General features: G+C 36.5%; 9 protein-coding genes and 2 pseudogenes across 13 annotated transcripts in view; 5 read left to right on the forward strand and 6 right to left on the reverse strand.

Annotated features, from left to right (window-relative positions):
• Window positions 1-7,706: 7,706 nt before the first annotated feature.
• LOC132189246 (elongation factor Ts (DUF810)) lies at window positions 7,707-13,105 on the forward strand. Its single transcript, XM_059603891.2, has 5 exons — window positions 7,707-8,334; window positions 9,049-9,918; window positions 10,111-10,566; window positions 11,287-11,476; window positions 11,567-13,105. Exons 1-5 carry the CDS (start codon window positions 7,828-7,830, stop codon window positions 12,499-12,501), a joined length of 2,958 nt encoding a protein of 985 aa, XP_059459874.2. The 5' UTR covers window positions 7,707-7,827; the 3' UTR covers window positions 12,502-13,105.
• A 2,549-nt stretch (window positions 13,106-15,654) lies between these two features.
• On the reverse strand, window positions 15,655-27,279 carry LOC132190580 (nuclear pore complex Nup85-like protein). Its single transcript, XM_059605615.2, has 18 exons — window positions 26,774-27,279; window positions 26,090-26,192; window positions 25,513-25,623; window positions 25,337-25,420; window positions 24,734-24,805; window positions 24,531-24,587; window positions 19,305-19,424; window positions 18,996-19,196; window positions 18,750-18,860; window positions 18,596-18,633; window positions 18,277-18,433; window positions 17,519-17,620; window positions 17,359-17,415; window positions 17,032-17,178; window positions 16,675-16,745; window positions 16,493-16,580; window positions 16,236-16,292; window positions 15,655-16,113 (listed from the first exon to the last, which is right to left on the reverse strand). The coding sequence occupies exons 1-18, from the start codon at window positions 27,160-27,162 to the stop codon at window positions 15,916-15,918; spliced, it is 2,163 nt and encodes a 720-aa protein (XP_059461598.2). The 5' UTR covers window positions 27,163-27,279; the 3' UTR covers window positions 15,655-15,915.
• A 951-nt stretch (window positions 27,280-28,230) lies between these two features.
• On the reverse strand, window positions 28,231-31,582 carry LOC132190237 (Regulator of chromosome condensation (RCC1) family protein). Its single transcript, XM_059605162.2, has 5 exons — window positions 31,388-31,582; window positions 31,109-31,285; window positions 30,202-30,237; window positions 29,929-30,053; window positions 28,231-29,840 (listed from the first exon to the last, which is right to left on the reverse strand). Exons 1-5 carry the CDS (start codon window positions 31,461-31,463, stop codon window positions 28,533-28,535), a joined length of 1,722 nt encoding a protein of 573 aa, XP_059461145.2. The 5' UTR covers window positions 31,464-31,582; the 3' UTR covers window positions 28,231-28,532.
• Window positions 31,583-35,392: 3,810 nt separating this feature from the next.
• Window positions 35,393-36,276, reverse strand: LOC132190679 (SWIM zinc finger family protein / mitogen-activated protein kinase kinase kinase (MAPKKK)-like protein). The gene is made up of 2 exons (XM_059605720.2): window positions 35,808-36,276; window positions 35,393-35,728 (listed from the first exon to the last, which is right to left on the reverse strand). The coding sequence occupies exons 1-2, from the start codon at window positions 36,244-36,246 to the stop codon at window positions 35,475-35,477; spliced, it is 693 nt and encodes a 230-aa protein (XP_059461703.2). The 5' UTR covers window positions 36,247-36,276; the 3' UTR covers window positions 35,393-35,474.
• A 7,770-nt stretch (window positions 36,277-44,046) lies between these two features.
• LOC132190574 (Peptidyl-tRNA hydrolase II (PTH2) family protein) lies at window positions 44,047-51,631 on the forward strand. 4 transcript variants are annotated; one of them, XM_059605607.2, is made up of 8 exons: window positions 44,050-44,202; window positions 45,809-46,015; window positions 46,452-46,512; window positions 46,636-46,672; window positions 48,664-48,741; window positions 48,907-48,979; window positions 50,944-50,983; window positions 51,182-51,631. In XM_059605607.2, exons 1-8 carry the CDS (start codon window positions 44,161-44,163, stop codon window positions 51,229-51,231), a joined length of 588 nt encoding a protein of 195 aa, XP_059461590.1. In that variant the 5' UTR covers window positions 44,050-44,160; the 3' UTR covers window positions 51,232-51,631. The 4 variants fall into 4 exon arrangements, 3 of the variants coding, with proteins under 3 accessions (XP_059461590.1, XP_059461592.1, XP_059461591.1); XM_059605609.2 differs by having other exon boundaries at window positions 45,818-46,015; XM_059605608.2 differs by having other exon boundaries at window positions 44,052-44,202; window positions 45,812-46,015.
• A 25,327-nt stretch (window positions 51,632-76,958) lies between these two features.
• LOC148583689 (uncharacterized) lies at window positions 76,959-79,397 on the forward strand (annotated as a pseudogene).
• Window positions 79,398-84,630: 5,233 nt separating this feature from the next.
• Window positions 84,631-85,929, forward strand: LOC132190899 (UPF0481 protein At3g47200-like). Its single transcript, XM_059605922.2, has one exon. The coding sequence runs from the start codon at window positions 84,631-84,633 to the stop codon at window positions 85,927-85,929; it is 1,299 nt and encodes a 432-aa protein (XP_059461905.2).
• A 1,900-nt stretch (window positions 85,930-87,829) lies between these two features.
• Window positions 87,830-95,665, forward strand: LOC132190316 (protein NONRESPONDING TO OXYLIPINS 2, mitochondrial). 2 transcript variants are annotated; one of them, XM_059605268.2, is made up of 3 exons: window positions 87,830-88,111; window positions 88,233-88,351; window positions 95,411-95,665. In XM_059605268.2, exons 1-3 carry the CDS (start codon window positions 87,975-87,977, stop codon window positions 95,434-95,436), a joined length of 282 nt encoding a protein of 93 aa, XP_059461251.1. In that variant the 5' UTR covers window positions 87,830-87,974; the 3' UTR covers window positions 95,437-95,665. The 2 variants fall into 2 exon arrangements, with proteins under 2 accessions (XP_059461251.1, XP_088366742.1); XM_088510616.1 differs by having other exon boundaries at window positions 87,832-88,111; window positions 88,233-88,412.
• Window positions 95,666-120,467: 24,802 nt separating this feature from the next.
• GATA9 (GATA transcription factor 9) lies at window positions 120,468-121,992 on the reverse strand. Its single transcript, XM_059605295.2, has 2 exons — window positions 121,608-121,992; window positions 120,468-121,211 (listed from the first exon to the last, which is right to left on the reverse strand). The coding sequence occupies exons 1-2, from the start codon at window positions 121,893-121,895 to the stop codon at window positions 120,513-120,515; spliced, it is 987 nt and encodes a 328-aa protein (XP_059461278.2). The 5' UTR covers window positions 121,896-121,992; the 3' UTR covers window positions 120,468-120,512.
• A 17,161-nt stretch (window positions 121,993-139,153) lies between these two features.
• Window positions 139,154-142,209, reverse strand: LOC148583690 (uncharacterized; annotated as a pseudogene).
• Window positions 142,210-142,254: 45 nt separating this feature from the next.
• The window catches only part of LOC148583691 (uncharacterized), a 9,839-nt gene continuing 7,914 nt past the window's right edge, over window positions 142,255-144,179 (reverse strand). Inside the window, exon 2 of the mRNA XM_088510673.1 lies at window positions 142,255-142,599. Coding sequence (XP_088366799.1) covers window positions 142,255-142,599 — 345 coding nt within the window. The remainder of the gene's footprint in view (window positions 142,600-144,179) is intronic.

A 144,179-nucleotide genomic window follows, 5' to 3' on the forward strand; every position in this document is an offset into this window, starting at 1 on the left:
AACACCCAACACGCATCTAAGTATAAAGCAGGATCAAGTGCCTATAACGTAGAGCATGCAATCCAGTTCAACCCTATACTAAGCAATCAATAAGGTTGTTACTGTAGTCTGCACCTCAATCAAACAATCATCAGAAACCTTGGTCTATCCTATGCTCTAGTTTGTTAAGATTTGTACCTATGACATTGCAGCCTATTCTCAGATTGTTCACTACAGTCGGCAAGACCGTATGCTTTAATACCATATTGTAATGCCCCCAAAACTAGCCTTGGCCAGCCTGGCAAGGTTACTGGCAATTACCCAATTTAACCAACTGGTGGCTAAATGGGGAACCACCCCTTTAAGCATTATAAGAGTTAATGCATAGAAAGGTGAAATAAATCTAAGAAATCTATAAATCATTACAGGTGCAAGCATAATAATCAATATGAAGACATGGAGCAACTAAAAATAGAAGGCAAACCTGATAACAACATGAAGATCTTAAAGCCAAATCTGTAATGGCAACCATACCACTCTTGAGTTATAGGAACAAGCTCCCTATAAGAGTAATAATCATGTAAGTCTAACAACTTAGTAAGTAAACCTCACAATTGATTATGACATAAACTCATTATTATCAAGTAGAAATAAATGTGCAGTTTTGATAAATATTGAAAGGAGGTGTTGTCTCCATTAACACACCTTGAAAATATTGTTTGGCTTGATAAAGGATGGTGTACTCTCGGCGGCAATCGCCTAAGTATTTTAATGTAGAAAACTAATGCTTTATAGGTCATAATTATCATATATGGTCTACCCAAGATATTACCCCTTCTTAGTAGGGTTGGTGTTGTCCCGAAGGACTTGTAATACAATGCTCGTGCCCCGACCATTGTACACTACTGTCCATAACACTAGCAGGCTAACCGAGTACGACATCGGGTGGCCCACGCTACTAATGATATACGTCCTATAGTGACCGCCCGTTAAGGCTATGCCAGTCATGAAACAACTATTGGATCGAATGCCCATATAACAACACACAACATTAGATCATAGAATCAAGTCTACATAGTAAGCTCATGGCCATTATACCGCACATACCAGTGTACCATGTCATACAATGTATCTTATCAGCCAGTTATTGAAACAATTACCAAATTATTACAAAAAGTAGACATGCTCATATCATATGCGTGTTCAGTCAGCTAACATATCCCACATTTTTAAGGAAAGCATTCATAAGTGTTTACCTCGTATATTCGCTCGAGTCCTCTGACATTACGAATTCCTGCTATAAAGAAACACGACTCACCGTTGTAAGCAGTACTAGAGAACTCTACGAGGTCCCATCTAATGAAAATGGACGTCTAAAACCTTTGTACACATTTATGGGACTAAGGGGGTGTGTAACCTACTCTCTAGTCGAGCGTTTGTTCCCTAGGATGAGCGTTTGGCCAGGGGCTAGGGTTTGATTAGAAATCCCGAAAAATGCTTCTAGGCTTCTATCTAAGGCTACTGGTTGGCATCTTCTTTCCTAGGCTTAAAATAAACACATATGACACAACGCAAAGAATCAAAATGGTGTTTAAAAGCCTTTTGAAAGCATTCTTGGTTTTGTTAAGAAATAGGCACATCCAAGTGCAAAACATATTATCATCCAACTTTTAAAGAAAACAAGGTGGGTTGAAAATCTTTCGAAATCATTCTTTGCTTTTACAATAAATGGGTACAAGAACTTGTTATTGTATCTTTCAAACTTGTAACACTAGGAGAGTAATCAACAATAGAAAATGATGAAGAAAGGGTTAAGAAGTTAACTTAGAAGATAGCTAGAGCTCCACAGCTCCTCCTTCTCCAAGAACACTCACAAACCTCACAAACTCTCAAAATCCAACCAAGCAAGGTTGCTTTAGGGCAACATAGGCTAAAATGACGGTTAAGGGTCGTATGGGGGGTGAGTTTATATAGGTGGAAAAAGTTGAGGGCGCTGCAGGAAAAATCTTGAAAAGATGCGAGTGCTCGTGTACTATGATGTCGAGCGCTCGTGTACTGTTCACAATAGGTTAAAAATGCTTTTTAGGCGTGCGATTTGGGTATTGTCCAAGAGTCTGAAAATCGGTCAATGAGTGCTCGCGTACTGTAGTAGCAAGTGCTCCTGTACAATTTATAAAAAGGTCAAAAAAGCTTAGAGGTACGATTGGGTAATGCACAAGGGGTATTGCATTGTTCATGCAAGCGTTCGTGTGCTCCCCTGGGTGAGCGCTCACCTAGTGTAGGTACCTTGGGTTTTTGCTTGCTAATAGGCTTTAAGGGCTTGGGTTAATCAAAGAAGGTTTATGCCATGTGTTTTATGGAATTATTAACCGGATAAGAGACTTTTATCATTTTAAAAGAAATTGTGATTTATCGGTGTATTACAATAAGGCTTAAGTGTCGAGTGGGGAGGGGCATTTATAGGGTTGGAAAAGATGTGGGCACTACTGTAACAATTCATCACGTCACCGAACGTTTGGTACTTATTGGGCAAATGTTTGGGTATGGTGTACAGCTTTTGTCGAGCATTTGGTCAATATCCAACGATCCAAAAACAAGTCAATGAACATTCGGGTGGTCCCCCACCGAAAGTTCGGTGTAGTTTTGGACTTATGCCTTGAATTCTTGTATGTAGTTTTCTAATACATTGTCAAGGAACGTTCGGTCTCAAAGATTTGGTACTTTCAGCATTTTTTCAGCTATTTGACTGATTGCGCTGTGTTCAATAAAACAGCCATAACGTTTGCTACAGGTCTCAGAATTGCACGTGAGACCCCATTTTGGAAAGCTCTTTCCGAGACGAACGTTATGAAATTCATTCCAATATTTTTGAGTGTTTTATTGAGATTTGAAAATATAACATTTCCCTCTTAAGATGGTGTTTCTAATGATTTCTCATCCTTTATGAATCATTCTTTAACCTTAACACCGTAATTGATCCCATACTCATTATCCGAATCATTATCATTTGGTTACCATGTATAAGCTGATTTTTTAGTACTGCAAGCATCGAACAAAAATAAAAACAAAAAACAGTAATTAGTGACATCAAAATTGGATCAGCGACCGATGCGTAGGACTGTGGAGAAGTGAATTTGACGAACTGAAGCTGTACTAGTGACGACGTCACTGACACACCAGCGTGTGGGACCCACACATCGGTGCATGGCCAACAGATTGATGCATGAAGGTAGGTGGCTGGTGAGCAAGCGTGGATGGACAGAACTGATGGAGAAAACTATATTTGATTTTGAAAAAAATAGATCTAGAAACCCAATCAAATCCAGTGGGATGGCAATGGACGAAAAAGAAAGGGCCCGGGGGGGGGGGGGGGGGGGGTGGAAGATGGTAGTAGAGGGGAAGGGGAGAGAGCACCCTCCTCCCCTCAACAACAATAGGTTTGCGACGTTCTCTAAGTGTTCAATCTTTTTTTCTTTTTCTTTTTTTCCTGTTTTCTTTTGTTTTTTTAAAAAACAAAAAGGGTAGGGCGAGGAGACCAATTATGGCTATTCTACCTGGCATGACCATAATAGCACATACCCACTGAAAGCCACATAAGAGGGGCTTAGACGGTGGGAACCGCATGCGCTCTCTCAAGTCCGACTGAGCTATAGCCTGTCCCAGCTCCACTAAAGCATCAATGGAAATCCAAGATGGTTAATACTAATTAGACATATGTAGGGATTCTCTAATACGCAGATTCGAACTCACGCTCTACTACATGCTCTGACCACTTAAAATTTTTCTTGAGCCATTGAACCACCATCATTGATAGTCTCTACGTGTTCAATCATAGTTCAATTCTTAAGCTATAATGGCAAAAAATATCCTTAATGTTCATAAGTTACTTTTCTCCCAAAATCTGACATAGAAATCAATGTCTAAGATGCAATATATATATATATATATATATATATATATATATATATATATAATCAACTTAAAGAATTGATTAAGTTGTTAGTCAATCATAAGGAAAGTAGTTCATGTGGCGAAACATACAACTTAATTGGATTATTTATTAATGTATTTTTTTTTGGTGAATAACTCAATTTGTTTATCCCTCATAACAAACCAAGGCATATAATATGGAAAACAATGTGGGGAAAAAGCTGGAGTTGCACACAACTCGAATCTTTGACAACCCTGGTTGTATTCCTGTAACATGCTTTTCTTTTTGTTATTTGTCTTTTTCTTCTTCTTATTATTATTTTTTTTTAATCATATGGAGAATTATAGTATTGAATTGATGATAACTATCATATGTTCAATTCCTTGTAAGCCACGTATTGCTAAACTATATATATATATATATATATATATATATATATATTTCAAATCCACTTTAGTCACATCAACCGGAAAGCCAAAGGAACAAGAGGGAAACCTCTTCCTTTACCCTGCTTTGTAAATTGACCAACTTCCTAAACACAATAACATGCTACCCGACCATTGGTGTCTTCTAGACTTGCCGACAATCAAGCCAAAGAAGCAATTCAATATATTATATACCATTTTTATACGGAGAAATTCCATAACGCGATTTGAAATTATTTTTTAAGTTTAAAACCTTTTTGAAATTATTTAAAACTTTAAATCAAGTATCAAATTTTTTTTTTTTTTTTTAATTGCACTATTCTATTAGGATTTTTTGCTAAATTTTGTCAAAATTTCCAAAATACCCATATTTTTTATTATAAAAAATAAAAAAATTGCAAATGTATATTTTTGCAATTTTGACAAGGTTTAAGCGAAAAATCTTAACAGATTGGAAAAGTTAAAAAATATATATATATTTAAAAGTTCAATACCCTTAATTTAGAGTTTTAAAACTTTAAAAAATAGTGTCAAAACTAGTAGAAGTTTAAGGAGATTTTGTGAAGTGTCTTTCTTATAATTTTAGGAAAACTACATATACTCTCAATCTTTTATTCAATTTGTAATACTATTAGAATTGCAATATTTTCTTTTTGCAGCTCAAAATAATAAAAAATACATTGTACACGATTAAAAAAAAAACAAGATAAAAAAGAAAAAGGCCTTCACATCGATATATTCTAAATTTTTTGATTTTTTTTTTAGGGTGATTTTGTTATATTGGAACGGAATAAAAACATTGCAACTTCAATAGTAAACTAATAGAATACCTTGAACAAATAAAATATTATGAAAATATCACAAATTGAACGAAAGATTGAGGAAGCTAACTTTTAACAATTCTTTGGCTTTTTTTTTTTTTTTTCCCTAATTTAAAATGGTAGCCTCGAGAGGCCAATTGTGACTATCTTATTTAGGCGTGGCCATAGTAACACCTAACCGCTGGGAGCCATACAAGACAATGGGAACCATAGGCGCTCTCTCAAGTCTGTTTGAGTCATAGCTTACCCAGCCCCATCAAAACATTAATAAGAATTCAATGCGGTTAATACTAATTAGGCACATGTAGAGATTCTCCATTGCAGATATTCGAACTCACGTCCTAATACATGTCCTGACCATTTGAGAATTTTCTTGCACCATTGAACCACTAAAACAATTTCTCAAAGTCCAATAATGTGCATTCCTTGAAGCATCTCGTATGTCGACCATACTGAAATGAAAATAGAAGTGCCCAATGTTATTTGATTAAGGCATTCATAGAAACAAAATACAAGTGCTCAATATTATGGGCATTCTAATTTGGTCTCCCATGTTGATTGCATTGACTACTGATATAAGATAGACACGTGACTTCTTAGTTGACAAGATAAATTACATTTGTCAGATTTTTTTTTTTTTTAAAAAAAAATAATAATAATAATAAGGTTAGGTAACATTGACAATAATAAAATAAAAATAAAAACCTTTTAAAAAAATAAATAATAATAATAAGGTTAGGTAACGCAATGTGGTTTATTACTGTGGTTGGCCTTGGTGCTTGAAAAATTCTCAACTTGTGCTGGCAGGGATTGGTTGGGTTGAGTGTGTTGCCCGTTGAGAGTACAATAAAGAAATCGTCCTCATATTTCTGCCGCTGTCACTCGTTATTTTTTTATTTATTGTAATGTCTTGCTTTTCTGCTTAATAAACAATTCTCGCTCCTGTGATTCATTATTGAATATTTTTTTTATGTGAAGGGTGGTCCCCACCAATCAAGGACCAACATTCAACGGTTTATGAAAAAGCCAACCGCTTGCCTCCGTGTTCCAGCTTTCATTTCTACTACTTTTCCGTCTCCCAAAAACCCACCCGACACACACCTTCGTGCTTTTCAGTTTTCACACGCGTTCGCAACTGGACAGAATTTTAGGAATTTTCTTAAATTTATTTTATAAAAATAACATAGCTTACTTTTTAGGTGACAAATACATATTTTTTATTATATATATTTTTTTAATAAAAATTATTTTAATTAAAAAAAAAATACAAAAAGCCATTTTTATAAAATTTTAACCGGATTTAAAAGGAAAATTCTGTCCTTTCTCAACCCTCTTTCGAGTTGTGATTTGGTCACTGCACCGCATGTGTATATGGATCTTCCCTACCGCTCAGGAAAAAGGAAATAAAACTAATAGGATATAAATCTTGCCAACTGTACACCAACGAAGACAGATTTCTTAAATAAGAATAAAAAAGGGTAGGCGGATGGAATTGTATTTAGTATGTTTTATTTCGGGAAAAAGTATATATACATTCTTTACCAATCACTCTATGGTTAATGACCCTTTAAATTATCAATTGTGTTAATATCTCACTTAAATTATTAAAAGTTATTAACGCTCTCAAAGCCAACAAATAAATAAAAATTACCATAGTAAAAAAACCCTTACAATTTAAGTAATTTATGTATGCCAATGTATGTTGTAGTCTGATGCCAATGTATGTTGCAGTCTGATTTTCTAATTTAAATGATTTTTGATGAAAGAGAGAAATTTTAATAAAGCAAAAATGACTCACGTCACACACACAGAGGATATTGGTTGGTTGCATTAACTTACTGAGCCATGAATTCACTGATTCCACCTATAAAATTGTTTGATTGTACAATTATAACAACAAACGAGAATAAAGGATTCAGTGCCCACTTGGATTACTATCTATAAGTTTGGGAGACTTACTAGATTTTTGTGGATGATTAATCTGAGTCGGGCTAGCTTGACTGTGACGCTTTGATGTTAAATTGTTAATGAAGAATGCGATATAATCAGTTAAATGTAAATGCAAAAAGTGGCAAAAGCCGCCGGGGTGATTTTATTTAAAAGGAAAAAAAATGAGTCACTGATTTGACGGTGTGAAACATCAAACGTGCATTGGGTGGCTACGATTTGCGCAAATTTTGATTTCAAAACACGTTAACTTTCAATAATCTCTTTTCTCTTAGGTTAGGATGATGATAATACATTATTATAGAGGATTGGGTGAGATGTCATCAGTTTTCAAGCCCCAGGGCCCAAACTCGTAATTTTATTTTATATTGGACACGTCATCCAAGCTAATTCTTACTTTACCCTTCTCTTCTCTTCTCTTTATATAAAGTTAAGAATTTAAGATCCTCCTCCTGCATTGTAATTTGTACTGATCACTCCGACAAAACTAGAATATTACCAAAAAGTCCTCTAACGTACTCTCAAATTCAATTTCATTACTCCCCCCTCCCCTTTTTTTTTTTTTTTATTTCTTAATATTTTTCAAAAAAAGAAAAAGAAAAGGAAAAAGCCCAACAGATCCTATCTCTCTCTCTCTCTCTCTCCAGTAGTGTCCAGTCTAGATTTTGGTGTGTGTGTGTATGCAGAAGCACAGATTCTAACTCATTCTCTCTCCCTGTATGCAATGGCTCACCTCTTCAGAGACCTGTCTCTGGGCCACTCCAAGAGGGAGACAACACCGCCACCGCCGCCGCCGCCATTAATGCTTGCCAAAGCTCATCCCACCGATCTACCGTCCCCACTCGGCCAACTCGGCGCCCAGCTCACCGATTCCGAACTCCGGCTCACCGCCTACGAGATCTTCGTCGCTGCCTGCCGCACCTCCACCGGCAAGCAACTCACCTACGTCCCCAATCCCGACTCGCCGGCTCATCACTCCCCGGGCTCGCCCGGGTTGCAGCGATCCCTCACCTCCACCGCCGCCAGCAAGGTCAAGAAGGCATTCGGCCTCAAATCGCCATCCGGGTCGGGCTCCAAGAAGAGTCCCGGGTCGGGACCCGGTTCCGGGTCTGGTCAGGTGAAGCCGAGGAGGCCAATGACTGTTGGGGAGCTTATGAGGACTCAAATGGGGGTCTCGGAGGCCGCGGATTCCAGAGTCAGAAGAGCTCTACTCAGGATCGCTGCTGGCCAGGTCAGCTCCATTTTAGGGTTCTGATTTTATTTCCTTCTCTACTTCACACCAATTGAGGGTCATCAATGTGCTTTTGAGTTATTGAGATTTGGTTTTCTTCTTATTGTTTCTGTATTTCTTTGGACCTTGAAATGGAAATTATAAAAACGATAGAAATGTAGCTGAATTTTATTACTTTTTTTTCTTTCATTTTTTGCTGGGGGTTTATTTTTTGATTTCTGGTTCATTGGCGTTGGTGTTTTTCTACTCTCTAACTACTTTTTTCTTTTATTATTGTTTTTGTACTAAATTTGTTTTCCTGAGCGAAATCATTTTCGTTGGATCTGATGATGAGCGTATGTGGATCATAATTAAAGTTAACTGCAGTTCAAAGAAACATAATTTTCGAAAGTTTCCCTAGAATTTTGGAATTCCTCCTGGCTTCTCCTTCTCTTTGACCTCAAAATTGCTGAAACGTAGCCTTTTTTGGTAGTTGTAAAATTTCCAAGTTTTGAACTACAATTCCCTTACATTAATTGTCTTAATTTCGAGTTCCTTCTTGGTTTGTTTCCAATGGTGGCCAATATATTATTAACTACTTTCGGAAGTTTGTGTTTTTGTCCGTAGTTCCTGGATCTATTGTTGTTATAATGCTACAATGGGTTTCCATTTTTTTTTTTTTTGATAAAATGCAATCAAGTTTATCAAGGCCTTGTATTCTTGTTCTCATGACAGGTTGGAAGGCGAATTGAGTCGGTGGTAGTTCCACTAGAGCTATTACAGCAGCTCAAGCATTCAGACTTTACTGATCAACAAGAATATGACGCATGGCAGAAGAGAACCCTGAAAGTTATTGAGGCTGGTCTCCTTTTGCATCCCCATACACCACTAGATAAGTCATATTCTACTGCACAGAGGCTGCGGCAAATTATTCGTGGGGCTTTGGATAAACCCATAGAAACTGGGAAGAACAATGAATCTATGCAAGTTCTTCGTAGCGCTGTTATGGCTCTTGCTAGCAGATCATCTGACGGGTCTCTCTATGAAACATGCCACTGGGCAGATGGGTTCCCGCTGAATCTCCGGCTCTACGAAATGCTGCTAGAAGCCTGCTTTGATGCTAATGACGAGACATCTATTATTGATGAAGTTGATGAGCTGATGGAACACATTAAGAAGACATGGGGAATTCTTGGAATGAACCAGATGCTCCATAACATTTGCTTCACGTGGGTTTTATTTCACCGTTTTGTTTCAACTGGCCAAGTTGAGATGGATCTGCTGTATGCAGCTGATAGTCAGCTTGCAGAAGTTGCAAAAGATGCAAAAACAACAAAGGATGCAGAGTACTCCAAGATATTGAGTTCTACATTGAGTTCAATGTTGGGTTGGGCAGAAAAAAGGCTCCTTGCATATCATGACACTTTTGATGGTGGAAATATCGATACCATGCAGGGCATTGTTTCTTTGGGGGTATCAGCTGCCAAGATTTTGGTTGAAGATATATCTAATGAGTATCGCAGGAGGAGGAAAGGTGAAGTTGATGTGGCTCGCAACAGGATTGAAACTTACATCAGGTCATCACTACGCACGGCTTTTGCTCAGGTAAGTCCTATCTTCATTCTTCATCTGGCTGTTCCCATTAGTAAGAGGGCCTAAATGTGATACACTGGGGATTTCGGTGTGTTAGTATGCCCAGTGTTGTTTACATTGCAGTAGATTCAATAGTTTTTTCTTTCTTTTGTTCTTTTACGGTCGAAATATCACCTGAAATATGTTTGACTTCTTATTATTTAGCGAATGGAAAAGGCAGACTCAAGCAGGAGAGCATCCAAAAACCAGCCAAATCCTCTTCCTCTCCTTGCCATCCTTGCAAAGGATGTTGGTGATCTGGCCATTAATGAGAAGGAGGTGTTCAGTCCAATACTGAAGAGATGGCATCCTTTTGCAGCTGGTGTGGCTGTGGCCACCCTTCACGCTTGCTATGGGAATGAGCTCAAGCAATTCATATCGGGTATAATGGAGTTGACACCAGATGCAGTACAAGTGTTGAGAGCTGCTGATAAGCTGGAGAAAGACCTTGTGCAGATAGCAGTGGAAGATTCAGTGGACAGTGACGATGGAGGGAAGGCAATAATTCGTGAGATGCCTCCTTATGAAGCTGAAGCTACAGTTGCCAATCTGGTTAAAGTGTGGATCAAAAAGAGCGTAGACAGACTGAAGGAATGGGTTGACAGGAATCTGCAACAAGAGGTGTGAACTCATGCATTTGAAGATTCTCTGTTGATGCATTTTTACTTGAAGTTTGCTATCATAGCTAATTTACTGGATCCACTTCTGTGGGCTCATGGGCAAGTACTGGAGCTGGATGTGAAGCATCTAGTTACTCCCTCTTCTCCCACCACCACCCACCCAACCCCCTCCCCCCTCACCCCCCCTAAAAAAAAAAAAAAAAAAAAAAAAGAGAATGCCAACCCATCTATGTAGAGTTTAGTTATTTTCTGTTCAATCGGTATAAGTGAAAAACTTAGGAATTGTTGTTTTATATGTATAGGCACAATCTCAGATAAAAATTATCTAGATAACATGTTACCTGTTACGAAATAAAGCTTCCTCAGGTGGAACGTCCTGACAAATTTTGACAGAAATATTTGTTGAATTTTCTGATAAAGAATTGTTTAATTGGCTATGCTAAGTCTCCCATCTTGTACGGAGGCTTGCTTACAGATAAGTTTAAGATGGACATTAGTAATTCTATAATAAAATTGAACAATTAGCGCTATAGAGGTAACTATACAGCTCATGCTCCCACACGGGACTAAACCCATGATCTCACCCTCTACCCCTCACTTGTGGGAAGAGGTAATGCCATGGAAGAAGGGGATGATGCCATTTGGTTTTAGGACCATTGGCCAGTGAACATATATCTTTATCCTCTGTCCTTGACCTAACCTTGTTCATTATGATATTTAGGTGTGGAATCCACAGGGAAACCAAGAAGGATATGCTCCATCTGCTGTTGAAGTTTTGCGAACTCTAGATGAAACTTTGGATGCATTCTTTCAGTTGCCAATACCAATGCATCCTGCACTGCTTCCTGACTTGATGGCTGGTCTTGACAGATGTCTTCAACATTACGTAACCAAGGCAAAATCTGGCTGTGGTAAGTGCTTTCAGAAATTGCAAATTAGGCTTACATGGTTTCAGGTTTGTCATATATTTGGTAATTATTATTCTTTATTTGGAAATGCAGGATCACGGAATACATTTATTCCCACCTTGCCAGCATTGACGAGATGTACTATAGGATCAAAGTTCCAAGGCTTCGGAAAGAAGAAAGAAAAATCTCCAAATTCTCAGAAGAGGAATCCTCAGGTTGCTACAATGAATGGGGATAACACCTTTGGAATATTACAGCTGTGTGTTCGTATAAACACCCTGCAAAGAGTCTGGAGTGAGTTGGATGTTATGGAGAAGAGGATCATCACTCGTCTCAGAAACTCTGAGTCTGCTCATGCAGAGGACTTTTCAAATGGTTTGGTTAAGAAATTTGAGCTTTCTCCGGCTGCTTGTATTGAAGGAATTCAGCAACTCTGTGAGGCAGTGGCTTATAGAATAATCTTCCATGATCTAAGTCATGTTCTATGGGATGGCTTATATGTTGGAGAGCCATCATCTTCTAGGATCGATCCTTTTATTCAGGAGCTTGAGAAGAACCTGGTGATCATTTCAGACGCTGTGCATGAAAGGGTTCGTACACGGCTTATTACTGACATAATGAGGGCTTCCTTTGATGGGCTCTTGCTGGTATTGCTTGCTGGAGGCCCTTCCCGTGCTTTCTCTCGGCAAGACTCTCAGATAATAGAAGATGATTTTAAATCCCTTAAAGATCTATTCTGGGTGAATGGGGATGGCTTGCCTTCTGAATTGATAGATAAGTTTTGTACTACAGTGAGAGGAGTCCTTCCACTCTTCCGAACTGATACCGAGAGCCTCATTGAGCGGTTCAGACGTGTGACCTTGGAGACATACGGCTCTTCGGCCAGGTCCAAACTTCCACTACCTCCATCTTCTGGGCAGTGGAACCCAACAGACCCAAACACACTTCTACGTGTTCTATGCTACCGGAACGATGAAGCAGCTTCAAAGTTTCTAAAGAAGACTTACAATATGCCCAAAAAACTGTAAGAAACTTGAGCCTGGTGCATGGACAGGGCAACCAAGGCAAGCTATTCTTGCACTGATGCTGCATTTGCAGAACATCTCGTAGTTCTGCTTGTATTTAGTAAAGATGGGCCAAGAAGTTCCTCCTCATTTCATGTGCGGGTGAGCATCAGGTGCCTTAAAGAAGTAGCAATGATCCTGTATATTAGCATTGGCCACTGTTTGTGACCATCTAGAGTCCGAGCGGAGGCGAAAGGGGTGCGGAGGACTTCCAGAGGCATGCTTGTGATGGAAGGTGGACCGATATTCTTTGAAATTCATTGTCATATAAAGTCATATGAGATTCCTTCGATGTCCGTTATATACTGTATTTTGTTTGTTTTCCTCCCAAGCTTCCTTAGCTCTAGCTAAATCTTTTCCCATTCTTTGTTTCCTTTTTTTCCCACTTTTTGGTTGAATTACTCTGTAGTGGTGGGTATTATTTTTTGTTTATTCTAGTACTGATATTATTTGTTATTAGCATGTATTATAAGGGTGGGGGCTACTTCTTGTTAATTGCAGTCAGATTTATGTTCACTGTGTATACTGTAAGCCTATTTCTATGCGAGTCTTGATTATTCTTAATTCTTTTGGTGCATCTCAAGGATTGACTCTTGATTACAGTCTCTGTCGCCTCTTCTTCTTCCTCTGCCTCCTAAACATGCTCCCAGAAATGGCCCAAAACCTGTTGGATCAATTTTTATTAAAAAAAAAAAAAAAAAAAAAGGTACATAAATTCAATAGTTTATGGGCACTCTACATCAATTCAGTTGTATATGTATTGTATAAGAGAGTTTTTAGATTTATTATTTCAATAAAATAAAAATATTGAAAGAAAAAAAAAGGAAGAAAAAAAAATTGGTTGACAAAGTTTATAATAATTCCATAAATGAATTAATGGGTTTTATCTACCTAATAATTCCATAAATGAACGAGAGATGTGTGCCGAAGATTGTTAGGGAGCAGCCCTTTCCACCAGAGAATGCTAAGTAGCAGGTTATGGAGTCTACTAAAGAAAGGAGCCAAGGGGTTGGACTAAGGCTATTGTTTTTAACAAATTTTTATTTTCCTTGTGAGTTGTGATGGCACTAAATGCCTCAACACTTAAGTCGTATGTGATTGCAGTTTTAATAAGTGCGATTTTAATAAATATATTTTTTTAAATTGCTACTTTTAAAAATCGCACATGCGTTTAGTAAAACATGTTAAAAAGTATTTTTTCTATCAATTGAATACTTGGATAATATTAGCATATAATTACGGTTTGATGGACAAAATTGCCAATAAGGACATTTGTTTATAATTGTAAAATAACTAACCTTCTCCTCCATTGTGATTTTTTTTTTAAAAAAAAAAATTGCATATTATTATTGTAAAATCGCAATTCCAAATGCACCTTTAGTCCTTGCACACACAAATATTGAGGAAAAAGCTCCCAACCTTTAAACACAAAACTAATCCATACAAAGGATAGAATGAGACCGTTAGAATTGCTCACAAAATTTATAATACAACAGAAGTTCTTGGACTATCCCTAGATTCCCTACACAGCCCTTATTAATTTGTAAAGCTTGTTGGAAATAATTGGTGACCAATGTGGGGATCAGTGATTTGAACCCTAAGGTTTGTGGGGATCAATTATGAATTAAGGGATGAAGAATCGGATTCAAAACGACTCTCAAGCCAGTTTTGGGCCCAGAGACCCCAAGATGGATCCCAGGGTCTCAGAAACCTTAGGTTTCGATCCCAGCCCGACTTGATGCGATTTTGGCCCGACATATAGCAACAATTCCCAAAAGTTTGGCTGAACAAACTGGCAACAGCTGCACAGCCAGCACTTGTCCCACAATGTACAACCAACAAATAATTTCCAAAAGTAAAGCAATTCCCAAAAAGTTAAACAAAAAGGGTTTGATAACAATCTGGCATTTTTGTTGCCTCTTTGCTTCTATCGGCTGGATTCCCTTCTTCACTGATGATACAATCACTCTTTTTAATAATCTTGTTACTAGAGCTTGGAAGCTGGACTAAACAGTACCCCACCAGCAGTAAGATAATTAGCTTTTGTGGACTTTTTGTTAGATGTCCCTGCATGAGCTTATTATTTACACACCCGACAACCTATTAGACCTTCTGGCAATCGTTCCAATTTCAGGTTTTTAGTCCTATTTTCTTCTTTCTTGCACCAGCAGGAGAAGATGGATTTACTTTTACATTTACTTAAAGTTTATACATGCAATCAGATATACACTATTTTAACAAACATCTTCGAATTATCATAACAAACATCTTCGAATTATCAGTGGCCAGTTACTTTCACTACGACAAGAAAAGAAGTTTTTTTTTTTTTTTTTTTTTTGAGAAAAAGAAATGATTATTACTGTAGACGATGCAAAAGCGCAGATCTTGATAGTGAAGCTTCGAATTTAAAGCTCGGGTCTCTCCTAGCAGGAGACGGATCCTAATTAGTTATAAAAAGAGCGGCAAAATTGTAAAAATAATAACAAACTACAGTGCCGTTCTAGGGTTGGAGTTCTAGAAGATAACAAACTATGACTTCTAGATAGTTTGAAATATTACAAGTGTGAAACTAAAGGGTATAAGCGTCATTTTGCCCCTTTAATGCAAGGGAAAAATTGGAATAAAAATTCAAAAATATGATAAAAATTCCAATTGGCTTAACGAGGTTCTCTAACAGCAGGTTTTTTTTTTTTTTTTTGGTAACAAAATAGTAATTTAGTGTGACTGATATCAATTCATGAGAACAACTTATAAATTAGTAATTTATATGGATGACTTGGCACTTATTGACATGGTATTGATATTGGAATGTTAACATGGACACTATGTGTCAAATGAATCATATGTAGTGGATAACAAACCGATAACTTGACCTTAAAGTGACGAAGGAACCTATTTAAAATCCGGGTAAAACTTTGGAACCTTATTCTTGAAATGAGAAACTTAATGACTAAATCTAAATAACATGAAAACCTAAGGGTTAAATATGATTTTTCTTAAAATAATAATAATAATAATAATAAAGAAAGAATGAAAGAAAAAATGAACTGTTTAGAAAGTGATCGATGAATGTAGATTTTTCCTGAGCAGTACACAGATGGGATACAAACAAACATAAAGGCAGAAGGACCTAATATCCTCTCTTTCTTTATCTCAACAAATTTGATAAGTGAATAACTCAGGTGAATATCATATAAATTTACAACAGCTACAGCTATTGAAACCCCTTTTCGCAACAAAGAACAAACCTTTTGTTAGGCTGCTATGTAACTAAGAGTAGCAGGATACAATACCTATTGAAACAGCCCTTTACAGTTCACATGCTGTCCGACAGCCCCAGCGAGCAGATGGCAAACTAGTCATTCAAAGGGTAGGCCCTCATTTTTCTTCCAGGATAGCACGTCCAAGATTTGTAGCAAGAGCTAGTCTAACACCACCTAAGGCTTGCGGTGGCAACTCAGCTTCAATGAAGTCCGGTCGCAGCCTTGCCATCGACAACTCTTGCACTTTATTCAACAAGAGGTTGGTCTGAGCGACATTTAGCAGAGGACGCTCCTGCCAGCTGAGCAGCTTCAACTGCACAACATAATTTTATAAAATGCCAGATTGGGGGAAAAAAATTTGTTTGCTAAATTATTTATATTATATATCCATAGCAGAGAATACAACTTGCAGAATCATAATATTAGAAAGCCTACCGAGTCATACAGAAGAGGCAGCCAAAAACGCTGAGGTGTAGATGGGTTTTTCATAAGCTGCATAATAATATAATATAAGATTTATTAAAAATCAAGCTCTAGCAAGAAATTACCCAAGATAACTAAAAACCTAGCTTGGTAGGGAACAATAATAAATCATAATTCACAACAAAATTCTCAAATTTAAATTTTGAGAACTATTATGTTGGGAAAAGCAGCTGCGTCAATCTGACAAACAATGTTCAAGTAACACGTACCGATATGAGGGACTCTACAGCTTGCCGAGCAACATCAGTAGTTTTTCCATCATTAACCTGTTTCAGGGATTTTTTAAAATCCCTATACCTGTAATGCATCTAAGGATTAGAAGTGAGAAAATATTGAACAAAAATTGATGAAAATCATTACTCAAAGAATGCAGATACGAGAAAATTCCTACTTGCGTAAAAACTCAAGACCGCCAGCAGTCTTGGAATCAGAACCCAACAATTCAATCAATCCCTCCCATTGCTGTACAAACAAATTACATACAATATTAGTTTTGTGAAATAAAATTAATTGAGGAAGGCTAGGTTTACAAACAAATTTTACAAAAAACTTTTACAACATGATTGAAAATGAAATAAATTCAACTTTTGAGAAACTCAAATCATATTGTGCCATTTACATGCATTAATACTTCGCAAAACCATAAATCCTTGATTCTAATTAAATTGAAAAATGTTAGGCTTACAAACAAAATTATGATAAAAATCTCCTGGTTGCTTAACTTTTATGGAATTTTAAGATTAATTACCTTGAAACTTTCATCAGAGATCGATTGTCCAACAGAATCAAACAACTGCAGGGCAATCCTATTAAGACGAACTTCATCCCGGGCTTGCTGAAGCCAAAATACTCCAGAACCTTTCCTACCATGCTTCCAATGGTATACTCCAGCAATCTAAACATAGAAATTTTTTTAACAAGAATGCCACAAAGAGAAATTCCAGCAACTCTTTCAGAAACATAACTTTGATAGAACACACAGATAATTGCTACCAACATCCATGCCAAGTCATTCCGCAGAGAATTCCCTAAAGTCATATCAAGTACAAGCAAGTTTACAACAAATTACATATACCTTCATAATGTTTGAACTAATACTGTCAAGTTCATATATACGGCATATCTCTATAATCTGCATAAAAGAATGCAACAACTTAAGTCAGTCACAAAGATATCCATCAAAATATTGGACACTGAAATCAAAGAAACATGACACTGAAAGATGAACAGATAACCTTAAGCAATATTTGAGTATGTTGAACAGGTTGCTTGCTCAATAAAATCTCTAACAAACCCATTCCCTGCTTCATGCATGACGTCAAATAAATTGGAGCTAGCTGTAGACATAAGAGCATCTGTTTAAGGATACTTGAGATGGTGTACAAACATACAAACACATACATATATATACATTTTTTAATAAGAGTGTGCATATATATATGTGTGCGTGTGTGTGTGTGTGCATGTATTGATTGATAGCCAGCCACAAAAACTGAACTTGGTATTTTTTTTTCAAGTGTTTGAGCTAGAAATCATATATATAATTTACTTTCTGAGATGGCATTAAAAATCCATTGAAACTACTGAACACTCCTAGCACAAACACCATTATGAATGGAAGAGTATGCCATCCACATGCACAAGATAGAATAGAAGTTCATAGAATTGAAGATAGTGCATATGATATATTTCTTTTTGATTATTGATCATTTTAATTTGCCACATAATGTAGGTGAAACTATATCAGGTTAATTAATTTAAAACAATAATAATTATAGAGTAATAGTCCAGTTGTCACTATTAAGTCACTCTTTTATAATACTTATCAAAAGAAAAAAGTCATTCTTTTCATAATCTCTATATGTCAACCTGAATAACAAAACATGAACAAGTGAAATTATGAATCAAAATATGTTATTGGCATCCTAACTCTTTGAAAATTATCTACAATTTAGAAATGTAATATCAATATATCAAAGTCATTTGCACTCACTTGCCACGTCAATGCATCTAAAGATAGAACTTGAGCATAGACAAGTCGATGGAGTTCCTCTATGCTGATTCCACCCAAGTTATAACGCTCTTCTTGTAGAAGAGTTTCCGCTTCATCACTCCCAGCAGTCAACAACTCCAGGGCATGGGCAACCATCCTGTTGATACGTGACATGCAAAGATACACAAAAAATTTTAGAAACAGATAGCAATCTACGATTTTCAACTTTTCAAATTACATGGAAGGGAAGAAAACTAATAGCACCTCCAATGCATGGCTTCATACAAAATAATTAAAAACAGAAAACTTAGTAGCTCACCAAGGGCCAAATGATCTGGAGCATTCAGCTAAGACAACCTGAATTATTTCAAAAATTCCAACAGAGTTTAAGAGGGCAGGAGTGAAAAAAAAGAAAAAGAAAAAAGAAATAACAGAGAATGTACACTAACCAGTATCTGATTAACATTACTCACCTCAGTATTATCTCCTAGAATTCCAATCACAAGTCCTATCAACGTATGGGAACTGGTCATTGGTTTTAACTGCATGCATTTCTTGGCTAGGCTATACATACTTTCTAAACCCTTCAAGAAAAAGAAATTAATTGCTTACTTCAGACTACACAACCAGGCATAAATAATTATAACAAAGAGACGAGAGAAAAAGAATAGAATTCTGCAACTATTTGGATAACTCATTGGAATATTATTAGGCTTTACCACCGTGAATGGCCTTATGTAAAGAAAGTGAGAAATGTACAGCTCTATCCAATGACATGTTGCAGTGCAGAGACTGTTAATATTTCCCAGCATGATTTGTAGCATATTTCTCAAGCCCTCCCTGGTCCGGTGGTGATCACAGTGAACCCAGAATGCACTGCTCTCCAGCTTAGTAATTTGTGCCCGCCATTTCTCCCAAGCCTATTTCATGAAAAAGATATAAACAGAAAGAAAAAAAAAATTGATAAGAACTATGGAAGAAAAAATTCAAGAAGGAAAAACGTTCGTCTTTAGCATACTCAAATATACCTTGATAAAATCTGGCTTGGCTTTATAGCATTCACCCAATTTTCCAGATTCCAGCTCAGGACGCATGCGTGGCATTTTGGAAATAAGAACAGCAACTGCCTCTACCAGTCCATTCTCTGTCTGTTTAATTATGCAGGACAGAAATGATATAAGTCACAAGACAAATATTTCTATTGTTGAAGCTTCATCACTAACTTCTGGAGCTAGAAAATTGACATGGTTACAAGGAGCATCACTAATTAACTTGGAAAATGAAACGCATTTACCTCAGGTTTGGCTAAGAAATATACAATTGGAGAAACAATACAAACTTTACATAAACCAAAGTTTTTTTTGTTTTTTTTTTATAAATAATTGGAATATCATTAAAAGCGAAAGGAGCAGCTAGGGTACATACAAGTATACAAGAAAACCACCTAACTAGAAAAAGAAAAGGGAACAAGAGAATCATAAAAGCTAACCACAAAGGGAGCTAAAAACGCAGTTGTCTAAGTATACAAAGTATTAAAAACAAGACATAAGCTCCACCAATGTCCTCTCGCGATTCTCGAATCATCTATCATTGCGTTCCCTCTAAAGACCACAAAAGACAAGAAGACACCATCTTCCACACAACAACCCTCTGAGTGCAACCACCAATTCACCAACAAGCATACAAATAAGCTACTTTTCTATGCATAACCTAAGAAAGCCCAAAACGACTGAAAATCGCATTCCATAATGCACAACCTACCTCACAATGGAGAAGAAGATGGTCAATGGACTCCATATCTCTCTTGCACATACAACACCAATCAACCACAATGTCATGCTTATTCCTAAGGTTGTCTGAGATAATGATCTTTCCTAGGGCCGCTGATCAAGAAAAAAAAAACCCACTCTCAATGGAACCTTAGTCCGCCAAATACTCTTCCAATGAAAAAGAATGCCAACAGTACAATCAAGGGCATTATAGAAGGAGCTAACAACGAACAACCCTTTTTTAGAGGGGGTCCGCCATAGCTTGTCTTTACCTTCCCGTCTTACTCTAACTGAGTACAAAAGATTGAAAAATAAGGTAAAGATATCCACGTCCCAATCATGAGCCTTTCTTGCGTTCCACTGATTGGAACCACCAGAAAAGCTCCAAGCGAGTCGCTATGGCAGCATCCTTATTACAAGCAATACCAAATAAATTTGAAAAAGCTTCTTTAAGGGCCTTGTCCCCACACCACGGGCCATGCTAGAAACTAACATTGGCGCCATCTCTCACCTCAAATCTAATGTGACTTGCAAATAACCCATAATCTCTCTTAATATTCTTCCATAACCCCACCCCATATGACCCAAGTGGTTCATTGAAAGACCACCCACCCCACAAACAGCCAATTTTAGAGTCAATCACAACTCTCCACCACGCTTCTCTCTCATGCACAACACCAAAGCCATTTTTCAGGAGGACATGATTAAAGATCAGCAAGTTTCGAACACCAAACCATCCCTCAACGATCAGAGAACAACCCTTGGATCAGTTTACCAAGTGGAATTTGAACTCTTCTCCTATCCTGCCCCATAAGAAATCTCGATGAAGCTTCTCTATGCAATTAGCAACACCCACATGGAGAGGAAAGAGGGATAAGAAATACATTGGCAAATTGGAAAGTGTGCTCGTAATAAGGGTAACCCTACCACCTTTAGACAAGTACATCATTTTCCAATTAGCCAGCCGGCACTCTATCTCTTCGATAACTCCATGCCAAATATACTTGGCCTTCTAAGATGCCCCCAACGGAAGACCAATATACTTCAAAGGCAAAGAAGAAACATCGCAGCCCAGAATGCCCACCAACCCATCCACATTCTCCACATTACCCACTGCAACGAAATCCAACTTAGCCAGACATATTCAAATCAAAGACAGCCTCAAAGCCTAAAAATATAGCACGTAGAAAGTGTAGATGATCAGGCTTAGCCCCACAAAAAACCAAAGTGTCACCTACAAATAATAGATGTGAGACGTCAACCACACCAAAGTGCCTAGATCACACATAAAATCCTAAGAGAAGGTCCCATTAACAGTGGCAGAAAGCATTCTACTTAAAGCCTCTATCATAATAACAAAGAGAAATTGAGACAAAAGATCACCCTGTCTCAAACCATGGGGAGCTACTAAAGAAACCGGATGGACTGCCATTCACTAAAATGGAAAAACGCACTGAAGAAATACAATGCTCTATCCAAGAGTGCCATTTCTCCACGAAACCACACCCTCTTCAACAAGTAAAGTAAGAAATCTCAATTGACGTGATCATATGAATTCTCAATGTCTAGTTTGCAAAGAACCCTTGGCACAATAGATCTAATTCCACTATCCGAACATTCGTTTGCAATGAGAACAGAATCAAGGATGTGCCAACCTTGAGCAAAAAAGCATTATGAGATTTCGAAATAATCTTCTCCACAACCCTTCTCAACCTATTGGCAAGAACTTTGGCAATAATCTTTAGACTCAACTCACAAGACTCATAGGCCGAAAGTCTTTAAGATCAATAGCCACGAATTTCTTCGAAATGAGAGCAATAAATGTGGCATTAAGACTTTTTTCAAACTTCCGGCATGAAAATCATGAACTATTGTTCCAAAGTTTTAATAAGCCATCTAATAGCATCTCTAGCAGTCAATTATTTTAGCTACTAAAAAAGCCATATTTTCTATTTTACCTACTCATTTTTCAATACAAACTCCATCAGAGTATCTATATTATCCTCTATTTTCTTTAAAACACTATTTTTAAATGTTTTTTATTGTCCTTTAATCCAACCAATTTCTTTCTCTCTCATCTCTCTCTCTCTCTCTCTCTCTCTCTCTCTCTCTCCAAACTAGTAGAGAAATTGGAACATCACCAAATCTGGGTTGCTCTCATCTTCTACTTAGACACACCTATGAAGAACCCAAAGCATCACCACAAACACAAATTAGACACCCAAAGAATCTCCACAAATACAACCCAACAAATTAGAGCATCCACCTCAGAGCATTTCCATACCAGATGAACAAATAAAAACCATATGAAATCACAGAGCATCCAACCCATATGAAAAAATATACCCCTATGAAATCACAAAGCATCTCCACAAATACAACCCAACAAATTAGAGCATCCAAACTAGAGCATCTCCACACCAGACGAACAAAAAACCCATATAAAATCACAAAGCATCCAACCCTTGGTAGATCTCGTAGCACTCCAATGGCCGCCCCTTAGCACGTCGATTAGGAGGGGGACGAATCTTGACCTTACGATCTGGACCTTGTTGGGAACAGAATCAAGGATGTGCCAACCTAGATTTCGAAATAATCTTCTCCACAACCCTTCTAAACCTATTGGCAAGAACTTTGGCAATATCAACTCACAAGACTCATAGGCCGAAAGTCTTTAAGATCAATAGCCACGGATTTCTTCGAAATGAGAGCAATAAATGTGGCATTAAGACTTTTTTCAAACTTCCAGCATGAAAATCATGAACTATTGTTCCAAAGTTTTAATAAGCCATCTAATAGCATCTCTAGCAGTGACAATTATTTTAGCTACTAAAAAAGGCATATTTTCTATTTTACCTACTCATTTTTCAATACAAACTCCACCAAAGTATCTATGTTATCCTCTATTTTCTTTAAAGCACTATTTTTCAATTTTTTTATTGTCTTTTAATCCAACCAATTTCTTTCTCTCTCATCTCTCTCTCTCTCTCTCTCTCCAAACTAGTAGAGAAATTGGAACATCACCAAATCTGGGTTGCTCTCATCTTCTACTTAGACACACTATGAAGAACCCAAAGCATCACCACTAACACAAATTAGACACCCAAAGAATCTCCACAAATACAACCCAACAAATTAGAGCATCCACCTCAAAGCATTTCCATACCAGATGAACAAATAAAAAACCATATGAAATCACAGAGCATCCAACCCATATGAAAAAATATACCCCTATGAAATCACAAAGCATCTCCACAAATACAACCCAACAAATCAGAGCATCCAAACTAGAGCATCTCCACACCAGACGAATAAAAAACCCATATAAAATCACAAAGCATCCAACCATTGGTAGATCTCGTATCACTCCAATGGCCGCCCCTTAGCACGTCGATTAGGAGGGGGACGAATCCTGACCTTACGATCTGGACCTTGTTGGGCTTATCCAAAGAGGAGAACACCAACAACGTGATGGCATTGGTATGTACAATAGCATATTTGGTTGAGATTAAGGATCAGACGGCAAAAAGTAGCCGAGGGGTACAGATACCCTAAGGTCCTTAGGTCCTCGTGAGCTTTCTCAACGAGACCACGTTGTCTTCTTGCTTGAACACCTCCAAGCTCTTCAACAAGTGCCGAGTGAACAAAGCGGCCAAAAGGCGAAGAATGAAAGAGAAAGAAAGGGAGAGAGAGGGAGACGAGCGACCAGAGAGAGAGAATGAAAGACCAGAGGGAGACGAGCGAGTGAAAGTAAAAATAAAAAAAAAAAATTATCTAGTATGAACAATGAATAGGCTTTGCAGCCTATTCACTATTCATTCTAGAAGAAAAAGAGCTATTTTCTAGAGATAAAAAATTAGAATTTGACTATTATGAGCCATTTGCCTATTCTCTTGGAGACGCTCTAACGATGAAACTGTTGTTTACATTCTTTTGTAGCAAATAACTACCAAAATAAAATATTCAATTTGCATATGCATTGCCCTTCTCTTGCATGAAGGATTTTCCCACATACATATACCGACATATACATATACATAACTCAAAAGGCTATCTCTCTTTATGAGTAAATTTAGGTACCTCTTATTCAGATTTGGTTGTTTTCTCTCTTTTTTTTTCTTTTTCTTTTTTTTTTCTTTTTGTTGTTGTAAATAATCGAGATATTATTGTAAGTGTAAGGTGCCCCCATGTGCATAGGAAGTATACAAGAAAAGCAACCTAGGTAGTAGGGACAAAAAGAACAAGGAAATCATGAAAACTAATCACTGGTTGTTTTCTTTATTAAGGAGCGCATCTCCTTCTTGCTTCTTAATCAAGTCCAACACTTACAATTAAAAAGCAACTTTTCTTTTAAGGAGGAAATTTATTTTCTTTAATAAAGATGAAAAGTACTTCAGGGTGAAAAAACCATGCATAGTGAGTTGGGCAGTCGCACATATTCAAACATACTATTGTACTCAATAAGTCACAAAAAATTTATCAAACCTCACGATTGCCAATCTGATCTAGCAGATAAGATCCATGCAAGCGCAACATTTTCACCTGCAAGAGAACAAACAGCATATATCTAGTCCATTATCACTGTAAAATGTAAGACAAACAAAATTAATTGGAACAATGGCAAGACCATCAAACTAAAGAAAAGGAAATAAATAATTTTTTTTTTTTAAAAAAAAAAAACTACTAACCACAACATCTAGCCAGCCAACAGCTAATGCTGATGATATTACTTCCCAATATTTAGTATTATCCTCGATAACCTGCATAGAACAATTTCATAAAAGATATGACCATCTTAGATAACCTTGATACATATCACCGGTCAAAGACAAGTTAAAACTTCAGACGCTAAGTAAACAACAAAAACAGTAAGCCAAAGCGATTTCATAAATAAGAACCTTAACCCAACAAAATTTTGTGCTCAATTTGTGATGCAAGAAAAGCCACTCTGAGAACTAGTAACATTAATTTTCTTTAACAGACATTTCATCCACACCCATACAATCAGCTAGATTAGTTCACAACAACAGCCAACCTATTTACATGAGAGGGAAGAAATCAACTATGCACAAGTTAGGATGCCATAACAACATAGAACCATAATGAAATTACCCCAGAATCCCATATACAAAAATTGTTGAGGATTTTAAGTTGAGTTTTGATAGCAATCCTGCTATAAACTTCAGTGAGAAGCCGCAGAACATTATGAAAATCAGTTAAATTGTCTGAACCATCATGAAGTATCACGTTTCTAAAAAAAGATGAAGAGAAAGAACAGCATACAGCCAAACCTGTAAAGTGACAAGCTCTTTCTGAAAATCCACAACTTTCAAATGGATTGTTGCTTGTGTAGAGGAGAGAAGGCTATCATAATCCTGCCACAAGATACAACAATTAGATGGACAGGGTAACAAATTACAAAATGTAATTAAGAAGCAGCTCAAGAGCACAGAAGAAAGATCATTACAGTTAACCAATCAACAAGACGTTCAGGTAGCCATGCTTGAGATAGCTTGTCTGCATAAAATACTTCCATCAGCTCCCATGCAGCTTTCAAACAGGTTGGCTCCTCAACTTTCTACATGTTTTGAGATTTTTGATGAATAATAATTTATTAAATGAAAAAGGCCATGCCCTCATACACAAAAGTATACAAGAGAGACAACCACCCAAAAGGAGTCAGAAATCTAAAAAGTTAAGATCTATAATATTCGAAGAGGATAAATAGGAACATAGACTACAGCCCAATCTAAGAAATATCTCAAAAAAGAGGATTTTAAGAAAAACACATTGGACTCGCAGTCCTCAAAAAGGCGCTGATTCCTCTGTCCAAATGCTTCATATTAAGAATGCAAGAATAGCTTTCCAGATAGCTTTATGTTTTGAACTTAAAAACAAGAGAAATTAAATTGGAAAAAGAAGCCTTATGTGACTAAGTGAGGTTCAAAGTTAAACATACATTACCTAATGTTGTCCGCAGGCCCATCAATACTTAATCAAAGAGCAACTAGAAAACCAAAAAACCAACATAACAACAGATTCACCTGTAAAACTGCCTGTGGGTCTTCAATCGCTGGACTAGGAAGTGACTTCGGATTACCGAGAAGTGAATTTATGTCCTTGCTGTAGTCCATCACATACTCCCACCTGATTTTTTTCAGAAAGAGTCAAATAATATATAATAAACGTTGAATTCTATGAAGTAACAATTTATGCGATAATAGATGTATTAAGTAAAACTTACGATCAGACAACAAGCAGAACCCCTCAAATGAAACAGACATACACTACTCTACAGAAAACCAGTACAGGTTTAAAAACACATTCAACTTTCCCCAGCAAAATATTTTCATAATGAACTAAGCTCCCAAATAAATAATCTTTCTTATCTTTTTCTTTTTTATATAAAGTTCATGTCTTTTGCGATTCTAATTGAAAAGATTCAAATTCAACAGCCAAAACATCATATTTCAGTCCTCTTAATATAATGAATGTTATTATTATAAGCTTCACATAATAACAAAATATAAGTACCCTGTCCAAAAGGGGAAAAGAAGTAAAATTGTAATTGCACAAAACAAAACGACTAAAATTTCAAAATGCTCAATTCATTTATCTGAACTCTTCATTTCTGAACAATCAAAAAAACATTATATTTAATTTTTAACTTTTCTTTTCCTCTTCTCAGCTTTCTCAGCAACCAAGCAGAACTTCTCAATAGTCCTTACCACTCAACGTGATACGGCGACGAGATCTTCGACAAGCTCGCGACCGAGTTCCTCCGGCTCTGAAGAACCGCGAATGGCGAGACGGAACCGTAAGCGACCCTCCGTAACTGCGCGTCGCTGATATCTCCATCTCCATTATTAAGCCTCACCTCCAACACCTTCCCGCCGACTTCGTCTCCGTCGGAGCCGTCACCGGATGCTCGACGGAAGAACGAGACGCGGAGGGAGTTGCCTCGGGCCCACGAGATGGCGACGCGAGCGATCGGCGGCTTGAGGCCGTGGTGGAGGGGATAGACCACCGGGCCTCGGGCCTCCGGCAAGAAAGGAACGAGAGCTCCGGCGCCGGACACGGAGGCGCCGTCTCCGGGGTCTGAAGCAACGCCGAGCATTGTGGCCGGAAATGCCGAGGGTTGGACTGTGTTATACTGTGAGTGTGTTTGGAGGGGTGGGGGTTTGGGGAGGTTTTGCCAAGAGGAATTGACGTGCGCACGGGTGGAGAGTCTAGCCACTTCGCAAATAATGGATTAAATTATAAAATTAAATAAAAAGGGAAAATAACGTTTAGGGTCTAGGTTTTCATCTTATTTAAATTTAGTAATTGAGTTTTCTTTTTTAAGAATATATCCTTCTATCACTTTATAATTAAAGTTAATAGTTTGTCATTTGTTACGTGTATCTCATTTAACATGCTAGTGTTCATGATATAATGCCACATTCACAACCGTCAAGTCATTCATAAAACAATAAAATATAATATAATAAATGGTACAAAATTCATAGGTTTTGTGTTCCTTTAACTATCCCTCGTCATATCAACTAGTTTTTGTAGGACTTTGCTTTTTTTTATTGAATGATTTGGCACTTGTTGACATGTCATTGTATTGGGATGTTATGACAAATTAAATGATACACACGTGACATATGACAAGTAGTTAACTTTTATAATAGAGTGATAAATTGACATATTTTAATTTTTGGCAAATCCTAAGGATGGTATTCTTAAAATTAAAAACTCAAAAAATCCAAATCAGATGAAAACCTAAAAGCTAAATATGATTTTTTTAAAAAAAAAAGAAAAAAAAAATTTAAAATTTATGGTGATTAATGAGGAACTAGCCAATAAAAAAAAAAAAAGACATGTGTTCACCCCATAAAGTTGAGTAATTTTAGAAGTCACAATTGTATTCTTTTTGTATCACTTCATGAATGATGTAACTTTTAAAATTATCATTTGATCAAAATTTAATTATGATCACAAGCCCAACAACACTTACATGACCCTCAAGTACGACCACACCCCTCTATTATTATGGGGGCTAGCGTCACCCCAATTCTAAAACAATTTAAGACAATTTGAGCCTGCAAATGTTTTCGGTTAAAAAAGCAAAACAATACAGTATCTGTTAGAGTCAGTTCTAGTGAGGCACAAAAGGATGTAAATTAAAGTCGATTTCCCAGTCAAAATATAAGCTAAATGCCCTTTATTTAACATGGCCACAACTACAAATGACATGCTTTCTAGAGAAATCAACTCCAGATTATTACAACATGGGCTAGCCAATCCACCTGCCAAGCCTTCCTCCTTTTCACATATATTTTCCAAGTCTCTCTCTATATAAAGATTACCATCTAGAACTTGCGACAGAACTGCTGAAATCTCTTGATCTCATGTAATGACATGACAAACACATAATATAACAAGCACACTTGACTGAAATGTTTAAATTGGTGATCTTTTTTCACAGCGAAATGCATATCATTATTCCCCTCTAGTTTTATCACTGATGTCCATTGAAGAAGAATGGAGAGACTCTTTTACAATCTCCTGAATCCTTTTCTTCATTAGCTTATCTTTAACACCTGCAAGTATATTTCGGTAGAACATTTCCAACCCGATGAGCTTCCGACGATCTGCAGCCTCCAACATGTTCTCCCATTCCTTTGCAACGTTAAAAGTACCGAAGTTCTGCAATGAGGCTGGAATATCTTGCTGTTCAAAAGGTTTTCCAAAAATTGAGCCATGAAGTATGCTAGCATACCGTTCCATCAAAGAAAGTTTTGATTGAAGAAGCTTCATCTCCTCCATTGCCAAAGACAATTTTTTGTCTATTTCTGTGACTCTTTCAGAATCCTTTGCTCCAAAATTATCTTCCTCCCCAGAAGTCTTCAACTCCTCTTGTTTGAAATCTTCCGTAAGTGGAGGCCATAATACCATAGTGGGAGAAAAACAATCAACTGTCTTACCATTGCCAAGAGCCCCACTCCTTCCCCGACCCCAAGACCAAAGCTTATATCCATCATGTGCAACAAGAAGAGTATGTGCAGCCCCACAAGCAACTTGAACTGGATCCTGAAATTTAGACCATTGTGTCCCGTTAAATGAAATTAGCAGAGGAGAAGCGGCATCCCCTGAATCAGAAATAGCAGCATCTGGGCATAGGCCAAGACCCTTCACCATTCCCCACGACCACACTTCTCCTGCTGACGAAACAACACTAGTATGAAACAAGCCACAGTCAACAGAGATCAGATATACAGACTGCTGCAATTCTTTCACAGGTTCAGGAAATAATGCACTCTGTGTAGTTCCATGCCCAAGCTGCCCATTGTCACCAAGGCCAAATGTCCAGCACACACTTTCTAGTGTGTCACTTACTCTCTTTTTACGAGTGAGCAAAGCCGTGTGAAAGGCCCCACATTCTACCTCATAAACTGCCCAAGGAGAGTCTTCATTAAATGTCTTAATGATTTCGGGATGCAGCCTGCTCTCTCTATCCCCCAAACCTAACTGGCCATGTTTGTTGTTACCCCAAGAGTAGCATACTAGGTCATTACCTTTATATGTTTCTCCAGCACTAACCAAGGCCACAACATGCTCATTTCCACATGCCACCTTGACAACAGTGTGGCCATAGAAATCCCAGACAGGTGTTGGAGTGAAAGTGCTTACAAGAAAGAATTCAGCTTCATCGCTGCTGCTTTGCTGTGGGCAATTGCCCCACATCCAGAGGGCCCCAATATTATCAATTGCTAGAGACATCATTCCTCCAGCTTTGATAGAACAAACCTAAAGTAGACAAAGTAATAACAACCACACCAGATAAGACTCTAGGCCAGATTCTTTCCCGCACAACAGTAATATGATTATTTCATACCTTCAATGGCACCTTACTCTTTGTTTCCGACTCATCTGTCTGAGAATCAGGAGATGCCAACCCAACAAATTGCTCCAGCAAGCAGGGCACTGCAGAATTCTCTCCGCTAACACCAAGTTGGCCATCCATATAATAGTCAAGGATGTAGAAAAATATTCAAAAGTGTTAAAAAACATGGAGAAGAAAAATTATCCATGCAATTTCCATAACCACAATCTGTTAGGGAACTGAATGCGGTGAAAGAAGATATTACACCCGCAGTGTGAAGGATACAGATGTTGTAACCCCAGCCCCAAACAGATCCATCATCTGCAGTACACAGAGAGCAAGAAATCAGAGCTAGGGAATCACTTCCAAGTCCCAATTATTTCATTGTTTTGCTAGTTAAAATTCACTGAGCTGGATCCACACATCTGACAGTTGATTAGTCTAAGCACAACTTACTAAGATAGGAGTACAAATGCTTACAAATTCTGTAGATTTCTAGGAAGAAGAGGTCTGTCTCTTCAAATCCAGACCACGCAGCAAAATTGTGGGAGAGAGAGAGAGAGAGAGACACTTAATAGCCTTTTACGTGACCCCTTTCACTACATTACGCATAACTAATTCCCTAATCAAAGATGACATCTTTTAGTGCACGAGATTCTATGCAGCCTTGGTTATTCATATAAAACAATTTTATAGTTTTCAGGGACCTCACTAGAGCTGGCAAGACTTCAATGCCATTAGGCCAGCCTGAATCCAAAGAACTTGTAAAGCCCAAAACATATCTGCTTGTTGTTATTGAAGAGAAATGAAGCAAAGCTATCAAACTTCAACCATCTCTCATTGGTAAATGGTAAGTCAAGAGGAAAGAACAAAAAGGACGCATCTTCCCAATAACCAAAAGTAGCCCAAGAACATAAAAATGGGTAAATCTACAAATATGACATCGGTAAGTAAAGGTAAAGATAAAGAAAAGCATGCAAAAAGCTTTATATGTTGTGTCCAGTAGGCCATATTAATTCTAATGCCTGCCTCATGGACTTTCCAAAAAGTGTAAGAATCAAACAGTGAATCGGACTTTGCAGCTTGTTAACAATTGCAAACTGAGCTACATTTATGAGCTTTTGGAATAGTAATTGTGATATCCAAAGAAACGAAAACGAAAAGAGGAAAATATAATGGATAAATCCATAACCTGCAAGAGCAAGACTATGATAAGCGCCAGAAGCTACACCCACAAACTTGAGCCGCTCTTCTTTCGATCTACCGGGAGAATCAAAATTGACACGGACCGGGAAAAGCTCGTCCGCCTCTGAACCGGTCCCGAGTCGCCCAAACATCCCTCTTCCCCACGAGTACACGCACCCATCTCCTGCAATCGCCAACCACAAAACAACCCGTGTATGTAAAGCTCTGTTAGATTGCAGAGAAAATGTAAATAAATAGCAAACAAAATGCAAATGGTTCAGAGCACCTGTGAGAGCGAGAGTGTGAGCTTCACCGGCAGCTACCGCGACGACTTTGCGGGACAAGTTAACTGCGTCGTTCATTGTTGCTGAATAACACGGAACGACAGAGTAGTGAGGGTGTTGATCATCGGGACGGACAGCGGATAATTTATCGTTGTGCGGTTGTGGGACCGACGGAACGACACGATTACACGGTAATTATCCCGGAAATGCAATGGCAAATCTGAAGTAGGAGGAATTGAGGAAATAAACTGTGAAGATGACAACGGGTTTATCGTCAACGTCACGTCGTTCTAGGAGAGTCGTTTTTTTATGCCAATGTCGTTTAATTCACATGTAGAGATTGATTAAAAATAATGAAGGGAAAAATACAAAATTAGTTCCTATAGTTTACCTGATCTACAATTAACTTCATGTTGTATCAAAATGAACTTTGAGATCCCTAGATATGCCAAAAAAATAATTTAGTTTCTACAATTAAATTATGCCCACTAATTTAACAGATTTCATTAAGGTGAGATTGACTTAAATACGACAAGTGTCATAATTTTATTGGTTCTGATGTTTCATATCATCAAAATCTAATAAGTCAGTAAACAAAATTTGACTGTAGGAAATAAATTATTTTTTTGGCGTACCTCAAGGACTTTTAAGTTCATTTTACTACCACAATGAGCTAATTGCAAATCAAGTAAACCATAAGGACTGATTTTTCATTTTTTTCAATAATAAAAAATGCTACACACTTCCAAATGCTCACTATGACGTGTCAGTAAAATTTTATACTAAATCTAAAATTCAATAGTTATTCATTCAAAATCTAATGATGATTTTTAGTGCACATGGGAGTGTGCATTTGAGAGTGTTTGCAATATTTTTCCAATATAATTAGAGTGCTACACGTACTCTCAAGCGCTCACTTCCTAATGTAGCAATAACAATCATAATTAGATAAGATAACAAATAAAAATATATTTAGCATTTTTTGGGTCGGCGGTGTGGCATGTTGATGAGTATGGTGTTTGTGTATTAATTCATGGACGATGACAAATGTTTAGTGATTTGGAGAAAGATAAACTTGAAAAATATGATTATCTTTTTGTTGTCAGGAAGTGATTAGTTGATGCAATAATAATTGAAGGGAGTCGACAAATCCAAAGCAACATCATCTATAATCAATGATCTCATTCCAAGTGTCCTGATCTGCCCTTCCTTCTCTTGTTTGTTTTCAATACGGGTCATTGGTATCGTGACGGCTCTTCACAATATATATTTTTTTGATATGATGAATCGATGATAAGGTATATTTGGAAGTAGTACAATATGGACTTTTATTATTATTATTATTATTTTTTATTATACCTAACTTTCAATATATATAACTGTTAGGAATAAATGTGTCCTATTTGGCCTCGGTAACCCGAAGGACTACAGCCCATCCATGAGAGTGAACCGGGAGGTGTTGAAGGTTGTACATGAGGAGGGTAGCGCTGGTGAAGGTTGATATTAGTTGGTAGAAGAAAGGGTGGTGTCGGTATTAGAAAATAGAAATTTTTAGGAAAAACTTTACAAAGCATTTTTGAATTACAGTGCGTTTTAAAAAGACCTCATTAAATTTAAAAAATTTTCAATTTCATTATTCGAACTTTCAATTTGATGCAATTTACCTCCTTCGTCAATTTTCGCCGTTAAACCCTAACGGAAACCCCTAAAAAGATAAAATTACCTTTCGATTTTCATTTAAAAAAAAAAAATGAAAAAAAGGCCACAAGGTGGCTCAATAGTGGGTGTGGGTCACCTTGTGATTTTTTTTTTTTTTTTAATTTGAAATTAGGAGTAAATTTAGAATTTTATAAAAAAGTTAGGGGTATAATGGTCATTTTATCACTTTTAACGTTTAAAATTTGACGGACGGGGTAAATTGCATCAAATTAAAAGTTTATTGAGTAAAATTGAAAGTTTTTAAAATTTAGAGGGTCTTCTCAAAATATATGGTAGTTCAAAAATTTAAAGTGAAATTTTCCCAAAATTTTATGTAAACTGGCCTGCATAGATCATATGATTATATTGTATATTGCAAAATACAATATGGATAATATTAGTAAGGCCCATTAAGTCTGATCAATGCAGTAATACGACCGACGACATTGATTCGTCTCAACAAGCACGTTTTGGTTATGTCACATGCGTTAAAGTGGTGTGAGCCAATTCTTATGTGTAGACTAGAGACCAATTTAAAGGCCCATATAATTCTATTTGATTATGATGGGCCATGATGGAATTAATTAGGGCTTCAATCAACATATGCAACTAAATCAAAGAAATGGAGAAATAATTCCCTAAGAATCTCACTTAAAAAAAAAAAAAAAAAAAAAAAAATTCCCTAAGAATCTCTTTCCCACCCCTATGAGCAAATATATTATGCAATATGCACTACCAGCCATAAGGAACCTACATATAGGCCGGTCAGGTCCTAGACGAGTCCCATGAGGTCCCAGCGGGACTTGGTTAGGAAACCTCCAAGACTTGGTAAAGACATTTTTATAATTTAGAGTTTAATATGGTTGATTGATATATATATATTGATTTTTCGTACGTGCCAAACACCGGTTGGGTTTTGGTCAAGTCTCGGCGGGGTCTTGACGAGGTCCCGGTTAGGTCCCAACGGGGTCCCAGTTGAGTCCCAACAAGGTCCTGACGGGGTCTTAACGGGGTATCAATGGGTCCCCGCGATGTATTAGCTGGGTTTGTCGATTTAAAAATGAGATATTCAAATTTAGAAAATGGTTTACGGTTTTTAAAAATAGAAATCATTTTTCGAAAATTAAAGAAGAATTTTTTATCAAACGAAAAATATTTTTCGTTGACTATTATTTTATATCATACAAAACACTCAAAAATATATAAAATATTTTTTGAAAACCATTTTACGTGGAAACAAAGGAAAAAGTATTTTTTAAATCTCTAATGCAATCCTAAACAAATGTTGTAATTATCCTCGCAATGTTGTATAAACGATCAATCTAGAAACCATTTTTATTTTTTTTTTTCAATTTTTTCATCAAAACACTAATTTCCATCTAATTTCTCATTAATCATGAAGCTCCCAGTACTTCTTCTCCTTTAGTCAAACTTTTAACACCATAAATGTTTCATTTAGTAATTTTTTGGGAAGACTTCACAAAATTTTCCTAAATTTCTATGCGTTTTGAAAGTATACTTCTGAAGTTCAAAAATTCTTAATTAAAGGTATCGGATTTTCAATTTCTATCAATTACATCATTTCGTTAGAATTTTTTTATTAAATTTTGTCAAAATTTTCAAAATATCTCTGTTTTTTTTATTATAAAAAAATTGTAAAGATTCAGGCATTTATTTTTTTATAATTAAAAAAATCTTTGCAATATTTTTGCAACATCTTTGCAATTTTTCATTTTTTATAAAATAAAAAAAGAATAGGGATATTTTGGAAATTTTGACAAAAATTAACGAAAAATCCTAACATAATTGGGTAATTGAAAGAAAATAAAAATTTGATACCCTTAATTAAGAGTTTTTAAACTTTGGAAGGGTAATGTCAAAACGAGTGAAAATTCAAATAGAGATTTTATGAAGTTTTTCCTAATTTATTTATTCATTTTTAATACTAAAATTGCACCATGATAAAATCTTTTGATTGCTGTCATTGTTTGGTCAGACTTAATTGTCTTGTTTGTAGTAACTATCATTCTTTTGAATTTGTTGCTTCATTTTGACATGATTTCTTTATTCTTAACTTGGTGCTTTTCTGCCACAAGAACGTAGGAAAGAGTAATTTTTGTGTCGGTAATTTTTAAAATTATCAATAGATTAAAATTTAATAATTATCATATTAAATTCATGTCATATTTGGAAAGACTGTACTATACGGGAAATGATACAATTTTTTGGTTGCCACAAGAATCCAATAGAAATACAGTTAAAACTTTCTAACGAAGATTAACTCTATACACTTATTTTATCCTTCGAATTTTACATTGTTATGTACATGTATTTTACAAAGAGGAATATCATTTTTCCTTCAATTCCAAGTGAACCAATGATCAAGTAAACTTAGCCACCACAGAGACCACCTTCCTCCCCTACGTTGTTGTCCTCGCTAACATAAGCAGCCAGGTTCAGGTACCTTTCCTGATCCGCCCTATCCCGCCACCTCGCCCTGCATATCACACAACTAGTCGCCCTTCTTCCCGTACTCCTCTTCCACCTCTGTAAGCATTCTTCATGAATCGGATTTCGACATGTTCCACAGCTTACCACTCTCTCCCACTTTCTCATCTCATCAAGGCAAATTGGGCAGGTAGTACCTATTAAAAAATTAATTAAATGATTAAATAAATTATTTTTTAAAACTCAAGGATAAATAGTGACATGAATAAATAATACCGTCTTCTATCTCAATATTTGGTCTCGAAGCGCCTGGCCTTGCTTGAAAGAATAATTGATGAAATCTCTCGCGAACACCGGCCCCCGCAAGTGTTTCATGCACAGTAGGCGTCCCAAGTAGGCGGTTGAGGTGGCATGGCCGGAGATTCCTCCTCCGAAGGCAAGTGTCGTTGAGAGAAACACCCAATACTCGTATCAAGACGAACAAAATGTGTTTGCATGGTGTTGTGCGGTCAGGGCAGGTGCACGAAGGGGTCGCAGATAAGGTGACAGTGTAGACGTTACTGGTGGCACCCAAGACAAAGAACTTGGACTCGGAGCGATGGAGGAGGCGGAGGTCGTGGCGGAGGGCTCGGAGTATGCGGTCCACTATGGGCTGGATGGGTCTAAACCGCCGGTTGTTGTCCAATGATGGTGAATTGGAGGCAACGGACTCCATTAATGGGAATTGGAACCGTGGTTATATGGCAGTTATAAGGTGGTAGTTGAAATGTTGTTCTAGGAGATTATTGTGGATTTTGTAGAGGAATGTGGTTAAGATTCTTTGCGTCGTTTCGAGGGACACGTGAGGGATGGCGGGTGGGTATGGGAAACAGTAATACAAATCTTGACTTGGTCTATGGACTATGGTAATGGTGGACCATAAGGCACGTTTACTTCGCCACTGGTATAAGCTGTTGGATTCAATAGACGGACGAGATGTCAAAATCAATTTGATCATGAGGAAGAGCAAATATAAAAGAAATATTGGTGTGAGTTTAGCAAAATTTTGATTAGATATCCTTCGATAATTATAAATTTAAATTTCTAATTAACTGCATTTCACTCGTGAAAGTCATCCAACACTTTTTTTTTTTTTTGGGAAAATATATTTTACCCCTTTGAACTATTCACACATTTGTAATTTTAACTCAAATGTTTAAAAAGTGACACTTTATCCCTCAATCAAACTTTCAAATTGTCGCAATTCGACCATTCTAACCTTTTTTTTTTTAAAAAAAAAAAAAAAAAAAAAAAAAAACTTGGGATATAAACATTTTGGAAAAAAAAGAAGTTAGAATGATCGAATTACAACAATTTGGAAATTTGGGGGGTAAAATGTATTTCTTCCTTTTTTTTTTTTTTTTTAAGAAATGCTAGAGGTCAATATTTTCTCTATATTTTGCCCATTTGATTTTACACATCAACTACTAGATTTGTGGACTTATGTGAACCACACATAAGTCAATGGTAGACCACATAAATCTAATAGTTGATCTATTGAATTTATAAGAGAATATAGGCCAAATATGATAAACTTACTGACCCTTAGGATTTCTTCACATTATTTAGCTTTTTTAAAAAAAAAAAAAAAAAAAGGAAGAAGAAAAGAAAACGAAATTAAATGTGGTATAGAAAAGAGAAATAGTAGAGGTCAATAAGTTTATCATATTTGGTTAATATTCTCTTAAAAATTCAATAAATCAATTATTAGGTTTGTGAAGTCTACCATTGACTTATATGGGATCCACATAAATCCACAAATCTAATAGTTAATTTGTAAAATAAGATAGGCTAAATATAAGAAAAATATTAACCCCTAACATTTCTCAACAGGAAACCTTATTAACTTTTAATAAGGAAAACATATAGCACATTTCATATTTGTTTCTTATCTGGATTTAAGATCCAACTCGTTAATTTTTAATTTTAAAACCTGAATATTGACCTTGTTCTAGTCAACGACCTTTATATATTTTTCTATCAAATTAATAACAAAAATAACGTTAAATTATAATTTCCTAAATGAAAAAAGAAATATAAAAGAATAGAAAAAAGTTGGGTAAAGTCTACTTAACTCCTTCAAACTACAACCCTAATGACAATCTACCCCCAAAACTTTTAATTGCGACAATTTACCTCACAAACTACCAAAACAATGACAATGTACTCCCCAATGCTAGCAAAATAACGAAATTACCCATATAGAAATTTCAATAAGACAAAATACCCTTAAAATTTTGAAAAAAAAAAATAATAATAAATTCTAGTATTTTTGTTTTTATTTTAGTAAGGGTAATTTTGTCATTTTGTTAAAATTGGGGATACATTGTCTTTTTTTGGTAGTTTGGGGGGATAAATTGTCGTAATTGATAGTTTGAGAGATAGATTGTCATTGAAGTGGTAGTTTAAAGGGGTTAAATAAACTTTATCTAAAAAATTTGTTTATGAGGGGCAAAACTACGCTTTGCTTTGCAAACCTATAAAAATTTTTAAAACCAAGTGGCACGTTCCAATGAAGTAGACACCCAACTGCTAATGTGCTGCCCCCTCTTTTCATAAAGCCTTTAAATGGCTTTTTTTTTTTTTTTTTTTTAAAAAAAAAAAAAAAAAAACGAGTAATTTTAAAAGTTACTCTTATAGTCTTATATTATTCTTGTATCACTCTATGCATGAGATAGACAACAGTAATTTTAAAAGTCACATCATTTTCAAAATAGTACAAAAGCAACACAAAAATTACTTCTAGCATTATTCTTTTAAAACCGTGGCCTCACAAAATTGTTTGAAAAAAATAGAATTGGCAATTGAAAAGCCTAATATTTAAAAAAGTGACAACTGCAAAAGCTTAGAATAACCCTGTTTCTTTTTTTTTTTTTTACATTTTTTTTCTAACTTTGCTTCTTCCATACTCATTCAAGATCCGTTTGAGATTACGGTTTCAATAAGTACAATTTTAAAAATTATATTTTTAATAACACATGAAATGCACATGAGTTTTATAAAAACACATGATATGAGATGCACATGAGTTTTTAAAAAAATTTATTTCAACTTTGTCCATGCTATTAAAAAAACATTCTCACATGTTCATGAGATACATGTTACATTTATAGATTAGGCCAAAGGAAATTCTTTCAACTCAGTTTAAAGGAAAACTTTGTCCATTTAGAATTACCATCTTCCAGAAGTTTGCAATGTCAATCATCTCATCCAAATTTAGCGTTAAATCTTAATAGAAGAAATCAAATCTCCAAAATACTCCGTCCAAATCCAAGGTATTTTTGTAATTTTATAAACATCTTATGGGTATTTTGGAGATTTCACTCATTAACCGTTTGATTTAACACTAAGCTTTGATTGGAATATTGATAGTACAAATTTCTGAAAGATGATAGCCATAAATTGACACTTTTAAAATTTTAATGGTATGATTAAAAAAATAATGAAAGGTCAAGGACACCCATTTACCAGTCTCCCTTCTCTACTTTATATTTAACTTTTGAAAGATATGCTCTCTATATTCCAAGAGCTAAAAAGTTAAAGTCAAATAATTTTTTAAGTTTATTTCTTACTCTCATATTTTTTGATTGGTTTAAAACTAATAATATATATATATATATATATATATATATATATAAATAATTGTATAGTGAGTTTGATGTTTGATTCATTTTAAAAACAGTTCTCTAAATTTGATAAAGTGAATTTTTCTTCTCCAATTTAGCTTTTATTTGATGAGTTCATTGTGAATGCTTTTAACATACTGCTACATGAATGTAACTCCTCCAAAATTAAATAATAAAATTTACTTAACTTTGAGTGTTTCTTGTAGTGTATTCAAGCTAATTAACTAGTAATTAATTAGTTGAATCAATTACGCCAAACTAATTATTAGAGTATATTATAGCGGAAAGTGAATAAATGATCTAAGACATCAAATAATACATTCTTAAACAACTTCATGTATCTTCGATCATAGATGCAGAACTTCCAAACAAACACCAATGCAGCACTAATAATTAATTACTAGCTAAGCAAATGCGACAACATGAGGCATTGAGGCATTCACTTGGCATCTTCGTCCTAACGAATTTTTCACTCTACATCATGGCAACTTGCTAAATTGCAAAACACCCAATTAGAGGAAAGTAACTACATAAGTACACGACTTAATAAATAAATTGTTATGAAACTGGTTTATGAAAGACAGTGGCGGAGACACGTTAGGGCGTGAAGGGGCTATGGCCCTCCCAAGGTTACAAATTTTGTTTTTTTTTTTTTTTGATTTCCTGAGAGAAAGAATGAATGAAAGAGGGAAGAATCCGTTTTAATGGCCTTCACAATTCTTTTGTCTTTGTAAACTCTTTCTTTTCTTTCTTAATTTTTATTTTTTTTTCCTTCTATAGTGTGAACGAAGTGTAGAGGTCTTTTTATAAGTCAATATGCATAGCTTTTCACCATTTTGTGATATATTTTGAAATATTAAGAAAGAAAGCAACTACTTGACACTCAAAAATCAAAACCCCATTGTTAGAAATTAGACATGTAAATATTTTAGTTTAACAAACATCGAGAAAATTAAAAGGTAGTATTAAGTGACAGAGACCCAAAAAAGGCAGTGATTTGGATTTTTTTTTTTCTTTATAAATTTAATCTCTCTTTTTTTTTAGCCGCATAGCAATGAACAACTATAAACAAAATTGAGAGTTCAAAATTTTAGAACACACCCTTTTCTTGTTAGTCTCCACACGTCACAAAACCAACAAATATATATATATATATATATATATATATATGAACTTTTAGAGTTTTTTTTTTTAGGATTAAATACCTTATTGCCTCTAGGGTTTAAACTTTTTATTTTTCCCTCCTAGGGTTTCATTTTTATTTCATGAGCGGGACGGATCTAGGGGGGTCGAGAGATATGCCCCCTCTCGACTCCTAAAAATTCTCCTGATCCCTTGGTAAAAAATTTTCTTATGCCCCCTATCAGCCATAAGTATGCCCCTTAGGCCATGACTATGCCCCAGTTATCAGACATTAGGGGAAAACGATTCATGCAGTGTTGGGACATGTGGAAATTTTTCTGCTACAGTTTTCAGTGTTACACGATGTTTTAGGTTTATGTTAGATGAAATGAGGAAGAAGACGATGGCAAATTGACAATCATATCCTTTAATTAAATACACCATTTAAATAACTCTTGCTATTTGGACTGTTTGTGGACCAAAACAAAATTTGAGCTTCTTTCTTGCTATTTGGACTGTTTGTGGGCCAGAACAAAGTTTGGACCAGACCAAACTCTAAAGACTGTAAAAATCCAAGCTACTAAATACTTCAAACATCACAGCACAACATGATTAAAAACAAAAGACTTTTCTCCAAAAAAAACCAAAAGCCTAAATTTACACTTAAAAAAAAAAAAAAAAAAAAAGCCTAATGTTTAGTTCTCAATCAATAAGGTTTAGATTTAAATTGTTCTTTAATTCCCCAAATTGAGGTATGCAAAGATGTAATTAAATTTTTATATTTAGATTTAAATTGTTCTTTTCAATTGATTGTTTTAATATTTATATTACTATTAATTCAGCTTATTCTTGATAATTGTTTTTATATTTAATTATTTATGAATTTATATAGTTTTTGTTTCATATTTTAATTGTATAAATATATAATTGTAGTTATCTGAGATTATGGAGAAAAACAACGATTCTATTGAGCCACAATCAAATTCTAAATAACCTCGTGTTGAAGTAGATTTAGCAAATCTGTCCGGAGATCCTTGCTTAAGAAAAAAAAGTATGATTATCATCCTAGTGATAGAGACCAAATCCGAAAAGCATATCTACAAATAAGAGCTTGTCATTTTTTATATTTAATTATTTTTTTTATATTTTTTAATTAATTTTATTTTTTTTATATAAGATCCTAGGTCCGCTACTGACAGGAAGTACATGTGGTTTTCATAAAGATGGAGATAGTACATCCGTTAAAATTCTGTCCAAAATTTAACGAAACGCCATATCAGCACCAATAAAAAATCAACGAGTGTCATATAATTATTATTTTTTTTAAAAAAAAAAAAGGAAAAAAATTTGGGGGTGGCCGTAGCCAGTTTAGGGCTAACAAAACGGGTCGGCGGGTAGACTTGTTTACAACCCGTAATGACCCGCCACCCGTTTAGAGTAAACCCAAGTACGACCCCTCTAGCTAACGGGTTGGCCCTTCCAAACCCAGACACGACATGACTATTTCACGGGTTACCCGACACAATCCGCTTAACTCGTTTAAAATAATGGGTCATGTTGGGTTGACATGACCCGTTTAACCCGTATAAAGTAATGGGTCGTGTTAACCCGACACGACTCGTTTAACCCATGACCCGTTTAGCTTAGAAAGTGATGTGATAATATCACTGACATTCATAAATCATAATAGTTTTAGGTTTAAAATAATGGGTCGTGTTGGGTTGACCCGACCAAGCTCGACCCGTTTAACTCGTATAAAGTAAGGGTCTTGTCAAGTTTACATGACCCGTTTTAGATACACTTTTTTCTATTTCAAAAAAAATTATAAAAGTGTCTGGCGGGTCATCCGCCGGTTGACCCTCTAGACATAAGATAAACGGGTCAACCCGTTTATGACTCAAACCCAATAATTTTGTGTCATGTTCACGGGTCGTGTCAAAATTGCTAGCCCTAGTAGCCACCCCCTTAGCTATTTGCGGGGTGGCTGGCCACCCCTTTTGGCCATCGTGACCGAAACCATCCCTGATGGGTTTTGGGGTGGTTTCGGCCACCCCCTTTGGTCATCCTGCCACCCCCACGGCCGGATGGGGGTGGCTAGAGGAGCCAAAGGGGTAGCCGAAACTAGCCTAGTGGGTTTGGGGGTGGTTTCGGCCACCCCCTTTGGCCATGGGGGTGGCCAGGTCACCACCCCCAAGGAGCCAAATGGGGTGGCCGAACTACCCCCAAACCCACTGGGGGTGGTTTTGGCCACCCCTTTGGCTCCTTGAGCCACCTCCATCCCACCCCCAAATCGGCTAGCCACCCAATATTTTTTTTTGAAAAAATATAATTTTTTAATCTTTTTAATTTTTTTTTTTAAAATTGTTTTTTTTTTTTTTAAAAAAATAATTATATGACACGTAACAATTTTTGATTGGTGTAGACGTTTCCGTTAAATTTTGGATGAGATTTTAATGGAGGTATTATCTCTGTCTTTATGAAAATTAGAGGTACCTCTTATGATAAAAATGAAACTCTAAGGAAAAAAAATAAAGAGTTTAAACCCCATGGGACAATATTTTTTTACCATGTCTTTCTCTACAATATTTTATTTTATTTTATTTGTTTGTAAAGACTATTTGAATCATTTTTGCACAGGCATTGTAAGCATTGAGCTTTGGACTTATTTTACCAATCTCTTTCCCTAAAGACATGAACTGCAACCTTCTTTTTGTCACTCTTTCTCTATGTTTTTTTTAAAGGTTGTTTTTGCACCTTCTACCATTCAAATCACTTTTTAAAATCAATTTTGATACATATTTATGAATTTTGGTAGATATAATTTTTGAGATATAATATTGTGCTTAAAATTAATTAATTTCAATTTTAAATTGCATTTATCATGTTTTTAATATGGCCTCTACAATAACGAATATCTGGGTTCGCCACTGATGAAAGGAGCATTGGGTATTGGTAAAATTGTATATATTAATCATAACTTTTTTCTGTAGGCTTATAATCTCATTCTCAAATTAGCTTAGAGCTTGTTTGGAATTGTGTTTGAAAAATAGAGTTTTAATGTAAAAAAAAGTCTTTTTGGCAAAAGCTTTAAAATTAAGTTTTTGCCAAAACATATGCATTTTATCATAATTTTTGAAACTATTGCTGAAAATGCGTTTTTGTCATTTTTTGAGTAAAAAAGTCAAAAAAACATTTTAAATTTTTTTTACCCATGTCAGCTTTTCTTTGGCATGACTTTTTAAGTACTAAAAAGTAATTTTTAAACTCTCTAATGCAATTCCAACCATCTCCTTACGAGCATGTTTGGAATATGAGAGCTAGGTTTAAGCGAAAATGCTCTTGTCTGACGGTTAAGTTTAAGAGCATGTTTGAGAGTGCATTTGAGAGATGTAAAAGTGCGTTTAACACTCAAAAAATCTGTTTTAAAAAAAAATATATATTTGTTTGGTAAAAAAATTAAAAGCGCTTTTAAATATCCAAAAAGTTTAAAAATGACCAAAATATATTTTTAACAAAAATATAAAAATAAAACTTTTGCCAAAAAATACTTTTTAACTTAAATATCCTATTTTTCAAATGCGATGTCAAACCTAATCTAAGGTGATATCCATCGGCCAATGGGCAACATGAAGTCATGAACTACATACACATGCTTCGTTTTAGAGGCAAAGTAGGCTCGTGAGTTGTGTATTTCCTTTTTAGACGACGTTTTTTTCTCCACATAAAAAAAAGAAAAGAAAAAAGAAAGTAAACACTGTACGAGGCTACCCACTCTCGCTATTCTTTCTGCCCCCTGCAGTTAGCCTATCTCTTCTCTCTTCGCTCTAAAAGCTACCAGAAACATGTTGGGGTCGTTTCGGAAACCTTCACAGTCTGCAAACAAGGTATTTAATTCCCCTTATCTCTTATTTTATTTTATTTTATTTTTGCTTGTTTGGTTTCCGAGAAAAATGTGGAAAAGGATAGAATATTCAGAATATTCTCCTCCTTCTCAGTAGAGAGGAGCTTTTTGGTTTATCGGCGCACTATTGAAATATGTAATTATCTAGAAATTCAGTTCATAAGCTTTTGATGTAATTTTTAACCAGCCAAATATAAACTATTTAAATTTACTCAAATGGGTCCATCAAGAACCTCCGTTAGTCCGTTTGGTTGAGGAACCTAAAGGACTACTCAATTCTGAAGCTTTCGTCTTTGTTGCTTTGGTTTCTGACACAGAAATTTGCATTTCAATAAGCCATGATTATTTTTAGGAGCTACACTTATTTTGTAATCCCCACCAAACTTTGAAAAATGACAATGGTTTCTTCAAAATGACAAGATTATTTATGTTAATTTAGACATAAAATATATGACTTAACCTACACTCAGACTTAAATATCCATTATACCTGTGTCAAATAAAAAATAAAAAACAAAAAACACTGTAAAAGGAGACCCTCAGCACTTTCAGTTTGGCCGTGGGTCTCCAAGGCTCCATGGCCAAACCCACAGCCAGGCCAAAAACCCATGGCATGGTTGTGAGTCTGTGGCTGAGGTTTTTATTTTATTTTTTAATTATTTTGTTTTTTATTATTTTAATCTAAAGCTCTGGTTGTTTCGACGTTAAAGGTTTTCCATTCAAAAATATTTTCAATGAAATCATTTACTAGAAAAAGATGATTTTTTTTTTTTTTTTCCTGAAAATGCTTTTTAATGTTTGGCTTGCATGTAAAATCTACGACTACGGAAAATGGTCGGTGACTTCTGGTGAACAATGTGACGGATTCCGGCAACCTTTGGTGGTGTCAACTGGCGGCCGGTGGCGAATTCCGTCAAACTCCAGCGGTCGGCAACATATTTAGACGATCAATGGCAAATTCTAGCGGCAACAGAGAATGAACTGAGAGAGAGTGCTTACAAGAAACAAAAGTTCAAACTCGGAAAATAGTTTATGGTTTTTAAAAAGAAAAACCATTTTACGAAAGTTAATGAAGGTTTTTCCGGTCAACCGAAAATGTTTCTAGTTTGACTATAATTTTCGGTTGTACCAAACACCGAAAAATAGAAAAAACGTTTTCCAAAAAACATTTACGTCGAAATAAACGTAGCCTAAGAGTATATTTGTATTTTCACACATGTGATAAGGGTATAATAGACAATTTTAGTAACGTGTGGGTCACATGATACATTTTCCATCCCAGTGAACATAAAATGTTGCCGGAAGGGGCAAATTGATTGTGTTGGGTAGTTTGAAAGGTCAATCGTCACTTTTCAAAATTTGGTGGGCAATTACGAATTGGGTGTTAGTTAAAGAGATAAGTGTAGTTTTCCCTTATTTTTATTACAAACTCCCTTTCACTTATTGATTTTTGCTAATTCTAGTTTACTTTTTCTTCCTACAATTTCTCAGCAGTCAAACAAAGCTTACATTCTCATATGGGTTTATCAATAATGCAGATGTTTTTGTTTTTGTTCTTGCTTAACCAATTGTTTTCATAACCATTTGAAGCAGCAACAGAAGCAAGAAAGAGAATGGTTAGCATTAAGCTTCAGGCCAGAGAACTTCATTCCAGGCCTTGTCATCGGTTTTATTTTTGGGTTGTTATTGGATCTTTCAAAGCCCTCCAAGAATCATGTGAGGAAGCAAAATTTCTCACCAGGCAAGCCCCAACAAGAATATCTGGGCTCAAATATTGATGACCAAGAGCTCAAAATGGTATGTCCTTAGGTGCCTTGGTTCTTGTTGCTGTTGTTTTTATTTTATTGGTAACTTCACTTGCATATGAATATATAATGCTTGTGACTTTGTTATTGCAGATTTTTTATTTTTAAATGTGGTAATGTTTGTTAAGATGTTTTGCTCAATGGGTCTTACTTGGAAGACAAAAGTGGCAGGTGCTGCTGTTTCTGGTTATTAAGAATGTGGAACTTGATGAAAGACGTTGTTAGTTATATGAGTTTCTGCTGGATGTATTTGGATTGACATATTAATTGAAGTGCCCAGTCATGTTTGGTTATCATTTTTTGTGAAATTTATATCATGAGCAGCACTTTCAAATAAACCTGCAATACTCACGAATGATTCTAGAAAGTTTTGCCTTTGATGTTTCTGGCACTTGAAGAATTCTCTGATTTCAAGTGGTGAACTCCAGGTTTTGGTAGTTAGACAAGACCTGAAGATGAAATCAGGAAAGATTGCATCTCAATGTGCTCGTAAGATACCAATATTCCTATTTGAAAGTTTCTCAATTTTTAATTTGTTTCTGCTGCAGTACTTGCAACTCGTGATTTCTTCTCTTAGTTAGATGACTAAATATTTATTTTACTAATGTGTAGATGCTGCCACTGGCATGTATGCAGAGCTGATGCAAAGGTATCATTGTACTGATTTCTCCTCTTCCTTGTGCAGAGGAACCTGCATTCTCGTTCCTCAGAGTATTTGTTAATGTGGATGAAACTTTGTACACTTCATGCTTTCATCTTTGTTCTACTATGCACCATTTTTGAGGTCTTGAATACTAATTTCTACAGACAAGAAGTATATAAATTTTATCCTTCACATATATGGCTATATGGCTGAAATAAAATTTAGTTACATAGCAGAATTGTTTTTATTAGTAATTGAAATATATTAAGAGTACGCAACCCAAATAAATAAGAAGTATACAAAAGATGAAGAAAATCAGAAAAATTATAAATGTGTAAACAATTATATGTGATTGTCCATTGGTAAAGAGTTTTGAAGAAGAAGGCCTTTAGTTTCACCATTGTTCTCTAGCAATCTTCAAAACTTTGTTCGTTTCTTTATCTCCAGATACACCACATTAAGCATGGCGGAATCATCTTCCACACTGCTGCACTCTGAAAATTGCCAAATTGCCCTCTCTAATTTGCATAGAGATCTACCATCCATTGAGGGATGATCCATTCTAACACATAAAGACGAAAGACAAAATTCCATAAAGCCCTAGCAACCACATAGTAAAGTTTTCCCACTCTTCTTACGCATGCAACGCCAATCTACCACTATGAGATCCTGACTTCTTAAACTATCCAAAGTGAGAATCTTCTCTAAAGCGGCTGACTAGGCGAAGAAAGCCACTCTTATAGGAACCTTACTCTGCTAAATAATCCTCTAGGGGAAAAGGGATCTTGTGGGAGATAAGGGCATAATAGAATGATCTGACCTCAAACAACTGATGTAGGACGGAGATCCCTTTCTTTGATTTATCACAATTCCAACCGATTTTATTTCCTTATTTTTGCATTAATAGTAGGAATAATCGTTTCCATAATAGAATAAGCATTGTCTTTTTTTTTGTTGAATTGCCTTCTTTATTTGAGTAGGTTCCATATTAGTTTATCATTACTTATCCCCCCCCCCCCCCCCCCCCCCCCCCCCAAAAAAAAGGGTTCCATATTAGTCTATCAATTACCATGTAGGTTGAATGTTTCCTTCTTAAAAGGATTCATTTGTCTTTTTAGTTTTCTATCTTTAGGGGTTGTAGGTTGATGTTACATGAAGACCAATGGATGTATTGCAAATTGAACTTTGAGAATGAAATATTGAGTGATAGAGAGTTTTCTGGTTTCTTTTCTTTTCTAAGCTATTTGATAGCTATCATAGTTTGTTAATTTTATAGAATTAAAGTCGTCGAACTTCTTTTCTTTTATCAATCGCGTCCGCTACGTCTAGTGTTATCGGCTAGCCTATGAAGAGGATGTCAGTGACAATGAGGTAGGGGCTGTTAATTTGACTGTGAAAGTTGAACTGCCCTTAGGGAAACAACCTGAGCAGTCATAACCTTTTGAGCCATTGACCGAGCCAGTGGGAGATTGCCCTCTCCAACCAATTAGGCTTAACCTCACCAATGGAGTCAAAAGAAGGGCCGTCAAATTTGAGTTGCCAACTCATAGAACTGGACGATGTGTTCTCTGATCTCGACATGATCTGTAGAAACTAAGCCATTAACCAACAGAGATTTGATAGAATTATTTCTTCTTTTCGAGTTGGTCTCGGTGAAAAACTCCGTGCACTTATCCCCCTATGAGCCACAAAAATTGGTGATGTAAAAAATTGGTCTTGTTCACATGCAAGAAAATTAGTTCCTTTCAACTCAAGAAGATCTCACAAATATAATTTTCAGTTTTCAGTGATGAATACTAAAACAGCAAACATTCGGTGATAATATAATTTCTTACCAGCCATGGTGATACATTAATAGAAGAAGTGCATCTAGACAAAGCCCTCATTTTTTAGATATTTGATTTTATTTTTTATTTTTTATTTTTATTTTTTATTTTTAAATTTTTAAATTTTTTTATGTCACAATTTGAAGTTACATCATCAAGTTTCAACTGCAGCCACCGATCTCTTTTGAGACAATGGGAGCAATGTGGGCAACCTAAAATAGTTGTTACGTGCAAGAATCAACAAGAAATGTAAGCAGGTGATTCATTGTAAATAATAGTCTTGTTTGAATCATTTTTCCTTTTTTTTTTTTTTTTTCTTTTTTTTTTTTTTTTTTTTTTGGGGGGGGGGGGGGTGTTGGTGACGAATCTCTTGGTTTGCTGATTTTTGGAGCTAAGCTTTCACTTTTTTATCAGGAACAAGCTGAAGGATGCAGCTGAGACAGTTGGCCTTCCAACTTTTAATGTCGCCGATGCTGGAAGAACACAGGTATTGTTATTTTATGGCATAATGATAGACTTGATAACATCACCTTGAAGTTACTTGACTGCAAAAAAAAATAATTAGTCATGAGATCATGTGATAAATTCTAAGAGTATCAGACCTTGTGAGGAGCTGTAGCTTCATTAATACTCCATATCCCTAAAGAAGTATGATATATGCATGTAGAGACATTTATCTGTGTATTCTCATGGTTGTGAAATTTCTTTAGAAAACAGGATATGTACTGAAACTTGGAATGAGCCTCCATTTTTTTTTTTTTTTTTTTGTGTCCCTTCAGAGAGTGATATTGATAGGGAGCCTTCGATTGGTTAGTTGTTGTGCAGTTGTCTATCCCTGATGCTCATATGGGTCTGTTCTTTTTTTTTTTTGGGTTGATGCTGTTGGTGGTGGATTAGCATGCTGTAGAACTTTTGTTTCTGTTATGTGCTCATGTATTAATATAAACCAGTTTATCGCTTTGTCAAAGTAAGCCTATTTTGGGATTTCTTGTAATGAAATTTGTTCTTTCACCATTTTGGTGATCAGTTCAAACAACAAACTTTTGCATCAGAATGCTACAATTTTTTTATTTATTAATTGGAGTTCATACAATTTTCAAATGCCTTATTCAATACTCAGGTCTCAAGCACTTAAGAGCATCCCCAATGGCTTAACCAATTTAGATTTTTAGCGTAAATAGCTAATAAAAAGTCCAAAAAACACCTCCATCAGCTTATGTAAAAGCAAATGCATAATTCATTGAGCTGCAATGTCATGTGGCTTGAACTGTAGCTTAATGCATAACTTTTTAAATTATTTCTCGCTTCATTCATTCTCTTTTTTTAATTTTTTTTTTGTCTCACCCTCTCTTTCCTTGCACCTTTACCCATGAACGAATGGTGATTTCTCTCACCTTTCACCATGAGCTTCTTTTGCAACGCATGGTGATTTTTCACTGTTACCATGTGGATCTACTACTAATTCAGATGAAAGATTTGCGATTTGTTGCACGGCGGGGTTGATGGGTTCTATTCTTGAGATGAGGATTTTCTGACCACTCTTAGATGGGTTCTATTCTTGAAATGGGGATGTTCTCTATAATTTCCTGATCATTGTTGCACGGCAGGGTTGATGTTATTTGAGTACTTGCATCAGAAGCAAAAAGTGAAAATGTGCAATCTGAAACAGAGGTTCCTCAAGAAGTTGCACCGTCAAGGAGACACAGGAAGTTGCACCTGTATCTGGAAGGAAGAAGGATTCTGAACCAAAGCAAGAGCAGGGGGAGCATGATTGTGAAAGTAGTGTAACATTCAGTTATGAAACTGAAGGCAAAATCTGATAATGCAGTGACTGGCATTAATTTTAGATGGAGGGAGGTTGCTTCTCTTATGAATGCTCTCATTTTAGTAAAGGAAATCTTTACTAGGTGGAAGGAAGGGAAAGGGAACGAGGAAGAGAGGTCAGAGGAGGGAAGTGATTAGAAGAAAAGTTAAAAAAATATTATTTTAATAAAATAGAGAAGAAACTTAAATCAGTTGTTGGATGCAAATTTTGAAAAGTGGTTATCTAGGGAAGAAAAAATAGGTTTTAATTAGCTATTTTAGATAGAAATTTAAACGAACCACTGTGGATGCTCTAATAGTTGGGGTCTGACTCGCAACCCTTCAACTTACAGACTGCAGGGAGCAGATATGAGCTCCCTAAGAACTGCAATAAATGCTGTAGCTTTACTTTGTGAATATGTTCTCCACGTATTTTGTAAATGCTAATGGAATATGTTCTGCACGTATTTTGTAAATGCTAATGGTAAAAGTTGAAGCTAGATTCTTAGTCAAATTTATGCCCATTATGGAATTCTTGTTATTTAAACATTTGTTGTACTTTTATTATATTATTGTCGCTAAGTATCTTGAATGGATTAAGTATGGATTCTGGGTCTCAACTTAAAATGATTTACATATTTTTCTCAGGTTTTGGCTGGATCCAAGACAGTTCTCGCCATTGGTCCTGGTATGCTACTCTTCTGCTAAAATGCTTTTTTGTTGCTTGCTTATTGTTTAAATTTTTAGAAAGACCATTGAACTGCTCTTCTGCTTAATCAATCAGGTGTTACTTCCTCTTGTGGTAATTATTGTTCACTGTTCAGAAATTCACTGACCAAAAAATGCCTTCTTACTGTGTATCTATTAATTCCTGTTTTTTGAGCAGGACCAAAAGCATCAGTAGATTCAGTGACAGGAAGACTGTGCCTTCTCTGACATTGTTGAAGAGCCAAGGGCATCTGACCAAATCTTCTAAGTTAAATTCTAGGTTGATTTGCTTCAGAGCAATTGTTTCTGCATCTCTGATGGGAGAACATTTTCTTCATTATTGGTCTATAGAGTCAAGGTGGTGCAGACCAAGCTTCATGCAATGGCCGGTTGACAAATTATTTTCCTCAGGGTAAATGTTGTTTGATGTCTAATATAGAATTCGAGGAAAGAGAAAGGTAGATTAGTATATCTCGTTGGGGATGACCCTTTAGAACTAGCAAATTAAGGATTCTCAGATGTAATAGTACTAGCAAGTGCTTCGTATCTGTTCTGATCCCAATTTTAGGAGCCAAGTAGTGTTTTTAGTCCAAAACTCGACCAAAAAATCTGGCCTCATTTTCTCAGAGCCAAGCCTCTCTCTGTCTCCTAATGATCCTATTTCCAGAAGAAAAATCCTCCGAATTGGCTGCTAAGAAATATCTTGAATAGAAGGAAATTATCGCCATTTTTTATGTTCATGTGAGTTGCAATCGGCTTATGGGAGTCAATATCAAAATTCTAAGAGGGTAGAAGAATAAATGCTTTATAGAAAACATCTTGAATACAAGGGGGAAAAAAAAGAAAAAAAGAAAAATAACAGACTTTACAAACTCTGTTCAGCACTTGCCTTTCTCTCGGTGGAACTCACCGATTCAAACCAATTTCGAACAGAAAATCAAACCCAAACTCTCAAAATTTCATTGTTTGTCAATCTTTTGGTAGTTTGGGGATATTGTCCTAATTAAAAGTTTGGGAAGACATTGTTAATTTGATAGTAATTTGAGGGGAGTATGTGAACTTTTCCCAATAGTTTTTATTCATACTTTGTCTCCCTGTTGGTATTGTTGCAGACCAAACTGCATTTAATGAAGAAATTTGATGGAGATGTGCTTGTTCCAATTAATAAGTTTTTTCAATGTTATATTTCCTTATGCGGCTTTCAAGTTCCTTGGCAGACTTGTAGTTGCAACAGGTCTCTCCAGGCAATCCATCTACCAGATTACCTGTGATTCATCTTTATACGTCTAAACCACAGAAAAGCCTGCTGCCGCTGGAGTTACGGTTTTTAAAGCGAATGATTTTTATTTTTTATTTTATTTTTATTTTAGGGTTTTTTCCACTACCCATAGGAATTGAGGGAAGGAGAGGAAGAGAAATGAGAATGCGGCCAGAGTAAGATCTGGCTGCGGCACCTTAAAGAAGTTTGCACTTTTATTGACTTTAATGGCATTTCAAGACCAGGAATGAGGAATGGTATCAAGAGTGTCCGGGATGACAATAGAGATGTGCCAATCTTGAGGGATGATGGGATGTTGCAGAGTTGGGAGTCACCTTCCCGGATGAATTTTCGAAGGTTGAGAGAGAGAGCGCCACTGTGAGTTGGGCAATAGGAGCTTCACCATAATTTGGTTGACAAGGGGGGCTAATAATGGATATCATTATGATGATGTGCCCATTATTGTTTCGACAGACAGCTGCTTGTGCTGAGAGTGAATAATGAATGTGTCGAAGTTGATTTTGAACCAAGATGGTGGGGGAGGTAGCCAATGTTTCAATGGTGGGGAAGAGATTCCGTGCCAAGCTTTGAAGTGTTCCATTGAGACCTTGAGAATAGTTCGTGCAGCTTGTAAGGCATAAAAAGTAAGATTGTTATGGAAAGCTTTATTACGGTAGAACCATAGAAGATTGCAGGTCACAGCTGCAAATATTTGAAACTTGTGGTGGTCTTTTTTGGGAATACCAAGGGAATTGCTTGGAGAAATGATAATTTTAATCAAATCCACCATATTAGGGAAGCTAAGAGCTGCTGAATTCAGAGGCCAGAAGGAGTTGCGCCAAACTAGCAAAGACACAGTTAAAGACAGTTAAAGAACAAATGTTGAAGAGAGTCTACCTCAGATTTGCATAGAGGGCAAATAGCCAATTGTGCAGATTGGAAGATGAAGTTTAGACGATATTTGGTGGGAAGTATATTCCAAGCAATTTTCCAGAGGAATAGTCTAAGACTGTCATTGAGATTTAATTTGTAGATAGATTTCCAAAAATTCAGGGGGGGTAGAGGGAATTGGTGCTGAAAAGTTAGATTGGATAATGGATAGGTAAGCTGAGATAGTGGAAAATTTGCTAGATAGATGAATTGAGCTTTAGGATCATTGAAAATTCGAATTTTTAAAATTTTTATGACAGAAGACTCCTCAAAAACAGAGTTAATGCAGGGTATTTCAGGTCAAGGGATCGGGTTTTATACGTTCGGTAACAAGGAGAGAAGGTAAGTTTTAATTGTTTGGGTACTTTGGAAAAAGGCTTAAAAGAATGGGTCATGGGAATCCAAAGTGTGATCCAGATTGGGAGATTTGAGGCCGAAGAAACTTGGAAACATGTGCCAGATGACAAAAGAGGTTACTCTTTTGTATTCCTTTCCAAAGCAAAGAGGCATTTGGGGAAGATGGCGAAGAGAGGAAATTACCATAACTAATGTATTTTCCCCAAAGTTGTTTCACCTAGACATTATCAAAATTTGAGAGAACTTTTTAACCTAGTTTAGCTATGAGAGTTAGGTTGAAAGCTTTCATACTTCGAAAACCCAACCCTCCTTGGTTGCGGGGAGTACACATAGAGAGCTCCAAGATTTAAGAGTGAGATTTCTAGTCTTTCCTTTGGGGAATCCCCATTAGAAATTCTTGAAGAGTTTGTCCAGAGCATTGCAGATTAAATCTGGGAGTAGAAGGGTACTCATAGTGTAAGATGGAATAGAGGATGCAATGGCTTTGATAAGAATTGTCCCGCCTGCTTGAGAGAGTTTTTGACTGCCAACCATCTATGTTCCCCATAACTTTGTCCAATATAGGTTGAAATGCTTCTTTTTTCGACCTACCAATAAAGAGAGGAAGACCCAAATAATAGGGAGCCGAGGATGTAGGTCTAAACGGAATAAATTAATGCCTTTGATGTTGTTGATAGTTGATGCATTTGTATTATTGCTAAAGAGAATGGGATATTTGGATTTGTTGATTGCTTGCCTTGACCATTTGCAGTATGAATTCATACAGGTTTTAATTGCATTTGCTTTTGAAGAAGTAGCTTTTGCAAAAATAAAGAGATCATTTGCAAAAAGAAGACGAGTGATTGTAGAGCAGTTGCAAGAAATTTTTATACCTTTCAGAATTTCAAGAGATTCTTGCTTGTGCAATAGTCTGGATAGCACCTCCAAACCTAGGATGAATAGGAATGGGGACAAAGGATCTCCTTGGCGAAGATGGGCTGGATTGAAGAATCTGAACGGGCTACCATTGATTAATATGGAAAAAGAGGTAGAGGTAATACATGTACGAATCCAGTGGATATTTTAGAATGAAATCCCAGTTTGCTCAAGATAGAAAAGAGGAAATTCCATTCCCTACGATTAAAAGCATTTTCCATATCAATTTTGATAGCCATCTTTCCACCCCTACCTTTCTTATTTTTGAGAGTATGGAGCAGCTCTTGTGCTAGAATGGAATGGTCTAAAATGCTTCTGGTAGGAACAAAGGCCGATTGATATGGAGAAATGAAGTGATGGAGGCAACTTTTGAGCCTATTAGCCAAAATTTTGGAGATAATCTTGTAGATTATATTGCAGAGGCTAATAGGTCGAAATTGATTAACAGAGAACAGTCCAAATTGTTTAGGGACAAGGGCAATGAATGTGTGATTTTGCTCCTTTAGAAGATGGTTTTTCTTGAAAAAATCCCAGACACTTTTTTAGACCACCTCCTTGACTACATTCCAGCATTTTTTGTAAAAGAGGGTAGTGAACCCATTTGGTCCTGGGGTTTTGGTAGAACCAATGCTAGATAAGGCATTAAAGATTTCCAGCTCCGTAGGAATAGTACAAAGAGAGAGTTTCTTCTTCTGAAATGGTATGATTAAATAATTCCAACATATCTTCATTAATAGTAGGAGTTGAGGAAGATAATAGAGATGTAAAGTGGGTGATGAAGTAGTTTCCTATATCATCTCTGTCAGAGGTCCACGATCTTGTGGGTAATTTGAGAAAATCAATAGCATTCCTCCTTTGTTTAACTAGTGTGGAGGTGTGGAAGAATTTGATGTTTATATCTTTGCAAGTTAACCAAGTTTCTTTGGATTTATTTTTCCAAAGGACTTCTTCTTGTAGAAGGAGCTCATCCAGTTCAGCTGTAACAGAAATTTCTGCTTGGAAGGATTGAGCTGAGTAATTTGCTTGCTAGATGATGTCTAGTTGCCGAGATAATGAATCAATTCACTTTTGGATATTGCCAAAATGTAATTTGTTCCAAAAGTTGAGAGCTGTTTTAGTGGCTTTAAGCTTCTTAGTAAGGGCAAAGGCTGGGGATCCTTCACAATAAAAATTCCAAGCATTGGCAATAACATTCTTACAAGATGGGTCTTTTGACCAAAATTCTTCAAAACGAAATGGACGGGGGAGGGAGATGTTGGGGGTGGAAGTGTTGAGGATGATGAGATTATGGTCAGAAGAATAGGCAGGGAGATGTCGAAGTGAGAAAGCGGGGAAGAGATGAATCCATTGAGTGGAGGCTAAACCTCGATCCAATCTTTCTCCTTAATGAGATGATTACCTTCCCTTTTGTTGGACTAAGTAAAAGGATTGCCAGAGAATCCTAGATCAACCATCCCATTATTGTTAAGAAATGAACGGAAGGGATCATTAGAAGAGCATGAAAAGGGGCAGCCACCAATTTTTTATGTTTGGTTCAGGATCATGTTAAAGTCACCAATGCATAGCCAAGCTCCATTAAAATTATCACCTGTTTTAGAAATCGAATTCCAAAAGTTGCTTTTATTTTTTCTATATGGAGGACCATATACACATGTCAGAAATCAAGGTTTATTAGGATGGTCAAGTGTAACATCTCGTGAAAATCAATTAATTGGTAATTGACTCAATGATTTGTCTCCCAGCCTACATCCCTTACAAGACAAGACTCATGGATCTTAATCTCTCATAATTGAGAGAATACAGTGGAAGACTTTGAATTAAAGGAATAGAAAGCAATAACTAAACATCACAAGTATAAGCACCAGAGTAAAGATAAAACATCATAATATAACTAGGTCATCAAATGTACTGGTTAAAGACCGATCATCAAAATATGGATTACAACCCAAATCATTGTCTGAAAATAAGAAATCAACAGCTAATCTTAAGTAGTGCAAGTATAATCACTATCTCTATCATCTCTGCTTGTATGGTTCCTCCATCGTCTCACATGGACTTTAGCTACACGGGGTCCATATCCTCAAAAATGACTCGAATCAAGTCCAGTGCAACCACCCAAGTCCAGTTCGAAGGCATTTTCCTCTATGCTAGCTAAACTGCACAATTTATACATAATGGAGAGAAAATAAAAAGGGGTAAGTCCAAGGACTTAGTGAGAGATAATGCACACAATACCCATGCTATTTTAGTGATGAACTCCGTTTGATAAAGGATGCAACAGTTTTAGACAGTTATCCACGAATGCAATATAGATATAATACATGCTTATAATCATGAGAACAATGATAGTTCAACAGTATGGTTTACTAGAGATATTACCTGTTGTGTCAAATACTACCTAAATTAATAGATAATATTTAGTACGTTTTAACTCGCAAGTGCACAAGATCAAAACAATAGTATAGTGCAGTAAGTACGAGGTCGATCCCACGAGGATTGTGATTTTGTTTTGAATTAATTAAAATATCAAATTGTCACAGATTTGATATTAAGAAAAGTAAAAAGATATAAAGATAAAGTAAAGGTAAAGGCAGGGCTTTGATATCCACCACTAATTATATTAAGCTAATATAACAATATGCCAATGCTTTGATCATGTTATGCATATCTAATGTTTGTCAACCTAAGGGCATGCCATATACTCCTTAAGCTATAGATTTTCCTAAGCAACGAGTTAGGCATGGCGTATACTCTAACTCTTTTATTTTCTAAGGGATTTAGCATGGTGTATACTAAGTTGTTCCTTAGGAAAGCATATACTCTATGGAAATCGACAAACACATGAGGCCTAGGGCATGGGCGTATTCTTCTGGTTCCCCATGTTGATTAACCCAAGAACCGCAGTGTAGATTCTTTTGTTACTTTTATTAAACCCAGGACTCGGCCATCCAAATTGATTTAACTAACTAGTTCATGCCGCATGCATATGTTGATCATGCACACACATATGAGGAATTCATGCAAGCAGGTATTAATAAAGTTAAATAGCATAACAAGATCATTACAAAGGCCCCAATATTGAAATATTAACTAAACATAACTAAGGTTTCAATCTAGCCCTCCTTAAGAATTAGTTACACATAATTTAAAAGAAAGAGAAGGGAAAGAAAGAACTGAAAACCGCTCCTAGAAGTAGCCTCCAAATTCCTCTCCCCAAGTTGTGCCTCTTCTAAGGATGTTTTGAATTGTGAGGCTTAGAGGTCTATTTACAGGGCTTAGGAGAGTCCTAGAAGCCCTAGTAATCCTAGGAATTTTGGATATTTAAGTCCAAGTCCAATTAGGATAAAGAAAACCTAAGTCAAATCAGAACAGGATTCATACAGAATTGTGGTCCTGTATTGCGGGGCGATTTTGGCCTTGCGGCGCTAATTGGAAAAATTATATTTCACAATGATTTGTAGCATTTTGAGTTAGCTTTCCAATGCCACTTAAATCACCTCAATCTGATAACTGAGCTAAAAGTTATGGTCAAAATACTGAGAGGTATGCAGAATCCAATTTTGCCTCCAATCCGATTTTGACTATTATTTGAGAAATTCCTATTTAATCATTTTCTTTATTTGATTAAACTTTAACCATGATTGGCTAAGCTTAACCATAGCTTCTAGATCTTCCCAATTTGCCCTTTAAGCTTGGAATTTTTCCGGAAACGCTTCATTTTCTTCCAAAAACCTATAAAACAAAGAAAATATAAAAAAGAAGTAAAATGGTATAAATTAACCAAACTAAAGGATTAATACATGTAAGTTAATGGCTAAAAATATGAATATTTTGGCACTTAACACACCCCAAACTTACATATTGTTAGTCCCTTAACAATACAAAACTAAAAACAAAATGGAAAACAGAAAACAAAAAGATAAATCCATCTTTCGTGGGATGTATGATTACATTTAGCATATGCAATAAGCCTTTTAAACCCCTAGGAATTCTCTAGTGGACTAGTGAAGTCTCCTGAGGGTTTTCCAAAAATGTTACCCACAAACATCATGCAAGAGTTCATGTTATCCAAAACTTAAGGTATCACTCAAAACCATGATTTTTCATTCATTAGCAAGCTTAAAATAATAAACTCCATATTCACAATGAATTGGAATCTCAAAGTTCAATCACTTACAAAGGGCATGCTAAATCATCACAAGTTTGAAAATTGTGTATAGTGAATTAGCACATAAATATGAAGCTTTCAAGTATTTTCAAAGTACAATGTCTCAATATCTCAAAGTTCATTGAAATCCCTATTAGAATAAATAACAATGGCATATATATATATATATATATATATATATATATATATATATATATATATATTTTCTTTCTCTTTTTTTTTTTTTTTTTTTTGGTCAGGTTGTGCAATGTTTGGTTCCCATATATATATATATATATATTTTTTTTTCTCTTTTTTTTTTTTTGGTCAGGTTGTGCAATGTTTGGTTCCCTTAAGCTTTCTAATTGACCCATGTAGCGAGTATTAAGTCAATGACTTCCAAATCAGATGGTTTTAGGGAATTAGGTGTAGAGACATCCCTAAGGACCTACTAACTCGAGTCAAAGAGGCTACAAAACCAAATTAACCATGACATTGATCAAATCCAAATTCTTTTTTTTTTTTTTTTGATATGAACACTCAATGCTTTGAGGCAAGAGGTCCAGTTACTCAGTGAAAAGCTATCAATGATCATTTATTTCATACTTTCTCTTTCCCCCCCCCCCCCCTTTTTTTTTCACACACACACACACACACACACACAGATATATATATATATATATATATATTTTTTTTTTTCTTTTTGATTTTTCACAAATAAAATAAAACTGGGACAAAGTGTGTGTGAAGTGTCCCCCATACCCCCAAACTTAAATTACACATTGTCCCAAATGTGTGTATAATATGGAAAGAATTTACCCGAGAGATGGACGAACTGGTTGAAATAGCATGGCTTATTGCACCCCCAAACTTGAATCGAAGCACACTTGTCCCTGCAAAATAAGAAAACACACAAACAACAAAAGATAAATAAAAAGATTAACTTAAAACACACTAATCAAAACAAAATAAAAAGATAACTATGGGATGCTACCCAAGTGCGCCCGATCGCATGCATGGTGCGCTCGATCGCACTTGCGCAAGGCTGTGCATGTGTGGGTGATGTGCGCTCGAATGCACACAAGGTACGTTTGATAGCACTTACAGAATGTACAATAGCCAAAAGTCGGTTACTGCGCTCGATTGTACTCAGGGTGCGCTTGATTGTAGTAACAAAATGTAATGAAACCACAACTGGAGACCTGCGCTCGATCGCACGCAGGTTGCGATCGATTGCAGTAACATAATGTAAAAACATGACAAAAGACTTGAAACACTAAAACACCAAAGTAAAACAAAACACAAACAAAATATAAATACAACAAAATAAAATAAAACAAACAACAAAATAAAAAGGATATGCTATGGGGTGCCTCTCATGAGCGCTAAGTTTAACGTCTTCAGTTAGATGGTGGTACTTTAAACTTGAAGCATGAATCTTTCCTTCTCTTGCACCAAAGGGAATGAATCTTTTCTGCTGCAAGGTGATTCTGAGTGTTTCTAGATTGGGGAGGACCACTCTGAGTTTTCTCAAACAGTTGCTCATCCGGTGGGGAATCATGAACTGGAATAAAGTAAGAAGAAAACTCAGGGAGCTTCTCTATCTTGATGTCCTCAATTTGCTCATGTGGTAGCTATAACAGACTTCTCTCCTGGGCTCTTAGTGTTTCAGGAATAAGAGCTGATGTTGAAGAAATCTCAGTGCTCTCTTCTTTTTCCTGATGTGACTCATATGGAACTTCGGCTTGCTTTTCCTTCTCCTCTTCCACTTGATTTTCCACCACCTCTTTGCTCCTTAGTGTGGTAATGGCTTGCTCATGATAGACGGAGCACTCTTCCTCCATGTAGTGTTCATTGGGGTGTTCCATCAACTGCCTTTGACACTCTTCTTCTTGGTATTGGTAAGGCTTATTGATGCGGATTGTACTCAGCTTCTTGGCAAATTGTTCCATTTGTACTTCCAGTCTTTGAATGGCTTGATCACGCCTTGTATTGATTTGTTCTTGCGCAATCACAAATTGCTGTTGTGAAGTCACCAATTGTCATACAAGATCCTTCAGGTCATCCTTCTCTGGCTTTTGAGCTGGTTGGACTGCTTGTTGTGGAGCTGATTGAGAGGAATATGCATGATCATAGAATTGCTGATATGAGGGATGTTGCGGTCTAGGAGATTGTTGAGCATGAATTCTGGGAGCTTGAGCTTGCCATGAAAGATTAGACTGTTGGCTCCATGACGGGTTATAGGAATCAAAATAGCAGTCGGTCTCCTGTCTAGAGAACGATGTGTTCTTATGCCCATTAATTTTGTTAGAAATTTGTCTCATTAAAAGACATTCTCTAACATGGTGATAAGGGTCGTGGCATAAAGAATATGGTCCATGAGGCATCGGAATGCCTCCCCACATATGTGAAATTAAAAATAGAATAACAAAAAGAAGTTAAAATTAACAAGGAAATAAAAACAAAATTAAAAATAAAAACTTACTAATATGCAGACTTGAATGACCCTGCGGGAAACAAAAGAAAAAAAATCAGATCTATAATTAGTGCAGTAATTGTGCTGCTCTTTGGATGTGCGATTGATCGCACTGTGAGGTGCGCTCGATCGTACTGGTGCGTTCGATTGTCCCACCAGAGGCACAAAAACTACAGGAAAGACTATAAAAACAGAAAATTTAAAACAAAAATAAATTAAAGGAAAGAAATTCCAAACAAAATCAAACAATCCCTGGCAATGGCACCAAAAACTTGTTGTGCCAAATACTACCTAAATTAATAGATAATATTTAGTACATTTTAACTCGCAAGTGCACAAGATCAAAACAATAGTATAGTGCAGACTTGGTCATCCAACTTGATACTTTTATTACTTTTATTATACCCAAGACTTGGCCATCCAAATTGATTTAAGTAACTGGTCCATGCCATATGCATATGTTGATCAGGCACACACATATGAAGAATTCATGCAAGCAGGTATTAATCAAGTTAAATAGCACAACATGATCATTACAGAGGCGCCAATATTGAAATATTAACTAAACAAAACTAGGGCTTCAATCTAGCCCTCCTTAAGAGTTAGTTACACATAATTTAAAAGAAAAGAGAAGTGAAAGAAAGAATCGAAAACCGCTTGTGATTAATATAGGTAAGTTAAAGGCTAAAAATATGAATATTTTGGCACTTAACATTACCCATTCTCAGCAGGGTTAGCGCTGTCCTGAGAGACCTATAATACAATGCCGGTGCCCCTAACATTGTACTCTACTGTCCATAACACTAGTAGCCCGACCGAGTCCGACCTTGGGTGGCCCATGTTACTAATGATGTACGTCATGTAGTGACCGACCGTTAAGGCTGTGCCGGTCACGAAATAACCATTGGATCCAAGGCCCATATAACAACACACACATTTGACCATAGAGTTAACATGTATAGTAAGCCAATGACCATTATCCCGCACGTACTGGTATACCATGTCATACGATGCAATTAATCTTGTCCGTATTTTACCTGCATGCTTTTACAAATCTCAATGTTATTATCTTGTTAAGTAGCACATTTTCACATATGATAGAGTTCATGGTGCAACAAAGTGTATATCGTGAAAGTTGTAAATATACATGTTTTAGTACACAAAATAGTCGTGCAATGTGGGAAATTAAATGGTGAGCATTATGTGAGTTAAAATTCACCTGGGTTGAATAAACTCTTCAAGTACTCCTCCAAATGATCCAGGTTCTCCAAATTTGTTGAAAACCTTCTATTGGTCCTAAGTCCAATTAAAACGAACCTAGAGCATGAAAACAGGAGTTATCGCACGACTGGCCAAAGTGGCGTTTCCTCGGGGCGCTTCTGGTTGTACGTTTGAGCTCTGGCTGTACGTTCACCCAGAAGGTTCAAGTAGAATCTCATTTGGTCCAAACGTCCTCCTATCCTCCCAAACTGGTTCTAAGGCTACTAAAAGGATTTCTAGGACCTCCTATCTGGAAACAATGCCTCTGATAAGCGTCGAATGTTACACATTCAAGCCCCTTAATTTACATATGTTAATTCCTTAGCGTTGTTATTTGTTTGATTTTGTTTTGTTTTTGTGTTTTCAGGTTATAAATAAAGATGCAATTAATTCCATTCATTTTGGGCTTAAAAGCACACTTTGAGAAGACCTAGAAGATATGATTAAGCTTAACCAATCATGGTTAAATTTAATCAAATAAAGGAAAGGATTAATTCGGAATTTCTCAAATTGGAGTCAAAATCGGATTGGATTCAATTTTGGATTCTGCATACGTCTCGGTATTTTGGCCATAACTTTCAGCTCAATATCTGATTGAGGTGATTCAAGCGACACTGGAAAGCTAACTCAAATTTCTACAAATCATTGTGAAATAACATTTTCCTAGTTCGGAGCGCCGCATTGCCAAAATCGCCCCCCAAGATAGGAACGCAATTCTGGGCGAATCCTATTCCGATTTGGACTTAGGTTTTCTTTATCATAATTGGACTTGGACTTAAATCTCCGAAATTTATAGGATTACTAGGGCTTCTAGGACTCTCCTAAGCCCTATAAATAGGCCTCTAAGCATTAAGAAAAAACACACCGCCTCTTAGAGCAAAATTCAGTAAATTGTCTTTGGAGCTTAGGAGATCATGAGCGGCTAAACCCCTTCGTGGGGTATTGATGTAGCCCTTTCCAAGCACAATGGTTTGATTGTATTTAATTTCTAGATTTTCAATTTATGCATGTTGATTGTATAATTATGAGGATTGCTACAATTGATTTATGTTCTTAATTATTAAATGCAATTGCTCTTAAATTCTAAAATCAATATTTGTGAAATTCTTCTCTTGTCTTAGAAAGTATTTTACTTTTATTGATCTCAAATCATTCTTGTTTTCTGTGATTATGAGGATGATGGTTATACAATAGGTTTAATTGACATATGATCAATATGATTTGATAGGCCATGCTTAGGGAAGACGGATTGTACTACACCCTAGTTTAGTGTAATTTAGGTAGACAGTCCGTGCCAACCGAAGATGGGTTACACTTATTAATTGATTGTATGTATCCTGTTATAGAATTTGATAATTTATACCTAGGGAAGACGGGTCGTACCGCGTCTTAGTGGTTAGGTGGACGATCCGTGCCAACCGAAGATAGATTATGCTTATTCTTTAATAAGGTAGTTTCTTGTTTATTTATAACATGCATAGAATGAATTTATGGGATTAATTATGATTAACCATTGTTGTGCGGATAGAGGTGAAGTCAATACCCTACTCTCTCTCTCTTATTTTAAATCTCTTTTATTTTCATGCACTTTAGTTTTTAAGCAAATCAAATCAAAACCCCTTTTAATTAAGTTAACTTTGATCTTTTAATTTTGATAATTAAACCCTTGCAGTCCTTGAGGTTCGACACCCTCTCTATAGCCGTATCCTACAAAGATTCGTCCTATTGCGAGTGGTTATTTTTATAATTGATATTTTTGGTCACAAAAATACCACATCAATTTTTGGCGCCGTTGCCGGGGACTGCTTAACGGTTTTATTGTCAAATTTTAGAGATTAACTTTAGCTTAATAAATTATTTTCCTGTTTTAAGTTGCTAAATTTTAATTCTGTTTTGCGTTGATTTTATTCTTTTTCAGAAACTGCAAACAGGTCCGTAAGCTGCCTTCTCTGTGACTGCGATCGAACGCACCTTACCGTGCGATTGAGCGCACTTGCGGCATCCTGCATCCAGACCCTAAGTGCACACTAAGGCCGTTTGTGAGCTTGTTTGTTTTCCGTTTTAGCTTAATTTTTTTGTTTTCTTTTAAATTTCTGTTTAGTTTATGCTAGGTCGTCGTTCTTTATCTTTTCCATTAATTTCTTGCGACCTTGAAATTGAACGCACTCTTAGACGAATTAGATCCCAAAAGAACTCTAATTTGCTAGAGGAACGTTCCACTGAGACTATGGGGGACGGTAATCACGTAGCATTGCAAGATCACTATCTTCCTACCACTTACACTACTCCCACATGTCTCCGGTTGCCGGAAATTACGGCAACCCATTATGAAATTAAGCCTAGCACTATACGAAGTTTACCTTCCTTCTTAGGGCTTAGCACTGAAAATCCTTATGAATTCCTCAGCGATTTCGAATCAATCTGTGAGACCACTAAAATGAATGGATTCACTGAGGATGCCTTAAGGATGCGTCTTTTTCCTTTCTCTCTCAAGGAAAAAGCCAAACATTGGTTCCAGTCCTTAACACCCAATTCTATCACTTCTTGGGCTCAATTGCAACAAGAATTTCTTAAGAAATACTTTCCCATAGGCATGACCAATGATACTAGGAGAGCCATTACTACATTCTCCCAGTACGAGGGAGAGGATTTCCATGAGACTTGGGATAGGTTGCAGACCTTGCTTAGATCATGTCCACACCACGCTGTCCCAAAATGGCAGCTAGTGCAGTGTTTTTATGATGGCCTGACCGAGTCCAATAGAAAAATGGTAGATGCATCATGTGGGGGGACATTCATGTCGAAAAGTGAAAATGAAGCATGGTCTATGTTTGAAAACTTAAGTAACAATTCTCTTCAGCAGGTTTCCGCCAGACGAAGGGCACCAGCACCTAAAGCACCCAAGATGGAGAGTTTGTATGAAGCAGGCTATTGGCCAAACATAGCCAACCAAGTAGTTGAGGCTATCACCAAGAAGCTAGATCAAGTTTTGATGACTGCTGGTTTTACTCCTAATACTGCTCACAGGCACACACCACATAAATCTTGCTCATTTTGTTCAAGTCCTATGCATCATGAAAATAATTGCCCTCTTGCTGGAAATTATATTGATGTTGCTAATGAGCAGGTTAATGCAGCTTTCTCCAAACCAGGCAATGATCCGTACTCCAATTCCTACAACCCCGGGTGGAGAAATCATCCCAATTTCTCATGGAAGAACTCAAATTCGGGCAACTCAGCCCCAGGGCCATACAATCAAGCTCAATCCAACAGGCAGCCTTACCAACCTCAGTCCACTTACCAGCCTCTACAGCAGCACTACCAGTCTCCATCAGAGTCTAATTTTGAGGATCAGATTCTAAAAGCAGTGAATGAGCTAACCAGCGAGATAAAGCAGTCAATCAAATCTCAAGAGGAAAGAGTAAACTCACATACCCACTCTATTGCCAAACTAGAAGCTCAAGTTGGACAACTTGCCAATACCCTCAACAGGAGGGAAGAAGGAAAGCTTCCAAGTCAGCCAGTGACCAACCCTAGGGGACTATACGTGGTAGAAGGAAGCACATCTCAGCTGGAGCAAGTTCAAGCCGTCACCACATTGCGAAGCGGAAGACTGGTTGACAATCATGTGGAAGAAAAGAAGGATGAGCAAATCGAGGCCCCACAGAATCTGCATCAGGACAAGGGTAAACAAGTAAGCATCGAGACATCTTCATCATCTACCCCCACTCCTGAGGTACCATATAAGCCTAAGGCCCCTTTCTCAGAACGTCTCAAGGCACCTTCCCACTTCGGGAAACAAGGAGAGAAGATACAAGACATGATGGAAACCTTCAAGCAGGTTCAAATCAACATCCCACTCCTTGAGGCCATCAAGCAAATTCCAGCCTATGCAAAGTTTCTCAAAGACCTATGCACTCAAAAGAGGAAGAATCAGAAGCACATTCCCAAGAAGGTCATTCTCACCGAGCAAGTAAGCTCTCTGATTCAGCATAACACTCCTCCAAAGTTCAAAGACCCTGGAGCGCCTACAATTTCATGTGTCATCGGAAACACCGAGATTGAGAGAGCTCTCCTCGACTTAGGAGCTGGTGTTAATTTGCTTCCATACTCGGTATATCAGAAACTGGGCCTAGGGGAATTGAAACCGACAAGTACTGTCTTGCAATTGGCTGACCGCTCGATCAAGAAACCCCGCGGGATTGTGGAGGATGTCATTATCAAGGTGGACAAGTTCTACTATCCAGTTGACTTTATAGTTCTGGACACAGAACCGGTCCCAAATCCAGAGAAGCAAATTCCTGTCATCCTTGGGCGACCTTTCCTTGCCACAGCCAATGCATGCATAAATTGCCGAACCGGAGTAATGAAGATCTCCTTTGGAAATATGAAGATCAGATTGAACATCTTCAATGCCTTCCAGAATGCTCCTGATCAGAATGCATGTTACCTCTTGGATGACATTGGAGAAACTGTTGAAGACCCACTTCCTGATCCTCCATCTAGAGCCCCATCATGGAGCAACCCACCGGAGCCAATGCCTCTCACTTCAAGTACTCCACCACCTGATGACAACCCCACAGGGGACATATTTCATTCAAAAGTTGCTGAAGTTGATTTCATTGGGGTGGAAAATTTTTTTGCAAATTCCCTGGCTACCCCAGTTTTTGAGAACTCCCATAGAGACAAGAGGTTGATCATGAAATCAGTTCGGGACAAACACCCTAAACATTGTCATGGGGAGCATCAAGACCTATTCGCTGGGAGAGGCAGTTTCGGGATGTTAAGAAGAATCTTCTTCCTTGTGGAGTGCTACATGATCATAAAGAAGAAGGGATGGAAGAGCTTGATTGGACTTCTGAAGGATCGAGGTAAGATCCTTCAGGACTCGGACTTACATTGAGAAATACCTCCTAGGATCAAGTGCAGGCCCTGTGCGCTTGACCCTCCACTCCACTAGGGCATATGATCTCCATCCAGGTTTATTTTCTCCATTGTTGTTTCATTCTTTGTTTATCTTTTTACAACAATGTGTGCACTTGATTGGTATTTGGTTGGAGTATCACTTTATTTTTAGGACATGTGTTTTTGCATTCAAGTTTGGGGGTATGATATGCCCACATCTGCTCATTCAGGTATTTCTGTACTCTTGATCTTATTCTTTAGTTCTATACATACATTGGGGACAATGTATGATTCAAGTTTGGGGGTATGGAAAAACAAAACACGGTCCATTTTTGTTGTTATGTCATTCTTAAGCATATGGTTGAGCTTTGATTTTGGTTTAAATTTCATTGATAGGCTTAAAGTTATGAACACATGATCATATGACTTAGGGATTTTAAGTCTTGTTACTTACTTTTGGCAACATGAGATGCTTCTTGTTTCAATTTAAATCTATCTTGAGCACACTAGCACATGTCTGTGAGGTATGAATTTTGAGACCAATTATGTTTGTTTTCAATGTCTTGAATTCTGTTGGGTGACATATTGGATGAATAACTTTGGCATGATATATATGTATAAAATAAAAGAAAAAAATAAAAAATAAAAATAAAAATTCAAGTTTGAATTTTTCACTGAGTAACCGGACCTCTTGCCTCATTAAGCAGTGAGTGTTCGCGTCAAAAAGTGAAATTTTTTTGGGTTGATTAATAAAATGGCTAGCTTAGCTTCGTAGCCTTTTTGACTCGAGTTAGTAAGTCCTTAGGGGTGTCTTTACACCTAGTGCCCTAAAGCCATTTGGTTTGGGAGACATTGGCCTAACACTCGATACATGGGTCAACTAGAAAGCTTAAGGGAGCTAAGCATTGCAAAGCCTACAACAAGAAAAAAGAAAAAAAAAAATGTATGCCTTGGTTGTTTCATTTGATATGAAGTCCAATAAATTCTGAGATGTTGATTCATTCATAATGGAATTATTTTGAAGCCTCATGATTATGTGTTAGTTCACTTTGCACTAATTGAAATTTATGTATCTCAATCTGCCATTTGTAAGTGATTTGACTTGTAAATTCCTTGGAATTTTGAAGATGAAGTTTATAATTTTAAGCTTGTTAATGAATGAGAACCATTATTTTTGTGATGCTTTATCCTTTTGAATGACATAATGATGACAATGTTTGTGGGTATCATTCTTGGAAAACCTTCACGAGACTTCACTCGTCCTCTAGGGAATGCCTAGGGGTTTAAAAGGCTTGTTGCATACGCTAAATGCAATCGTACATCCCACGAAAGCTGGACTTATCTTTTTTGTTTTTCAGTTTATTTTCTGTTATATATTGCTAAGGGACTAGCAATATGTAAGTTTGGGGGTGTGATAAGCATCGAATGTTACACATTCAAGCCCCTTAATTTACATATGTTAATTCCTTAGCGTTGTTATTTGTTTGATTTTGTTTTGTTTTTGTGTTTTCAGGTTATAAATAAAGATGCAATTAATTCCATTCATTTTGGGCTTAAAAGCACACTTTGAGAAGACCTAGAAGATATGATTAAGCTTAACCAATCATGGTTAAATTTAATCAAATAAAGGAAAGGATTAATTCGGAATTTCTCAAATTGGAGTCAAAATCGGATTGGATTCAATTTTGGATTCTGCATACGTCTCGGTATTTTGGCCATAACTTTCAGCTCAATATCTGATTGAGGTGATTCAAGCGGCACTGGAAAGCTAACTCAAATTTCTACAAATCATTGTGAAATAACATTTTCCTAGTTCGGAGCGCCGCATTGCCAAAATCGCCCCCCAAGATAGGAACGCAATTCTGGGCGAATCCTATTCCGATTTGGACTTAGGTTTTCTTTATCATAATTGGACTTGGACTTAAATCTCCGAAATTTATAGGATTACTAGGGCTTCTAGGACTCTCCTAAGCCCTATAAATAGGCCTCTAAGCATTAAGAAAAAACACACCGCCTCTTAGAGCAAAATTCAGTAAATTGTCTTTGGAGCTTAGGAGATCATGAGCGGCTAAACCCCTTCGTGGGGTATTGATGTAGCCCTTTCCAAGCACAATGGTTTGATTGTATTTAATTTCTAGATTTTCAATTTATGCATGTTGATTGTATAATTATGAGGATTGCTACAATTGATTTATGTTCTTAATTATTAAATGCAATTGCTCTTAAATTCCAAAATCAATATTTGTGAAATTCTTCTCTTGTCTTAGAAAGTATTTTACTTTTATTGATCTCAAATCATTCTTGTTTTCTGTGATTATGAGGATGATGGTTATACAATAGGTTTAATTGACATATGATCAATATGATTTGATAGGCCATGCTTAGGGAAGACGGATTGTACTACACCCTAGTTTAGTGTAATTTAGGTAGACAGTCCGTGCCAACCGAAGATGGGTTACACTTATTAATTGATTGTATGTATCCTGTTATAGAATTTGATAATTTATACCTAGGGAAGACGGGTCGTACCGCGTCTTAGTGGTTAGGTGGACGATCCGTGCCAACCGAAGATAGATTATGCTTATTCTTTAATAAGGTAGTTTCTTGTTTATTTATAACATGCATAGAATGAATTTATGGGATTAATTATGATTAACCATTGTTGTGCGGATAGAGGTGAAGTCAATACCCTACTCTCTCTCTCTTATTTTAAATCTCTTTTATTTTCATGCACTTTAGTTTTTAAGCAAATCAAATCAAAACCCCTTTTAATTAAGTTAACTTTGATCTTTTAATTTTGATAATTAAACCCTTGCAGTCCTTGAGGTTCGACACCCTCTCTATAGCCGTATCCTACAAAGATTCGTCCTATTGCGAGTGGTTATTTTTATAATTGATATTTTTGGTCACAAAAATACCACATCAGCCTCCATGAATAAGAAAATACATTCGAGCAAGATGAAATCCTAAATTAAACTTAAACAAAGATTAAAGGTACAACCTAGCTAGAAGCTAAAACCAATGACTAAGTTAGTTTAGAAAAGTAATATAACGATTATGAAGGAAAACTTAAGCGCAGAATGTTATCTCCTTGAAGTAAGGTCTCCAAAAAATCACCTTTTTTTTTGCAAGAACTCACAAAACTTATAAAAACACTCACACAGGGGTTCCAGAGGGCACATGGATGAAAATAGAGCTTAAGGGTTAAAAGGGGTAGGGTATTTATAGGTGGGAAAAGCTGTGAACGCTGCAGGGGTTGTTCTGAAAAGCAGCGTACTTACGGTACTACAGGGGCGTACGTTCGCGTACTGTTTACCCAGTGGATCAAAAGCTGCATTGTACATACAAGCATTAACTAGTGGTCAACCAAAAATCAGCGTACGTTCGGTTGGTCCCCACACGTACGTTCGTGTACTATTTGCAGGTGTACGTATGTGCGGTCCCCCATGCGTACGTTCGATAAAAAAGTTCAAAGTTCTCAAAATGCCCCCTAGCTGTTCCTAGTGACCGAAAGCCTAAACTAAACCTCTAACTAAGCTACCTAAGCTTAGTTAATTATTTGGGTCACTACAGTCAGAGTAACACCAAGCACTTATTATATTAACATTGAACAAAAAAACATTCCAGTTCCACACATTGTGCCATGCCAAAAAAAGTCCTCCTTCAGTATCAGAAGGAGGGACATGGGCCATAAAAAAAAAACCAAGACGGTTAAGTATTACACTAGAGGCATGAGGTAATGTTTTTGTTTCATATAGGAATATTACATCAAGAGAGAACTTTCTGATCTGAGCCCTTAAGCTACACACTGTAGAGGCACGGGTCAACCCTCTGTAGTTCCATGATAAGAGTTTCGTGGCTGGGGAGGTGGCCCAAAATGGCTCACCTCCGGATCATCAATGGGGCTTGAAGGCTGGATATACATGTCGTTGCTATCTAGAACTGCTTAATTGAAGAGTTTATGCCCTCTAGCTGCTCTGAAGAACTTGCAAGTAATGGCTGGGTGGACTGCCATCAAAACTTGAACTTTGGTTACCTTAGGGAGAAGAGTGTGGGAGTGACTGTCCAATGTACCCGAAGCTTCTACAATAGAAACCATATGGGTTGGATGCATGATTGTAATATGGGTCTTATTCTATGATGTAGGACAAGGGCCAATGATGAACACATTGAAGGAATGGAATCTTTTAAGAATGTTAATGAAAGTGTTGCAATTTCCATCACAGGGAGATTAGTTGAAGTGGACTTCCAAGTTACTTTTTGTTTTTTTGGGAAAGCAAATGGTTCCTCATCTTCATCAAAGGTGACTCGTTTCTTGCATTTAAATTCTGGTGGGATGAAAGTTGAAAGAGTTGATGGCAGGCTGAGTTGGAGGTTCGGTTCAAGTAGAAAGAAAATCCTTGAAGTGGGTTGGGTGGTTAGTTTCTTGTGGGTCTGGGATTTCTTGGATTTGGGTTATGGTAGAGTCTATCATGAATGAGAGGATAAAAACCTGCTAGGTGAATGGTTTGCATGGGGATAAGTAGGGATTTACCCTTATTAGTTGCAGTGAATTTTGTCTGATGCAGTGTGGTAGTCTCACGTGAGCCTGAGGACGTGTCTCTTTGTGGTTTGTCCAAAGAGATGGACTGTTGCTTCAAGGCAACATGTTTGGAGGGGGGAACTTGTGTGATGTAGCTACAACCATTATAGGGGGTGTTGCCACGTGTTTTGCAGGCTAAAGATGAGAACAATGAGGCTTTAGTGCAATGTGTTTGGCTGGCTAAGGACTTGAATAGTGAGTAACAAACTATAGTTGAGTTGACTTGCCTCCATGGGAGGTGTCCGTTGAAGTTGTGGACCTAGCTGGAGCTTGGCTATCCATCGAGATGCCAGAGTCCGAGTCCTCTAAGTGACTCAATGAAACTAATCTTGGGTTGGATGAGGAATTAGCCCTGAGACATATGCTATAGTTGTTGGGTTGGATGGTCGTAAAAGGAGAGGGACAGCTAAACTTCTTGTGCCCAATGAGTCCATAGAGAGTGCAATAATCTGCAAGTCTCTCTCGTATTTGAATCTAGCCCAGAGAGATTCTTTACTAGTGCGGGGAATATGGAACCCCAGGATAAAAGGTAAAGAGGTATTCAGTTCCACCTTAACACATAGATATTGGCGACTAATGATACCTTTATTGTCGAAGTTTAAAGAACTGAACCTATAGCTTTCCCAATCCGAATAGCATTTCAGGTGGTTATGTTTTGCATAGGAAGACCATGCAATTGGACCCAAAAAGGGCAGATATGAAGCTCAATCTCCTCTAGTGCAAGATCTTGGGACCATGGTTGGAGAAGAAGGAGACTACTAGAGATATTCCAAGGCCCTTGCTAGAGGATATGGTTTACAAGGCTCTGAAGTGGAACTACAAATAAGAATTTGTTTGGAGCAAACACTTCGATAGCTAGGGGAGAGCCAAAATTCCAAACCGATGCCATGGTAGCTCGGATTTGTTGTGGGTGAATGGGTTTGAGAGTTAGGAGCATACCAACAATAGCGAAGACATCTTGGTTGGGAGGAACTTCATCTAGAACATCAAGTTGATTAGGAGAGTCCCATCCAAGAGCTTCTGTTTCATCAATTAGGGCTTGGATTGCCAATTGTGAGGATCCATGGAGAGAAGATGGTTTTGTGGTTATTGAGAGGAAAGGGGAGTGAGAAAAGGAAGGAAGGGTTGAGGGGAGGGGTTAGATGTGTTTGGGTTATCAATCCATGAAGGAATTGGGGGGGGGGGGGGGGGGGGGGAGATCTCAAGTGAAACAAGAGACTGGGATGTTCAGACCTAAAATGAATGAAGGAGAGATACAGAAGAAGGCTAGAGGTTTTGTAGTCACTGAGGTGGGAGGTGAACGAGTTGTTTTCGTAGGTTAAGAGATTGGGTCTTAAGAGTTACAAAGAGTTTTTAAGTAAAAACAATTTGTAACATAAGTCTTCTAAGGTTATATGCCTTTTGGAGTTGGCTGGCTCCTTGAGTGGTTTTACTTTTGAATAGCTATTCAAAAGGTTTCACTTTATTACCAAAATCCATGTTGATTAATTTATTGTTTTTCTTAGATTTTGGTTTTGATATATGTGTGATTGAATTGATAACGGCTTGAATAATCGAACTGGGAATATTGTGTTGGGAATAGGATTGGAAATCAAATTATTTGCTCAGCGGAATAATCAAATTCCCATTTCAAGAATCCTTTATGAAGAATAATTTCTATTTAAAATTAAATTGCAAGAACGAGGAACACTTACTTGGATATCAACGACCACTTTTGGCTTTGGGCAAAAATCTTTTTTCTTCTCCAAGAACATGTTCTTCATTCTTTAAGAACATGAAGAACAAGTTCTTCATTTTTTAAGAACATGGAGAACAAATTATTCTTTTCTCAAGAACATGAACAACAAGTTCTTCTTTCTTCAAGAATACAACAGATCTCAAGAATTATGGACTACGACTTTGTGTGATAACAACGTTACTCACACCCATAGCCATACTCAATGTAATCCTAGGACCTTTCACATGCATAACAAATAGGGAAAACTTCACTAAGGACCCCCAAACTTTCACCCGTTTTGAAATACCCCCACTGAACTTCAAAATCTCTCAATTTAGTCCCATGAACTTTCAATTGCTCTCAATTTGGACCCCTCCGTCTAAATCAATCGTTAACCCCAAACGGAAAACGAAACACGTGACATGCACGTGACTTTTTTCACCTAAAATACCCATTATACCCTCATACTAGCTAAGTTAAATGTCCAGATTACACTCTTAGAAAAAATCCCAAATTAAACCTAAAACTGAGGTCTCATTCGATATTTCCAACGTGAAGGGAAAAGTCATCTTTCGAACCCATCCACCTCCGTTTCGGCGAACCAAAGTAGACCCTTGAACTTTTGGTGTCGATTTAGTCACAAATCGTGTCCAACTCAGTTCGTTACTGCTATAATCAAGTACGATTTACGTTTTGTGTATCTTGACGTTTTGTTCCTGTATTTTAGGGTTTGTAGTTGACATTTATTGTTTTTGATCATTAATTTGTATTTGATATTTAGGGTTTTTGCATGTAACACTTCTAGAATGCATTTTGTTGAGGTTTTAGTGTGGCTATTTTTGTTGATTTGCAGTGGGTCATCCGTGGGATTCGTCCTTGTCATTTTTTTTGCATTGACTTGTTGTTGGTTGCTGATTTGTCCTTGTCATTTTTTTGGTATTGAAAGTTATTGGTTTCTGATAATGTTGTGGGAAAGTTGTCATATTGTTTGGTAATCTTGTCTTCTGATACTGAAGTGTGGCCCCCAAATACCATTTTCTTTGTCTGATCTAAAGTGTGGTCCCCTAGTTGGTGCTTGTGTTGGACACGTGATTGGCACTACGAAATGTAATACATTAAATGTAAGCGTGGTCCCCTTCCATTACTTTTGCATTATTTGGTTGCCGAGTTTAGGCAAATGCTATTGTCATTCTCCTCACCATCTCATCGCCATCTCCTCTCACTTTTTTTTATTTTTTTATTTTTTTTTTATCTTTTGTTTGTTTTTTTAAAAATCAAAATGTTGAAAGAGGGAAGATGGTGGGGAGATAGTGAGGGGAATGTATTGTAGCAACCCTCCTGATTTTAATAAGGACAAATAAAAATTAATATGGGCAGGAGATAAAAATTTGGGAAAACTTCACTAAATGTTGGTGAAGTTATTATTTTTTTAGGTGTCCAATAGATCTTCTAGATGGACAATATTGGGCTACTGCAATTTTGTAACTATAATTTTTGTACAAACTTACATGTCGGTTATATTATGAATAGCATGCCACATAATGTTTCATTTGATTAAGCAACAAAGTTTAAGAAATAAGAATAAGTTATTTAATAAGTGACATTATAAAGACCAACTAAACTACAATATTAGATTATGAAAAAGGAGTTGGTTTAGTCATTATTTTTGAATGGTTCTTTTTGCTTTTTGGTTGTGATGTGAGCTAAACAATTGAAAGTTGCTTTACCTTTTTTCCTTTTCCAACTATAATTGAATGTACAAACCGGTTTATATTATGAATACCATGTCACATAATGTTTCATGTGATTAAGCAACAAAGTTTAAGAAATAAGAATAAGTTATTTAATAAGTGACATTATAAAGACCAACTAAACTACCATATTAGATTATGAAAAAGGAGTTGGTTTGGTCATTCTTTTTGAACGGTTCTTTTTGCTTTTTGGTTGTGATGTGTGCTAAACAATTGAAAGTTGCTTTATCTTTTTTCCTTTTCCAACTATAATTGAATGTACAAACCGGTTTATATTATGAATGATTTTGTGTTGTATTGTATTATATATTTACAACTTTGTCCTTCTATTAGTGTTTTCTGTTGGTACATTTAAACTTGTCAATGTAATGAATGTGGCAGGACACATGATGGGGCCACACACTATGATGTTTGAGGTGCACCATGGGGGTACTTTTAATAGGCAACATAGGGTTCATTATGTTGGGGGCAATGTTAGTTATTACCCAGAGCCATATGATAGTTCTAAATTGAAATTTTCTGACATAGAGGATATATGTAAGACATATGGGTATAGGTCTGTGGACCTTGTTTATTACTGTGTACCAGGATATCCTTTAGAACAAGGGTTAAGACTTATGTCCTCTGACCACGATGTAACTGAAATGGTGGCAAACCATGTAGGTCATGATCTTGTTGTGTTGTATACAGTAATGTATGGTGTAGTAGATGTTGTTGTAGAAGGCGATGATGAAGAGGATTTAGAGTATGAGAGGACATTTGTGTTTAGGAATTATGCTTTTTGGGATTCAGTTCTTAGTGATGATACTGACTGTCTTGACTCGGATGAGGATAGTGCTCCTGCTTATAGGGACATGATGAGGGGGTTGGAAAGGATGAAGGTGCAGAGGTTGATGGGGATGACAATGATAAGCTTGGGGAAATGATGAGGATAATGATGAGGATCATGATGAGGATGATGATGCTGGAGAGAGTGATGCAGGTGGAAGTGATGGACAACATAGAGGTGGAGAAGAGATGGAAGAGAGGGAAGAGAGTGATGATAGTTCACACAGGGATGATAGTGATCAGCTTAGGTCACCACATGATAGTGGTGATGATAGTGCAGTGCCCTTCCGGAGGGATGTAACCAAAATGGTGCAGTTTGATTCTACTAATTTAAATAATCCTACATTGATTAAAGGGAATACATTTCACAATGCTTCTGAATTTAGAAAAGCAGTGAAACAGTACAATATTATAAGAGGGAAGGAGATTCAAGAGAAATGAGCTTAAAATGATTGTCATAGTTTGCAAAGACCCAAGGTGCAAGTATATGGTGTATGGGAGGCAGTTGAAAAATGAGATGACATTCCTTTTAGTGTCCATAAGGCCCAAACACACTTGCACTAGGAAGTACCAAAATCATATGGTCACTTCAACTTGGATTGCTGAGTGGTGTATGGATTCTTTTAGAGAGCAGCAAAACATGCCTATAGATTTGTTGCATAAAAAGGTGAAAAACAAATGGAATGTGGATGTCCATGTGAGTTCCTTGTATAGGGCAAGAAAAAAAGCAAGAGAAGCAATATATGGGAGATTGGATCAGCAGTACCATCGTTTGTGGGATTATTGCTCCATGGTTAGGAGCACTAATGTGGGCAGTTGTATGATTTTGATGGTTGAGAGACCAATGGCTGAGCTACCTTGCAGATTTTAAAGGCTTTATGTTTCATTGGCAGCCATGAAGAATGGATTTAAGGAAGGGTGTAGGCCTGTTATTGGTGTTGATGCATGTTTTCTAAAGGGTATGTATAAGGAGCAGCTAATGGCTGTTGTTGGTAGGGATGCCAACAACAACATGTACCCAATTGCAATGGCTGTGGTAGATTCTGAGACAAAAGATAGTTGGACATGATTCCTAGAGGCGCTTGTTACAGATCTTGGTCCAACTCGACATGGATGGACTTTTATTTCAGATTGACAAAAGGTAAATTAAGAATAAGTTATTATTCATATAAATTCAGAGTTTGGTGTAGTGCATGCAACTAATTATGTTTTCAAATATTGTGCAGGGCCTCATTCAAAGCCGAGAGCAAGTATGTCCGTAGTCCGAGCATCGTACGTGTGTTAGGCACTTGTACACGAATTTCAGAAGTGAAGGTCATCGGGGGGTGCTACTGAAAGACCTTCTATGGCAAGATGTTGTAGCATACACAAAGCCAGAGTTCTACAAAGTGATGGATGAGATAAAAAGAACTAGCAAGGATGCCCATGCATACCTGGAGAAAGTTGACCCCAACACATGGTGTAGGGGTTGGTTTAATACAAATGTCAAGTCTGGCCCTCTTACACAATAATACATGTGAGAGCTTCAATTCTTGGATCAAAAAGTTTCGTGACCAGACAATCTTGTCCATGTTGGAAGGAATTAGATGCAAGTTAATGAGAAGGTACGTGAGGAAGAAGGAGATGATCAATTCAATGGAGAAGGCCATAGGGCCAAAGATTAGAAAAAAACTTGAAAAGGAAGAGGATGAAGCCAGTTCTTGTTGTTGTACATATGCTGGACAAGGTATGTTTGAAGTTGAGTGCCTCAGGAGGAGGTTTGTTGTAGATATGGATGGTAGAACTTGTGGCCGCAGGAAATGGGATGTAACTGGTATCCCATGTTCTCATGCCATTTCAGCCATTTTACATCAAGGTGGAGATCCTAATGATTATCTAAGTCCATACTATAGCAAGGATATGTACTTGAAGTGCTATGACTACATTATCTACCCTGTGCCAAGTGAAGAGCAATGGCCTAGAAGTGTCCAACCTAACATTGAGCCACCCAAATCGAGAGTAACTCTTGGCAGACCAAAAAAACTCAGAAATAGGAGTGTTGAAGAACCAAGAAACCCTAGTGCAATCAGGAAGAGGGGGAAATAAGAATCAATGTGGGCACTGTCAAAAGTTTGGTCACAATAAGAGATCATGCGAAGCTAGGCTGCGACATGAGGAAAGAAGGGACCGCGCGAGACAATTTTACAAAGAGAATGCATCAATTGATTGGAGTTTGGATATGGTAAGTCACTTATGTAGTTTACTGTATTTATGGTCTGTTGATTAGTGTTTAATTGACTATATTTGTCAATAATTGTGTTGGTTTAGTTTGCTGTATTTACTATTTGTTGATTAGTGTTTAATTGACTATATTTGTCAACAATTGTGTTGGGTTTAGTTTGCTGTATTTACTATTTGTTGATTAGTGTTTAATTGACTATATTTGTCAACAATTGTGTTGGGTTTAGTTTACTGTATTTACTATATTGTTGTAGTTGGATGGATCTTCAACTGCCACCTCAGCAACCACCACCACAAGATCAAGAGTGAACACACCATCAAATGGTGCAAAAAGGGGAAAAGTTAACACACCATCAGTTGGTGCAAAAAGAGCAAGAGTGAATACACAATCACAGCCTGCACCAGAGACTCCATCACAATATGCACCAGAGCCTCCATCACATCTTGCATCACAACCTGCACCAGAGCCTCCATCACAGCCTGCATCCCAGCCTGCCCTAGAGCCTGCCAGAGTAGTACCTTCTTCATCCCATCAAGCCAGAACAGTTAACAGGGCAGCAACACATTATGCATGGAGACCAAATGTGAGTAATTTTTCATTTTTCATATTCGGTGATTTTTCATATTAACCCCAACTTTACTGGCCTGATGGTATACCTATATTGTAGGCTAAATCCATATTTGGTCATAAGCAGAAGACAACTGTAGGATTGGCTACAAGGACTAGGGAGGGTGGTAGGTTAAGGGAGCATGTTGGGAGTAAGAGACAACCTACCAACCAGAAGCTTATTGTTGATTTGACTGGGGACCCTGCTGGCCCCCCCTAATTCCAGGTGGTGGACCCGTATGCTCTTGGGGTCCTCCTCGAGTTGGTGGTATAACATATAGAACTGCCCTACCAGATTTTGACATACAGAAGGGTAAGGGGACAACTGCTGACAACCCTCCGCCAGGTTTTGGGGACCATGTTCGAAGAATGAATAAGGGGAAAGAGAAGTCCACCACAGTAGTGAAGGGCAAATGGAAGAAGAAAATGTGGGAACTATGACTTATTGTTGAGAACTTTTTGTGTTTGACCGCCTAATGGTTGTGTTTCATTGTAATGGATGAAGTGAAAATGATGTAGATGTATACTTTTGGGAACATTTAGAAACTATGTGACTTATGGATTCACCATTTTGTAACTATTATGCTGAAATTGTTGACTAGTTGGATGATTGACAAGTTCCTTAGTGGAATTGCATCATAGTTGTATTTATATTTTGTAATGTAAATTGTAATGGATGAAGTGAAAATGGTGTAGATGTATACTTTTGGGAACATTTACAAACTATGTGACGTGTGGATTCACCATTATGTAACTATTATGCTGAAATTGTTCACTAGTTGGATGATTGAGAAGTTCCTTAATGGAATTGCATCATGGCTTAGAAGCCATGATGTTTGTTGATTAGTGTGTCCATATTCAGGTTTTTTGAGCTTGTTTTGACGATATACTCTTTTATAGCACATTTAAACTTGTCATGCATGTTTCCCATGATTGGAAACTCTCTTAGAATATAATGCAATATGTTTGTGAGTGTTGGACTCTGATAAGCATCCAGGTCAAATGCAATATTTTATGTAACAAGCATTCTCTAATTTTAGGATGGCTGCTATAGGTTATTCACTTGCTATTGTCATTTAAAATTATGGGTTTACGAGCATGTTACAAACTTTATACCTAACTTGTGAAATTCTCCATTGTTGAAATTGACAGACATCAAATTTAATAGAGGACTCAATTCTGTGAACAAATCCCAAAAATAGCTTGTTAATTTGTACCAACAAAATTCATACAAAGCATTCCAAAACATTCCAAATATTCCAAATTCAACAAAATTCATACAAAAAAACATTACAAAATAAAACATAACCATAAGTTTGATAGGCTGATAGCAGTTGGATTGGATTAATAAGTGACGACAACAAAAACATGCAAATTCAATTGTCTTCTTCATCTGGTCAACATCAGCCTTGATGCAAGTCCATTAGAAGAAAATAGATAAACCATCATTACAGCAATAAGACACAAACAACATGCAAGTGCAACTTGGAACTTCAGCTGCAAGCCGTTATACTTATTCTTCTGCCTTTCAAGTTTAAGTGCGAAATTAGCAGCATCAATTTCCATTTTCGACTTGATCTGAGCAATTTCAATCTTGCATTTGAAGACTTTCATTGCTCTTTCAGACTTCAAATCTTACTGCCACTCTATCAACATCGACATCACTTGATCACAGCACACACAAATGTCTGGTTCAACCCATTTAAAGAAATTGCAACCAAGATTTTTTTCATTCTGTATAATCACACAATTAGGGTCTAACCCATTACTAAAACAGCAAAAATTATATTTCTATTCAAATAAAATTCCTAAACAATAAACTTACCACATAATTTACACACGCATAAAACCTCTTGCCATTATTTTTAGTTGTGGAAGCTGTTTTGATCACGGTTTTGCTCCCACATTTGCAAATCGGATGGCTCAATCCTGAATTGCTTACCTCACCCTCGGAGTACTCCATCTTTCACCGTCGTAATCGTGGGACTCCTTCACCGTCTTGAGCTCGTCACTGGCAGAGGAGAATGAGTGTGGGTCGTGGTCTTCAGCTGCTGCAAAACCCAAGCTTTGCAATTGCGATTTCCTCAGAAGGGTGGAAGCCGTGGGTTGCGGTTGCGATTTGTTCAAATTTGCAGTGGTTCTTCATGTGCGTCGCCCGTCAGTGTTGCAAACAATCAACGAGTTCGATTTTGGCCGGCAAATCGAGTGGCCATTTAAGTTAGTAAGGGTGAGGGAGTATGAGGGTATAATGGGTAGTTCGGGTGAAAAAAGTCACGTGCAAGTCACGTGTTTCATTTTCCGTTTGGGGTTAACGATTGATTTAGATGGAAGGGTCCAAATTGAGAGCAATTTAAAGTTCAGGAGACTAAATTGAGAGATTTTGAAGTTCAGGGGGGGTATTTCAAAACGGGTGGAAGTTTGGGGGTCCTTAGTGAAGTTTCCATTAACAAATATGATGACCTTTGGTAATAAGCATGTAAAAGACATTTTATATGTTATATACTCAAATCATTTAATAAGTGAATATAACATATATTCATTACAAACACTTGAATGTCAACATATATATAAAATCATAAGGATTCAGGACACAATCCCCAACATATTGTGTTAAACAACTTGAGGTCTAAACTAGAATTTTCACATCTTACAAAGTACACAGAGGACAAAAATGTAAAAAGAGATATGAGTCAAGACTCATGAGATCACATACGGGATCAACTTCTATATGAAGTATACGGGATCAGTGCAGCATCATGTATTGAATGATATAAGTAGTTGAGAAAGTCGCTGATCGCCACAAATCAATCAACAAAATATGAATTCATATAAATTTAAAGTTCCCATTACATTGACCAGAAGCAATGTAGTCATATTTAGGTACGTTTACTTCGACGTAAAATGGTTTCCGTCGGAAAGTATTTTCAGGAAAGCCATTTTCCTTGAAAATGTTTTCGACATTACTGCGTTTACCGTGCATACGAAAAATAATTTTTTTTAATATTTTTTTATATATATTTTTTTCCAATAAGGTCCCCGTCGGGACCTACATGGGACTTATTTGAGACCCCGCAGGGACCTGCTCGGGACCCGGCCAGGACTTGACTGGGACTTGACCGGGACTTGCCTGAAACCCCTCCGAGACCTGCTCGGTCCTTAACCAGGACCCCGCTGGGACTTGACCGGGACCTGCCTGGAACTTGCCCGGGACCCCACTAGGACTTGACCTGGACTCGCCTGGGACTGGGACCCGCCTAGGACCTGACTGGGCAAGTCCAGGGCGGGTCTTGGGCAGGTCCGGTCAAGTCACGGGCGGGTCCCGGGCGGGTCCCGGTCAGGTCCTGGGCGGGTCCCGGTCAAGACCCGGGTGGGTCCCGGTCAAGTCCCGGGCGGGTCCCGGTCAGGTCCCGATCAGGTCTTGGGAAGGTCCGGGTGGGTCCCGTTCAAGTTCGGTCAGGTCCTGAGCTGGTCCTCGAGCAGTCCCGAGTGGGTCTTGGGCAAGTCTCGGTGAGGTTTTGGGCAGGTCTTGGTAAGGTCCATCGATTTAAGAATGAGATGCTCATAGTGGGAAAATAGTTTACGGTTTTCAAACCGTAAACCATTTTCCGAAAATTAAAGAAGAATTTTCGATCAAAAGGAAAATATTTTCCGTTAACTAATATTTTACATTGAAGTAAACACCGTAAAATGTGGAAATCATTTTCTTGAAACCATTTTACGTCGAAGTAAACGGAGCCTTAATACCTTCATACGTTTCAATGTTTGACGAGTGTTCCGTAAAATTTTTTAAAACTCTCTTCATTTTTCAAATATTGAAAACTCTTCTCAAAACTAGTTAACCAATTGGATTCTCAAAACTCAAAATACTTGAAAAAAAAAAAAATTAACATAACCAGTGAACGAAAATGAAATTAGCAAGTTGAGTTGACCTATATATATATATACTCATACCTCGACACGCGACATGATCCGATTTAAGAGAATCTCCGAGAATCCTTGGTCCATTTTTGAATGTGCTAAAAAGTGTTGGTGTTCAACAATAGCGTCTGTATATACTCATACCTCGACACGCGACATGATCCGATTTAAAGAGAATCTCTGAAAACCCTTGGTCCATTTTTGAATATGCTGAAAAGTGTTGGTGTTCAACAATAGCGTCTGTTCCATTAGCAAATGAAGAAAAAGTCAATGTACAATTTGTGGTTTGGTCGTGTTGCTTGTTGACCCTTGAGAGCTTCAATTTTCAAACTGTTGACCTTTTCCATTTTCATTGCCACATTTCAAACTTTGAATTGCGTACATTATGGGTTTGATAATTAATTGGAAAGGCCCCCCTCAGCTCTCTTTTTATCTCTCTCCGTCTCCCACACAACCTGCATTCTCACTCTTTCTTCTCTCTCGCGCGACCCCTCTCTTCCCCGCCAGCCACCCAATAATTCGCCGTTGAAACAAGGTGAATATTTTTGCTCTTTTCTTTTGCTTTGATATATATTTTTTATAATTCGAATAGGGTAATAGCTGCATACATATACGTGTGTATTTACTTTTTGTTCAGATTAAAGATCAACAACTAAACACGAAAAGAATTGTGTTCTTGCTGTATTTAGTTATTTGTTTATAAAGCAATACTAATGAAAATCAAGCATTATAAGTAATTTACTACAAATTTTATAATTAGTATGAAGCATAAACATCTACATGCTATAATTTTAATTGTGCACCACAAAATAGGAGCTAACAAAAAGACCCGCAATTAAAAAGACATCACAATCCCCTGTGAAAAAAAAAAATTATTTGTGGAGTCGAAAATAAAGATATAAAATTCCTATCAAGATAACTGAAAATTCCAACAAATAAAAACCCTAATGAACCTACAAGAAGGATAAAGGCCCAATAGAAATTAAATGTTTTTTGAGACCCCGTTATAAGTTCTATCCACATATGTTTTGATCGCCAATTCATACTAGTTGCATTTTATTGAAATTGAGAGAATAATCCAAAATTAATTTTGCTTTTTTTGTGTGTTTCCAAAGTAATATCATCAACTAGTACTATTCGGATGTGAACTTTTAGAATAATGCTACAAGTTCTCATTGTGCCACTTTTGTGTCTTTCCAAAAAGTATGTGGCTCTCAAAAATCACCGTTAGGCTTGTGATTGATTATTATTAGATTTTGATCAATTGATGATTTCAAAAGCTACCTCATTTTTTGAGTGACACAAGAAAGGCTTCTACAATTACTCGAACTTTTAGGAGTAATTCATCGAATTGCTTAGATCTAAAATAATAACCACCACTTATAGATATCTACATATGGATACATTAACTTTACATTTCCCGATTTATTTCAAATAGATATAATTCATTTCCGTGCATATCATGTTTGCCATTTTCTTAGGGGTTTAATACAGCAAGTGCACCAAAAAATTACTAAAAATTTGTAAAGTTACTTGAATTGAAAATACAAACAAGTGGCCATCATCTTTGTTAATTTAGTCATAGATTGCACTTTGAAAAACTTAAAAGGGGAACTTGATATGGTTTTAACTAACTTTATTAGAGTTTTGGAAGATTGTAAATAAGTTTTTTTTTTTTTTTTTTTTTTTACTTATTATAAAAGCAGATATCCAAGATATTATCTAGGATTGGCAAGAAGAATACGAAGGAACATATATGATGACAGAATCAAGTAATAGCAATCAAACATCATCTATCAATATTAGAGATGTAACAGAAGTAGTATTTTCGATTCAAGAAAAGCTTTGCCAAAAGTCTCCAATACCATCTAAATGTTCTATATTTAGAGTCCCAGAGCAACTACGTAGGCACAATAAAAAGGTTTTCAAGCCAATGTTGGTTTCGATTGGTCCATTTCACCACGGGAAGGAGAAGCTACAATCAATGCAAAAAATTAAGTTATGGTATTTGCATTGCATTCTCAATCGAGCACCAACTAGGAAAACTACCTTGAAGTGCTTTGTAGAAGCTATTGGAAGAATTGAGGAAGAATGCTGTGCATGTTATGAAGGAGAAATTTGTTTTGCTGAAAAGAATTTCATAGAGATGATGGTGGTTGATGGTTGCTTTATTATTGAATTCTTTCGCAAAGCTTCAAATGAGTTGCAACGAGACGAGGAAGACCCCGTATTCAATATGCCATGGATGAAATGGCGATTATTAAATGATCTATATCTACTTGAGAATCAGCTTCCTTGGCGCGCACTTGACTGTTTGTTCAACTTGACCAAATCAGGTGCTGAACAGAGGTCCCTACCTAATCTTGTCCGTTTGTTTCTCCCATTTGAATGGTCCCCTCATGATAACCTCAAACACGAGCATATACTTGATTACATACGAAACTCCTTAATTGGAACTTGTACAGTAACACCCATTGATGCTAGAGTAATCTTGCATCCGGATCAGATTCCATCTGTGACAGAACTTGTGCAAACTGGAGTTAGATTCAAAGTTGGAAATTACAGAAACTATGGTCCGCTCAATGTAACTTTTAAAGATGGAGTGATGACAATCCCACAGAGGTTTGTTTCAGAGGAGAATGAATATGTGCTCAGAAACCTCATCGCATTTGAACAATGTGATCCAAGCAACGACTATAAAATCACCTCTTATGCTAAGCTATTGGATGACCTTATTAACACTAGTCAAGATGTAAATTTTCTCAAACACCAAGGAATTCTAAAAGTCAATTTGAGCAGCGAGGACGTAGCAAGTTTCTTCAACAGGATTTATAGGGATGCTGCAATCCACGGTGTTTTCCTTTACTCGGATCTCTACCATGAAGTGAATGCATATTGTAGGTGTCATCGGAACATATGGCAAGCAACTTTAAGGCGCGATTATTTTAACAATCCATGGACGAGTTTGTCTGTCATGGCTGCAATCACAATTCTAGTTTTTAGCTTTTTACAAACCCTTTTTTCTATCCTCTCTTACTGTCAATGCACCTCTTAGATCAATTAAGTAATTGTAAGCAAATCTCTATGTGTGTTTCTCTCAATAAATGAATCAAATTAATTTTGGATCGAGGTGATCTTGCATTCCTTTAGCCGACCTAGGAAAAGAAATAATCACAATTTGCGCTACCACTTAAATAATAATAGTAATAATTATAATAATAAAGATGTCAAGTTGTAATTGGAGTTTTCTATATGCACTTATAAACCCTAGTCTTACCTAGTAAAAAACCGTTGTGAGACTTAAGACTCTGAGCACCTTGATAATCAACATACTCAATGTGGAAAATCTACCCACTCAATGTGAAATTAACTTACTGAGGTATTGCATAGCCTCCTTCCTATTTAGCCTTGCCAACACAATATGCAACTTTTTTCGCACAAAAATCAAATTAAACTGTTGGGAGGAGAAACACCAAGAGAGTCAAACAAAAGTAAGTTAATATAACGTGTTAGGACACCACTTCCAGTTAGGCTTGGGTCCACTTATGTATATTAAGTACTATTTTTCTTTATATTTTTTCAATGTAGGATACAAACCTCACAAGTGCATGCACAACAAATCTCTCGGAATCAAACTAAACGCGTCAAACCAAGACACTGATATCAGCAGCAGCAGAAGCAAAGCAAGAGAGTCAAACAAGAGTAAGTTAATATAGATATTAGGAGACTACTTCTAGCCCAACAGCCTAAGCTAATGGACTTGGTCCACTTATCCACTTATATATATATTAAGCACTCTTTCTCTTTATATTTTCTAAATGTGAGATACAAACCTCACGAGTGAATGAATAGTATAGACAAAATAAACAGCCCTATATCAACAGAGTTTTGTTTTTTTTTGTTTTTTTGCTTTAATTATAACCAGAATTAATAGCTAACAATAGAATCAGCCTCTCCTTTATGATTCTAATAAAAAAACCCCACTGCCACACTAAAGTCATACAGATCAATGGAAGTGTAGCTGAAATTAGGAGATAACATCTAGTGATCAGCCTGCACCTCAAATATTAATGAACAACAAAACCTAACACCAGCACCAATAATGGCTATTCTTTTGGCAAAACCTAAAAAGTTCACAAGCCATTATTATTCATCTTAATAATAATTTTTATTTTATTTTTAAAACCTATGTTTTTAACGGCGAAGTATCAGGTGGCCGGTGGCAGCGAAGAGAGAGGGATGACACTATTTCTATTATCTTAGCCCTACGCAATTCTCGAAGTCCTAACTTACCAAACTTAAGTTTTTTAAAAAAATCTTAATTACACCCGATTATATCACATATAAAATAAAAAATTATTTATTTATAATAATAATAAAATAAATTAAAAAAAAAGAAGAATTGAAGGGTTGGCTGGTTGGCCACCCCTCCCCCACTTGGGGTGGCCGGCAGCCACCCTAGGCCATAGGAGTGGCTGGCGAGCCACTCCCATGGGCTGGGGGTGGCGACCAACCACCCTAAATCCGGATCTAGGGTGGCTAGCTGCCCAGCTCATGGGGGTGGCTCACTAGCCACTCCCATGGCTATGAGAGTGGTCGGCAAGCCACCCCCAAGCCATGGGAGTGGTCGCCCGGCCACCCCCATGGCCTATGGGGTGGCCGGCGAGCCACCCCTAGGCCATGGGAGTAGCCGCGTGGCCACCCCTAGGCCTAGAGGTGGCGGCCAACCACCCAAAGTGGGGGAGGGGTGGCTGGCTCAATTCTGTTTTTTATTTTATTTATTATTTAATTATTTTTTTAATTTTTTTTTTATCTAGAATATAATTTGGTGTGATTGAATTTTTATTTTAAGTATAAATCTAATAAAATTGACTGATATGCCGGCTTCTTATTAGTGAGGTGCACCCGAGACGCTCTGAGAGATGCATGTGATCCTCTTTTCAAAAGAAAATGTTGTACTCTCTACCCATACCCATGTTAGAGATTAAAAGAATAAAACATCCTTTTCAGCCCAGAATGCTAAAACCCCGCTAAAGCCCTCTTTCTGTCATTTTTCAAAACCCAAAACTTAACCCTATCATTGCTCTTCTGTCTTCTCCAATGGCCACTCGCTGTAGATCTATCTCAACACCAACTCTCTCTTTCCTTAAATCGACATTCGCCAAACCCGCCGTTAAACCCAGAGCCGCACCTTCTCTTCGCACAGTCACGGACCACTCTTCTGTCAGAATTCAAAGGCACGCCCCTTGAACCATTTCTCAAATTTTCATTTGTTATATGAAATTCAGGCCGGTTCCTCAAATTGGGTTTTCCTTAAATGAGTATAATTTCTGAAAAAGTGCGGATTTTGAATTTCAGGTCGATTCCTCAATTGGGTGCTCTTCAGTCTCTGCTTCCTCTCTTCACAGCGGTCTCTTCGGCTCGGCTCACCTCGTGCCTCGGAGTCGATCCGATGAGCTCGAGGTCGTTGTCTCAGGGTATGCTTTGCAGTGCAAACCCAGGAGTTTGATGTTGTCCACTGTTTTAAATTTAGTATCTGTAAGCAACTTTTTACTCGATAATTGAAAATTGGATTTCAAGTTCTCTTATGCTTGTTATTTGCTGTGTTTCTTTCAATTTATCGTATAATCGATAAATTTATATTCCTATTTGCATTATTAGAAAGTATCACTGTCATCATATGTAAGCTGGCCTTTGTTGGGTTGTTCCTTCTTTTCGTACACTTATGTTTTTTTTTTTTTTTTTTTTTTTGTGATTAATTTTCTCTAGCTCTTTCTTTGGTGACTGAGAAACTGTTGTTTACAAAAAGAAAAAGGAAAAAAATTTGGTTTCATTGTTGTTGAAAAGAATAAGGTAAGCAAAATCTTGAAATCTACCGAAAATGATGGTGAGGTGAGAGGATATGATCATAATTATTTGATATTGTCCGGTGTTGTGTTAGAGTCCAATAAGGAGTATATCTTTGTAGATTTTATAGTCCAATAAATAGTTAGATTATTTCTTTATTAGAGTCATTCAAGTCAAGACCTAATTGGTCTATTATGTAATCAATAGTACATTGTTTGTCTATTTAAAGGGGAACTATCAATAACAAATTTTCAGTTGATTATTGTCTTAGAATACAATTTAATGTGTTTTGGAGGTCAAGGCTCTCTCGAAGTAGCCATTGGAGATCACAGCTCTCTCGAAGTAGCAAAGTTATCCTTTCCTATGTTTTGTTACTAGTTGGTTCGCATCAAGTGGTATCAGAGCAAGGCTGATTGTTTTATGTAAGAATCACCGATCTATGACGAAACAACAATGTGATGATAGGCTCCTTGAGCTTCTAGAACAGCTGCGCACTACCTGTGAGAAGATGAGTGATGTCTATCACAAATTTGTCCTAAGAACCCAACCATCATCCATACCAAAAAATTCACCACCACAACCAGTCACGTTCCCACAATCATCTCCACCAGGAAAACAAACCAAATACCCAAATCCAACAGAAACCCATCCGAAAATACCAAATAAACCTCAGTGGCCAAGCAACAAGAAGAAAAAATAAAAAATCATGCCTTCGTTCATCCAAGCCCCTCGTCACAACACCCAAACCGCAAGACATCAAGCAATGCCATAAACAAAACCACAGCTTCAGCTGACAAGCAACAAAAATCCACCCACGTCGCCAGTCCACCACCTCAAGAGCACCAAGCTGGCAGTCCAAGAATTCCTCTCTGGCTTGCGTCCCAACAGTTCCAGACTCTAGGTTTCTTCTTTACTGCGGTGTGAGTGAGATAAAGCAACGACGAGCCTTTGTGTGGCTTAGAAAGAGGGAAAAAAATGTTGAAAAGAAAACAAGAGAAGCGACTGAAAACCCAAAGAAAGAGCTGCAAGTTTCGTTCGACGTCTTCTTGTTTGGTTGTGAAAAGAGGAAAAAAAATTGTTGCAAGATCATATGATCCTAACAAGTCAACAACTACTAGAAATAGTGTCCGACATGCAACAGAAAAAAATTGAGATCTTAGTTATTGTGTTATTTTCTTTAGTATTTATTTTTGTTAATTGGTTTTCATGGTCAAGTAGTTTAGTTTCGAATTTTTTCTATGGGACAAGAAAATTGTTAAGGGAGGGGAATGATATGATCATAATTATTTGATATTGTCTGGTGTTGTGTTAGAGTCCAATAAGGAGTATATCTTCGTAGATTTTATAGTCCAATAAATAGTTAGATTATTTCTTTATTAGAGTCGTTCAAGTCAAGACCTAATTGGTCTATTATGTAATCAATAGTATATTGTTTGTCTATTTAAAGGGGAACTATCAATAATAAAGTATGAGTTGATTATTGTTTTAGAATACAGTTTATTATGTTTTGGAGGTCAAGGCTCTCTCAAAGTAGCCGATTTATCCTTTCCTATGTTTTGTTATTAGTTGGTTCGCATCATGAGATCCGACTTGAGATACAAAATGTTTTAGTGTTCTCAACATCCTTTTACTATCTAAGATCGAAACTTTAATTTTCCAGAAAGATCCAATTTTATAGCGAGATGCACATGCAAGGAGTGTGTGTGTGTGTAAGTGTACATACACACACATGCTTGTATGTATATATGTAAATTTTTTGCTCCTGAATCTCAACTTTGAATTTCAGTTTCGTTTTGTGGTGTGAAATCCTTGTATAATGAGTCAGAAATGAATTGTGTGTTGTTTTGTATTTTCTATCTTTGGGATCCAAAGAAGGTGATCAATGTCTACTTCAGTTGGAAAGGGTTGTTTCGTTGCCATAAAAATAGTCTCATATAGAATGAAGCTCCTCTTTGCCTTATTGCGGACAATTTCGAGAGGCAGGAATAATCAAACTCTTGAGGCTGCTGATAATTTCACTCTATTTGTTTTACCCATGTTGACACTTACATGACGTGGATAATGATTTTCAACTGAGATCCAAGATGTGGAAATTTTAGGAAAATGAACAAAGTTACATGTTAGAGAATTTAGTTATCAATGGAGACATCTCATATGATCCAGATAAAGTTAAGGTCATATAGTCCAATTTTCCACTTAGCTCTACCCTGAGAACAAAAATTGGCGGCCAAACTTGGATGGTCTTCCTTTCCACTCTATTGGTGAGGAGGAAGGTCGAGCGAGCTTTTGAAGAGAGGGTGGTTTCCAAAGTGTGAAAGATTTGAATAAGGATAAGGCTCCGGGTCTAGACGGTTTCTCGATGGCTTTCATCCAATCATGTTGGGATGCTATCAAAGATGTTATGAAGGTCTTTCTATGAGTTCCATATGTGTGGCAAGGTCGTTAAAAGCTTGAATATGACCTTTATTTCCCTTATTCCTAAGAAAGTGGGGGCTGTTGAGGTTAAAAGACTCTCATCCTACCAATTTGGTAAGTGGTATTCGTAAGATTATTAGGTAGGTTTTGACTAATAGATTGAAAACTATCTTGGGGAATAGCATTTCGAAGACTCGAAACACTTTTATTGGAGGTCGTCAAATTTTTGGTTATGTTCTTATCGCCAATGAATGTATAGATAGTCGTCTCAAATCTAGCGAGGTAGAAGTGTTATGTAAATTGGACTTAGAAAAGGCTTATGACCACATTAGTTAGGATTTCTTGCTATACAGGTTGAAGAGACGTGGCTTTGGGGAGAATGGCATAGTTGGATTGTGCACTGGATATCCATTGTTCGGTTCTCTATTATGATTAATGGTACTCCCAATGGCTTCTTTAATAGCTCTCGTGATCTGAGACAAGGCGATCTTCTTCCTCCCCATCCCCCTCCCCCCCTTCCTTGAGCACACTTTCCAACATGCCCACATATTTCCTTTCTCTCTTCCCTATCACAGTTAGTGTTGCTAATCAGATAGAAAGTTATAGAGCAATTTCTTGTGAGGTGGTTTGGATAACGAGTTTTAAGTTCCATCTTGCTAATTGAAGGTTTGTACTCCCCTTAGTCGTCGAGGTTTGGGGATTTGGAGTTTGCTCACTTTCAATCAGGTTCTGTTTGGAAAGTGGTTTTGGAAGTATACTATGGAGAGAGGCTTTTTAGCAACAAGTGATGGATAAAAATATGGTAGTTTGGTGGGTGGATAGTGTCTAAAGTTGTCACCGGGCCTTATGGGGGAGTCTATGGAAATATATTAGGAGGGATTGTGATGCATTCTCTAGTTTTGTTACTATCTAGGTGGGTGAGGGCTCTCAGACCAAGTTTTGACTTGACATTGGGTGTGGGGATTGTCCTCTAAAAGAATCCTTTCCATAATTCTTTTTGGAGAAAAGTTTTCATTGCAAGAGACATGGATGCTCTAGTGTCTGATCATATGTTTGCTCACAATGATGAGGTGCATTGGGATATGAATTTTATCAGATTGTTTCATGATTGGGAGGTGGAGTATGTATCTTCTTTTTTCAATGCTCTATATTCTGTTTGGAGTTGGGGAGTGGAAGATAAGTGTTGTTGGGTTCCCTCCAAAAGATGATCTATTGAGATCAAAACATTTTACAAAGCTCTCCTCCCCAATGTTGACTATTCTTTCCCTTGGAAGAGCATCTGGAGGTCTAAGGCTCCTTTGAGGCTGGCATTCTTCACATAGATGGCATTGTTAGGAAAAATTCTCACTATGGATAATCTCCGCTAGTGTCAAATCATAGTGATAGATTGGTGTTGTGTGTACAAAAAGGATAGGGAAACTCCTGATCACCTCCTTCCTTCACTGTGATATTGCGAGAGACTTTTTGAATTTGGTTTTTAAGATGTTTGGAGTAAAGAACCTTGCCTAGATGGGTGGTGGAGCTCATGGCGTGTTGGAAAAGGGGATGAAGGATTTAATGTTATTTGGAATGTTATGTTTTCTTGTTTAATGTGGTGCATTTGAAGAGAAATGAATGCTCGAAGTTTCGATGATTGTGAGAAGACGAGCTTGAATCTACAACTTTGTTTCCTTAAATCCTCCTTTGAGTAGATCTCTATTAACGCCCTTCTTGATGCCTATAGCTTTGTAGAGTTTTGTGCTTTTTTTTTCCTTGTTCTTGATGTTGCCTAGTGTTTTTCTCTCATATACCTCCTGTGTACTAGGTTGCGCCCCGTGCACTTTTTAATAAATTTGCTTTGCTTATTAAAAAAATCATTATCATTATGGAATCACGAGGTTTCCAAGAATGAAATAATTACAATTAATGTGATATAATTTTTCTAGGACTGGATGTGAGTTTCTCATTAAAGAGTTCGTATTTTCAAGCGTTGTTATGTCTTATGGTGTTTTGAGGCATACAATATGGATAACTCCTTTAAAGGTCCAGGCTAGTTGGCTCTTCCATAGCTTTCTGCAGTTTAAGCCTTTAGATCAAGCTGTGTATTTATTTTACTTCTAAAATGAACTGGTAGAGAAGATTTTGTGAGGAGCCATCTTTGGATGTTAAGGCCAAAAATAGATGTGAAAGGATCATGCTTGTTTTACTAATAATTTTTTTTTGGGGGGTGCATGATACTCTTTTCAATTAGGTATAGCAATCGGTTTTCTGTGTGGGACTAATAATTGTTGTTTGGGCTGGATATTCTTGATGAATGGTATACCACAAATTTGCAAATTAGTTTTCTTACTTAACTTGACGCTTAAGGTTTATTATGGACTTTTTAATGTCTGTCTTTATCTTTCATGTCTGTTGACATAAACTGGCATTAAGTTATTAGACATCCATTAGGCCGATGGTCTTTAGACCAAATGGCATCTTGTCGCCCCATAAAGGAGTAGAGTATTAGGTCACGGTTTCAATCCTGTCATTCGCACCACATTTTTTGTATGCAGTTGTTTGATCTTTTGGGATGTGATTGCAGGACCACTTATCTATGCCTTGACATTGACACATTTAACTATTTGTTCTCTTGAATGTAAATTTGGAAATCGAATAAGGATTTACAAAAACTATCAGTTAGTAAGCTAATGTTTATCATTGTAAGTGAGCTGAGATTGTGTATTATGCCTAATTTACCCGACTGCAGTAAGGCATTGCTAGTTTACCACAATGGCGAGCTGATTCCTGCTAATTTGTAAAAAGATATTTATATGTGCAAAAATGTCATCTTGAATAGTTTATATCTCTTGGATGCACTTATTAAAAAGAGGTAAATTATGTTTTGGATGAAGAATTGTTTGTCAACCTACAATGTTCCTCCTGTCAAAACTTTGAAAATATTTGGAATGGGAAACCTTTGAAAGATTTAACTTTTTTTGTAAAAATAAGTTAAAGTAGTGAGAAAAATTATACATGATTATGTAGGTAGTTATTGATCGCACTTTCTACTCTCTCTCTCTCTCTCTCTCTCGCAAATGGCTGTGCTAGCATTTATCCTGCAGAAGATTGTTTATAACAAATAAAATACAATGAAAGCTGAATTCAATTTTTGATTGTCTTAACAAAAGCAAGATTGTGTCTACTCTCATATTGTATTGAAGTAAATGTGGAGCTCTGCTTGCATGGTCAAAATCTGTGGTATTGGACTGGCATATGACCCCAATATTATTAAATTCCATAAGGTATCATGCTTGTTATGTTCTTCATCATATTTTGGAGTCACCGAGATTATGGCTTTTCTATGTTGACTTTCTGCAACCACCCCCCCCGTAACTGTAGATCTAGAAAGTCGGTTCTCAGAATTAATTACACTTGCTTAAGTATCAAGGAATTTTGTCTCATGGAGGTGTAAAAGTAGATTGTTATAAGCTATATTGTTGGCATGACCCTGCACTAGAAGTAATAATGACAGCTCATAAAAAGCATTTAAATATTAGACCATGCTCTGGGGCTCAAATTAATAGATTCTTAAAGCTTCTTTAGCTCTAGGGAAGTCTCTTGAAGTGTTGTATTTTTTTTTTTTTTTGGATAAATAAGTCAAAAGTTTTTGATGTTTAGCTTTATGGGGATCCATGTGATGCTGGGAGACAATGGTCAAGTAAATTTGTTACAATTTAGACAAATTACAAGTGATTATAGCAACATACAGATGTAAGGTTGGTGATATCTTCTCAAGTGGTTAAAGTGGCCATGATTACATGTACTTCAAGAGTTTAAGATAGAATGGTTTTGGCAATAAGCCTTTTTAAAAAGATTGTTTTTCTTTCACGCTGTAATATGTATCTTTCAGAAGAAGAATGTTTTACTAGCTTTATAAAGCTATGTGAGGGTTTAAGTCCAGTGAGATACAATCAAACTTGGGTTTTTTTTTTTTCAGGGTTAAGCAAAGTTGAGAATTTGTCCAGACTTTGACTATTTTCCATGCAAGACTTTCAGTATTTCAATTTTAATTTCATAGAAAATTGTATTCTAGTATTAGGGTTTTATTTGGACCTAATTAACTCTTGCACAATATTAATTTAATTATGCTTTTCCTTATATTGAGTTGACTTCTAAAGACTAGCCTAATAGTTAAGAATTCATTTGACTTCATGAATTTGTTATTTTAATTTTTAGTGAAGCATTTGTCAGTTCTGGGTAAGCTAATATATTTTTTCTTTCTTTGTTGTTGTTTTTCTTTTTTCTTTTTTCAGAACTTGGTCTCAGTGTGCCACGATAATTAAAAGATTGTGATTGGTGGATGGATCCATGTCATGCTACTCTTCTTGGGTTGTCCTTTTATCATGTCTATTGAGAATTACTTTTTTATGGGAATAAGGGTGCATGAATTCAATTATGTGGCATTCTTCTTGTTAGAATTCTTGAAAATTAATGTGTTGAATTTTGTAACTTTGCATGGGTTTTGTTACAGCATATTAATGTAGGACAATACCATTGCTTCTACATTATTTATTTATTTTATTTTATTTTATTTTTATTTTTGATTATGGTACGTCTTATGTTGTGACATTACTGGAAATGTCAAAACCCAATGAATTTTCTCTTAGGCTTTGTTTGTTTCGGTGTAAAATGATTTTTAGAAAATGTTTTTTGTATTTTACAATGTTTGATACGACGAAAAATAATAGTCAAACAAAAAATATTTTCGGTTTAATCGAAAAGGTTTAATTAATTTTCGTAAAATGGTTTTTATTTTTGAAAACTGTAAACCATTTTTCAAGTTTGAGCTTCTCAACCTCAAATTGACAGACCCAGTTAAGATCTTGCTGAGATTTCACCAAGCCACCGTTAGGACCTATTAGGACACTGATGCCTGATGGGACTCGCTGGTTTCCAACCAGGCCACTACTGGGACTTTGCTTGGAAAGTGCCAGGACCTTGTCGGGACCCTGTCAAAACTTGGGACACTCAGGATTTGGCAAAACTTGGCCGATAGGACCTGATTGAGACATTATCATAATTTAAAGTTTAATATGATTAAATGAAAAAATATGTATAAAAAAACATTGTGATTTTTCATATGCTCCAAATACTAGAAAATATTTTCAAGAAAATCTTTCAAGAAAATGTTGTCTGCTGAAATAATCTTTCGACGAAAATATTTTAGGTTGAAACAAATGTAGTCTTATCTTGGTCTATAAAATTCCTTAAATATGGGAATTATTGATTCTTTTTCATTCATATTTCTCCTTTGGAAACCCGTAATAATGGATGGCAAGTTATTTGGGCATTTCAATTTCATTCATATGTATTTGACTTGAAAACTTTAACATTATACACACAGCTTAATGTAATAAAGATTTTGGGAGATAAAATGATTTATATATGATATGAGATATCTTGCTAGGCAACGTGAAGTCAACGTGAGGAAGTGGGGAGGCTATTAATGAGATGATGCCCCAATGTCTCCCCTTTGCTTGAAAAGGGTCTCCAAGATAAGAATACAGTTGCAAGTGCCATCACTCGCTGAATGTCCTTTTTGAATCTCTACTCCCACATTCATGCCCACATGTAAGAGTTGAATGCAACATCATCCTCTATGAATGTCCAATGATACATGCATACTCCCATGCAATGAATACCTAATTGATGTGGGAAGTACAATGGAAAAAGCTGTCAAAATGTTTTTAAAGGATTTTTGTTTCCAAAAAATATTCAATAGTCAAGTAGTTTGCTCTTTTTTTTTTTTTTTTTTTTAATTAAATGGGAGAAAATGTTACAAGGGAGGGTTTTTCACTCTTGATCCAGAAAGAAGAGAGTGAAAGACCTAACATAAGAGGTAAGCTTGTAACGCCCTAGAGAAATCAATTAACTGGTAACTGACTTCCTAGTTCGCCTCCTAGTCTTATTCTACGAGGAACAGAACTTAGGGATTTCATCTTTTCTTAAGAGAGTCTGTAGTAGAAGACTTTCACTAAAAGACAGAGATATCTATAATTTAAAATCCGCAATCACAAGTAACTAGAGTGAAACTTAAAGTATCATAACATAGATTAGTTCCCAAATGTTGCGTTCAAAGACCAATCATCCAAAATACGTTACAAACCACATCTAATTATTCTAGAACATAATTAAAGTCTACATTTAACAAGGTACATCATAAAAACAATCTTAATCATATCCTAGAGGGTAGCTTCATTAGCGACCCACATGGACTTGAGCCACATGGGATCTAGGTCCCTAAAAATGATTATGATCAAATCTTTCACAATGATCGGATGCCTCCTGGGATTCATCTTCAACTAAATTATCAATAACAACATAAGATACATATAGGGGAAAAGAATACAAGAGTAAGTCCAAAAACTTAGTGAATATAAACGCACAAGACGTACACGTCATTAAATTGTGAATTTGGTTATTTATAAATCACATGCAGTATTATGAGGTCACAGTTTATCATATGAGCATAGATGCAATATAGAAGTACATGTTGTAATGTGATAATCATGGCATAATTCAACTCTATATAGTCTACCCGAAATATTACTTATTCTCAGCAGGGTTGGTGCTGTCCCAAAGGACCTGTAATACAATACCGGTGCCCCGGATATTGCACGCTACCATCCATAACACTAGCTGTTGTGCTAAATACTACATAAATTAATAGATAATATTTAGTACGTTTTACTCGCAAGTTTACAAGATCAAACGATTGTATAGTGCAACAAATACGAGATTGATCCCACGAGGATTGTTGATTTTGTTTTAGAATTGATAAAAATATTAATTTGTCACTAAATTTATATTATGAAAAAGATATAAAGATAAAAGAAAAGCTAAAGGTAGGGCTTTGATATCCACCACTAATCATACTTAGATTATATAACAATATGCCAATGATCCAATCATATTATGAATACTTAATGTTTGTCAACCTAAGGGTATGAGTGTCTACTCCTTAAGCTATTGATTTTCCTAAGCAACGAATTAAGTATGTGTGTCTACTCTAATTCTTTTCTTAAAGGATTTAGCATGGGTGTCTACTAAGTTGCTCTTTAAGAAAGTATAAATCTGTGGAAATTGACAAACACATAAGGCCTAGGGCATGGGTGTCTACTCTAGGTTCCCCATGTTGATTAACCCAAGAACCCGATGTAGATTTCTTTTGTTACTATTATTAAACCCAGGATTCGATCATTCAAATTGATTTAATTAACTAGTCCATACCACATGCATATGTTGATCAGACAAACACACATGAGGAATTCAAGAAAACAAGAATTAATCAAGTTAAGCAACACAATATGATTATCACAAAGGCGCCAATATTAAAATATTAAATAAGCATAATTAGGGCTTCAATCTAGCCTTCCTAAAGAGTTAGTTACACATAATGAAAATAAAACTAAAAAGAAAAGGGAAAGAAAGAACCGAAAACCGCTCCTAGAAGTAGTCTCCAAATTCCTCTCCCCAAAGTTGTGTTTTTTTAATAGGATGATTATTCTCAAGGTTTAGAAGTCTATTTATAGGGCTTTAGAAGTCCTTGTTACACTAGTAAACCTAGAAAATTCATAGGGTTTAGTCCTATTACAAGTGGGACTTGGAATACCCTAATATGGAAGGAAAGGGCATTCTGGCCACAGCTCATTGTTCTCCAGCGCATGGGTGCGATTGATCGTAGCCCGTGTGCGCTCGATCACTAGTCTACTATGATCGATCGCACTACCAGAAACTCTAACTTTTCCCAAATTCTCTCTTTGAGCCCAAATCTTCCAGATTTACTTCATTCTCTTCCAAAAGCATAGAAAACACATAAAAGAACTAAAATAACATAAATTAACAACACTTAAGGAATTAACACATATAAGTTTAAGAGCTAAAATATGAATATTTTGACACTTATCACACCCCCAAACTTACATATTGCTAGTCCCTTAGCAATACAAAACTAAAAATAAAATAAAATACAGAAAACTAAAAGATAAATCCATCTTTCGTTGGATGTACGATTGCATTTAGCATATGCAACAAGCTTTCTAAACCCCTAGGAATTCCCTAGAGGACGAGTGAAGTCTCGTGAGGGTTTTCTAGGAATGTTACCCATGAACATTATGCAAGAGTTCATGTTATACAAAAATAAAGGTATCACTCAAAACCATGATTTTTGTTCATTAGCAAGCTTAAAAAGATAAACTCCATATTCACAATGAATTGAAATTTTAAAATTTAATCACTTACAAAAAACATGCTAAGGCATCACAAGTTCGAAAACAGTGTAAAGTGAACTAGCACATAAATATGAAGCTTCCAATTATTTTCAATGTGCAATGTCTCAATATCTCAAAGTTCACTTAAATCCCTATTAGAATGAACAACAATGACATTTCTTTTTCTTTTTCATCAAGTTGTGCAATGTTTGGTTCCCTTAAGTTTTCTAATTGACCCATGTAATGAGTGTTAAGCCAATAACTCCAAAACCAGATGGTTTTAGGGCATTAGGTGTAGAGACACCCCTAGGACTTACTAACTCAAGTTAAAAAGGATACGAAACCAAACTAACCATGACATTAACCAAATCAAAATTCTTCACCTTTTGACGTGAACAATCAATGATTTGAGGCAAGAGGTCTAGTTACTTTAGTGGAAAGCTTTATCAATGATTTTTTTTTTTTTTTTTTAACACACACACACACACACACATATATATATATGCCAAAGTATCCCTTTAATAAATCATGCAGTTTCACCCAAGACATAAAACACATACATTAGACTTCATGTCATACCCTACAAATTATGTGCTAATGTGCTTGTGTAAGATCAGATCAAACATGTGAATTCTCAACTGTCCTAAGCAAGTAACCAAATTGAAAAACTCAATTATCAGATCATGTGTTCAAAATTTTAAGCTTACCAATGAAATTAAATCACAATTCTTTCAGATTAACCAAAATCTTAAGGCAAACATGAACATGCATATATATATATATAATCACAAAAAAAAAAAACTAAAAAAATCAAATAAAACTGGGACAAGGTGTGTGTAAAGTGTCTCCCATACCCCCAAACTTAAATTACACATTGTCTCCAATGTGTCTATAACATGGAAAGAATTTACCCGGAATATGGACGAATTTGTCTGGAATAGCATGGCTCATAGCACACCCCCAAACTTGAACTGAAGCACACTTGTCCCTGCAAAATAAAACACTAAAACAAATAAAAGGGAAACAAAAACAAAACTAAAGACAAACATAAAGATAAATTGAAAACAAATAGAAAAATAATAGGATAAACTATGGGGTGCCTCCCATGAGCGCTAAGTTTAGTATCTTCAGCCATACTATGACACTTTAAACTTGAAGCACCGATCTTTTCTTCTCTTGCACCAAAGGGAATGAATTTTTTCTATTGCAAGATGCTTCCGAATGTCTATAGATCGGGAAGGACCACTTTGAGTTTTCTTAAACAGCTTCTCATTCGGTGGGGAATCATGAACTGAAATAAAGTAGGAAGAAAACTCAGGGAGCTTTTCTATCTTGATGTCCTCAATTTGCTCATGTGGTAGCTCTAACAGACTTCTTTCCTGGCCTCTTGATGTTTCAGGAATAAGAGTCAATGTTGAAAAAATCTTAATGCTTTCTTCTTTTTCCTGATGTGGCTCTTGTGGAACTTCGGTTTGCTCCTCCTTCCCCTCTTCAACTTGATTTTCAACCACCTCTTCACTCCTTGGTGTGACAGCTTGCGCATGATAATAGGTGCACTCTTCCTCCATGTATTGTCCATTGGGGTTTTCCATCAACTGCCTTTAACACTCTTCTTCTTAGTATTGTTGTGGCCAATTGTCCCATTTGTACTTCCAGTCTTTGAATGGCTTGATCGGTTCTTTGAAACGCTTGATCGGCCCTTGTATTGATTTGTTTTTAATCAGTCATAAATTGCTATTGCGAAGTCACCAGGGTGTGTAGCATACTTTCCAGTCTATTTAGCTTTGACTCTTGCTCTTGATTTGTAGATGAATACAAATGACAAGTTTCAATATAATGATCAGAATGAGAACATATGGAACATACCTGGAGTTGGGTGGCTGGCTGAATAGGAGAGATGTTCTGAGTAGTCATGGAGTTTAGAATTATATTTAATGTCTTCTGCATGGCAGCCATCTGATTTTGTAGTGGTGGAGCCAATTGAGAGAAATATGAATGATCATAGAGCTGCGGATATGATTGATGATGCAGTTCAGAGCTTGAGCTTGCCATGAGAAATTTGACTGTTGGCTCTAGGTTGAGTTGTAGGAATCAAGATAGTTGTCGTTCCCCAGTCTATTGAACGATGTGTTCTTATGCCCATTAATTTTGTTAGAGATTTGTCTCATTATAAGATATTCTCTAACATAGTGATAAGGGTCATGGCATAATGAACATGGTCCATGGGGTGTCGGAATGCCTCCCCACATGTGTGAAATAAAATAAAATAAAAGTCAAAATAAAAAGGAAAATAAAAACAAAATTTAAAAAGAAAACTTACTAACATGTAGACTTAAATGGCCCTGCATGAAACAAAAGGAAAAAAAAATCATATCTATAATTAGTGCAGTAACTGTGCTGCTCTCCGAATGTGCGATCGATCGCACCGTGAGGTGCGCTTGATCGCATTGGTGTGCTCGATCGTACTTCTGGAAGCAGAACAATAACTGCGGAAAAACTTAGAAAAGGAGAAAAAATAAAAACAAAAGTAAACTAAGGAAAGTAATTCCAAACAAAATCGAACAATCCCGGCTACGGCGCCAAAAACTTGTTGTGCTAAATACTACATAAATTAATAGATAATATTTAGTACGTTTTACTCGTAAGTGCACAAGATCAAACGATAGTATAATGCAACGAATATGAGATCGATCCCACGAGGATTGTTGATTTTGTTTTAAAATTGATAAAAATATCAATTTGTCACTAAATTAATATTATGAAAAAGAAATAAAAAGATATAAAGATAAATGAAAGCTAAAGGTAGGGCTTTGATATCCACCACTAATCATACTTAGATAATATAACAATATGCTAATAATCCAATCATATTATGAATACCTAACATTTGTCAACCTAAGGGTATGTGTGTCTACTCCTTAAGCTATTGATTTCCCTAAGCAATGAATTAGGCATGGGTGTCTACTCTAATTCTTTTATTTCTTAAAGGATTTAGCTTGGGTGTCTACTAAGTTGATCTTTAAGAAAGCATAAATCTGTGGAAATCGACAAACACATGAGGCCTAGGGCATGGGTATCTACTCCCTATTTACCATGTTGATTAACCCAAGAACCCGGTGTGGATTTCTTTTGTTACTCTTATTAAACCCAGAACTCAATCATCCAAATTGATTTAATTAACTAGTCCATACCACATGCATATGTTGATCAGACAAACACATATGAGGAATTCAAGAAAACAGGAATTAATCAAGTTAAGCAACACAATATGATTATCACAAAGGCGCCAATATTGAAATATTAAATAAGCATAATTAGGGCTTCAATCTAGCCCTCCTAAAGAGTTAGTTACACATAATAAAAATAAAACTAAAAAGAAAAGGTGAAGAAAGAACCGAAAACCGCTCCTAGAAGTAGCCTCCAAATTCCTCTCTCCAAAGTTGTGGTGTTTCTTTCCAGAATGATTATTCTCAAGGTTTAGAAGTCTATTTATAAAGCTTTAGAAGTCCTTGTTACACTAGTTAACCTAGAAAATTCGTAGGGTTTAGTCCTATTACAAGTGGTACTTGGAATACTCTAATATGGAAGGAAAGGGCATTCTAGCCGCAACTCATTGTTCTCCAGCACATGGGTGCGATCAATCGCAGCCCGTGTGCGCTCGATTGCAATGTGCTCGATCACAGGTCTCCTGCGATCGATTGCACTACCAGAAACTCCAACTTTTCCCAAATTCTCTCTTTGAGCCCAAATCTTCCAGATTTACTTCTTTCTCTAACAAAAGCCTATAAAAGCATGGAAAACACATAAAAGAATTAAACTAGCATAAGTTAACAACACTTAAGGAATTAACACATATAAGTTTAAGAGCTAAAAATATGAATATTTTGGCACTTAACACTAGCAGCTAGACCGAATCCGACTTTGAGTAGCCCACACTATTAATGATGTACGTTTTGTAGTGACCCGTCAATCAAACAAGGTTGCACTAATCATGAACACCCATTGGATCCAAGGTCCATATAAACAGATACACATTTTGACCTTAGGGTTAACTTGTATAGTGAGCTTATGGCCGCTATCCTACACATACCGGTGTACCATGTCATATGATGCAATTAATCTTTTCCATCTTTTACATGCATGTTTTTATAAATCTCATCATTTTTCGTTATCTTGCCCAATCAACATATTTTTTCACAAAACAAAGTTCTCAGTAATCCAAAATGTATTTCCTGAGAGTTGTAAGGATGCATGTTTAGTACACATGAAATAATCATGCCATGCATGAAAAATAACAAATATTCATGTGAGTTAAAATCACTTCAGTCGTAAAACTCCTACACAAATTCCTCCATAGGTTCCACATCGTCAAAATCCGAGAAAAGACCTATCGTCAGTTCTAAACTTGAGCTAAAACAAGCCCTAGACCTAAACATGTTCAAAATAGACCTTCTACCTAACCATCGAATGTCGGGACAAAAAAGGTTCAAACGTTCGGCCACGACATCAAACGTTTGGACCAAAAGAGTCACACGTTTGGTGCTAGGTAGAAAACCCATTTCGAACCAAAAAGTCTTGAAGACACTTCTAAGCAAGTCCTAAGGTCTTATCATGATTCCTAATAGAACTTTAACCCAAAATAACACCTCCATGCTGTAATGCCCCAAAAAATGGACTTAATGACTTTGGTATGGTTACTGGCAATTCTTTCAGTTCAGTGAACTAGTAACTAATTGAAGGGATCGCTTGTCTAACATACTTAGAGTAAATGTAAGCGGAAGGTGAAATTGAAGGATCTTCTAAAAATCATAAAGTATGCAATTATTACCATTAATCATAAACTTGGAACTTCTAACCAAAATAGCCATTCTAATCAAACTTGGTACTGCAAAATCGACTCCTAGCTCATTCCTTTTAAAAAGTGCTCTTAAAACAGATAACTTGATAAGCCGCAAATACTACGTAAGTCTAAGACTTAGGCTCCGTTTGTTTCAACGTAAAATGATTTCTAGAAAATGGTTTTCCTATTTTTCGGTGTTTGGTGCGACGTAAAATAATAGTCAACAGAAAATATTTTTTGTTTGGTCGAAAATTCTTCTTTAATTTTTTGAAAATAGTTTCCATTTTTGAAAACCGTTAACCATTTTTCGAGTTTGAGCATCTCTTTCTCAAATTGATACACCCAGTTGAAAAGTCGTCGGGACTTGCCCCGGAACCGCTCGGGACCCGACGGGGATCCTGTTGGAACCCGCCAAGGACCTGACCGGGACCCACTTGGACCCGATCATGGCCTATTTGAGACCCTGCCGGGACTCAATCAAGACTTGTCTCAGACCTCGCAAGGACCTGACAGGGACCTGTCCGAGACCCGCCCGAGACCTATCCTAAACCTTGTCGGGAGCCACCCGGGACCTATTCGCAACCCTGCCAGGACCCACCTAGGACTCTACTAGGACTCGCCATGGACTCGACCAGGACCTATTCTGTAACATCCCGATATTTCTCTTCTTTTATCTTGTAAATAAATCGAGTGTTACGCTGAAATAATCTTACAAAGCGGAAAATCTGAAATTTATCAATACGAAACAATACTATTAAAAATACTTTTCTACAAAATATCCACAATCATGCCGAACAAGGCATTTATACAAATCTATCTGACTGTATAAACTCTAGACAAACTTCACCAACTTAGAATCTGTACATCTCAAATATAAAGCTCTAATCACAACTGCATAATTACCTTGACTTTCCATTCCTACAAGCACTATAAAAACTGTAAAGTAATGAGTCAATTGATTCACGATAATATAAATCATTGTTGAAGCAATTATATCAAAAGGCTAGACATTTAATAAAACTACAAAGATCTGTATTATTGATTATCAATATCACTCTCAGTATGTAAGAATACTTACAGTGGATTACATGAATGGATTATCAAAGGTAATTACTTGTTGAAACCCGTTCTGCTTCGCACAATCTCTTTCTTTCAATATCTCTCATTGTCTCCAAAAAATCATTCTCAATCTCTAATTCTCTGTCTCCATCTTTCTCTGAATTATCTTCGTCTCACTGCTTCTCCCTCTAACTCTGCCTCTCACCATCTCTCTGCTAGCTCTCGCTCTCGTGTTCTTTCTTTCTTGTAGCGCTTTGTCTCGCCATTTCTCTCTCTGCTCTGTGTAAACACTCTGAGAAAGAAGAAAGACTGAATAGAAAGCAGAAGAAGGAAGAATATGTGGAAGAGAAGGGAGAGGAGGTGAGTGGTGAAAATTGTGAAGGGTGAGAACTCTTTTTATAGGAAAAACCAAATACTATTCCGCCTTTCATTTTCAATTCTACCCTCCATTTACTATTTCACCTACCAAATACTATTATACCTACTATTTACTATTCTACCTTCCATTTACTATTCTACCTTTAAAATACTATTCTACCTTCCATTTGCTATTATACAACTACCCATCTCTAATTACCATTCATACAATATCATAAATTCATCAAGAATCAAGACCATTGCCTAATATGAATATTAATATAATCATAGCATCAAATTAATATCTCTAAAATAAGACTTTTAAAATCTGGGGTGCTACAATCTTTTCTCCTTATTAGAATTTCGTCCTCGAAATTAAAACTTGAATTTATCACTTATCTTCAAATTTAGCGACCCAATTTAAAAAATCACACTTAAACCATAACTTACCCAAGTTACCATATACCTTTAAACTTCTATATGTTCATAGAGTAAATATCATAACATTTTCTATACCCAGGCAATGTGAGACACCACAAGCACTCTTCTTGGGCACCAGTGTCACCGTTGGCAATCCTCAGGGAATTTCTTCATTCTCGGCCCTTAACTTTTGGCCCTTATACATTTCATCATGTCTTAACTGACACCCTTATAATATAACCCACTTTGGGCATCACCAACGTATGTCCACTAGCAGCCCTCAAAGGCTTGTGCACGCTCCCACCATCTTAGGATGGGTAATGCTCTGATACCATTTGTAACATCCCAATATTTCTCTTCTTTTATACTGTAAATAAATCGAGTGTTACGCTGAAATAATCTTACGCAGTGGAAAATCTGAAATTTATCAATACAAAACAATACTCTTAAAAATACTTTTCTACAAAATATCCACAATTATGCCGAACAAGGCATTTATACAAATCTATCTAACTGTATAAACTCTAGACAAACTTCACCAACTTAAAATCTCTGTACGTCTCAAATATGAAGCTCTAATCACAACTGCATAATTACCTTGACTTTCCATTCCTGCAAGCACTATAAAAACTGTAAAGTAATGAGTAAATTGATTCACGATAATATAAATCATTGTTGAAGCAATTATATCAAAAGGCCAGACATTTAATAAAACTACAAAGATTGGCATTATTGAATATCAATATCACTCTTAGTAAGTAAGAATACTTACAGTGGATTACATGAATGGATCATCAAAGGTAATTACTTATTGAAACCCATTCTGCTTCGCACAGTCTCTTTCTTTCAACATCTCTCACTGCCTCCATAAATTCCTTCTCAATCTCTGATTCTCTGTCTCTATCTTTCTCTGAATTATCTTTGTCTCACTGCCTCTCCCTCTAACTCTGGCTCTCACCATCTCTCTGCTAGCTCTCTCTCTCTCTCTCTCTCTCTCTCTCTCTCTCTACTCTCTGTAAACACTCTGAGAAAGAAGAAAGACCGAGTAGAAAGCGGAAGAAGGGAGAATACGTGGAAGAGAAGGGAGAGGAGATGAGTGGTGAAAATTGTGAAAGGTGAGAACTCTATTTATAGGAAAAACCAAATACTATTCTGCCTTTCATTTACAATTCTACCCTCCACTTACCATTTCACCTACCAAATACTATTATACCTACCATTTACTATTCTACCTTCCATTTACTATTCTACCTACCCTATACTATTCTACCTTTCAAATACTATTCTACCTTCCATTTGCTATTATACAACTACCAATCTCCAATTACCATTCATACAGTATCATAAATTCCTCAAGAATTAATATCATTGCCTAATATGAATGTTAATATAATCCTAACATCAAATTAATATCTCTAAAATAAGAATTTTAAAATCCGGGGTGCTACATATTCGAAACCCCGCCAGGACCCACCTAGGACCCCGTTGGGACCTGATCCGGACTTGTTTGAGACCTGACCGAGACCTACCTAGGACCTGATCGGGACTCGACCACGATCCGCCTGAGTGCCGACCGCGATCTTGCCGAAACTTGCCCGAGATATCACGAGCAGGTCCTGCGGGGTGCTAGGTTGGTCTCGATCATTTCCCAGTAGGACTCGGTTAGGACACCTCCAAGACCTGGCCAGGACATTTTCGCAATTTAGAGTTTAATATGATTGAATGAAAAAATATATATATAAACAAATTGTGATTTTTCGTATGCCCCAAGGTCCATAAAATATTTTCCAAGAAATCATTTTTTTAAGAAAAAGTTTTCTGCTGAAAACATTTTCTGACGAAAAACAGTTTATGTTGAAACAAACAGAGCATTAGAAAGTAAATCTCACGATTGAGTATGAAATGAGCTTCCGTTATGAGTGCGTAAGTAAACGTGTGTTTTCGCAAACATGTTAGCTATTGCCACTACCATTACATCATAAAAGTATAGTTTTGGTTTTTGAGGAATATATGTATAATCCTTGTAACAATTGCCTGTAAGTTTTGATGCAGAAAACTAATGTTGTATTTATATCATAACTATCATACATGGTCAACCCGAGATATTACCCATTCTTAGCAGAGTTAACGATGTCCTAAGAGACCTGTAATACAATACCAGTGCCCTGGCTACAGTACACTATCATTCATAACACTAACAACCCGACAAAGTCTAACCTCAAGTACCCACTAATGATGTACAACTTGTAGTGACCCGCTAATCAAACATGGTTGTGCAGGTCACAAAGAACCATTGGATCCATGGTTCATATAAACACATACACACATTTGACCATAGAATCAAGTCTATATAGTAAGCCCATGGCCATTATACTATACATAACAGTGTATGTAATACCCCCAAAACTGACATTGGTCAGCCTGGTAGGATTACTGGCAATTACCCCAGTGTAACCAATTGGTGGCTAAATGAGAAACCGCCCCTCTAAGCATCATCATAGTTAATGCATAGGAAGGAGAAATAAATCTAGAAGTCTATTAATCATTACAAGGATGAGTATAATCCTCAATACAAAGACACGAAGCAACTATCAATAACTTAAGCAAACCTGATAATAATGTGAAGATCTTTCTTAAGCAAAGTCCGTAGTGGCAACTGTGTCACTCTTTGGTTCAGAAACAGATTTCCTACAAAAGTAATAACCGCATAAGTCTAACGACCTAGTAAGTAAACCTCTCAATTGGGTATGACATAAGCCAGTTATCATTAAGCATAAATACACGTGCAATGTTGGTACACATTTGAAAGAGGTGTTGCCCCTGTTAATACACCGCAAAAGTATTATGTTGGTTTGAAAAATGGGTGGTGTACTTTTGGCGACAATCGCCTAGGAATTTTAATGTAGAAAACTAATACTTTATAGGTCATAACTATTATATATGGCCTACCCGAGATATTACCCCTTCTTAGCAGGGTTGGCGCTGTCCTGAGGGACTTGTAATACAATGCCGATACCCCGACCAGTCACTAAATAACCATTGGATCCAAGGCCCATATAACACACACATTTGACCATAGAATCAAATCTATATAGTAAGCACATGGCCATTATACAACGCATACTGGTGTACCATTTCATACAATGCATCTTATCAACCAGTTATTAAAGCAATTACCAAGTTGTACAAAAATATATGCATGCCCATATCATACGTGTGCTCAGCCAGCTGACATATCGCACGTTTTTAAGAAAAGTATTCGTAAGTGTTTACATACTTCGTGCACTCACTTGAGTCCTCTGATGAGTGCCAAATATTGCATTTTTGGACCCCTAATTTGCATTCGCTAAGCCTTTAGCTTTATTATTTTCTGATGTTTTGGTTAGTTTTGGTGTTTTAGTGATTTGCAGGTCGTTAAGAGGAAAATGCGGCTTTAAAGTGATATTTGCAACCCATTCTGGGGCTTAAGACACTTCATGGAGCATTGGTAGCAAATTAGGATCGAGCGATGATTCGCACTCGACGAGTCCCACTAAAAAGGCCATATCTAGAGTTGTATACCTTGGATTAAGGTGATCTTGGTGTCATTTGAAAACTAACTCAAAGATCTAAAAGTCATGTTTCACAAGAGTAGGTAAATTCTGACGGGAAGTGCACTCGAGCGCACGTTTAGTGCGATCGAGCGCACTTGCGCCCGCGCAGCAAAACACATGTTGCACGAGTGCGATCGAGCGCACTTGGCCGACCTGGCAGCGTTAAAACCCTAAAATTAGTTTATAAATATGATTCTTTTTCATTGTAAACGTACGGAGACGCGCCGGGGGCGCCGTTCTTGGTCGTTTTTTCGTGTTTTCTGGGTTTTTGTAGCTTGGCACTCGAATTCTTTTGTAAGTTTTTAATTTTAATGAAGTAATTTAGTTTCTTTATGATTTCTTTTGTCATGAGAGGCTAAATCTTCAACTAAGGTTGAAGATCAAGCCTCACCATTGATTAGTTTTATGTTTTCATGTTTTGTTCATACAATTCCGACCTTAATGTAATGTATGTTCGTTTCAATTCAATTATGTGACAAAATTGTGTTTGATTGTGCTGAAGTTGGATATTCATTGTGTTTTATCCGACGGATACTGTGCATCTTTTCATTTACTTTGGATATCCATTGTCTTTTGTGCAAAGCATGGATACATTGGATCTTTTGAACTAAAGTGGATATGCGTTGTTATTTATAAAATGGATGGATTCGTTGAATCTTTCAATAGGAACAATAGAACATGCATAGGTTTTAATTGTTTGTCGGATGTATCAACAAACACATGAGAATGTATGCATTAATTTAGTGAGGTGGATTCTGAAAACCTTAGTGCCCTCTTTATCTTTTAATTATTTCATTTTGTTTTAGTTTTTGTTTTCAATTTCAAATGCATGACAAACTTCGGAACTAGGTTAAAATAGGATTAGTTTAGATAAGAATTAGTTTTCACAACACAATTCCCTGTAGATCGACCTCACACTTGCACACGCTGTACTGCACACGACTCGTGCGCTTGCGAGTACAGTTAAATTTGTACATCATCCTCCGACATCACAAATCTCTGCTATAACGAAATACAACATATTGTTATCCGCAATAATAGAGAAATCTTTCGAGTATGGTACTAAGTCCTATCTAAAAAAAATGGTCTCTTAACCCTAATATTCACATTTGGAGCTAAGGGGCGGATGCCTTGCTTCCTAGTCGAACACTCTGGCTTGAGAGCGAACGTTCGGCCAGTGAGTTACGTGTCTTGTTCAAAAGCTTCAAACTATGTTTTGAGGCTTCTATTAAAACTAAGGGTTGATATATCTCATCCTAGGCTATTGTTGTGCAAATTTATTTAACTCGCAAGTGCACGAATCAATTGTAGTTAATGGATTGCAAGCGCGAGGTCGAACCCATAGGGAATTGTATTCTTGAAAGCAATTTTAAATATAAATTAATTAAACCCTAATCTAGTTTCAAATTTTTGAGAGATTTTTTTGTTTGAATGAAAAAGTAAAAGCATGAGCAATTTAAAGTGATTGAAATCTTTTGACGAAGCACTAAGGTTTCGGAATCCGCACTCACAAATTCATAACAACATACTTTTATGATCTATAATATTCTCCAAAGTTTTCACATATAAATCTTAAGTTTGTTTTACTATTGCTTCAAAGAATTAATCAAAAGATCCCATGTATCCATTCATAACCCAAATCATAAAAGAAATCCAATATTCGATCAAATCATTAACTGTATCCGTAAATCACAAGAAAATATCCAATCTGTATCAAAACATCAATTGTATCTAGAGAATAAATGACAGGGGAAATCCAATTTTTAACAAAGAAAACCAAGCAATCAATTGTATTGAATAATCTTAAATCATCAAATGTATCCTTGAATCACAAAAGATATCCAAGAGTTATTCAATCCAATTGATTAGAAGTAAAACAATAGAGCAATTAAACCATTAAATTGGGAAATATTACATACATGAAACAAAGTTGCTAATCATAAGTGAGGCTTCATCTTCAACCTTAGTTGAAGGTTTAGCCTCTCATGTTATTGAAAGACAAAACAAAATTGATTGAATTCATAATGTAAAATCGAGTACTTACAAATAAGAATCACAAAGTAGAGATTCAAAAGTTAGGAAAACCTTAAACTCTCTTCTTTCTCCTCTGTAATCTTCAAATTCGTAGCCCCCTTCAACTAATTTGATAACTCCCTATTTATAGACCTAAAACTTAGGGTTTTACAAGTTGAAATCAGATAAAATTCGTCCAGGTTTGTACCCTTTTATTGCGGGACGATTTTTGAATAGTCAAAGTCCGAATTAGGAAAATCCTATTTCACAATGAATTGTATTATTTTGAGTTAGCTTTCCAACGCCACTTGAATCACCTCAATCGGATATATGAACAAAAAGTTATGGTCAAAATACTGAGACGTGCAGAATCTGAATTTGAATCCAATTCGAAATTTTATCCAATCTTATCATAAATCCGATTTAACCATTTCTTGGATTTGGTTAAACTTAACCACATCATCTAGGTCTTCTCAAAGTATGTTTTCTTCCAAAAAGTAGTTTTTCTTCAACACCTACAAAATACTAAAACACAAAACTAACACAGAACATCAGATAATAACACAGCTAAAGGATTAATACAAGTAAATTAAGGGGTCCAAATATGCAATATTTGGCACACATCAGCTACTAAGTAGGCACATGCAAAATACATATCATGTTATCATGCAACTCAAAGCGATAAAATGAGGATTTAAAGCTCTTTCAAAACCCACTTGGCTCTTTCAAAGAAATCGGTGTGAGGGCTTGTCAAAAAATCTTTAAACTTGCAATACTAGTAACAATAATAAAAAGACCATGGAATGGGTAAGAAGATTACCTTAGAAGATGGCAAAAACACCAAGCTTTCTTCCTCTCTCTCTCTTTCTCTCTCTCTCTCTAAGTCACTTCTCACACTAGGGTTAGGGTTTCTCTGAGGTTCGGGGAGGTTGAGGGTCGAAGGCATATCTTATATAGGAGCTTAGGGTGTGCCTTGCTCTGAAAAAGTGGAGAATGGGTTAAAATTGTTTTTTAGGGTGTCAGCGAACGTTCGGGTACTATAGGGCGAGCATTCGGGTACTATTACACGTTAGATAAAAGAGTTTAGGCGTACGTTCTGGGGTATTGCCCACTGGGTCAAAGACTGGTCAAAGAACGTTCATATGGTCCCCTAGCGAACGTTCGTAGTTAAGTTAAAGGGCGAACGTTCGTGTGGTCCCTAGCGAACGTTCGGTCAAAGAGTGGGATTTCTAGATTTGGCTTGGAAACTTCTAGGAGATGGGCTACTCACAAGGGTTTTAGGTCTTTTTGTTTTCTAACTATGTTTTATGAAAGCACTAATCGTTTTCATAGTGAGTCATTAATCTTTTAAAACGGGTGTTTTTATCAGGGTATTACAGTGTACCACGTCATGCAATGCATTTTATTAATCAATTATTAAGGCACTTACCTAATTATATGAAAAGTAAATATGCTCATATCGTACGCGTGCTAGTCAGTTAACATATCGCACGTTTTTATGAAAATCGGCCGTAAGTATTTACTTACCTCGTACGCTCATTCAAATCTTCAAACAACATGGTCTAGTGTTACACGCAGCACTAGAGGACCTATTGAAAACACATAGAGACAACTAATTCCAAGGCCACCAAACCCTAATTCCACCCCTTCTCGACACTGCTTGAACGTTCTGGCTTATGGTTGAACATTCGAACAGAATGCAGAGAACGTTTGGTGAAAATGTCAAAATGCATGCAAAGCATTATGTAACAAATACCCTCTTAGGTTCTTAATAGATTCATGCAAACATAGTAAACAATAATACTAATACACATGCAAGCCTAAGAAAGCAAGAGGTGTTTTGAATTTCGAAAATTGTTTTTCTTTTTAAGAAAAATAAAAGCACAAACTTATCATGGCACTCTAAAACTTTGTAAGAAGCATGAAAATCATAATAACAATATAAAAGCCAAATTAATATAGGGGGTTTACCTTGAAAATGGAAAATACTTCAAAATCTTCTCCTTCTTTCTCTAAAATCTATTTCTCACTCTAGGATTAGGGCTTCTGGTGCAAGGGATGAAGTATGGGGCTAGGAGGGGTGATATTTATAGGAGGGGCGTGCATAAAGCTGAAAAGGAGGATAATGGGTTAAAATTGCTTTTTAGACTGTAATCGAATGTTCGGTGTACTATTACACGATTCTAGGGTTGCAGGTCGAACGTTCAGCGTGGTTTGTGGTCAAACGTTCGTCCAGAAGCTAAAGTAAGGTTTTTTTGGCTGTTTTTCAAATAAAGAGTTTTAAAACACTTTTGCAATTAATGGATCATTATGAAATTATTAAACAAAAATGGTTGCTTTTAAGTAGTGGTATTTTCTTTTTGGGTTTTGATATTTTGGGGCATCACACATGTAGAAGAAACTACGTCTTATATTATCAAAACGTTAACCCAAGCTTAAACCAAGATTAAAGCTAACAACACCAATATAAACTCAAACCTACTAGCTAAGCTATGAAAAACACATAGCCAGCATAACAACTAGGTAAAGAACAAGTTAGGCTAAGACGATTATCTCCTTGAAGCAAAGCCTCAATGAAATCTCTCTTTCCCCTTCAAACATTCTCACACAAACTCACTCAAAACAGAGGTTTCATTGGGCAACATGGGTGAAATGAGGCTTAAGGGTTGAGTGGGGGTATTTATTGGGTTCGAAAAGCTAAGGATGCTGCTTTCATAATTATGTAGATAGTTGAACATTCAGCGTACTATTACCCAATGATTTTAAGATTGCAAGTTGAATGTTCAATGATCCCCTGTCAAATGTTCGGTGTACTATTACCCAATGGTTCTAGGGTTGTAGGTCGAATGTTCGATGGTCTCTTGTCAAACATTCGGTAAGGACCAAAAGTTTTTTTTTTTTTTAAAAAAAAAAACTCTTATTCCCAATGAACCCTAATAAACCTAGTAATTCTATTAACCCTTCCACTTATGAAATAAATCTGTCTTCCTAGAAATGGAAACATAAAGTAGTGCTAACTCCAAAACAAAGGACTCAGGCAGGAGCATAACCGTTGTGATACCCTTCAACCTTATTTGAACTCCTAATGCAAAGGACACAGATAGGAGCATGACCATAGTGATGCCTTTTAACCCTACCCAAATTTCTGCTAGGTAATGACAACAATTAGGAACGACAACAACAATAAGGAAGTTGAAGCTGGGAGTCCTAGGAGCTCGTTGGAGGGGCATGTGAGGAGGGCGGAGCTTGCAAGGATTTACAGATAAATCCAAATCCATGAACCTCTACAAATCCAAAAATCAGCCTGAGAGGGAGAGCAGAAAATGGATGGTGGGCAGCACGGCAGCAAGCAATGGGGTAGAGAGGGCGATTGGGCTGCAAGAGTGGTGTTTGGAGAGAATGAAAAAAGACAACAAGGAGGAGAAAGAAAAACAAGGAAGAGAAACGAGGGGAAAGGGAGGAGGGAGGGAAGAAATCCATCCCTCCTCCCTTAAGAGACCACCAGAGGTGGAGAAAAGCCCTCACTAAGGAGGTGGACAAACCTTACTCTTAGAGAGAAGGTGGAGAGTCTCTCTCTAGAAGAGAGAGATGGGTTTAAGCAATAAGCTCTTGATTTTGTTTAAGATTTTGATTATGATTTTGATTAATTTACTCCTTGATGATGAATGCTAACAATGGGTTTGAGCTTATCTTATTGTTACTAAAAAGATGACGCTTCTTAATTTGAAGTTTTTTTTTTTTTTTTTTTTTAAGGAAAAGTACAACATTCCCTTTACATTACCATCCAAATGACAATATCTAATTCCAAACTTTAGATTGCAACAATGGCCCTCAGCCATTCCTCTCAAACTATTAAAAATTGCCAATTGTTCTCCTTCCCTTCCCAATGACAAGATTACTTTTAATAAATTTTTTAATTTTTCAAAAAAATTGAAAAAAAAAAAATATCATTGCTAGAAGAAGGGGTGGTCGAGTCACCCATTTGGCAAAAGGTGGTGGTCGTAGTACCCCCTAGCCATTTTTTTTTTTTGGGGGGGTGATTTGGCCTTCCCATATTTGACTAAAGTGGGGGTGGCTTGAGCACTTGACTAATAGGGCTGACAATATGTGACACGACCTGCGAATCCGACACGAAGTTACTGGGTTTGGGTTTACTCTTAACGGGTTTTGGCAACAAACGGGTTTTTTTTTTGGGGGGAGGGGGGTGATTTGGCCATCCCATATTTGACTAAAGAGGGGTGGCTTGAGCACTTGACTAATAGGGCTGGCAATATGTGACACGACCTGCGAATCCGACACGAAGTTACTGGGTTTGGGTTTACTCTTAACGGGTTTTGGTAACAAACGGGTCAACCCGTTTATTTTGTTTCTGGCTAGTCAACCCCGTTTATTTTGTTTCTAGCTGGTCAACCCGCGGGTGATCCGCCACACCCGTTTAAATTCTTAAAAAAAAGAAAGAAAAAGAAAAAACCCTAGCCTACCTTTCTTTCTCCCTCTCACTCTTAGCCCCTATCTCTCTCTCTCTCTCTCTCTCTCTCCACCGCCGATCACCTCCCTCTCTCGCCCCGCCGCCGCATCCCTCTCCCCCAGCTCTCGTATCGTGTCTGGGTTGGAGATTTATGTTAACCGGGTGGCGGGTCATTAGGGTCGTAAACGGGTCAACCCGTTTTGCCAGCCCTACTTGTTATTCCAACAATGGTTTTTCGTTTTTTTTTTTTTTTAATTTTAGTTTTTAGTTTTTTAAAAAAGCAAATTTGTAAGGTCATTTTTGTCTTTTTATTAGCGTAAAGACATTGACAATTTTTGGTAATTTGAAAGAAACATTGCAATCTAAAGTTTTGGTAGACATTACCAATTAAGTTAATAATTTGAGGGGATATGTGAACTTTCTCTTAACCACTCCCTTTATGAGGTGACTAATTTGGAATTAATCACCATGTTAGCTTTAATTAATTAATATATTGAAAGAGGAGACCCTTGGGACTATGGAACTTGGACCACAAGAAATTCTATTTTTATCCAACACTTTCAATCTTTGTTAAAAAAAAAAAAAAAAAAAAAAATTACATTCTCATTGAAAAATATTTGTGAAATAAAATTATAGTATATAACATTACTTGAATCGACGTTCTTTAAAATCTCAACTCTTTTTTTTTTTTAATTAAAAAATAGAAATTTTGTTTTATGACTTCATTATTTACCATATTTATCACATCATTATTTTGTACAGGAAAGTGATAAATATAGTAAATATTAGAGTGATCAATAACTTTTACATAAAAGTAACAAGAAATCTGCAGGCTGCAGCAGTATGTGTGAGTTGTGACCGTTCACAAACCACGGACTACTGCATGAGCCCATGTGACCACCGCAAACCTCTCTCTCTCTCACACTAATTTATTTGAATATGTAAAAACAAATACTCCAAATAAAACCCGAAGAATCTGGTTTGTAGTAAAAATAAGGCAATTTTTAAATATCCGCATTTGACAATAATTTTGATTTAACAATTATTAAACTAACACCTATGGATTAGTGTTGCCTGGGATCGTGCATACATTAATTCCATCGTCGACTCTAACAACTCTTAATATTTAAACTCAAACCTATTAAAATTTGAGAAGACCTGCACCAATTTCTAAGCTTTTAAATTAGACCTGCTATTTTTTTTAACTTTTATTATTTTTTTCAATTTTTTTTTTTTTTTTTTAAAAAAAATTTACTATTGAATAGGTGAAACTTTGAAAAAAAATATATATATATATAAATAAACTTAGACGAGAGTTTGAACACCAGAAGGAAAAATATATAAGCATGTGACCGTTTCTACCATCTAAATGGCTGTAATTTATTTGGTTGTGTATAGAGAAATGATAGAAATTTCTTTCAAATCGGTCTGGAGGAAATATTCTCCAACTCATGTAAAATAGTACGTATCAAGTGTCTATAAATATTTAAAATGTATATTAAATTTTTAACCTCATTAATAGCAGTTTACTAACTTAGACTAAATTTAATATGCATTTTAAATGTTTATAGATACTTGGCACTATTGTACATGGGTTTGAGGATATTTGTTGCAGACTAATTTACAGAAAATTTATGTCCATATAAAAATGCTATGAGTTAATATTTTTTCACATTAAATTTGTGAATATAAGTCAATGGTGGACCCCACAAATTTAATGGTTGATTTATTAACTTTGTAAGAGCATTCCTAGTAGCCTCACCAAATTTTACGTACCAAAATACACTTTTGGTTATTTTAACAACTCACTTTTTTAGAGCACCCCACCAGCCTCACTATTTTAACAATCCATTTTCACTATTCAATTTAAATGTTCTTTTTCAAATATTTGTTTATTCTTTTTTTTTTTTTTTAACTATTAAAGGAAAAGAGAAAAATGAATTGTTTAATCAATAGGTGAGTGAATAGTAAATTTTTAAATTTTGTGAATACTGTTCACCTTACTACCTTTTTTTTTTTTTTTTGGCTGAAAAATGGATATTTAGGCTATTTTAATTAAATTGCCTCACCAAAATAATTAAAAAATGATTTTGGTGATGCTGCAAGGAGTGTTATAAGAGAATATGAATCAAATATAAAAAACTTATTAACTATTAGCATTTCTTACATTTCTCTATTTTACAACATTGAATAGTAATTTGAGACATTAGGTAAAAACACCAAATACAATAGAAATGAAAACAACATATCTTTAGTTCAAATCATTCTCATAGACTTTTCCATTTATTCTAACTCAAAGCCCACCACCTACCATCGAACTCTTTACCCACCTCCGAGCCCCTGACATTGGAGAGGCCTTTGAATTTGTCGATGTGTATTTTGTCAAGAGAATAAAAATTATTGAGAGCCCCTATGGTCAAGAACTTCTGCAAACCACCATTTTTATAGTACCCAATCACCATTTGACACATCATCCATTTAACAAAAATGCAAAAAATGAAAGTGAGATCACCCACACCAAATCAAAACCCGTTTCTAATGTCCCAAAATTCGTTTCTAATGCTTCAAAACTTGATTTTAGATTCAAAACAGAAACCTAGAAGTAAAATGTTTACTCTTTAAAGATTTTATCACCCTAAAGGCCTAAACCGGTGGCTCACGGTGCCGGAGAAACGCCGAAAAGGATGGGTCACGGTCAGACCCAGCTATGGGTGACCCAGCCGTGAGATTCTCTAAACCTCTCTCTCTCTTTTGAGCTCAAATCTAATGTGGCGTGGTGCATTTTATTTTTGTGCATTTTTTGAGTTTTTACTTATGTGTCAGTTAAGGATTGAAAGTTGTATGGTTTTAAGGAGCCTCTTGACCAAAGTTTAACTCAAAATTATTTAGTGTAAATAGTTATATTATTTTATGATGTTAATTAAAATTATTCTTAATAATGTCTAAATTATCCGCAGAAAATATATAGGGATAATTCTGTGGAAGCAACTTCTAACCGCCTACCACTACCGGATTTGCGGTCGGAGTAAACGATGTAGAAATCTTGCCTGCGCGTTGGAAATTCAAAAAATATGATAAACATTCTCCGAAATGCCTATTTTACCCTGTTTTCTCTGAATTTCATGTACATCTAATCATATAATAATCCCCTCACGCACCTCAATACTTCAATTTTGATGTCTACGCGCATATATATATATTCGATAATGAGTCAATTAAAAGTAAATAAATAAAAAAACTCGACTGGTGAAAAAAGGTAAAAAGATTTTAATCAAATTTTGGTTTAATTCAAGAAAATATCACATTATTTGGTATCATATAAAAGAAAGTCTAAACGACGTTTTCGTGTCCCTTCAACTTATTTTTTTCATTATTTTTTTTTAAAAAAAAACATATTTTTCCCATTATTCCCAGGGATTTGTTTGGCACATGGCAAAAGATATTGTCCAAATTTCACATATATTATGAGTACGTTGACACACACTCGTGACATAGTTGGAGGCTCAACCTTGATTAATATAAACAAATCATGTGAGTGTTTACTTCTACTTGATTTGTCTAATTAATCCCACGGACCACCTCCATATATTGTTGGTCCAAATTCAAATCCCTAAATAAAATCGGTGCTTAATTATACAATAAACAATTCATATATTACAAGTTTACTTATGTCTTAATTGCTTAATTAATTGCTTATGTGTACATACATGGCTTCTTCTCATTACTCACAAACAAATTTGTCTAATTATCGTTTTTTTTTTTTGGAAATGCTATTTCATATTATGTGGTACATCTCTGATCTCCCGTTCATCTTTTGTTCAAATCAACTAATAAATCTGTAGAGTTCACAGGTGGGTATTATAAATCTAATAATTAATTTAGAAAAAGATGAATTGAAATGAACATAAAATATACTACAAAATATGAAATAATATTTCTCTTTTTTTCTTTGTCTCACTTGGCTGCATGCTAGAGGGCCTATCAAGATAGAGTTAGGTATCACTTTCATGTAAGGTTGCTAATTCCTGCATGAAAACACCCTTCTTTTATTTTTATTTTTATTGTTTATTTCAACTTAAAACCTAAATTAAACTCCATCTCGTTTTCAAATATTTTGACATATAAGCCCTTTAAAAGTCAAGTCTCATGCAATCATGAAAAAAAACAGAAAACAAAAATTAAAAAAAGACCTGAATTATGGAAAATTTTTGGTTTTTCAGAAGTAGCCAAGTTAGGCTAAGCAGCTCAAAGAAAAATTAAGAACATAAAAAGAGTCTATGAAATGGAAAATAAAGTTAGGAAAAATTACCCCCTAGAAAAACTAGGAAAATTAAAAAAAAAAAAAAAAAAAAAAAAAAAAAAAAAATTCAAACTCTCCTAACTCTAGCTACCGCGCTAGATCAGCTGCCTGAAGTCGGGGCCCACGTGTTGGTGAATCAAATAATCGTCACCGTTGGATACGTTGAACACCATATCCTGATGGTGAATGAACGGCTGCTGATGCTGGGTCCGCACCATTTCCTTCTGGCGCCGAAGCTCCAGCACCTTCCGATGTGAGTTGGAGTGCTTTGTCAGCATAAAAGTTGGGCTCGCCGCAGGCCGATACTCCGGCACTAACCGCCCCGACTTGTACCGGACCCCGCACGCATTGCAAAGCGTTTTCGGGCCCAGGGGCCCAGTCCGCCACTGGGGCGTCTTGTCCGTGGCGCAATGCAGGCATTTCCGCCCTTCTCCGGCGAGGCCGTCCTGGCAGCAGTACTCCTTCTTCTTCGGGAAGTCTTTCACGGTCTTCTTTCCCGAGTTGGGATGTCCCGAGATGACGACGTCGGCGTCGGACGTGTTTTGAGAGAGCACGAGGAGGCGGGAATTCCAGTTGCATGGGGCGGCACGGGAGCGCTTGCTTCGTGCCTTGGCTGGGACCGACATTTCGGGGTGGAATATCGGGGTGTTTCGGTTGGGCTCCCGGCTCGTTTCGGAGGCTTCGTCGGTCCGGGCTTTCATGCCGGATATCAGCTGCAGCTTCTGCAGGTCCTCGCTGGAGAACGACTCCTCCACGAAGTTCGATAGCCATTCCAGCTCTGCTAAATCGTCGTACTGTCAAAATAAATGCCGTTATTTATTATTATTATTATTATTATTATTATTATTATTATTATTTTCTTATTTTTCGAAAACCGAATGGCGTAAAGGGTTTGTTATCTTTGATAAAGAGAGTGAAGCCATTTTACGACCTACTTTCTGCAAATTTTCAACCCCACAACTCTAACCACTCTGTGTAGCTGCATCGGAAATTGGGTAAAAGCCAAAAAAAAAGAAGCTAAATTTAACGGGAATGCGTAGATTGATATATATATATATAGTCAGCATATAATTCATGGAAGCAGGAAATTAATTAAGGAAGATATGATTTTTATGATAGCATTACAATTCTGTCTGTCCCTCTCACGTAATGACATGTATTGTTTTCATAATTAAGGTAGTGAATATTACCGGGACGCAGAGGTCGCTGGAAAAATGTCCGTCGCCGAAATTCCGGCACCCCATATCGCCCACAAAATTGGGGTCGCCCCCAGAAAACGAGGACGAATTGCAGCTGTCGACGACGGTGAGCGTGGAAGAATCAATGGAGTTTCCAGTGGCCGTGTCGAAAGCACCGTCGGCATTGACTGCGTCGTCGTCGTCGTTGGAAAAGTCGAGGAGGTCCTCCACGATGAAGTTATTATCCGTTGAGTGACGCTTTTCCGGCGCGTATTGTGGGCAAAGCTCAGGTGCTTCCATAGGTCTTCGTTCTCCCTTAAGGCCAAAACAAAGGAGATGGATTCAGTGAGTTAAAGTGTATGAAGATGGAAGAGAGAGAGAGAGAGAGAGAGAGAGAGAGAGAGAGAGAGAAAGTGTGAGAAGTTGTGGTTTTGTGGAGAGAGAGGGTTTATTTGCGTTTGAAGGGGACAGGAGGACAGCTAAAATGGAGGATTTTGACGAGGAAAACGAAAGTTATTTGAAATTAAAAAAAAAAAAAGCGAAAAAAGTGATAAATAAGTGAATAAAAAAATAAATATAAAGAGGCTTTAATTGTGCTAAAAGAAACCAGAGGGAATTACTTTATCACCCTTGTGTTAGTCTTAAATGAGCCTTCTCTTCCATTACTAACCTCATTAATGGAACCCAAGAAGCAACTTGCAATCTGATGTGGCGTTATGTAATTAGTTAAAAAACGCAATCAGCATAATGACTTTTGGGTATTAACGGGTGGACAGGGGCAATGTGTTTGAAGGTCAGGAGGGTAAATACGCATTTAAAAACCGTGCGTCATGAATAAGACAAATTGTAAAACGATCAAAATCCAAAATTGGGTAAAAAACCCCAAGTGTTCAGTTTAACCTCCTTGTGAACCGATCAAAACGGTTGAAATGTTCAAATCAGTTGTTATTTGTACAAGGCAATAAGCCATGCTGGTGTTTTTGTTTTTTAAGGACAGACAACAAACGTCCCCATTATTCCACGTCATCTACAATCAGAGCCATCTCTTCATGCTGGGTCCCTTCCCGTTGTCTGAACCGTAAACATCTATCGCACGTGCATTCGGCTGGTGATGGCGATGATCACCCAGGTGCACAACAATAATCACGCGAATGTCACACGCAATCCTTTACCCCCTCTTTGCACCACCATCAACTGCTACAGCTTGTCTATACATGGACATTCATTATGGCAACCAGTAATTAATAATGTACTACTGTCATTGTCATATGATTAGGTTTAACTATAGTAATTTGTGTTCACATGTCCGTTTAAGACATATGAATAAGACTATATAAATAAATTTTAATCTGACTCATATATTTAAATAGATTAAATTTTTCAACTATAAACTTCTAGTTTTATATTGGGCTCGTATCGAGTTTGCAGACCATTTAAAAAATTAACGATCATTATGTGCAGCATTAGCCATGGCCCTGCAAGTAAAAACTGAAAAGTAAAAAAATAAAAAACATAATTTATATAGAGAAGTAAATGTCCTCTTTTTAAAATGCCTTAATAATTAGTTCTTAAATCTAATTTATATAATAGGTCCGACTTCTCAATTCTAATCAATTAATTTCATATTGATTTTTTGTCAAATTCATGGATCATGTAAAAAATTACTAATTTTAATTAAAATGATGTGATAGTAAAAATCAATTATAAATTTTTTTTTTTTTTTTTTTCGAATCTTGATTTAAAGATCGATTTTTGCTGTGATTTAAGGAATGATTAAACACATTACTTTGATTAAGAATTTAAGTAATAAAAAGTGTTGAAATTCATTGCTTTAGGAATCGATCCAGCAGGATTGGCGCTGAGGTTTGTGCATAAGCGTCCAAGTTAACAGACCGATTCCTTTGCTTTAATTTTCCTCGGGAGGCACCAAGTCTATATTCTTTTCTTTTTTCCTCTGATATTCACCCAATATTAAATTTGTTATAATATTTTTAACCCCTTGTTTATCTCTTTATTATATTCAAAACCCCAGTTGCAAGCACGATGAGTACAGCTCACTTGATGAGATTGCCGGTCAGGATCCCCCCAAATTGTCTCCCCTCTTCTACGACCCTACCGAGTTTTTACTATAAAAACTCTAAAATTTACGCTCTTAAATATTTACTTAATTTATAATGTGTGGCCAATTTTGGAGAAGTTGGGGTAAATTTGTAAAGTCAACTGAGGTTAAAAAAGCCTGTCAAGAGATAAAACTTGCATGTGTGTGAGACACTGTACGTAAGTTACTGTCGGCTATGCGACCACGTGGCAGACATCCATAAGGACAGAGTGAGTAAAGTGGGGTCCGGTTTTGGTGACAGCAATCCCTAGACGAGCCTTCTTCGGATAAGGTGTTAGTGTACCTGTTTATTGCTACGAGATATCTCTCCTTCAATTTTCACTTTTTTGCTTGAATTAAAAGGAAAGCCTGAAAAAGAGAGGGTACCCGGGACGTTGCTTGCCGTGGAGGTCTTCATTTTCAGTGATTTTTTTCTTTTTATTTTCCCATTTTTAGTTATTTTTAATACTTTATTTTTATTATTTATGTGTGGGGTCCATTTTGCACGTGATGGAGCTAGGGGTGGTGTCAGCGAGCCATGTGAGTGGTTTGCTCGTGTCAAAAGCCATAACTGACGGTGGTCAATGCCACGTGGCGAGAATCTATTGCGCCTTGCCTTTTCTGGGATGCTTCGACGGAGTGATAGACTGATAGATATGTGATCTTTTTATAAGCTTAAGATAACGTGAGAGCACGTGTCGGACTGTCACGTGAGCTGTGGGCAATGCACGTGAGTTCCCCTGCTTTGCTAGCAAGTCACGTGGGACGGACGATCTGCTTTTGCTTTCGGAGTCGTTGCCTGCAACTGGCCCATTTATGTAACTTTAACTATTCTACTATTTTACCATTTAATGTATTTCAACAAATAAGCCTACAAATAATAAACAGGAAGTATTTATAAATAATTTGAACTCATTCGAGTCTGAATTATTTATTAAATGAATGAGTAATGTTATATTTTTTATTTTACAATTGTTCAACAATATTGGCATGACATTCTAAATTAATTATTAAAATTTTTTATTTACTAATGATTAATCAAAAGGTTAATTAAAAATATCCAGCTAATCTTATTGGATGAACATTTGATATAATTATACTATCTAGCATTTCTCTAAATAAATTGTGGTTGAATATATAGGTTAAACTCGCAAAACCTAAGCTAAGTTCCCATAAGTTGTATAAACTTGAATAAATTTATTTTTATTATATTTTATTATAAATAATTACTATTTGCCATTTTCCTATCCTTCTCCCATTTAATTTAATTTATTTTTTTAAATTAACCATTAAATTTATAGGACTCACACCTTCATCCAAGTGAATCATACATATTTAATGGTTAATTTTTTTAAATAGTTGGATGGCAGATAGATGTTTTGACTTTCTCTTTATTATATTGCTTTGAATTTTATAATCACAAAAACTTAAATATTTAAAAAATATTAAAGAAAATAGTCTACTTAATATAATAGATATAACTTAAATATTTATGATTTCGAAGCTTGAATGTATAAATATACTATAAAAAATGATTATATAAACTTGAGATTGATTTTTTTTTTAGCGAAAATTTAATGCTTTCCTTAAAATTATCAAACTGAAACACTTTTTGAGATTACAATATCATCAATAAAACCAGGTTGTCTTTCCATCCAAATTTGCTTCAATAATTGTTGGAGTGCCGCCTTCACCAGACAATGAGCTGCTATATTTGCTTTCCTTTAACATGATGCACATACTATGACTGAAGGCTATTCAGTAACGTCTTTGAATCATCAATCAGATTATTATACCAAGTCTCTAAGGGTAGCTCAATCGGTTGTGAATCACGTCTCATAAAACAGATGTCACTAATTCGAATCCTCATTCACCATTCCCTTGTGTGGACATGCCAAAAAACAAAATAAAAATGATTACTATACCAACTTTTGAATTTTTCCTCCGAAAGCGCATGTACAATTTCTAAAGCATCACCCTCTAAAATAATATTTTGTATACTTAGATCTCTGCCAAATTTCACATCCCTTATAACACTCCCAAAATTGAACGGATTGTTCGATCAACCTTGGTAGGGTTATTGGGAATTCCTACAGTTCAGTTAACTAGTAATTGACTGAAGAAATCACCCATTAACATTTCAAAGTAAATACAAGCGGAAAACAGAAATACATGATCTAAGATTTCTATAATCATAAAGTATACAAGGAATATCATCAATTATTGACTTAGAGTTTCCAACCATATTCTAAATTACTAGTCAAACCTGATATTGTGAAACATTCACTTAGTTTCTTCATCCTAGAGAACTTTCTTACTCTAATTGCGACCAACCTGATAAACCGCAAATTACTGCATAAGTCTTTGACATAATAAGTGAATATTACTGATAAGCGCCAAATGTTGCACATTCAAGCCTCTTAACTCGCATATGTTAATTCCCTAGCATTGTTATTTGTTTGATTTTGTGTTGTTTTGTTGTTTTCAGGCTTTAAATAAATATGCAAGAAATTTCATTGATTTTGGGCTTGAAACATAATTTGACAAGACCTATAAGATGTGGTTAAACTTAACCAATCATAAGAGAGGACCTATATGATATGGTTAAAATTTAATCAAATCAAGGAAATGATTAAATCGGAATTTCTCAAATTGGAGTTAAATCGGATTGGATTAAATTTTGGATTCTGCACATGTCTCAGTATTTTGACTATAATTTTCAGTTCAAGTATTGGATTGAGGTGAAACTACCGGAATTGGAAAGCTAACTCAAAATACTACAAATCATTGTAAAGTATTATTTTCCAGATTTGGATGTCTGCTATGCCAAAATTGTCCAGCAATATAAGAACGCAAATTTGGGCGAATCCTATTTCGATTTCTACTCTGATTGCTTCCTAATTTGACTAGGAGACTGAAGTACGATCTTTTTGACATTCTTAGGAATTCTAGGGTTTGTTTTACACCCTATAAACAGGTTTTTAAGCCTTGAAGAAAGGCGTGCTTAGTTTTATACATAAAATATCTTCTTGGAGGCTTGAAAAATTGAAGAGAAGATGAACATGACAGGAGGCCATTGTAGCATCACCATGAGCAATTAAACTTGTAATAGGGTATTGATGTAGCCATTTCCAAGTAACAATGGTCTAATTGTAATTTAATTTAGGGATTTTCTATATGCATGATGGTTGTATAACTGTGAGAATTGATTTTAATGTTTATATTCAATCATTATAAAATTCTTCTCTTGTCTTAGAAAGCTTTTTTATATTGACTGAACTCAATCCTTCATATTTTCTGTGATTATATGAATGATTGTTATACAACGATTTTAATTGACATATGATCAATAGGATTTGATAGGCCATGCCTAGGGAATGCGAATTTGTCTACACCATAGTTTAGTGTAATTTAGATAGACTATTCGTATTAACCTAAAATGAGTTATGCTTATCCATTGATTGTGTGTAACTTATTAACATATTTGATAATCCATACTTAAGAAAGACGAATTATACCACATCTAGAGGTTAGGTAGACGGTCCGTGTCAACCGAAGATGGATTATACTTATTTCTTAATGATGGTATTTTTTGACTATTCGAGTGAGACAAGCCCTATATCATGCATAGTATGAATTTTTCTTATTAATTTTTGGGGAAAATTACACTTTACCCCCCCAAAGTTGGCAGCGTTTTTTAATTCGAACCCCAAAGTTTCAATTTAGCCATTTCGTCAGTCAAAGTTGCTATGATTGACGGAATAGTGATCACGTGATCACTTAAGGCATTTCAGTACTGAAAATACCCCCGTCAGGTTTATAACCCTCACACACGCCCAAGCCAACCTAACCCCATGCCCAACCCATTTGACCCACGCCCAACCCAACCAATGTAGCCTTCAGTTACTTTAAACAACACTTAATCAAGTAAAATGGTAGAAGCACGAGTTGAAGGAGCTGGTTCACGAGAGAAAGCAATGCGACATAGGGGAACCCACTTCCGCGAAGACCACTCGACTACCTACGCAACAACCACTCGACAATGGAGTATACCTTAAGTTCTGGTGCATCGCTTGGTTCCACTCGAAGCGGAGCTTCATCTTCACCGCAGCGGCTTTGCTACTGTGAGTGGCCGATGGTTGAAAAAACAGCTCAAACAGAGCACAATTTCAGGAGGAGGGTTGCAAAAATTATCAGGCAAGTTCTATGTTTATGATGAGTGCTGCGAAAATTTGGGCAAGTTCTTCTAACACGTAATTTCTAGGGTTTTTTCCATTGTTGCTTATGTGTTTAGGATGAGTACTAATAGTTTATTGTTTAGGGTTCTAATTTTCGTTGTAGGTTTTTTGTTTAGGATGAGTATTGATAATTTCTTGTTTTAATTTAGGGTTTAAAGTTTTAATTTTCGTTGTTGGTTATGTATTTAGGATGAGAGTACTGCTAATGCATAAAAAGGTTCCAATTTTCGTTGTGGGTTCTTTGTTTAGGATGTGCTATAATATTGTTTAGGAAATTTGTAGGGAAGAGTGCTTTGAATCTACACACATGAGTGGTTTCAACATGTTCTACTTCTCGCGCATGGCTTTTATTGTCAATATATAAGAGCATCCAGAAGGTTTATGCATTTTAAAATTTTATGTAAAATGGTTAATCAAATCTCTACCAAACTCTAAATAGACTGATAGGGTAAGTATGTCCAACCTCTTATGTATTCAATTGAAACTTATTACGTAAAATATAAAATAATACAATATAAAAATTGGTAACTTTTGATGCTATTCAAATGGATACCTTTAAGCGTGATGCCTCATTAACGCCAATGTCCTTGAGGGGGTGCCATTCCCACTAAGAGTTTTTTTGGTTCTGAAGATTTTAAAGGCCAAACCTTAGTTTTTATCATATTCGAGAGTGTAGTTGGAAAAAAAAAATATGATTGTGAAAAAAATTCACCATTTAGCTATTTTAAAGGTAAACTTTGTTGTACATGAATTCTGACCATTATGTCATATCAATAAAACCGTAATTAATGTTCTAACTATTATGTATTCACTATTTTAATTTTGAGTCAAAACCCTAATTAAAAGGGAATGGCTTTAATGGTTTTTGTCGTTAGAAACTAATATATTATGTGTTTAGATTGGTGATTAATATTTGTTTGCAATTTTACAAATTAATCGAGATTGTGGTTTCTTTGAATGAATTGATCCTGAGTTGTGTGCAAAATGTAAAGGGTTGGAGCTTGGTTCTGGCGAAGGCACCAAAAATTGTTGTGAGAAGAAAAATAGTGTGAAGACATGGTTGAAGTTGAAGTCAATAAAGTGAAGGTAGAAATGGAGAAAGAAAATCTGCGTGTGAAGATAGAAATGGATAAAGAAATTGCCCGGTATCGTAAGGAAGTAAAGATTGGGGAGATCAAACTCCATGCAGTTAAGAAGAATTACCAAACAATTCTTTTGTGTATGTGTATAATTTGTTTAAGTGCTATTTTCGTTTTGTTGTTTCGATACACTCCAAGTAGTCCGTATGAATGCAAGGTTGGCTGTATAAAGTTAAACTGAGCTGTATGTAATTTTGAGATCACATTCTGATTTTTTATGTTTTTGTGTCATTTTGGGAGTACAATGTGTTATTTTGTTTAGGGTTTAGGGAGCACAATGTGGTATTTTGTACTTATGTAATTGTGAAAGCACAATGTGGAATGTTGAAGAGCCGTGTAATTCTGGAAGCTTACATGAAATGTAATGTAGTTTTTAATGAAGTTATTAGTTGAAAATGTGTGTTTGTGTTTTATGTTAACATGAATTAAGTGTATAATAATTGAAATGGGTGCTATAATGACGATTTACCAAACACTAAGCATCACGAGCACTACCAAGTGCCTGATAATTCCAACCCTGGCTTGAAAATTATCAAACAGGAAAAAGGAAATTAAAAAAAAAAAAATCAAGGAATATGACAATCTGTACCCTTCTGTAATGATTTTATGAAAGACAATCTAAGCAGCATCACATCATAAACAACAAAAAGCTACAACAGGTAACTAAGCCTATAACACATTCACAAATTCTATACAAAATATGTCAATATTTCCTACATACTTCCAACCAAGTAAGAAGTTATTCATACACATTACCAACTTCCATAAGACACTAACAAGTTAACACAAAATGCTACATACCAAAAAAACAAAAAAAAAACATAAGGCTAATTCTCCATGACTTTATGGCTTCCACTCTGGATTCAACCTTTTTCTCTTAGCTTCCATAATTTCAATACCCTTCTGTATTGTTGTCACAATACGTTTTCCTTTCAATTTCACAAGAGTAACGGACTTCTCTGCAGCATCACTGGAAATAGCTGCATCACCAATACCTGCAGCTGTAGCACTAGTAGATACAGATATAGCACCTCTGCCTGCACCACTTCTGCCTCCACCACCTCTTACTGCACAACTCCTGCCTCCAGCACCTCCGACTGCAACCCCCCCACCCCCCGAGTTTTAGCCCCTCTAGGTCCACCACTCATAATTTTCCTTCCAGTTCCATCACCTCAGTTGCAGTAGGGACCTCTTGACTGAGGTCAATGTGTACAGGAGCCCTTGTAGGAATACTATGAAAAATACCTCTAATCCTATCAGATGTATGAGTCCTTGATGCAGGACCTCCTGTGACCATTATAGGAATTTCTATATCTTCTGTACCAGCCATCCTGCCCCATTCTGGAGGTAAGATAATTCCTGCACTAGGGTCAAAGGGGGTGAGATCTCTGTCAGGACCAAAAACAGGTGGAGGTCTTACTCCTCTTTCAGGTCCAAATCCAGGTGGAGGTGTATGCTCTCTTTCATCAACAAGACTGGGGATTACAAATCCAGTTGGAGCATGTGTAGGCTGAACTTTCCTCTTACCCTTCTACAAAAACAACAAATGAAACAAATAAAATAAAATAAAATAAATAATAGATACTAGCAAAGATCTTATAGTCATTTTAGGGTTTAGGTGAATAAATGTAGCTAGGGTAGAGGGCTAGCATATAGTTAAGTACCTTCAGTATGGTGCATGGTTGTGGACCACCAGCTGATCCAGATGCAGTATTCTTGGTGTTCGAGTCCTCCTTATTCTTAACAAGACTATATATATATATAAGTAATAAACATAGCACTTGACGAGTATGGGAAAACCTAAAATAAAAACAAGTTCATTTAAGTACCTTCACTGCACTTGATGACTTGTTGGTACAACCACTGCCATTGCTTATCATTGTTTGAGCTTTCTGTTAACAATAAATGTAACAATTGTCATGCACCCAACTTAAATGCATGTCATGAGTGTGGAAAAACCCAAAAAAAAAAAAAAAAAAAAAAATTTAAGTACCTTAACTGCACTTGATGACTTGTTGTGATCACCTCTGTCACTACTTTTCACCGTCTGAGCTTTCTGTTAACAAAAAAATGTACCAATTGTCAATCACTCAGCAATTGTCAGTTTAAAGATGTACCTAAAAAACCTAAAAAAGTGGCAGCACAAGTGCCCACAAATATCTACCTTGCACACAATTGGTCGCTTGCTTCTACCCGTAGTCTGAGTACTGGAATCAACACTCTGTGACTACATAAAAATGGCCCAAAATATTAGCATATTCATAAGAAGTCTAAAACAAGCAAGTTAAAACCATTTGAAATATTAAGGACGATTGAATAAGGTACAGTAAAACTTACACTTGTTGCAGGGGGTATTAAGCTGGCTTGTTGAACTCCTATTCAATGGACAGCTCCTCTCACTGTGACCCAAACTAGTACACTTCCCACATCTCATTCTTGCTCCATATTTCGTCATTCGGTTTGAATTTTTGGGCTCCCTACTCTCATCAGGATCCCTCTTTCTTAACATCTTTGGTCTTCCGGGGGCCACTCTAGATCTAGGTGGTTCCAAATGATCATGGTTGGTTTTTATCCATTGCTCCTCACTAGGCATTGGGTAAATTATTGGTGCATATGCCTTTTGGTACATCTCGATTGTGTAGTATTCATCAAAATAGTCCTTGGGATTCCCACAATCATAGAGTACAACAGCAAATGCTTGGGGACAGGGGATTCCAGTGATTTCCCATTGCCTGCAACCACATAGTCTTCTATGTAGGTCCACCACATACTATTTGTTGTTGGGAGCAGTAACCTCAAACATTCCATCCCTAGCATTGGTTGCAATGCAGTCCATTGCCTGCTGTAACCCAATTGCCTCCATCTTTTGCACAATTCTGGGGCACAACTGCCTGTCAACTTCTCAATCCCTTCTCACTTAGCCTGGTATCTCCTTAATAACTTTTTCCTTATCATCTCCAATAATGTCAAAATAGGCTTGTCACGAGCCTTGAGGATGTATGAGTTGAAACACTCACATATATTGTTCACCAGCAAGTCACACCTTGGATATTCATTAAACCAAGCCTGAGACCACCCATTGGGGTCAATCTTATTCAAGTACTCGTAGCCATCCTTGCTAAGTTTCTTCAATTCTTCCATATGAGCTGTAAACTCATGTTCAATGTATGCAGTTGAAGTAACCAACAATTTCTCCTTCAAGGCCAATCCTTTATGACCCCTAAGACTCTGAAGTTGGCATACAGATGCCTAACACAGATTTTATGATCCGCCATTGGAAGCACAACCTCTAAAGCTAGCATGAGACCCTGCAGAAGAAATTCATAATGCATGAAAAAAAATTAAGTTATAAATCATTGAATATAGATGCCTAACATAGATTCTATGATTCGCCATTGGAAGCACAACCTCTAAAACTGGCATGAGACCCTGCAGAAGAAAGTCATAATGCATGAAAAAAATTAAATTATAAATAATTGAATTTTATTTAAGTGTTACATAAATATTTTCACAAAAAATTAAATGTAACATATCTTACTTTTTGTCTATCAGAATGAATGTTGGTTTGCAGCCCCACTCATGTACTCCAAGATCAGACACAAGGGTTTCCAAAAGCCATTTCCAAGGGTCTTTGGTCTCAGCTTCAACAACAGGAAATGCAATTAGATACATATTGTTATTCCCATCCCTTCCAACTGCAGCTAATAGTTGACCCTTGAATGACCCTTTCAAGAAGCATCCATCCACCTCTATAACATGCCTACAACCCTTTTAGGAACCCCTTCTTCATCGCAGCAAGAGGAGAAAAATACAGTATTCCGAATTTTAGAAGCACATTAAGGTTTGGTCTGTCAACCTTCATCATCACACAGCTTCCCTTATTAGTCATTTTCAATGTCTCGCAATAATCCCACAAATGACTGTATTGATCTTCAAGCTTCCCGTATATTTTTTGACATGCCTTGACCCTAGCCCTGTACATCATACTTGGAGTTACATCCACTTTCCACTTTTCCTTCACTTCATGTTGTTTGACGTTCAATGGCATATTGGGCTGAATTTGGAACTTCTCAATCAACTTGTTGGCTATCCTAGTTGAGTTCACGTTGGAGTTCTTGTATTGCCTACCACACACATGTTTAGGCTGCATAGATCTTATCTGAAATTTTTGTTCATCACGAACCTGCTTTGCATATACTCGGTACTCACACTTGTCATCCTTACACACCACGATAGACTTTCTTCTTTCATTCTTTTTAAACCCAACTTCCTTGCCCCTCAAAAGATTGTACTCTTTAACAGCCTCTCTAAATGTTTGTACGTCTGGGAAAGTCATTTTGAGATGCAGCACTGGATTAACTACGTCCATTCGGTGAAATTCTGGAGATTTTGTAGATGGAACTTGACATTCCTCATCATTATTCAGTGGTGACTCGAGTATGTCACTTCTACCCATTTCAGAGTTTGTGTCATCATCATCTAATTCTTCAAATTTTTTCTTATTGTTAGGTCCACTTTCGGACCTAACAGAATCATCAATTGGATGGGCCTCATCATGGTTCCCATCTTCTTCATCATCTTCATGTACATCACCTGTTTCTTCCTCATCACCCTCATTCTCAATATCACCATCACCAGTGGTTCCAGCTCCACTCGTTCTAGCTCCACTTCTTCTAGCTCTAGTATCACCTACGTCAAGATCTAGATCAAATAAATCTTCATCATCATTGACCTTGTCTTTCCACCAGGGGTCATTGTAATCTACCCTCCCTTCCTCTTCATCATCTTCTTCTTCTTCATGTTCCTCTACATCACCTTGACCCTCCCCAAAACACACAACATATAAATGCACAATAAATTGCCCTTTATGGCATCCAACCATGAACAATACCTTTTCATCAGAGGTTATTAAATGTAAACCACCCATTAATGTCTTATCAGGTTCTCTAATGTACATTAAATCCCCTGCCTTGTACCCGTAGTCTTTACAAATATCTTCCACTTCAAAAAAAGACAAGTTATCAGGATCATAACTGTCACTATGAACAGTAACTTCTCCACTCACGTACTTACAACCAAAACTCCTATCGAATCTACCCCCATAACTAACCTCGAACACTAATTTCGAAGACATCCAACAAATTAATGAACAAAACATATGACCAAGAGATTTACATATATACAAATATAATTACTGCTTTGGAAGTAAGTTATGCAAATCTAAACCCTTAACTAAAACTAAATATACATGCAAACACTACAAAAATTATGGTCATTAGCGGCGACTTTGAATCGCCGCTAATGACCAAAAAGTTGCCACTATTTACAAATAGCGGCGACATGCGGGCGCTATTTGGTGACTGATAGTAATTCGACGATAATGCTAAATAGCGGTGACTTTCAAGATGGCCGCTAATGACAATTCATTAGCGGCCACTCTAGGTCGCCGCTAATATTTTTTTTTTGGCTAAAAAAAAAAGGGTTCAAAATGGTTCTATGGTCGTCATTATTGGTATATCATTATCGGCGACCGCCAAGTTGCCGCTAATTGTATGTCATTAGTGGCGACTTCAATGTCGCTGCTAATGATATAAGAAAATTAAAAAATAATAATAAAAAAAAAGTCAATAGCGGCCACATGGAGTTGCTGCTATTCCTCTATCATTAGCGGCAACATATAGTTGCCGCTATTTCTCCATCATTACTAGCGACCTAGAGTAGCCGCTAATGATAAAAAAAAAAAAAAAAAATCTATATATATATAACCAAATGATGACTAGCAACCATTTTTCTAGTAGGCACATTTTTTTTTTTTTTAGCTGATTATTTTATTTTTGTCCTTCATAGCTTATCAGAATGAGAGAACAATAGCTAAACATGATACACATGCAACTCTCACAGTATTCTCTGTTTTCAATTTATATCCAAGCATAAGATAAACATAAACAAATATACATTATAAAAAGAAACTATTCTTAAAATGATTTTAGTATAATATTCTTAAAACTCCACATGCATATGTAATCACAGCCTCAACCACTCTATTATTTCTTCATGTATCCAATGTTCACATTGATTCAGTTGCTGTTAGAAGAACAGTGCAACTAATTAGTCAATGGCTGTTAAGACTACAGTACGACTAATTAGCATGAAAGGGGAGAGTAATTACAAGGAAGGAACTCCAGTACATGTTAGCATGGAATGTCTGGGGAAATAATTGAATGTTAGTTAGTTAGCATGCTGGCTTTTGATCCAAGCCCTTAGCATGAACCTTTATCTCCTAGATAGGAGGGTTTTTCTAAAATGCAGATACCTCCTATACATAGACATCACAAGTACGGTTGCCAGATCAATGGAGTATGCTTTCTTATAGTTTCCTACCCCATGCAAATAGTATGAATCCCTAGTGTTATTCAAAACAATGAGTCAATCGAAAGCTTGATATATATACTTTGTGCAGGTTGGACATTGGAGATGGCAAAGAGGTTGATCTCAAATATTGCCCGAGATTAAGGCTTCGGCAAAAATGCATTAAATATCTTGGACCAGTATGCTCCCTCTTAAACATCAAACCTAGTACCAAACTTATATGTAGTTCAGAAGTTCATGGACTAAACTTGCCCTAGCAAAATACAAGTCAAGAACTCAAAGAACAAGTACTTGCAAGGCAGGATGCAGGTTGCTCAGCAAGAAAAAGAACCCTAGTAAACTAAAATTAACTAAACTAAATTAAAATAGACAATTTGAGATTCCCGAGCAATTTTTGCATTGTTGCTAAAAGCGAAAGTAGGGTAGTTATCACATATATTCTTTCTAAGCATGAACACCTCTGTCTGCCACTCTGCCTAGATTTGCCAAATGGAATCAACAAAATAAGATTGGCAATCCGTGTAGTGGTCCTAAGTATCGTCTTTAATGCTTTGTTATTTTAGTAACAAAATGATAACAAATGAAAATAACAGTAACAATCTGTTACAGCCATGGACGCTTGTAGTAGCACATTTCGAGTTTGACGTCTGAAACTAATCATACGAGATCCTGCACAATAAAGGGACAAACAAAAAGCAAGCACTTAAATTAAACTGGGTTGAGAATAGCAAAAAGTCAGAAGTTGTCATTCATCAATTACCTTCATGAACATTTGGTAAAACCCAATTCCATGACCAGTACCGTGTCGGTAATCAAGACCATCCTTCCACAAAGGAACTCGAGCAAGAATGTCCAGGGCTTGACCGGAGAAAATAACCAGATGCAAACTTTTCATTATCTTCAAATTGGCAGATCTACATTCAGGGTGGCCGCTCATAATCTATTGATAAATTATGACACTCCATAAGTAAATAAAATAAACACATAACAAACCATAGGAAAACGAATAGCCATGGCAAATTTGTCAACATACATTTTACACCCTACCAAGATGTTCGACCTCAAAGTTATCAAAGATGGCAAATTCACACATGATGTTAAAAAAGTTAAAATCATCTACTCCTATGTACGAATATTGCAACCAGCACTCTCTATCATGCCACTCATTAGCATTTCTATGACACAAAGACAAACGTTGGCCCCCTTGGTACGATTGGCTGCTTATTAGCATGTTTGATGTCCTTCGAAACTTGAATTTTGCAAGCATTTAATATTAATTAGTATAAGACATAAACAAAGTATGGCAAATCATTAGCCTAAAATTTGAAAAATAGTAAAAGAAAAAAAAAGAAAAAAAAGAGAAACAACAAAAAACATGTGGTAGGAATCAAATATTGGACTACGAACAAGCAGCAAGTATCAATCCTTGAAATGGAAACTCATATCTTTCGTGGAAAGAAAACAAATCTAGTATAATAGTATTATGTGATGACAACTTATATATCTTTCTGAATAAAATTTGACTATCTAGGTTCTGATTTGCCATAGGGAGGTTCTATTATTTCATGTTGTGCAGTTACTTCCTAACTTGAAACCATAAGTTATGAACTATTTTAGTAGTAAATGGAATTAACTTCCACCAACACGTGAATGACAATGAGATGGAAATAACTTACCCATTGTTATTTTAGTCCTTTAGTGCCACAACTCCTCACACATCCTCCACTCGTGCCATCCTGTATACACTTAAAAATGAAATATTGTTATATAACAATATTACTCTCTTGCATTGTTTACTCAACTTGATAAACATGTCAAGAGAGGTTCACTAACTCAAAGTGTTTAAACAAAAAACTAGTTGAAGTTCTTACCTTCTAACACAAACCAAATTTGTTATAATTTTTCTAATATTAAGACAACTTCTTCAACAAAGTACAACAAAAGCTCTCTCCAAGTTCTTAAATAGAAAACTATTTGAAGTTCTTACTCCTTTAATACAAACCAAAATTGTTAGAATCTTTACAATATTAAAAAAAAGTCTTAAACAAAATACAACAAAAGCTCCCTCAGATGTTGCTTTCGCTTGCTTGAGATCCATAAGAGCTCCCTCCAAGCCTAGGAATAATAGAATTCATATCATAATCAATGATCTTTCTAACAATTGCTTGATATGTGTGTGTGAAATTAAAATTTTTTTTAAAAAAAGTGACAAACAAAATTCTCTTACCCTCCGAGATGTTTTAGTAGCCTATCCATTTGTGTCTGCAGAGCAGCTTGGGATGCTTTTGATTCGTTCATTTCAACCTTCAAAGCAACTTGTGCTTCCTACATAGCAGCTTGTGATTGTTGCATGTTGTGCTAAATACTACCTAAATTAATAGATAATATTTAGTACGTTTTAACTCGCAAGTGCACAAGATCAAAATAATATTATAATGCAGCAAGTACAAGGTCGATCCCACGAGGATTGCGATTTTGTTTAGAATTAATTAAAAATATCAACTTGTCACTGAATTGATATTGTGAAAAAGAAATAAAAAGATAAATGAAAAAGGTAAAGGTAGGGCTTTGATATCCACCACTAATTATATTAAGCTAATATGTGAATATGGCAATGTTTTGATCATGTTATGCATATTTAATGTTTGTCAACCTAAGGGCATGGCATATACTCCTTAAGCTATAGATTTTCCTAAGCAACGAGTTAGGTATGGCGTATACTCTAACTCTTTTCTTTTCTAAGGGATTTAACATGGTGTATATTAAGTTGTTCCTTAGGAAAGCATATACTCTATGAAAATCGACAAACACATGAGGCCTAGGGCATGGGCGTATACTCCCAGTTCCCCATGTTGATTAACCCAAGAACCGCGGTGCGGATTCTTTTGTTACTTTTATTAAGCCCAGGACTCGGCCATTTAAATTGATTTAACTAACTAGTCCATACCACATGCATATGTTGATCAGGCATACACATATGAGGAATTCATGCAAGCAGCTGTTAATCAAGTTAAATAGCACAACAAGATCATTACAAAGGCGTCAATATTGAAATATTAACTAAACATAATCAGGGCTTCAATCTAACCCTACTACATAAATTAGCTACACATAGAGTTGATGTTAAACATTTTTAATAAATAAAAGAAAAAGGAAAAGAATAAACCCGAAAGTTTGAACTTGAAGAGCTCCAATTCTTCTCCTTACCTGCCTCCTTATTCTAGAGATTTAAGGGTCTATTTATAGGCTTTAGAAGTTTTTGACAAACTAGTAAACCTAGGAATTTCATAGGGTTTCAAACCTTTTACAAGTGGGAGTTGGAAAACCCTAATATGGAGATATTAGCATCATGGCCGCAGCTTTGAGGTGCCTCCTGCGCACGGGTGCGATCGATCGCAACCCGTGTACGCTCGATCGCAGGTCTGCGATCGAGCCTCTTCTGTTGTGCGCTCGAGCACTCATGGCCTAATTTGTGCTTCGTCTTCTCTGGTATTGCGCTTGATCGCAGGGAACCTGTGATCGATCACAGTGTCAAGGGCTCCGATTTTTCCCATCTTCTCTTTTTGAGCCCAAATCTTCCAGATTTACTTCCTTTTCTTCCAAAAGCCTACAAAAGTGTGGAAAACACAAAAATGAATTAAAATGACCTAATTAACTAAAACCAAAGGATTAAAATATGCAAGTTAAGGGCTGAAAATATGAATATTTTAGCACTTAACACTGCATCGCAGCTTGTGATTCCTCCAACTTTTCACATTTCTCTAGTGATTCAGCTAGTTTCTTTTCAGTTTCTAGCTGTTTAGCCAAGCATTCATCATGGTTGTGTGTTGATGAGGAATTTGACCGGATAGGTATGGCACCATAACCCTTTCCTCTAACATGTCCTGAGCGGTGTCCACCTAGCACCTTTAAGACAATGCCTTCTTGGCTGATATTAACATTGTCGGAGTTTGCTGCTATTGATTCCATTTCATTCTGCACAAGCCATATAAACCTCAACTAAATAAGTCATGCAAGTTCATTAGACATATTCATCATGAGTACTCATTTCATTCACTTACATATTTACTCTTAGTGTACTCACTTACAAATTTCCTATTCTTTTTTCTAACATGTGTTTCTTTTGTAGATTTCTATGGGATTCGGTATGGCCTTAGTAATCTTTGCTTGCACATAATACACCTAATTAACTGCTACACTGAAGAACATTACTATAAAACCTTAACACTATATATTCTAACCTTTTTATGAATAACATTGACGAATGACGAGGTGCCAGCGGTATGATTTGTTTGCATCTCTGCTCTATTTTTCTTATTTCGCTCAGATTTTTTCTGCAAAAATTCAATCAAACATATTCATTTCATTTTTTTATAGCTGAATACAAATCTTAGAAATAATAATTGACTATTTATTTGAATAAGATATATTTACCTTCCACGAGTCAGTTTCGAATGAATCACATAGAGCAGGCCATTGTCCCGGAGAAATACCTTTTTGGAACATTGGCCCTCGCCTGAAGTTTAGCATTGGCCACCGCTGCCAAATCCCGGTCGTCCACATTTTCGAAATAAATCCTGTAGTGATCTATGTGCAAATTGGAGTGATGTCTCCTATAGCTCAGACGTAATTGATACTTTAAGGCATCCCTGTGCTTCTTTAGCTCCATATCCAAAGCAAACTTACCCTGAGACATAGTAATTACGAAAATAATGGTCAAACGTTTGTCACATTATTTGTAGCGACATAATACACATACAAAATGAGATTTATACCTTCACACGTTCTTCCAAGTTCTTCACCATTACATCCGGGACCTTGCTCCAACTATCATAATGGAGGTCGCAATGATCATACACAATCTTAGAAATTATCCTTGACCATGCCTCAGCATTTTCGCCCACAGGTACTCGATACTTATCATCGAATTCCAAAGTAATCGGACCATCCTTATTTATCATAGCATTGACCCTCAAATTCTTGTTCTTACCCCTTGGCCGTCTAATGGACGTGCTAGTTATTAATCAAAATATTGAAACGTAGTTAGTTGTATCTAGTGAAGTGGTTTGCAAAGTGTACGCAACAAAGTAATAAGCAAAAGACCGTATATTCACTTACAGCTTGAGGTGGGTGCAACTCCCAATGAGTGTATGTGAGCAGACGACTTTTCGGAATGATGGGCCTCCATTGAGTTGGGGGGCACTATTGATAGCATGTCCATATCATCAATTGCATCAACTAGAGTCGGCTTGTCAAGATCCTCGACATGACATAGGCCTCGACCTTGGCCTCGAACTCGGCCACGACCTTGGCTTTGGCCTATCACCAATTCTAGTTGCTATGATAGATCTACAAACAACACAAGACAAATGCGGATCAATCATATAACCATAATATTGCATGTTAAATGGTTTGGACAAAAAAAATTGTTCATATACTTAATTTAGTTAATTGTACATAAGTGGGCAATTTTTAAAGAAAGAAAAACAAAAAACCAAAAAACAAAAAAAATAATATTAATTGCAATGCTTCATACAATATGTTAATCCAATTCGTACTTGGTCATTCTGTCTCATAGTCTGTATCACTGTTGCTTCAGGATGACTGTTTGTGTTCAGAGTTCTCTGTGTGTTCAGATTCTGTATCATAGTTGCTACTTAACTCTTCTTCATTATCGGAGTTAGTATTATGCTCCTCAATCAAAAGGTTATCGTTAATGAACATGCTTGCATCAAGTTGCACATATAATTCATCAATAGGTATTGTCAAATCATCTCTACGTAACATAGTAGAGTTTTCAATAATGGCAATATTACCCCCAGCACATTTATTTTCCTAATATACCTCATTGTTGGTTATTTGGTCATCATTCTCACTATCTTCCCCTACCACTGTTGGATTATAGTATGTGTTTCTATTGGTCAACTCATACCATTTACGAGAAGTATTCACAATTGTAAAACCTTGTTCCTTTCTTATTCCCAGCGTATTACTCACAGTGTCTCACCAATCGCACTCAAATAGATACACCCAATTTTGGCGAGTAACATAACTCAAAAATGTTCTTCAGCTCACCATAGTACTCATCGTTTGACGTGTTGTACCGACCTTTAATAACAATTCCACTGTTTTGGGTAGTACGAGTTTCTGCACATTCTTTTGAGTGGAACCTTATCCCATTCACAATGCAACCTCTATACGATCTAACTTGATGATCAGGCCCAAGTGAAAGATGATATAATTGTTCTGGGACATTTTCTGCACTACACCCACCACTATATATATTATCTTGAAACTAACGCTCAAATGTGGCCTCATGCTTCTTCTCAATGTCATAGCCACCTTCCCTTTTGATCATCTGATAGTCTTCACTGCATTAAAAGTGCATGTTGTTAGTAATCATCTAGTGTCATGAATAAACATAACGTAAGGAACCCACAATTATACACTTACTAGAAGTATGAAGCCGTTTCATTACAGTGGCTAAGCACATACCATCGAGCCCTTGCAAAAATGTTCTCATCAAGTGTCACATATTTTTCCGCACCCAACGGTCGAACTCGTTAAGAGAACCCATCAAGGCCTTGTTTCGTTTCTTCTAGACAGCCATCAACATTTCGCTCTTCACGGTTCCATCTTGTCTCAATCCCACAAAGATACATGGAGCAAAACGTCAAACACTCATCAACTAAATAAGCCTCAGTAATTGAACCCTCCGGTCGTGCTTTGTTCCGCACACTCCTCTTATGTTTACCAAGCGTCCTTTCCATTGGATACATCCAACGGTTTTGTACTGGTCCCCCAAGCTCAGCCTCTCAAGGTAAATGAATCGCTAGATGGACCATAACATCAAAAAATGCTGGTGGAAATATTTGTTCCATCTTGCATAGAATGACGACAATGTCAACCTTCATTTGCTTCAAAATATCTACTTTTAATGTTCGTGCACACAACTGCTTAAAAAAATTACCCATCTCAATCAATATTGTTTTTATTTCAGACGTTAATTTTCCACGAATTGCAACAGGAAGTAAGCACTGTAAGAAGACATGACAATCGTGGCTTTTCATTCCTGATATCCTGCCAGGAAGCATGTTTACACATCGACCAATGTTAGACGCATACCCGTCAGGAAATTTCACACATTTCAACGTTAAGTGCTAAAATATTCATATTTTCATCCCTTAACTTACATGTTTTAATCCTTTGGTTTTACTTAATTAGGTCATTTTAATTCATTTTTGTGTTTTCCATACTTTTGTAGGCTTTTGGAAACAAATGAAGTAAATCTGAAAGATTTGGGCTCAAAGAGAGAAGATGGAAAAAATGGGAGCCCCTAGCACTACGATCGATCACAGGTTACCTGCGATCGAGTGTAGTACCAGAGAAGACACAGCACGAAGCAGGCAACCAGCGATCAAGCACATAACAGGAGAGGCTCAATCGCAGACCTCCGATTGAGCGCACACAGGTTGCGATCAATCGCAGCCGTACGCAGGAGACATATCAAGTGGCGGCCAGATTGTCATTCTTTCCATATTAGGGTTTTCCAACTCTCAATTGTAATTGATTTTGAAACCCTACAAAATTCCTAGGTTTACTAGTTTGTCAAGGACTTCTAAAGCCTATAAATAGACCCTTAAGCCTATAGATTAGGATGCTTTTGTAAGGAGAAGAATAGGAGCTCTTCAAGTTCAAGGCTCGAGTTTATTCTTTTCCTTTCTTTTCTTTTCTTTTATTTTATGAAGATGTTTAACATCAACTCAATGTGTAACTAATTTATTTAGTAGGGCTAGAATGAAGCCCTAGTTATGTTTTGTTAATATTCAATTGGCGCCTTTGTGATGATCTTGTTATGATGTCTAACTTGATTAATACTTAGTTTCATGAATTCCTCATATATGTGTGCCTGATCAACATGTGCATGTAGTATGGACTAGTTAGTTAAATCAATTTGGATGATCGAGTCCTGGGTTGAACATAAGTAACAAAAGATATCCACACCGGATTCTTGGGTTAATCAACATGGGGAACCGGGAGTAGACACTCATGCCCTAGGCCTCATGTATTTGTCGATTTCCACAGTTTTGTGCTTTCTTAAAGAACAACTTAGTAGACACCTATGCTAAATCCTTTAAGAAATAAAAGAATTAGAGTAGACACCCATGTCTAATTCGTTGCTTAGGGAAATCAATAGCTTAAGGAGTAGACACCAATGCCTTTAGGTTGACAAACATTAGATATTCATAACATGATCAAAACATTGGCATATTGATGTATTAGCTAAATATAATTAGTGGTGGATATCAAAGCCCTAACTTTTTATCATTATCAATTTAAATCCAATCTCTTGTTTTATTTTACTCGTATTTGCACACTATACTACTATATTGACCTCGTGCACTTGCGAGTAAAACATCCAGTTATTTGCCTATTAAATTAGGTGGGTAATTGTGGAACAACAAGTTTTTGGTGCCGTTGCCGGGGATTGCGGCGAATTTTGTTTAAAATTATTTTCCTTTAGTTGAGTTATTTTAATCTTTAATTTTAAATCTTTTTTTTGTCAAAAATATTTTCTATTGATTCTTAAGTTTTTTTGTTTTCTGTTTCAGGTTGCGGACTAGCATTCTGTGATTGCGATCGAACGTCAGCCAAGTGCGATCGAGCGCAGTGAGATTGAACACACCAACCTGCGATCGAACGCAATTCCAGGGAGCATCCAGACTAGCAACACTGAATC

Source organism: Corylus avellana, chromosome 9 (genome assembly GCF_965113065.1).
Source record: "Corylus avellana chromosome 9, dhCorAvel1.hap1.2, whole genome shotgun sequence".
In the NCBI taxonomy this organism is placed as follows: Eukaryota; Viridiplantae; Streptophyta; class Magnoliopsida; order Fagales; family Betulaceae; genus Corylus; species Corylus avellana.

What these genes read in the sequence shown, in the direction of transcription:
- LOC132189246 (XM_059603891.2), top strand. Translation starts at nt 7,828, where the DNA reads ATGGCTCACCTCTTCAGAGACCTGTCTCTGGGCCACTCCAAGAGGGAG. An exon ending in TCAGGATCGCTGCTGGCCAG is followed by an intron (nt 8,335 to 9,048) that starts GTCAGCTCCATT and finishes TTCTCATGACAG; the next exon opens with GTTGGAAGGCGAATTGAGTC. An exon ending in ACAGGAATCTGCAACAAGAG is followed by an intron (nt 10,567 to 11,286) that starts GTGTGAACTCAT and finishes TATGATATTTAG; the next exon opens with GTGTGGAATCCACAGGGAAA.
- LOC132190580 (XM_059605615.2), bottom strand. Translation starts at nt 27,162, where the DNA reads ATGCTCGGCGTTGCTTCAGACCCCGGAGACGGCGCCTCCGTGTCCGGC. An exon ending in GTCTTGTTGATTGGTTAACT is followed by an intron (nt 25,421 to 25,512) that starts GTAATGATCTTT and finishes ATCTTGTGGCAG; the next exon opens with GATTATGATAGCCTTCTCTC. An exon ending in GGTCTTGAGTTTTTACGCAA is followed by an intron (nt 16,581 to 16,674) that starts GTAGGAATTTTC and finishes GATGCATTACAG; the next exon opens with GTATAGGGATTTTAAAAAAT.
- LOC132190237 (XM_059605162.2), bottom strand. Translation starts at nt 31,463, where the DNA reads ATGAACGACGCAGTTAACTTGTCCCGCAAAGTCGTCGCGGTAGCTGCC. An exon ending in GGGCTGGGGTTACAACATCT is followed by an intron (nt 30,054 to 30,201) that starts GTATCCTTCACA and finishes ACTATTATATGG; the next exon opens with ATGGCCAACTTGGTGTTAGC. An exon ending in AGAGTAAGGTGCCATTGAAG is followed by an intron (nt 29,841 to 29,928) that starts GTATGAAATAAT and finishes TGTCTACTTTAG; the next exon opens with GTTTGTTCTATCAAAGCTGG.
- LOC132190679 (XM_059605720.2), bottom strand. Translation starts at nt 36,246, where the DNA reads ATGGAGTCCGTTGCCTCCAATTCACCATCATTGGACAACAACCGGCGG. An exon ending in AAATATTGAGATAGAAGACG is followed by an intron (nt 35,729 to 35,807) that starts GTATTATTTATT and finishes ATTTTTTAATAG; the next exon opens with GTACTACCTGCCCAATTTGC.
- LOC132190574 (XM_059605607.2), top strand. Translation starts at nt 44,161, where the DNA reads ATGTTGGGGTCGTTTCGGAAACCTTCACAGTCTGCAAACAAG. An exon ending in CTTCACAGTCTGCAAACAAG is followed by an intron (nt 44,203 to 45,808) that starts GTATTTAATTCC and finishes AACCATTTGAAG; the next exon opens with CAGCAACAGAAGCAAGAAAG. An exon ending in CCGATGCTGGAAGAACACAG is followed by an intron (nt 48,980 to 50,943) that starts GTATTGTTATTT and finishes TATTTTTCTCAG; the next exon opens with GTTTTGGCTGGATCCAAGAC.
- LOC132190899 (XM_059605922.2), top strand. Translation starts at nt 84,631, where the DNA reads ATGATGACAGAATCAAGTAATAGCAATCAAACATCATCTATCAATATT.
- LOC132190316 (XM_088510616.1), top strand. Translation starts at nt 87,975, where the DNA reads ATGGCCACTCGCTGTAGATCTATCTCAACACCAACTCTCTCTTTCCTT. An exon ending in TCTTCTGTCAGAATTCAAAG is followed by an intron (nt 88,112 to 88,232) that starts GCACGCCCCTTG and finishes TTTGAATTTCAG; the next exon opens with GTCGATTCCTCAATTGGGTG.
- GATA9 (XM_059605295.2), bottom strand. Translation starts at nt 121,895, where the DNA reads ATGGAAGCACCTGAGCTTTGCCCACAATACGCGCCGGAAAAGCGTCAC. An exon ending in CCAGCGACCTCTGCGTCCCG is followed by an intron (nt 121,212 to 121,607) that starts GTAATATTCACT and finishes TTATTTTGACAG; the next exon opens with TACGACGATTTAGCAGAGCT.